The sequence below is a fragment of the Helianthus annuus genome, chromosome 1, assembly GCF_002127325.2.
Source record: "Helianthus annuus cultivar XRQ/B chromosome 1, HanXRQr2.0-SUNRISE, whole genome shotgun sequence".
Lineage (NCBI taxonomy): Eukaryota > Viridiplantae > Streptophyta > Magnoliopsida > Asterales > Asteraceae > Helianthus > Helianthus annuus.
In genome coordinates, this window is record NC_035433.2 from 66,995,224 (window position 1) to 67,130,827 (window position 135,604).

Genomic DNA, 135,604 nt, shown 5'->3' on the forward strand with positions numbered 1-135,604 from the left:
CCATCGGGAGCTATATGATTTTCAGAACTTATTGTCAAAAACACTGGTATATTGATCGATTGCAGCAAATATAACAACACAAACACAGTAGATACAAAAGATAGCGACAAAATATGACGTAAAACTTTATTATTTAACCCAAACCAAAAACACCCCCCAAACCCTAGATCTTACTTATGTAAGATCTAAAACAACAAATACGAAATACAGGATCAACAGATAAAATATCTGTTGATCATAGAAAGAAATGTGAAATAACAAGATCCAACACAGGATCAACAATAACCAGACCATACTCGGCTGGTTAACAAAAGGATACAGAAAAAACTAAGAATATGAAGATTCACAAGATCTTCAACAATACTGAATAAATAAATCAATCAGATCTTCAACAATACTGAACCATAATCGAACTAACTGCTGAACAAGATCCACAACTTGAACAGAGTTATAATCTTGAACAGACCAAGAGAGCCTTTTGCGTTGAAGGTGAACGACTGATGTTGAATTATGGAATACATCTTCTACAGTTGTCTAATACTTGAGGAAAAAGTGATAAAGTGAGATTTGGGGATTAAATCTTTATCTGTGTGCAAAGTGTAACCTTTATATGTCCAGCCATTTATAAACAACATTCAGCACCCTAAAGATATCAACAATTGCACCGCCATAATAAAGAGTTACACTTTGAACCCTCAAATGTTTCATTCAGGCCCCCCTAAGTATGATACCTGCTCAATCAACAACTCAAACTAATAAAACTAAAGATTAACACATATGAATGACAAATTATAACTCTAACTTTTTAACACGCCCCCTTCATTCATATGTGAAAAAACCAGTTTACCAAACCCAATCTTTTACAAACCATTTCATGTTGCGTAATACTTAAACCTTTTATAAAAGCACCTGTCGGTTGACTGTCAGAGTCAACCTTAACTGTTCCAATAACACCAGCAGCTATTTTTTCTCAAAAAACTGAAACCAACAAAGTTAACCATACCCAATTTATTGCACATAACATCATTCACCTCACTACTCAATCTTTAGCAATTTTACAAACAAAAATGATCTCATAGGACCAATAATACCACAGACAGTTTCCCAAAAAAAAACCAGTTCTATTTCAAACAAACTTTTAACTTCTCATAAACGACAAGAATCAAAGAACCAATATGGCATTTTTACAAGATTTAACAGGCTCATTGTAGCTAACACCAAATGTTACCAAACTATACAATGCAAAGTATAACACGAATCACAAGCAACTAAGCCATATAGCCATATACACAACATAGAGAAACAAATCAAAAATAAGATTTTCTATAACCAACATCCTATCACAGACATACTAAGAATTCAGACAAAACACAAGACGAGACAAGAGATTCTTTGAAGAAAACACACATACCAACAACAAACCAAAGAACTCTTTTTAACAGAGATAAATGTATGACTAAGATCACCAGACAACCATGATACCCAACACAAACTCAGGCAAAACACCCAGTCACATACATTTATAACAACAAATCTCTTACACAAGAAAAAATACAAGGAGGCTAACATTTACAAACATTCAAGAAACAATCTTGAAAACAAACCCCATAAGACCTATTTAAACCAGAAGATATGACAAATCATACAACATGACATATGGATCACACGTACCAATGTTTTAATAGTGAAGAAGGCAAACAAAATTATCACATATATCATAATAATTTCGTCAAGATAAGAATTACCAGATTTGACAATCACTTATCATATTCAAAACCTGATCAAATAAAGATTCGGATAATACAAGAAGCAATTCTGACAAACAAAAAAACATAAACAAAAAACAGAATCATATTGAATAACCTTCACAATTCCAAACCAGGTCCAATATTGCTAGAGTAGCAAGAATCTTTAACAGTAAAAAATCGATATAACAAAGATTCACATATGACAATATTTATATCGACATATAAATTCTAATTGAACAATAGACTTTGAATCTATATTCAAAGAAATCAACTACTTGAACAATACATAAAGTCACATGTCTAAAAAATTAAAGATCCACATCTGAACAAAAAATCTGGACAAGAAACTATAAAGACCCATTTGTTTTTTTTTTTTTTTTTTTTAATACCAAAACCATTTACAACTACACGGGACATGAACCACAAAACTGAATCACGAGTTTCAACACGAATTTGATAAAGAAGGAACAATACAACTAAAAAAACAGACAACAAATAACAGCCAAATAACCTCCTCACAAAGAACAAAAACAAAAAACTTCTCACATAATATTCTATGATTTGCAACAAGAACAAAAAAACTTCTCACAAAGAAGCAAGCAAGACAACAATACCTTTTACTTACAGTGATACAACTTCTGATCAACTCAACCATAATACCACATACATGAAATTATTGACAATCAAAAAAGAGCTACAATAAGATTTTCAAATAATCAATCTCATATGAAAAATATAGCTCTCAGAATACAATGAAAGACCAGCCATTTTGATAAGCTAGAGATTCACCAAAGACTACAAAACTCAGAACAACGTCTGAAAAAACAACGAATCACACGATTCATACATATACAAGACAAGTAAGATAACAAACAATTAGAAAACATATTCTAATTTGAACAATGAACCACACAGTCCATCAACAACATCACAGTTATATCATTTAAACAAAAATCACATGATTTTTAAGAATTTGATACCAAGACCGAAAGACAAATACTTGTGAAGAAAACCAACACTGAAAGATCACAAGATACATACCAACACTGATACACAAGAAGTACACACTTCTATACTTGGCAAGAAAACCATCCTATACAAAACACATGATATAACATCTCACACACAAGCCTAAGAATAATGAGACATACACAAGACAATAAGACACAGCCAACCTAATTCTGATAAGACACAAATATCACAATTTGCAACCAAAAAAAAAATATCTCATCAGAGATAACATACAAGGCTGTCACAAATACAAACAATCTTGACAATACCACTGGTTAAACATGAACCTTACATCTCAACTAACCATACATTCAAGATCAAAGACAGGCAGACACAAAGACTGCAAACAAACAGCATTTTAGCAACATACAAGACAACAACAAATCAATATGCAAACAAGGTTGTACAACATATTCAAGAACACTCTTGACAACACAACAGGTTAGAAACATTCGAACCACATAGTTCGACTAACCATAACAGACAACAAGACATACAGACGACGTGTGAAAAACACAAAGACAGATCAAGACACAATCAAATCACATGATCCATGATAAAGATACAGAACACACGAACCAATAACCAGAAACAACATTTCAATCTAAACCACCTTATGACAGCAAATACAAGATCACATTACCACAAACATAACACATTACATAGCAACCAAACATCCAATCATGAATGAAACAACAAGATCATGCAATGAAAACCACAGTAAGTCATGAATAAAAAAAACATGACCATTCAATTATCATACAAGATTCAAGAGACATAACAAAACCAAGATATACCCAAACTGTCACGATTTACAAAACCTAACCCTTTAAAGCAAACAAAGATGAGAGCCAAACAGATAACAATAACATAAACAACAAGGATCTCATATAAACCTGAATCAACAAAAAAATGGATCTAAGAACATGCCACAATATATGCACAACTTACAAAAAAATGAAGACCAAACATCTTATATAAACCTTCTATCAGATTTAAGAAAACTATTCAACAATTTTAATAGTCACCAAGTGACAGATTTTAAACAATCTTGTTATCTCAATCTACATAGACACACAGTATCAAACAATGAATCAGCCAAAACCAAAGAAAAAAAATAAGACACAAAAGAACAAACAACAACAAGACAATAGACCACAAAAGTAAACAACAGATAACACAATATATGAGCCAATTAGAAGATAAAAAACCTAGGGCAAAGCTGAGTCAGGGACCAGATTCCAGGTTCATCACTCTATGGTGCCTGGACAAGCCTTTACTCAGGAGCCACTTCTAAACTAACCACATAAAACAAACAAGAACAAATAATAAACAGTAACAAACACAGAACCAAAACGAATCAACACAACCAAGAACCAAACAATGCAACAGATAACAAGTAGACTCGATCAAGAGCCGGCCCGACTAGTCCGGTAAACAGAATGCCTAGACACAACAATAGTTAGATGCAGAAACAAAGAAATAAAAATAAAAATAAAGGAGAGGAACGATCTTACAGCGGTTGCAAGCAACACCAAATAATATCAGATCTGTGATTTTTAAGAACAACAAGATCTGATGCAGACAGAAAAGAATCACCATAACTTTTCTGGTTAGTTTGCCCTGAACCTCCGAGGGTTGCAGAGACTAACACAAATGATAAATCGGAGAAAAGACCAGAAGTTAGAAACCCTAACTTAGGGTTCCATTCAGTACCAAACTGTATATCACCAAGAAATCATAGATCTAAGCAGATCTGTCACTAACCAAAAATTTCCGAGCACACTTAGACAACACTTGAAGCCCTGAGTTAGGGTTTCAATTCTCTTTAACCGGAAGTACACAGATCTGCTGTCAACAACCAATTCCAAGAACAGAAACCCTGGAAACAACAGCAAAGCCAAACAATCAGACAACCGACACTCAACAATACAGCGGAAGACATACAATCGATCATCAACAGGAGCATGAAGGCTCTGATACCATGTCAAAAACACTGGTATATTGATCGATTGCAGCAAATATAACAACACAAACACAGTAGATACAAAAGATAGCGACAAAATATGACGTAAAACTTTATTATTTAACCCAAACCAAAAACACCCCCCAAACCCTAGATCTTACTTATGTAAGATCTAAAACAACAAATACGAAATACAGGATCAACAGATAAAATATCTGTTGATCATAGAAAGAAATGTGAAATAACAAGATCCAACACAGGATCAACAATAACCAGACCATACTCGGCTGGTTAACAAAAGGATACAGAAAAAACTAAGAATATGAAGATTCACAAGATCTTCAACAATACTGAATAAATAAATCAATCAGATCTTCAACAATACTGAACCATAATCGAACTAACTGCTGAACAAGATCCACAACTTGAACAGAGTTATAATCTTGAACAGACCAAGAGAGCCTTTTGCGTTGAAGGTGAACGACTGATGTTGAATTATGGAATACATCTTCTACAGTTGTCTAATACTTGAGGAAAAAGTGATAAAGTGAGATTTGGGGATTAAATCTTTATCTGTGTGCAAAGTGTAACCTTTATATGTCCAGCCATTTATAAACAACATTCAGCACCCTAAAGATATCAACAATTGCACCGCCATAATAAAGAGTTACACTTTGAACCCTCAAATGTTTCATTCAGGCCCCCCTAAGTATGATACCTGCTCAATCAACAACTCAAACTAATAAAACTAAAGATTAACACATATGAATGACAAATTATAACTCTAACTTTTTAACACTTATGCGCGTCCCTTTTTGTTCTATTTCTTTTACACTAGGCAGCGATAGGTAGTCATGGGTCTTCGAGTCTTCTGGCAGGTTCACTGTTAATAACCTTAAGCAAAAGTTTAAGGAGGGTAACGGCCTAGGAACTCAGTCTACTATTTCATGGAACAACTGGGTGCCCTTGAAGGCAGGGTTTGTCGCGGGGCGGGTTGCCCTTGATCGATTGCCGACGGTCTCAGCTATTAGGCACACAAACATTTCGGTGCATAACCCGACATGTCATCTTTGCGGTGATTTTGAGGAGAATCTAGACCACATGTTTATATCTTGTAAATTCACCCAAACGATATGGTATGTAATCTCACAATGGTGTCATATTACATCTATCTTTGCGGTTCATATCAATTATTTGATGGACTTTCATAAGGGGTTCTGCTGGCCGAATAGGAAGAGAAAAGTCATGCATGTTGTGATATTAACAACTTCTTAGAGCATTTGGAGATCAAGAAACAATGCAATTTTTAACAACAGGTAGCCTCAGATTACGGGTGTTATTGAGGAAGTGAAGACTCTTAGCTTCTTGTGGCTGAAAAACCGTCGAATGTGAGCGGTTTAACATGAGAAGCATGGAAGATGTTCGATCTTTTAGTTTTTGTTTTGACTGGTTTCTTTTGCTTGTTGTTTTTGTTTGGGAGAATTCTTAGGGTTTGTTGTATGTGTCTGCTCCTAGCTGGTTGGCGTTATTGTTCTCATGAATAAAATGGTTTTCTTGGTCATTCAAAAATAAATAATTTTTTTGTGATTTTCAACAATTGTATTTCATTACTTCGTTTTTCCGTCTATTAAATAGTACAACATAATTATTTATTCTATTCACATATGGGTAAAAAAAAGACTACAATGAAAAGGTAATGATCTATTCTATCCTATTATGGCATTATCCATTCCATTTCTTGGTCGTTCAAAAATAAATATTTTTTTTGTGATTTTAAATAAATTGTATTTCATTACTTCGTTTTTCCGTCTATTAAATAGTACAACATAATTATTTATTCTATTCACATATGGGTAAAAAAAAGGACTACGATGAAAAGGTAATGATCTATTCTATTCTATTATGGCATTACCATATACCAAACATCCTCTTGCTCATTTCTAACAATGTTATCGGTTTAAATGACGCTTTCTAACAATTTTCATGGTTTGAAGATAGAATTGAATGCAAATTAGTGATGAAACAATGATGTTGTATAAAGATGATGAGGAGCTCGCAATTTTTTAATTTCGTTTTTACGTGGAAAACTATAGGACTTGATATTTATTACAAGATGATATGATGTCATTTCCTATTTTTATAACATTTTCCTCAAACTTTATAATTATTATATGATTATATGATTTCCATTCTCATCCCTCACTTTATAACCCACATCACCCAAACTCTCCATTCTCTCACTCACACACATCCACATTTTCCATAAACAAAAATGAAAATAAAAACCTCAGACCTCTTCTGCGCATCTCCGGCGTCCACCGCCATCTGCACCACCATGAACCACCACGCCATGGTCCGCCGCAGCGGCGGATCCACCCCAAGATCATCAAGCCACCGCCACAACAACTACTACTACAACAACCATTACCAATTCGATTTCGGAGACAAACCTAAATTCAAAACACCTTCAATCCCTTGTACTTCTCAACAACATATTGATCCCAAACCCTACATCCGAAAAAGCACCTCATCAGCCGCACCCACAACCGGAAAACATGTTGATCAGTTTCCTGTGAGAAGAAAAAGCAGTGCTGAATTGAATGACAGGAGTAGCAAGGGTGGTTCTTCTTCTAGGTGTCTTTTGAATAACATTTTTCTGGAGGATTTGAAGGATTCTAGTGATGTTTGTAACGCGGGCGCGTTGGTGGTTAGTGAACAAGCATGGCCAGCTGATCATGATGATTTACCCGTTGTTAAGAAGTCTTTTTCGTCTAGAGGGTCGTGGCGTGATGGTTATGATTCGCCTGTGTTGGTTAAGTCTAGATCGTCGTCGATGCGGTTGCATGCTACGGCTGAATCTCCCGGCTCTAAATCTTTGAGGTCTCCTTCTCATAATCAGGTTTGTTAATGGTTTGGTTGCTCAATTTTTAAAAATAAAAATCGCTAGCAGCAGTGGCGGACCCAAGTGAAAGCTTGGGTGGGTGGGCGGGCGCCTCTTAAATTTTTTTTTTTTTTTTTTTAATGTATTTTATAGAGAAAAATCTTAATTGCACTTCTTAAAGATTTGGGTAAACTTCTCGTTGCCGCTCTCAGAAAGTAATTCCTGAGTTGACCATTAGCTAGCAAATATGATACTTGAAAGGGAATGTTTTTAAACTAGTTAATTGTTTTATAATATAATCAGAAATTTATGATTTATATAAAAATAGGGTTTCCAAAAACCTTTAAATCTTTTAAACCAGAATAAGTCGGCTGATTTGAGATTAAACAGTTTAGTTTTCGTGGTTTGGCAGTTTAATGGTTCTTTTTAGCTATGAAATCTAAAATCGGTCGTGTAAATTGAACCAAAGGTTTATTATTTAAATATTTCGTTTTAGTTTTTTAGTTTAGTAATATGTATGCTAATCACAAACCATTTTATTTTTAAAAATTGTGTATGCTAATCACAAACCATTTTATCGTTTTAAATTTTTTAAAATAAATTGATTGTTTTGAACTTGTCAAAAATGAACCGTCAAACTATCAAACCGGTCGATTTGGTTCATGACCGTTTTCCGAACCATGTTTAGTGGTTCGAAATTATAATTAGTGGTTCTGTGCAAAATTTATGTGGAAATTAGTTGAACCGGATCATTGATAGCATGCCAAAAAGCCCAAAACTTGGCTTTCTATAGAACGTCACAGATTCACAGTATTAGAAAGATTCAGATGATTTTAAAATTGGAAATTGCAAGTAATAGCCCCTTTTATTATTACTTTTACTTATTCTAATAAAATAATTAATAAAGTTAATTTGCAATTTATTGAACTTTGCAAGATAAAAAAATGTAATGGTAGATTAATATTGTCCGTACTTTCTCAAACTCAAAGATTCGATAGTTCGAATCTTATCTTTAAATATTACATATTAACTTCTATTTATATTAAACAAATTATTTTATATTCTTAAACTTTTATTAAATAATATTATAAGAAAAAAAATAATTTGAAATGGTTTGTGTAGGTTGTGGAACTGAGGGTGTCGATTCATTGCAAGGGATGTGAAGGGAAAGTAAGAAAACATATTTCAAGAATGGAAGGTATAATTCGAGTTTCATATTATATATATATCTTATATCTGCACACAAAATTATTAGTTTGAATATAAAAAATTCTTCAAACATATTCATAAATGTTTTTATCAAACAAAACATGATGAAAATTCAAAGATCTCATGTTGGTGAACAAATGCAGGAGTGAAATCATTTCACATAGACTTGGAATTAAAGAAGGTGACAGTGGTTGGAGATATAACTCCATTGAGTGTTCTTTCAAGCATTTCAAAAGTAAAAAGCGCTCAGCTCTGGCCTTCTCCGTCTCCTTCTTCCTCATCCTCATCCTCCTCCTCCCCGTCGCCTTTCATTGCCATCGGATACTAAGTTTGCACATTAACTTTTTTGTTAATTTGTGATGAAATTTATCTTTTGTAATTTTCAGTAGTTCACAGTGTGTTTCTTTCCGTGCGTTTGTTGTAAAAATCCAAGATTTTCTTAGATGATCGATGTGTATGTAAATTGTAAAACATACTCGTAAAACACTAGCTTCATCGAGCATTTAAGAATCTTTTGAAAATAGTAGTGTGTGTAAAACTCTTCTTGAATGAATATGAAGAAGTTTAAACGCTATTTATATAAGGTTTGACTTGTCTCTTATTGATAATAATATCTATTATAGTTGTAAGTTGGTTGTAAAATTATTTGACTTGTGTTGTGAATTTAGAAGTTACATGGTGTATAATAAGTTTTTGTGCCTCCTGAGACTGTGACGGACCCAAGAATTCTCAAGAATTATTTACTGAGAGTGCAAACGAGGGGTTCAATCATATTTTTAAAGGGTATAATCGGGATTTTTGTCAAAAAAATACACTACATTTTTTTAAGGAATGCCCCCACTCACCCACCATAGACCTGGGTTCGCCCGTGTACCTCTCTAAGAGGTTATTTATGTGCAACCTAAAATATTCAAATTTAAATCAGTTTGTATAATACTGACATTTTACAATAAGTTGCCCCTCACCTTTGTCAGCTTATTATCTTTTAGGCTAAAGGGTATGGAGAGGCTCATCCCCATGAGCATGGGACGTCACGTAAACGCCACATTACCATCTCATGGAAGATGGGCATCCAGGATGCCCACATATTTTTTTATTGTTTAATTCATTTTATTTGTTTAACTTTTATAAAAACTATTCAACATTTAAATAAAAATAAGACATAAAGGAAGATAATAAAATCCATCACATAGCATAAATAAAAATTACATAACCTAAAAAAATATTACGCTACCTAAAATTTGTAAAAAAAGACTAGATTTACAACTGCTGAACATCATATGCGTTTGGTTTACGCAAATATTTTTTGCTATACAGTTTCACCACATTATGGCAAAACCGATACAAACATTCCCGCGTAGTTCTTGCCGACATTTGTAAGTACTCGTCCAAAGCGTCGGCCACTGTCCCGTACGCCAGTTGGCGAATGCCCGCAGTACACTTTTGTAACGTGGTGAACCCTTCATAATTTCGAGCATCAGGTCGTTGCCTGAAAAACGGGTCTAGCCCCGCCAAATCATTAGCAATCCGTGTGAATAACCGGCGACTCATTCGGAACCTGCGTCTGAAAATCTCGTCATTGTAAAGTGGTTCATCCGAAAAATAATCGTTCACCAATTTCTCGTGCGCTCTTGTCGTAAAAAATATATAAATACGAGGAAATAAGTAATAAGGATAATAAATTTTTTTAATGATAAACCTTCGCGGTCTCTGTTAATCCGTATTCGTCTGGTAATAACGCTTTCAGACGAGACGTCTTCCTCTTCCTCTTCCTCTTCAATAAGAATCTGCCCCGTCCGTAGCACAGTGTTTGCGAAAAGCATCTCCTCTTCCTCATCCGAAGACGAGGACCATCAAGAATTAGATGGCATTGTGGATGAAAAGATAATTTTTTTTATAAAAGTGGGGAGAAAATGGTATAAAAGTGAGAGGGTTTTGGGTTGAAAGTGGGAAAAATATGGTGAAAATGGGTGTGTTTTATAGAAAAATGGAATTTTTTTTAAATAAAATATAGCCGTTCAACGGCTCTTTTTTGAAAATGTAGGCCCGTCCTCCCCGGCTGTGGGGAGTCGTTTGTGCCGAGCCGAGCCCAGGGGGCGGTGTGAGGGACCGGCGCCGGGCCTCAGCCGGGCCCCATACCTTTCATTCGGGCCCCATACCCTTCATTCTTACTAATAATCTTTGTTGTCCTGTCTAAAGTCATTATATATAATTTACGACAATCATGATGTTATCATAGCGTTAATATCTACCGCTACCAATGTTAAGTTGTAGCTAATAACCTCTTGATCAAAATATAAATTTTCTTAATTCAGTACGTTTTAAAAATACGATTTTCATAAAAATAAATAAATATGAGTTGAATTCACATCTTATAAGCTATTGAATAGATACTAAAGAGTTGAACATAATGTTACACTCATGCTAAACGTTTCAAATTCAATAAAAATTGTTACAAGCTTTCTGACAAAAAATGTGTTTATTTATCTTTGATGTGATGAATATTTTGAATACTCACACGTGACGGATCCATATAAACTTTTTATCATTGGAGGCCTAGAGACCTGATAGTAAATCGTATTATGTATGAACTTGTTTACGAGTTCCAATGAAATTTTTTAGGAGTTACAAATATATTTATATTATATATTATATAATATTAATTAGCAACATTGTAAGGCTGAAAGGTGTTATACGTTATACGTTATGCTATGAATAATATTCCTTGCTGCTTTGTGTTGTACTTTTTCGTGTGAGGGTTGTTAGGGGCGGACCTACTGTCACACCCCAACCGATGGCGGAAACATCGGGGTGAGACACTGAGCGAAATAGATTGTCCAAGAGAATCCATAACAATTAAATTACCAGATATTTAACGGGACGTCTCATACCATAACATATCAAAATAAAGCAGTTATTACAGACAAGTTGTTCTCAAAGACAAAACATAGTTTCGACAACTCATAAATTGTTTATTTGTTTCTAGACTCCCCTAGCTCAATTCCACGGTAAGCAAGCATAGCACAACATCCTAAATACCTGTCACATACGTTAAAATAGGTCAATACACATAGTGTAAAGGTGAGCATACAAGTTTACTAGTATAATAGTAGCAGAAAACGATTTATGCATAACCAACATGTAACATGTTGAAAAGTGAAGCTAGCAGGTTATCGACAATGAAATATGCACAGACATGACTGCGAGTTGTAGAATGCGCAACACATATCACCATCGTGACACATGAAGTAAAACCCTTAACAACCCCCGTCCACGACAGGTGCTGAGTCCAAACTATAGTACTATCGCTGCTAAGGTGTCAGGCAACAATCACTGTGTAAACATAACATACAAGCATTCATCGAGTAACACGTATAACATGCAGAACGGTTAGCGTATAAAAGTTTTTGCGTTGTGTGATAGTTGTGATTTGATATAAGTAACGTATGTAACACCCAAAAGTGCGTTTAAGCAAAAAGGGTTCGAGTATACTCACAGATAATGGTAGCTATTTAACACGATCTGTATTGGATTAAAGGGAGCGCTTAAAGTGAGCCTGATTACAGAACGATAGCATAAGCGATGAACAGTGCGTTAAACGATGTCGGGTGAACTGAGTGACGAAGGGTCATCCGATCGGATGATAATCCGGACGGATGGTCATTCGTTTGGATGGATGTGTTTGTGTATGATGTGACTTTGAAGTTTTCGTTGTAACATTTTAAAAATTGAGAAGTATCTCTACCATTCAGTCGTCCGGTCGAACGGTCATCCGGACGGATGCTCGTTCGCTCGGATGGCAATCTGTTCCAATTGAGATGCTTTAAAGAATCAAGTCTCCTGATAGAATAGTTATTCGATCGGATGGTCATCCGATCGGATGACTATTCGTTGGAAACTGATGTTTTTGAAGTTTTTGTAAAATTAGTTTAAGTGTTAAAGATCATATGTCATTCATTCAGATTGTCGTTCGATTGGATGGCAATCCGTTCAGCGATTTATTCGTTTTGAAATCTAGTAAATTTGGCTAAGTTTAGAAAGTTTTGCGTTTGGATCGAGACGGTATGACTACGTGTCAAACAACGGAAACCCCATCAAGTCTAAGTCATCCGATCGGATGGGAATCACCCCGTCCGATCAGTAACTGTTCTTGACGGTCTTCATGTTCAACCCGTTAATTCGGTTATCTCATCGATAGAAAACAGTTCTCAAACCGGCACTTCACTAGAGAATGAGTTGAAGGCCTAAACAAGCTCAGATTCTATCGGTTTTATGTGAAAAGTTGAGAATGTTGAAGAAAGTTTGGAACACTAGAAGTATGATTAGATTTAGGTGAAATCAGTGTTTAAACATTGTAGAAATCCTTTGGATCTGAGTTGTTCTTGTTGGAATGAGGTCACACTTTGGTGTTCTTGAGAACCCATGATGACATCACCCTAAAACAGCCCAAATCCACCGATTTCATGGTAAAAAGTTAAGATTTGATGGTGAAAATGATGAGAAAGTGTATGTAGATCAAGGAAGTACAAGATTTGAGATGAAAACTTACAAGGATCGCGAAGTATAAAGAGAAAATAGGCCAAGAGTGTGTTGGTCGGAGGAGAGCCATCACATCACATGAACAGTGATGTGACAGGTGAGTATTTATAGGTGAAGAGGAGAGAAGAGGCGGCGTGGTGATTCGATCGGAGGGCCTTCCGATCGGATGGCCATCCGATCGGATGGTCATCTGGACGAATGACCATTTGATCGAATGGTCCTTCGATCGGATGGCTCGAGTGAGTTAGTTTCCGACTTTTGTTTCGTGCGTTAAGCGTTGCGATGCGTTTAAGTGAATGTCGATTAAGCGATGCGATGGTTTTAAATAGTAGTTACACAAATAACATAACTAACATACAACAACATAAATAACCTTTCGTTTCCAGTTCGCGATAAGATTGTGTTGCGACTGCGTTTGCGATTAACACCTCTAACATAATTAAACATGCACAAGTAACACATAATAGTACACACACACGTAAAACAATATCCAGAACTTGTGATTAAAGTTGCGATGCGATAGTGATGAGATTAGCATTTAACTGCGATTTATTGCATTTACTCCACATAATACAACTAAAGTAACATAAATTTAAGTATCGATTACCAAGTCAGAGGGTACAAGCAATAATTAACCAAGGAATGACAGATCGAATTAGCAATATTTTCTTCCTTTGAGTTTGACTTTGACTTTGACTTCAAGGAGGCGGGTTGTTATACCTACCCTTTGGCCAAGGTGGGCGGTCGCACCCTGTGAAAAAAAAAAATTTAGTGTATATTTTAGTCAAAAACCCGACCGCACCCCTTGAAAATATGGTTGAACACCTCATCTGCACCCCTAACAAATAATTTATGGGTCCGCCACTGAGGGTTGTAAGGTTTTTTGCTATTGTCCTCTTATTGGCTTATTAGGGCGGTGGTGGTGGTGAGTCATCTGTCAAAATAGTTTTGCAAAGGTCGTATTATTGAGACCCACTTCCCTTTATTTTGACACTCTTGAAACGACTTGTATACAACTATACAAGTTATATAGCTTTTTCAATTACCTTACAAAAACTAATGTGTCAGATCTTGTTTACATAAACAAATGAAATATTTTAAGGAAAGAAAAGTATGTTTTCTTCCCTGCTTAACTTAAAGTAAACAGGATATTTCCTTCTCCTTTTGAATAAGCATCCTATAATAAGATGATTTAATACATAACTACGAATAAACAGGAGATTTCCTCTAGGGGACTTCGAAATTCGATTCGGATTCGAAAAAATTTGAAATTCGACTTAATTTGATTCGATTATTAAGAATTCAAATTCGAATTTGATTTAATTCAAGTCCTCTAAATCGAATACGAACCGAATTCGAATTTATAATTTTAAATTCGATTCGAAATTCGAATTTAAGTTATATATATTTATTTATTATATTTATATATAATGCTACATATAACTTTAGTTTGGCCTATAGTATAAATTAATCCATGAATTTATTCTAAGTCTTAAAATGGTCCATTACCAAGCCCAAATAGCCATATTTTAAACTTGTTTTCAATATATCAATTTTGACCTAACTTATTTACATCAGTCACCACCATAACCTAACCTACCGCCATCGTCGGTTAGGCATCCACCATTCCCCATCCACCATCAACGCACCAGCCATCACTCTGCATCCCCCATAAGTGCACCGGCCATCATCCCCGTCCTCAACGCCACACCAACCACTATCACGTATAACCGCACAAGTTTTGAACATTCTGATGTGATATTGTGGCTACTTTAAAATCTATATTTGGTGTTATATTTATGATTTTGGTAGTTTTTTTTCATATTTTAAATGCATTTGAATCAAAACGAATTTATTCTAATTTATCTGAATTCGATTCAAATCCGATTTTTTTATCGAATTCGAAACGGAATTATTTGAATACGAATTCGAATCAAATTGGCCAGTTATTAATCGAATACGAATTAAAAAATAATAATTTTTTTTTGAGAAAATCCATTCAAATAATTAAAAAATTCGTTATTCGATTCAATAAACACACCTAATTTCCTCTTTTGAATTTGCATCCTGATGAATTTAGCACATACTTTTATTCCAGAAATATGTCACACCCCAACCGATGGCGAAATCATCGTGGCGCGGCACTGGGCGAATCAGATTGCTCAAGAGAATCCATAACAACTATATTGCGATAATATTTATTACATTCATTATCCCATACTAACAAATAATACAATCACATAAGTCATCACAGATTTCTTGCCCTCTCGAACAATTCAAATCCGACAACCTAGATTTTAGGTGAGTTTCTAGACTTCCTAGCTTGATTTTATGTAGGCTTCAACTAGTCCTGCAACATACGTTAAAATAATGTCAATATAAAAGTATTGGCGAGTATACAGGTTTGATATGAAATAGAATAATAGATTAAAAAGTGCTGCGAATTTCCATATGCAAAAACGTAATACACGACATATATCACAAAACTGATACTACCAGCTAAGTCCTCGATGCTCGACTCTTCGATGGCATAACTAGACCCCGTTGGGCGCAATAGTACTATACTAGTCGTGGTGGGACGTCACGAGTATAAGTCCTAGCATACATGCAACTAGCATCACGTATATCTATGCAAACAGTTATTCGTAAGTGATAAATTGACAATTTGAATCATTAGTTTGATAAGTTCGATTTATAAGGAACGTATGTTACACCCAAAATTCGATAAAAGGGGTCAAGTATACTCACATTGCGTATTTGGTTGGATTGACGGGATGATGCCTGAGAATGCCCTGATTTCAGACTGATTATGTGAGTATTGGATTACACGTTAAATGGTATCGGAATACACGAAATTGGGCGAAGTTAGGTCGGAATTTGGCCCATTCGAATGGGCCGTTCGATCGGATGGTCAGCTCGATCGAGTGGGCTGCTCGATCGGCCAGCCCGTCCGATTGGCTAGCCTGGCCGATCGGCTGGACCGCTCGGTCGGCTGGGCCGCTCGATCGGCTGGGCCGTTCGATCGGCCAGCCTGTCCAGCTGTTTTTCGACGATCTTCGCGTGTTTTCGATGGTTTGGTTGGGGCGTTGTTGTGACGTGTTGAACAACTGAAATCCCATCAGTTTCCGACCTGTTCTAACGGCCGGGAATCACCCCGTTCCATCAGGACTTGCCATTCTTGACGGTTTTCCTTTGTTTAACCCGTACTTGGTGGTAACATTGCTAGAAATCAGATCTTTGACCAACACATCACTAGGAATGAGTAGAAGGTCGGTCTAAGCTCTGGTTCTACCGTTTTTATGTATAGATCTGACGTGATAACCTTGATTATCCTCATGGAGTTTCTTAGATCTGAGTTGTTCTTGGTGGAATGAGGCCAATACTTGAAGTTCATAGGAACTTCATGATGACATCACTCTAGAACATCTCAAATCCGTAACTCCTTGGTTAGAAAACATGGATTTAGACGAGATTTATGTAGAATCGTATGGAAACCATTCGGATCTGAGTTGTTCTTCATGGGATGACATCACTCTTGAAGAACTCCATGGTGACATCACCCTAGAACACTCCAAATCCGTTGATTTCCTGGTTAAAAGTCAGAAATCGGAAGGTAGAAAGATGAAGAAATGCATAAAGATCAAGGAAGTACAAGATTTGAGTTGAAAACTTACAAGAATCGCGAGAAATCGAGAGATTAAGGGGCTGGAACGTCTTGGTCGAGTAGCAGCAGCAACAACAAGTGTTTGGGGGTGAAGAGGGGTATTTATAGGCAAGGAAGGAGGGAAAAGGAGGAAAGGTGGGCTGGATCGGTTGGCTCGCTCAATCGGCTGGCCTATCCGATCGGGCGGCCCAGCCGATCGGCTGGTCCGTTCGATTGGGTGGCCCAGCCGGTTGGCTGTCCTGTCCGATCGGTCGGCCCAGCCGATCGGCTGGCCCGTTCGATTGGGCGGCCCAGCCGTTCGGCTGGTCCGTTCGATCGATTGGCCCAGCCGTTTGGCTGGCCCGTCCGTACGGAAGCCTTTCGATCCTCGTTTTTGGTGCGTTTACGACTGTTTGGGCCATATTTTCATATATTTATATTATTTATTTATTTATTTATTTATTATAATTAATCACGAAAGGGTCGCATATACGCATCTATATATCCAATATTCGGTGTGATGATCGAGTTACGCGTGCCTTCGAGTGCGTTCTTCGATGTGATGTGCCACAATGATTATCGGGGTACTACTTTGCCCGTATTGCCATCGTCGTCACGATGGCTGGAGACATGGTACTCTCCCGATAGTCTTTGTTAGCGTTGCTTGTTTACGTTTTGACACCTCACGGTTATCGAGGAGGGTAGAATAGGTCCTCACTCAACATCATCGTGAGTGTTATAATTTATGAAAATAGGTTTGTAATAGCGATAGAATATGCGTAATCATTCGATTATACATCGATTTAGCGATATATCTGATATAGTTACATTATGATCCGAATCTCTAGTGCTAGGCGTAACGAGTGTGTCGAGTAGTAACAACGCACGAAAGTGCGGGTTGTTACAGTCTCCCCTGCTTTAGGAAATTTCGTCCCGAAATTAATCCATTAGTAGGGCCGTAAGAGTTGATAAGCGAGCGATCGATAAAGATTCGACGAGCGAGAGCGGCGAGAAGATACGATTCGAATAACCAAAGCGATGACACACACAAAAGCGATTCCATAACGTTTTAAACTTACCGATAGTTGATTAATCTTCGAAGATATTTAGGAAAATCCCCTCATGGCGCGGCGCTAACTGCATCGATGTCCATACCAGTGCTATGGGGAGGGGTTTTTTTTTGTTATTTTGATAACAGATTTTGGGTTATACATTTTAAAAGAATTTGGTGGCAAAATAAGTTTTAAGAAAATTTTCCTACAACGTGAGTTCGAGCTGAAATTCGATTGTCGAACCATCGTTTTCGAGAAGATCTCTTTTTGTCATTGCAAAAGTTTTAAGGAAAAACTGGACTTATGAAACTTCCATTGGGCGCGGAGCTAAACTGATTCGATGTTTTCTCCATATTGTAAGGAAATTTCACTTGTCCAATGGTTTTAACAAAATTTTATAAAAATTGGTTTTCTTTAACAGTACGGAAAATAATTTACATCGAGCCCCACGTGGCACTTTCCCACGAAAGTTTGTTAATATGATTAAAACACTTATTTATAGGAAGTACCAGCGGCGTATCCACCATGTTTTGCCCATATTACCTCTGTTTCGTGAGGCGGTGTCACGTGTGTCGATAAGTGATGTGCGTGAAGTGTGTTATATTTTTGATGAGTATTTAAGCCCTTTTTACACTTTTAGCCAAGTTTTAAATTTATAAAACACGATATTCACTAACACTAAACACACATATGGGCAAGTGCACCCATCGTGGACGTAGTATAGTGTTGGTAAGATACCGAGGTCGTCCAAGGACACAAGAGCTTTTAATACCGGTTTATCCTCAACGTCTAATCAAATCAAAAAGGTTAGAAAAATGTTTTAAACTAAGAAAATAAAAACTAACTAAATGCTGAAAAATAAAAATAAAATAAAAACAGATAGACAAGATGAATCACTTGGATCCGACACGTGTATTAGTATAACCTTTGATTATTTTCGCACTTTTGCACTTGTTTAAGAGATTATCTTAGTTATTGTAGTAGGCCCCTCTTTTGAAGGCGACGTTACCCTCAACCAGTAGTTTGAGTCAGCAAGGATACAATCCTAAAGGGTCGGATTATTGAAAGATAATGAATTAAGTTATTAATGCAAATTGTGGTAGGCCCCGCTTCTGGCGGTGACGTTACCCTCGGCTAAGTAGTCTGAGTCAGCAGGGATACAGTCCTAAATAGCCGGGTTATAGTATTAATAGTAGTTAACTTATGAGGGGGTCAAAGAGTTTGGATCCCCGCCATCCAATACCTATGGGCATTGAAGGAGATCCTACTAAATTTGACCCAGGTCCCAAGCAGGACCTCTAAACGCTGAACAAGGGCAAGACCCTTACCAAACCGTTCCCTTAACCCCCGACCAGGTAGCCAACATACCTCCATATAGACCGTGGAGATATGAATGGTGAAAATCTTTTATTTTATATAGACAGTAAAATAATGCCAAGACACCACGGACAAACGATAAGGAAAGATCACCTTCAACATAAGTAACTAGTTATTAAAGTCATTAATACAAAACCAAATAAAAAGTGCAAAAGATTAAAAATAAAAAGTATTATACTAAACACTTGTCTTCACCAAGTGATGTAAGAGACTTAGGCAAACATGGCCTTGATTGTCAAGAACTCTTACGATCAATCTTGGATCCCGAGACGACTCACACACTCTACGATGGACAATGGATGATGGTGGTGGATGATGGTGTTATGGTGGTGGTGGGTGGTGGATGAGGTGTGAGAGAGGTGGTGTGCCAAGGGATGAGAGAGAATGAAGCCAAGCTCCTCTATTTATAGGCTGAACAGAAGGCTGGACACGGCCCCGTGTCCGCTGGACACGGCCCCGTGCCCGCCTGACACTCTCTCTCCTCATTAATTGTAATTGCGAATTACAATTAATGCGCCTGCTGTACTTTCACCACGCCCCCGTGCTCGCTGGACACGGCCCCGTGGTGGGCAATGGAAGCTTCTACTGGTTTGTCTTTTCTGCTGCTTCCTGGGCACGCCCCCGTGTTCGCTGGACACGGGGCGTGTTCAGACTCTGTTTCTTCTCTTTTTCCTTGGGAGATGCCGTTGAGGGTCCGGGCAATCCACTTTTGTTCCTTTTCTTGTATTTATGGTAGAATTAGTAGTCTTTTTGCTTCTTTTGTGATTTTGAGCTCATTTCATCCTGAAAATACAAAAGGAAGACAAAAACACTATTTTTCCAACATTAGTACTTAAAAAGGGTTAGTTTTATGCCTTAATTGATGTGTTTTATATGTTGCATTTTACACACATCAAATACCCCCACACTTGAACTTTTGCTTGTCCTCAAGCAAAACTCTTTAAATGTGGCTTACACTCCCAAATGGAATAGGTAGAAGAGAAGTTTTTTAGCTTGTCCTAGAGTGTCGGGAGTCCAAGGTTTTTATAGGTTTTATTTTTATTTATTTACAATCCTATTCGTTATGATTTATTTTGAACTTTTCATAAGATGAATTACTTATTTGGGCATAGCATGCCTTATTAAAATTCCATTTATATACAAGTTCACATACCTCACGGGAGATCACTCAACACTCGGCCGAAGGTGTATATTTTAGTGAATCACTCGAGAGCGGTACGGAACTTACGTCTTCCATAGGCTTGCCAAGCAATCAATCCTCCTCCTTTTTAACTTTTTACCTTTGTAAATATCAAGAGGACTTTTTTTTTTTGGGTGAAGGCTTGGGTTTAAAGGTGGGTGGTTGGTTAGTGGTTAGTAAAAAGGGCGAAAATCGTAACAAGCGTCGGTTTTCGTGAAGTACCTTGTTTTTAGTGACTTTTTATTTTGAAGTATTTCTCCAAACAAGCTTTTATAGCCTTTGTTTGTTTTTGACTTCATCATATATTTTTTTTTTCAATCGTCACATAAAAAGGTGAGTTTACGAAAAAGCGAACTTGTTACTAAAAAAAAAAAATAAAAAGGTTTTTGGTGGGTAAAAAGGGTTTTTGGGGTAATGAAATGAAAGATTTAGGCTCAAAGGGGCTATCTAGGGGGATTTTGGGTAGGTAAAAAAAATGAAAAATAATGGTTTTGAAAGAAAAATGGTTAGTCCTAATGCCTCCATCATTTACTTACTTGGGTTTAAGTTGGTAAGGACCGGGAATGTATCGTCGTGGCAAGTTCTAGATTTGTAAGGACCGGGCGGCTATTCACACAAGAAACGAAAAATGAGCATTTAATCTAAATATGTGTATTTTTATGCTCAATAAAGGCTCAAAACTCACTTTTGTGGGAATGGGTTTTTAATGTGACCAAGCATATATAATCGAATTTTAAACTAGACTTGTTATGCCGTTTCATAATTTTCTTATGTTGGTTCCTTTTTTATCACGACGCTATCGGTTGTAAACTTGTAAAAATATAACCTTTTTAGAACTTGTTATTCCCAACTTAAACTAAGACAAGTAAATAAAAAAAAATGAAAAAGTTTTTGAAAAAATTTGGGGTGTTTAGCGGTTCCAATAGAGTTTTGTGTAAGGCTTGTGTTTAGGATTTTGCAAAATTTCAAGGTTTTAGCATCCCCCCCACACTTAAATTACACATTGTCCTCAATGTGTCCAAAAATAATGTTTTTAGTTGATTAGAATGTATAAAAGTGGGTTAAAAAGCAAAGATTTATGTTACTGGCATCCTGGACACGGCCCCGTGTTCACCGGGCACGGCCCCGTGGTCAAGTGCCAGTAACAAAAATTACAGAATTGAAACAGAAGCCTGGACACGGGGGCGTGTCCGCTGAACACGGCCCGTGTCCAGTTACCTGAACTGGGTGATTTTCTGCAGGGGCTCAGCACGGGGCCGTGTTGGTTGGGCACGGCCCGTGTTGAGCCTTCTGTGATGGAGATTTTTGTCGGGTTGCTCTGTTCTTCGTGCGTGGTTCCATTTCTCTCGTTCCCTTTTTCATCCATTACCACCGTGAGTGTGTTTTATTCTGCAAAAACTAAAAGATTAAACTAAACTAAACTAAGGATAGATCCGCGGAATGCCTCCGTGGTGCGCCACGTTTATAAGGGTCCTTGGCTAGACCCGATTCCCGGTTATATATCTTCTGAGTGGAGTGCCTTGCTTCCCAAGTTACACCGTCGGAGAGCGGCATCCAAGCTTGAATCAATAACCTTCATGTAATTGACTGGGTCGTCGTCCTCTATTTTCTTCCCAACTCCGAACTTCACCTCATCGTCCCCATACCTCAAAGTTAGTGTCCCTTCATTCATGTCTACCACTGTTTGTGCTGTGGCAAGGAAGGGTCTTCCTAGGATAAGGGGGACCTCGGTGTCTTCCTCCATGTCGAGTATGACAAAGTCAACAGGATAAACGAATTTGCTTACCCTTACCAAGACATTCTCGATGACACCTTGTGGGAACTTGACTGATCGATCAGCGAGTTGTATGCTTATTTTTGTAGGGCTCGTGGTTCCCAAGCTAAGCCTTTTGAACATCGATGAAGGCATGAGGTTAATGCTAGCCCCTAAGTCGGCCAAGGCATTGCGAACGGGTGATTCCCCTATTGAGCATGGAATCGTGAAACTCCCGGGATCGATTTTCTTTTGGGGTAGTGATGTGTGTAAAATGCAACATATAAATCACATCAATTAAGGCATAAAACTAACCTTTTTTTTAGTACTAATGTTGGAAAAAGAGTGTTTTTGTCTTCCTTTTGTATTTTCAGGATGAAATGAGCTCAAAATCACAAAAGAAGCAAAAAAGACAGCTAATTCTACCATAAATACAAGAAAAGGGACAAAAGTAGACTGCCCGGACCCTCAACGGCACCTCCCAAAGCAAAAAGGAAGAAACAGAGTCTGAACACGCCCCGTGTCCAGCGAACACGGGGGCGTGCCCAGGAAGCAGCAGAAAAGACAAACCAGTAGAAGCTTCCATTGCCCACCACGGGGCCGTGTCCAGCGAGCACGGGGGCGTGGTGAAAGTACAGCAGGCGCATTAATTGTAATTCGCAATTACAATTAATGAGGAGAGAGAGTGTCAGGCGGGCACGGGGCCGTGTCCAGCGGACACGGGCCGTGTCCAGCCTTCTGTTCAGCCTATAAATAGAGGAGCTTGGCTTCATTCTCTCTCATCCCTTGGCACACCACCTCTCTCACACTTCATCCACCACCCACCACCACCATAACACCATCATCCACCACCATCATCCATTGTCCATCGTAGAGTGTGTGAGTCGTCTCGGGATCCAAGATTGATCGTAAGAGTTCTTGACAATCAAGGCCATGTTTGCCTAAGTCTCTTACATCACTTGGTGAAGACAAGTGTTTAGTATAATACTTTTTATTTTTAATCTTTTGCACTTTTTATTTGGTTTTGTATTAATGACTTTAATAACTAGTTACTTATGTTGAAGGTGATCTTTCCTTATCGTTTGTCCGTGGTGTCTTGGCGTTATTTTACTGTCTATATAAAATAAAAGATTTTCACCATTCATATCTCCACGGTCTATATGGAGGTATGTTGGCTACCTGGTCGGGGGTTAAGGGAACGGTTTGGTAAGGGTCTTGCCCTTGTTCAGCGTTTAGAGGTCCTGCTTGGGACCTGGGTCAAATTTAGTAGGATCTCCTTCAATGCCCATAGGTATTGGATGGCGGGGATCCAAACTCTTTGACCCCCTCATAAGTTAACTACTATTAATACTATAACCCGGCTATTTAGGACTGTATCCCTGCTGACTCAGACTACTTAGCCGAGGGTAACGTCACCGCCAGAAGCGGGGCCTACCACAATTTGCAATAATAACTTAATTCATTATCTTTCAATAATCCGACCCTTTAGGATTGTATCCTTGCTGACTCAAACTACTGGGTTGAGGGTAACGTCGCCTTCAAAAGAGGGGCCTACTACAATAACTAAGATAATCTCTTAAACAAGTGCAAAAGTGCAAAAATAATCAAAGGTTATACTAATACACGTGTCGGATCCAAGTGATTCATCTTGTCTATCTGTTTTTATTTTATTTTATTTTTCAGCATTTAGTTAGTTTTTATTTTTTTAGTTTAAAACATTTTTCTAACCTTTTTGATTTGATTAGACGTTGAGGATAAACCGGTATTAAAAGCTCTTGTGTCCTTGGACGACCTCGGTATCTTACCAACACTATACTACGTCCACGATGGGTGCACTTGCCCATATGTGTGTTTAGTGTTAGTGAATATCGTGTTTTATAAATTTAAAACTTGGCTAAAAGTGTAAAAAGGGCTTAAATATACATCAAAAATATAACACACTTCACGCACATCAAGTTTTTGGCGCCGTTGCCGGGGACACAAGGATTTTAAGAAAGCTTAAAATCGACGGCCTAATCAGTTTTTCAAAACCTTTTTAAAACGCGCGCATTTTTCTGCATTTTAGTTTAGTTTTGCATTTACAGTAGCCTGAACACGGGGTCGTGCTCGCTGAACACGCCCCCGTGCTGCATATTTTTAGAGTAGATACCCAGATACAGAGTCTGAACACGGGGCCGTGCTCGCTGAACACGCCCCGGTGCTCAACGTGACCAGTAACTTTAATTAAAACGCCCAGATACAGACCCTGAACACGGGGCCGTGTTCACTCAACACGGGGCCGTGTCCAGCTTCTGTTTCCGTCTTATTTTTGTTTTCTGGTCCCGAGACTCAGTTGTGATCTGTTGAGTGATTCTTATGGATCAATACTCAAGAGGTTACAACTACACCTATGATGAGGATGATTATAGGGGTAATTATTGTACTAATTGTCGTAACACACGCTCGGTTCAATATAATACTTCATATCAACCATCCAATTCATACAACCATTATGAGGAGCCCAGGTACGAGCCATCAACTTCATACACATCCTATGAAGACCAAAGGTATGAACCTCCTCCCTCATACTCATATTTTGATGAACCAAGGTATGAGCCTTCATACTCATACTTTGAAGATTCAACATATGAGCCACCACCTTCATACTCTTATTATGAGGAACCATGGCGTGAACAACCTACCTCATATGAGTACTATGAAGAACAAAGTTTCGACCCTTATCCATCATATACTTACAATGAAGAACAATGGTGTGAACCATCTACTTCATGTGAGTACTATGAGGAGCCAAGGATCGAACAACCGGATTCAAGCTTTGAGGATCCAAATTCTTTCAATCTCACCGAAGTGACCAATAGGATATTAGAACACATTAAAACTATCGAACGTTGCATAAAAGAATCTCGCGCAAGAGAAGAGCTAAAAAATGATAATAACGTAGAGATAGTTGAAAGTGTAAAAATGGAAGAACAAGAAAGTGAAAAACCGACACATGAGTTAAACAACGAAAATGGTGAGTCCGATAATGTTAAAATTCAAGAAGAGTCTAATTTTGAAGAAATTAACCTCTTGTCACCTACTTTCGAAAACCATTGTTTAATAACCCCTCATGCTAAGTTTTTAAAAGAGTTAAACACTAGTGCTAAAATCAAAGACTTAGTAAGTGTTAAGTTAACTAATGATCAAACCTCGCTAATAAAAGAAGACCCTTTTGAAATTAACATTACACCGGTTCCATGTTTCTTTCAAAATTCATTTATTAGTAATATCACCATTGATAAAGATCTTTGTGTTAACATAATGCCTAACTACATTTTTGAAAAATTAAGTGTTAGTGATTTTTCTCCACTTCAAATACCCATTTTTCTATCCAATCGGAAAGTAATAAAATCAATCGGTGTAGTTGAAGACGTTTTGGTTCAAACAAATCAAATGGTAATCCCAACCGACTTCGTCATCCTAGATGACGCCCCCTTAGTCTTGGGAAAACCTTTTGTACAAACTCATAGAGCTTTGAAAAACCGGAAATTCAACAATCTACCTCTTCAATTAGGGGCATTCAAAAGGAGCATAGATCTTGAGCGCTCAATGAAATATCCTTTTGGTAACAATGACCCCCTAATTGAAGATGAAGCTGAACCACCCGATACAACCAACGAAGAGGACCATTTTGTCGAGGAAGATATAGCCATAGAACAAACTTTTAAGGTTCTTGATCTAGATGAGCCACAAAATAAGGAGTCTTCTAAAGACCCACCCATTGAGCTCAAAGAACTTCCTAAGGGTTTGGAATATGCTTTTCTAGGCAAAGAAGGTAGTTTACCCGTAATTATTTCATCTAAATTAAGTAATATAGAAAAAGAGAAATTAGTTAACTTACTTAAAAAACACAAAAACGCGATCGCTTGGAAGCTTGTAGATATTAAAGGAATAAGCCCTTCCATGTGCACGCACAAAATTTTAATGAATGATGACTACAAGACGGTAATTCAACCACAACGAAGAGTGAACCCCAATGTTCAAGAAGTGGTTAAGAATGAAGTCATCAAACTACTCGACGCCGGACTAATCTACCCTATCTCCGATAGCCCGTGGGTAAGTCCCGTTCAAGTAGTCCCAAAGAAAGGAGGTATGACGGTAATAACTAACGAGAAAAATGAATTAATACCAACGAGAACCGTCACAGGATGGAGAGTCTGTATAGATTATAGGCGATTAAATGAAGCAACTAGGAAAGACCACTTTCCTTTGCCCTTCATTGATCAAATGTTAGAAAGATTATCCGGTCATAAATTTTATTGTTTCTTAGATGGTTTTTCAGGTTACTTTCAAATACCGATAGCACCAGAAGACCAAGAGAAAACAACTTTCACATGTCCCTACGGAACTTTTGCATATCGACGCATGCCATTCGGTCTATGTAATGCGCCTGCAACATTCCAACGTTGTATGGTCGCCATTTTCCATGATATGATCGAAAAGACAATGGAAGTCTTCATGGATGACTTTTCCATCTTTGGAGACTCATATGACCAATGCCTCGATAATCTTGAACGAATGCTATCCCGATGTGAGGAAACTAACCTCACCCTTAACTGGGAAAAATGCCATTTCATGGTAACAGAGGGAATAGTACTCGGTCACAAAATCTCAAGCGATGGAATGGAAGTTGATCGAGCAAAAATAGAGACTATTTCTCGATTACCTCCTCCATCCTCCGTGCGAGCAATCAGAAGTTTCCTAGGACATGCCGGATTTTATAGAAGGTTTATCAAAGACTTTTCAAAAATTTCAAGGCCTCTAACAAAATTACTTGAAAAAGATGCACCCTTCATCTTTGACAAGGAATGCAATCAAGCATTTCTAACCCTCAAGGAAATGCTAGTCAATGCACCTATCATGATAGCGCCAGATTGGAAATTTCCTTTCGAAATCATGTGCGATGCAAGTGACTTCGCTGTTGGAGCAGTCTTGGGACAAAGAAAAGAAAAACATTTCCACCCAATCTATTATGCTAGTAAAACTCTTAATGATGCGCAAGAAAATTATACAACTACAGAAAAAGAATTACTAGCGGTGGTATTTGCTTTTGATAAATTTCGTTCTTATCTTGTTCTTTCTAAAACAATAGTCTATATAGACCATGCAGCCATCAGGTACCTCTTCAAGAAGCAAGACGCAAAACCCCGTTTGATAAGATGGATTCTACTCCTCCAAGAATTCGACATTGAAATCAAGGACAAAAGAGGAGCAGAAAACACTGCTGCAGATCATCTCTCACGCTTAGAAGACCCAGCTTTGGAGACAACCAGGGACGAGCAAATCAACGAGAAATTTCCCACGGAATCCTTGGAAATGATGGAGAGTAGACAAGAACCATGGTATGCCGACTACGCTAATTTCTTAGCTAGCGGTGTAGTCACCAAAGGATGGCCACATCATCAAAGAAAAAAATTCTTTGCTGATGTAAAGCATTACTTTTGGGAAGACCCCTATCTTTTCAAAATGTGTGCTGATCAGCTCATCCGAAGGTGTGTCTATGGTAATGAAGCACGAAGAATTCTCCATCATTGTCATGAAGGTCCATACGGAGGCCATCATGGTGCCTCAAGTACCGCACGAAAGGTATTTGATTCAGGATTTTACTGGCCGACCATTTACAAGGATGCACAAAACCTTGTAAAGACATGTGATGCATGCCAAAGATCAGGTAATATTTCTTCCAAAAACGAAATGCCACAAAGTGGCATTCTCGTCTGTGAAATCTTTGATGTGTGGGGACTCGATTTCATGGGACCTTTCCCACCTTCAAAGGGAAACAAATATATACTTGTGGCAGTCGATTACTTGTCTAAATGGGCAGAGGCCGAGGCTCTTCCAACAAATGATGGAAGAGTGGTGGTAAAATTTCTGAAAAAGCTGTTCTCTCGTTTCGGGACACCAAAGGCTTTGATAAGTGATAGAGGTACCCATTTTTGCAATCATCAACTCGAAAAAATATTAACAAGGTATGGGGTCTATCACCGGGTCTCAACGACATATCATCCTCAAACAAATGGGCAAGCCGAAGTGACTAATCGAGGTTTAAAACGAATACTTGAAAAAACCGTAGGAATAAATAAAAAAGAGTGGGCCGATAAATTAGACGACGCTTTATGGGCTTTTCGAACTGCTTATAAAACCACTATAGGCACAACCCCATATAAACTCGTCTATGGAAAAAGTTGTCACTTGCCAGTAGAAATAGCTCACAAAGCCTACTGGGCAATAAAAAACGTAAACTTAGATTTGGAAAATGCCGGTAAAAATCGATTTTGTCAAATAAACGAATTAGACGAACTTAGGAATTATGCATATTCTAACTCCGAAATTTATAAGGAAAGAATGAAAAATTTGCATGATAAATATATTAAATCTAATGAATTTCGGGTTGGAGACCAAGTTCTATTGTTTAATTCACGACTTCGATTATTTCCTGGTAAGTTAAAATCTAGGTGGTCAGGACCTTTTTCCGTCACCCGTGTTTTTCCACACGGTGCAGTAGAAATTAAAACTCGAAATGGGACACCATTTAAAGTCAATGGCCAACGGCTGAAACTCTACCGAGGATCCATTGAGGATGAGGAAGAGGAGATCTCACTTCAGACGGTTAACGAATAAACTCGTACCCGACATGTTACAGGTAAGTGTACGTTTAAAAAAAAACCGGTAAATCTTCTAACCATTTTTCGGAAATAAGGGGCATGCACACGAGCACAAAAAAAAAAAAAATTCAAAAACTTTGCCCGGCACGGGGCCGTGTCCGCTGGACACGGGGCCGTGTCGAGGCGACTGTCGGGATAAAACCCTCTTTTCCTATCAGTTACACCATTCCACACGCCCCGTTTAGCCGAAAACTCTCTGGTTCGAGGCGATTTTCTGCAGTTTTTCTACGTCACCACCAAATCTAACAACGTCAAGGTATGATTCTATCTTCATTAGTAGTTAGATTAGTTACTTGCATGTAGTTAAAACATCAAAAATTGGGGAAAAATCTAGGGTTCTTCATGTTCATCCGGATCAAACTCAAAATTTTTGATGAAATTTGTTAGTAGTAGTTTAGATTATTGTAGTAGAAAGTAACTAGGCAAGTATTGTTGATAGATTTGTCCGATTTCCAAATAAAACCCCAAACCCTTGTTCTTGAACCGAAAAACACGAAATTGAAAGGGTAAACGGTTTGTTTTGGGAAAAATGACACTTAGGGTTTCATTTTCGGGGGAAACCACTGCTATTGGGCTAAAAATTTTCAGGTTTTCGAAACCGGGACGAAAAATGGAATTTTTGGGTTACAGACGCCTGGACACGGGGCCGTGTCCGCTGAACACGGGGCCGTGTCCAGCCCACTGTTTGCAGTTTCACTTTAATTTTCCTTGTTTCATACTAACTTTTTATGTATTCTTTTCAGATGTCGAAATTCACAAGGTTTGGCGCAAATGAACTGGACGCTAGGGCACGGTACGAGGTTCTACAAACAGGACCGGAAGAGTACCCAAGGCGGGCGTGTACTGATTTGCTAACCATGGTGAACCAACTTGACCGCTTCAACAACATTGTGAGGGGTCCACTGCATGCCGCATTGACCACCCGACTACGGTCGGTACATCAATGCACGATGGAGTTCTATAGCACCTTCATTTTCAACTCGAGGCGCGAACCGTTTGATCATGACGCGGTTGAATTTCGATGTGGAGGGACCACGTTTAGAACCTCCATGGCACAGTTTGGAGCCATCATTGGGCTATATAGTGAAGAAGAAGCGGGGAATGAAGAGAATACAGGGGGGTTACGAGACTTGGATGCAACCGAACGCCAAACCGCATGGGCTCAAATAGGTGAAGGAATCTACAACCCAAGCAGCACCAAAAGCACCAAACTGAGGGACCCGTTATACCGCTACATCCACAGGCTCCTCACGTACTCGCTGAACCAACGCCATGACAGTAGTGGCGTTGTTGGGTTGAAAGATTTGGTTGTCCTTCACTGCATCCACAACCAGAAGCCTCTAGATGTTCCTTACCTCCTACTGTGAAACATGCACTTGAACCGCCTTGCTCATGCTCCTACACCGATCTTCTTCGGAGGATGGGTGTACCGTCTTTTCAAGCACTTCACGAATATCCCAAGGTCCTTCGAAAGGAGTCCATGGTCGGGCCGGGTCGATTATCACATTTGCCGAGCCATGAACTTGCTTTATGAAGCGGAGGACGGGACGGTGAGCTTTCAAAGGACGCAAGGCTATGCATGGAACCCGCAGGAGGCTCTAGTTCTTCATGCACCACATCCCCATTTTCAGTATCCACCCCAAGGCGATGCGGGCCAATCCTCCTCTCAAGGAGGTGGTTTTCCTAACTTTCAAAGTTTACATGATCTTTTGCAGGAAAACCTCATGTGCTCAAGGAACACCTACAACCTCGCCAACAACACAAACCACCGGGTTGGAGCTATCGAACGCAACATTAACGATATACAAGATGATATCGGTAGCATCCGGGAGTACATGGCGAGGCAAGGGGGTGGAGGTGATGGTAGTGATGAAGACATGGAGTAGGAGGCTTGGAGGAACAACGGGCTGGTTGGTGATGAGCCCACAGGTTTAAGTGCCCTTCTTATCTATCAAACAATTCATGGCCTGCGTGCCATTTGTCGAACAATTTACTTTCCCTAACTATTTTTATCTTTATTTTGTTTTTACTTTATGTTTGGATAATGTTTAACAATGGTAATTTAGGATGGTTTGTGCTTGGTTGGTTGGTATTAAGTGATTAAACAGGTGCAATGCAAGGGTTAGAGTGCTAAACATTAGCACTTGCAGCCCCAGGATGGAGAAACCGGGAGAAAAACCTATTTTTCGGGCTAACAGACTGTCCACACGGGGACGTGTCCAGCCGACACGCCCCCGTGTCCATCTCCCAGATCTGCTGTTTGGCTACTGACCTGCAATTTTTTGCCCGACACGTGGCCGTGTTCACCCGACACGCCCCCGTGTCCACCTTCTGTAAGTTTTCGTTACTGGCAGTTCACCACGGGGCCGTGTCCGCTGAACACGGGGCCGTGTCCAGACTGCCAGTAACATAAATCTTTGCTTTTTAAACACACTTTTATACATTCTAATCAACCAAAAACTTTATTTTTGGACACATTGAGGACAATGTGTAATTTAAGTGTGGGGGGGATGCTAAAACCTTGAAATTTTGCAAAATCCTAAACACAAGCCTTACACAAAACTCTATTGGAACCGCTAAACACCCCAAATTTTTTCAAAAACTTTTTCATTTTTTTTATTTACTTGTCTTAGTTTAAGTTGGGAATAACAAGTTCTAAAAAGGTTATATTTTTACAAGTTTACAACCGATAGCGTCGTGATAAAAAAAGGAACCAACATAAGAAAATTATGAAACGGCATAACAAGTCTAGTTTAAAATTCGATTATATATGCTTGGTCACATTAAAAACCCATTCCCACAAAAGTGAGTTTTGAGCCTTTATTGAGCATAAAAATACACATATTTAGATTAAATGCTCATTTTTCGTTTCTTGTGTGAATAGCCGCTCGGTCCATACAAATCTAGAACTTGCCACGACGATACATTCCCGGTCCTTACCAACTTAAACCCAAGTAAGTAAATGATGGAGGCATTAGGACTAACCATTTTTCTTTCAAAACCATTATTTTTCATTTTTTTTACCTACCCAAAATCCCCCTAGATAGCCCCTTTGAGCCTAAACCTTTCATTTCATTACCCCAAAACCCTTTTTACCCACCAAAAACCTTTTTATTTATTTTTTTTAGTAACAAGTTCGCTTTTTCGTAAACTCACCTTTTTATGTGACGATTAAAAAAAAATATATATATGATGAAGTCAAAAACAAACAAAAGCTATAAAAGCTTGTTTGGAGAAATACTTCAAAATAAAAAGTCACTAAAAAAAAAAAGGTACTTCACGAAAACCGACGCTTGTTACGATTTTCGCCCTTTTTACTAACCACTAACCAACCACCCACCTTTAAACCCAAGCCTTCACCCAAAAAGTCCTCTTGATATTTACAAAGGTAAAAAGTTAAAAAGGAGGAGGATTGATTGCTTGGCAAGCCTATGGAAGACATAAGTTCCGTGCCGCTCTCGAGTGATTCACTAAAATATACACCTTCGGCCGAGTGTTGATGATCTCCCGTGAGGTATGTGAACTTGTATATAAATGGAATTTTAATAAGGCATGCTATGCCCAAATAAGTAATTCATCTTATGAAAAGTTGAAAATAAATCATAACGAATAGGATTGTAAATAAATAAAAATAAAACCTATAAAAACCTTGGATTCCCGACACTCTAGGACAAGCTAAAAAAAATAAAAAAAAAAAAAAAAAAAAAACTTCTCTTCTACCTATTCCATCTGGGAGTGTAAGCCACATTTAAAGAGTTTTGCTTGAGGACAAGCAAAAGTTCAAGTGTGGGGGTATTTGATGTGTGTAAAATGCAACATATAAATCACATCAATTAAGGCATAAAACTAACCTTTTTTTTAGTACTAATGTTGGAAAAAGAGTGTTTTTGTCTTCCTTTTGTATTTTCAGGATGAAATGAGCTCAAAATCACAAAAGAAGCAAAAAAGACAGCTAATTCTACCATAAATACAACAAAAGGGACAAAAGTAGACTGCCCGGACCCTCAACGGCACCTCCCAAAGCAAAAAGGAAGAAACAGAGTCTGAACACGCCCCGTGTCCAGCGAACACGGGGGCGTGCCCAGGAAGCAGCAGAAAAGACAAACCAGTAGAAGCTTCCATTGCCCACCACGGGGCCGTGTCCAGCGAGCACGGGGGCGTGGTGAAAGTACAGCAGGCGCATTAATTGTAATTCGCAATTACAATTAATGAGGAGAGAGAGTGTCAGGCGGGCACGGGGCCGTGTCCAGCGGACACGGGGCCGTGTCCAGCCTTCTGTTCAGCCTATAAATAGAGGAGCTTGGCTTCATTCTCTCTCATCCCTTGGCACACCACCTCTCTCACACTTCATCCACCACCCACCACCACCATAACACCATCATCCACCACCATCATCCATTGTCCATCGTAGAGTGTGTGAGTCGTCTCGGGATCCAAGATTGATCGTAAGAGTTCTTGACAATCAAGGCCATGTTTGCCTAAGTCTCTTACATCACTTGGTGAAGACAAGTGTTTAGTATAATACTTTTTATTTTTAATCTTTTGCACTTTTTATTTGGTTTTGTATTAATGACTTTAATAACTAGTTACTTATGTTGAAGGTGATCTTTCCTTATCGTTTGTCCGTGGTGTCTTGGCGTTATTTTACTGTCTATATAAAATAAAAGATTTTCACCATTCATATCTCCACGGTCTATATGGAGGTATGTTGGCTACCTGGTCGGGGGTTAAGGGAACGGTTTGGTAAGGGTCTTGCCCTTGTTCAGCGTTTAGAGGTCCTGCTTGGGACCTGGGTCAAATTTAGTAGGATCTCCTTCAATGCCCATAGGTATTGGATGGCGGGGATCCAAACTCTTTGACCCCCTCATAAGTTAATTAGTATTAATACTATAACCCGGCTATTTAGGACTGTATCCCTGCTGACTCAGACTACTTAGCCGAGGGTAACGTCACCGCCAGAAGCGGGGCCTACCACAATTTGCATTAATAACTTAATTCATTATCTTTCAATAATCCGACCCTTTAGGATTGTATCCTTGCTGACTCAAACTACTGGGTTGAGGGTAACGTCGCCTTCAAAAGAGGGGCCTACTACAATAACTAAGATAATCTCTTAAACAAGTGCAAAAGTGCGAAAATAATCAAAGGTTATACTAATACACGTGTCGGATCCAAGTGATTCATCTTGTCTATCTGTTTTTATTTTATTTTATTTTTCAGCATTTAGTTAGTTTTTATTTTTTTAGTTTAAAACATTTTTCTAACCTTTTTGATTTGATTAGACGTTGAGGATAAACCGGTATTAAAAGCTCTTGTGTCCTTGGACGACCTCGGTATCTTACCAACACTATACTACGTCCACGATGGGTGCACTTGCCCATATGTGTGTTTAGTGTTAGTGAATATCGTGTTTATAAATTTAAAACTTGGCTAAAAGTGTAAAAAGGGCTTAAATATACATCAAAAATATAACACACTTCACGCACATCAGGTAGTTTATTGAGTACGAGGGCAGAGCATTCTTCGCCTAAATTAACTAATTGCAAATTTTCAATTTTCTTTTTATGTGTAAGGAAGTCCCTCATAAATTTAGAGTATTTGGGCATTTGGGTTAGGACTTCGATAAAAGGAATATTGACATGCAATTGTTTTAACAAGCTTTCGAATTTTGCGAATTGCTCATTGGTCTTTTGACGAATTAACCTACCGGGGTACGGAACTCGAGGAGCCTTGGTAGGCTCGGGTGATGGGGGAGAGTTCTTTTCCTGCAGATGTGTTGGCATTGTTTCTTCCGTTGGTGGAGGTACTTCTGCAGGCCCCACGGTGCGGTTTCGTAGTGTGATGAGGTGAACTTGCGCCTTTGGGTTTGTTTCGGTATTGCTAGGTAATGCGCCTTGCGGTCTCTCGGAAAAATTTTGTGCTAGTTGATTTATTTGTTTTTCTATGTTTTGAATGCTAGCTTGTTGATTCCTAAAATTAGATTCTAATTGTAGAAATCTTTCCGAGTTTTTCTTATCAGTGTCGGAGACGAGGCGAGATATAGTATCTTCGAGCCTTTCTCGTCCACCTTGTTGTTGAGTGAAATTTTGTGACTCATTTCTTGATTGCTGAAAGTTTGTTCGTTGGGTTTGTTGGTTACTACTATTGCCGGTCTCCCTCCAACCAAGGTTTGGGTGGTTTCGCCATCCTTGGTTGTAAGTTCCCGTTGGAGGACCCGACGGCCTAGGTCTATTATCAATGTAGTTTACCATTTCTTGTTGATCGTCCGTTTCTTTCATGCAACTCCAATTTTCATGTGACCCACCACACCCTTCACAAGCCATAACCGAGACTGTTTTTGTCATTTCTAATTTTTTTTATTTTTGAAGAAAGGGCCTCGATTTGGGCTTGTAAAGAGGTGCTTTCGTCGACCTTATGGGCGCCCGGGGCGATAGATTTATTTCCCCGGGGAGTGTGCCATTGAAAATTGGTTTGAGCAATTTCCTCAATCTGATTATATATTTCGTGTGGGCGTCGATTACCTAAAAGTCCCGGAGCTAGAATCAAGTGTCTGCCTAGTGTGTGGCAACAATCCATTGTAGAAAGTGGATACTTGTTGCCATATTGCGAGGCCGTGATGGGGACACTTGCGTAATAGCTCCTTGAACCTTTCCCATGTTTCATATAAGGATTCCCCGTCCTCTTGCGAGTATGTATTAATTTCAGCCATTAATTTAGCAGTTTTAGAAGGAGGGAAATACTTATATAGAAACTTTTGGGCTAGTTCATCCCAGGTGTTTACCGATCCAGCTGGGAGGGTGTTGAGCCAAGCTTTCGCTCGGTCTTTTAGTGAGAATGGAAACATACGGAGGCGGATGGCGTCGTTTGATGCTCCATTGATCCGAATGGTATCACATATTTCTAAGAAATTAGTTATATGTAGATGAGGATCCTCGTCCGCAAGCCCGTGGAAGGTTGCGGAGTTTTGGAGCATTTGTATCAAATGCGGTCGAAGTTCGAAGTTATTGGCTTCGACATTCGGAGCATTGATAGCGGCGCCTAGATTACCTACGGTGGGCCGTAGATAATCCATAAGGGTACGTTGGTCCGCCATTGGGGGTGGATCACCCGAAACCTTCTCTTGGTTTTTGGCTTTTAACCTTTTTCTGAGAAAGCGTTCGGGTTCTTCTAGCGGTTCCTTTATGTCTTTATTGGAACTGGAGCTCATACACTACGTGAGGACGGCGTCGGGTTCCAAGTCCTGCAATAAAAACAGAAAAGAACGTTGGTCAGAAGGTTCACCACGGCCCCGTGTTGAGCGAACACGGCCCCGTGGTCGGAATTACAGTGATTGTTTTTCAGATCCCAGTTACTGGAAGTTGGACACGGCCCCGTGTTGCACCGGCACGGCCCCGTGGTCAGCCTTCTGTAACTTGAAAAACAAAAAACTGCCAGTAACGTTGCTGAGCACGGCCCGTGTCCGACCAGGCACGGCCCCGTGCTGAGCTCTGCAGAAGCTAAAAATCTAAGAAAATCCTAAAAAAATTAAAAAAAATATGATTAGGCCGTTGATTCCTAACTTTCTTAAAATCCTTGTGTCCCCGGCAGCGGCGCCAAAAACTTGATGTGCGTGAAGTGTGTTATATTTTTGATGAGTATTTAAGCCCTTTTTACACTTTTAGCCAAGTTTTAAATTTATAAAACACGATATTCACTAACACTAAACACACATATGGGCAAGTGCACCCATCGTGGACGTAGTATAGTGTTGGTAAGATACCGAGGTCGTCCAAGGACACAAGAGCTTTTAATACCGGTTTATCCTCAACGTCTAATCAAATCAAAAAGGTTAGAAAAATGTTTTAAACTAAGAAAATAAAAACTAACTAAATGCTGAAAAATAAAAATAAAATAAAAACAGATAGACAAGATGAATCACTTGGATCCGACACGTGTATTAGTATAACCTTTGATTATTTTCGCACTTTTGCACTTGTTTAAGAGCTTATCTTAGTTATTGTAGTAGGCCCCTCTTTTGAAGGCGACGTTACCCTCAACCCAGTAGTTTGAGTCAGCAAGGATACAATCCTAAAGGGTCGGATTATTGAAAGATAATGAATTAAGTTATTAATGCAAATTGTGGTAGGCCCCGCTTCTGGCGGTGACGTTACCCTCGGCTAAGTAGTCTGAGTCAGCAGGGATACAGTCCTAAATAGCCGGGTTATAGTATTAATAGTAGTTAACTTATGAGGGGGTCAAAGAGTTTGGATCCCCGCCATCCAATACCTATGAGCATTGAAGGAGATCCTACTAAATTTGACCCAGGTCCCAAGCAGGACCTCTAAACGCTGAACAAGGGCAAGACCCTTACCAAACCGTTCCCTTAACCCCCGACCAGGTAGCCAACATACCTCCATATAGACCGTGGAGATATGAATGGTGAAAATCTTTTATTTTATATAGACAGTAAAATAACGCCAAGACACCACGGACAAACGATAAGGAAAGATCACCTTCAACATAAGTAACTAGTTATTAAAGTCATTAATACAAAACCAAATAAAAAGTGCAAAAGATTAAAAATAAAAAGTATTATACTAAACACTTGTCTTCACCAAGTGATGTAAGAGACTTAGGCAAACATGGCCTTGATTGTCAAGAACTCTTACGATCAATCTTGGATCCCGAGACGACTCACACACTCTACGATGGACAATGGATGATGGTGGTGGATGATGGTGTTATGGTGGTGGTGGGTGGTGGATGAGGTGTGAGAGAGGTGGTGTGCCAAGGGATGAGAGAGAATGAAGCCAAGCTCCTCTATTTATAGGCTGAACAGAAGGCTGGACACGGCCCCGTGTCCGCTGGACACGGCCCCGTGCCCGCCTGACACTCTCTCTCCTCATTAATTGTAATTGCGAATTACAATTAATGCGCCTGCTGTACTTTCACCACGCCCCCGTGCTCGCTGGACACGGCCCCGTGGTGGGCAATGGAAGCTTCTACTGGTTTGTCTTTTCTGCTGCTTCCTGGGCACGCCCCCGTGTTCGCTGGACACGGGGCGTGTTCAGACTCTGTTTCTTCTCTTTTGCCTTGGGAGATGCCGTTGAGGGTCCGGGCAATCCACTTTTGTTCCTTTTCTTGTATTTATGGTAGAATTTGTAGTCTTTTTGCTTCTTTTGTGATTTTGAGCTCATTTCATCCTGAAAATACAAAAGGAAGACAAAAACACTATTTTTCCAACATTAGTACTTAAAAAGGGTTAGTTTTATGCCTTAATTGATGTGTTTTATATGTTGCATTTTACACACATCAATAAGACACAGATAGAGTTTCGTTCCGTCGGTTCGAGCGATAGGATGCTAGACCCAGTCTTGAATTGAAGTGATTCGGGTGTAGACAAATCGTTGATAGCGAGTGCGAGTAGTTCGATCATACGAAACATGGATATGGCACACAGGGTTAGATGACGATGGATAAGCGATAGCGAATGACGCGATTTTCGATTCGACTACATGCGATTTCGATTTGTTCCCACGCAAAACCCACATGGCATCTTTCCACGAGAATTGCTAACATGGAAAACACCACTTTTCCCGTATTAGTTTTGTCCCGTGAAGCGATGTCATGTACCCTAATTCTACACAACTGCGATGACTTCCAAGCGATAACCGGATATCGGTAGGCAATAGACCTTGATAGTTGATAAGTGACGATTGTTGCGTTGCGAACGATATGAGATTCGATTGAGTTGATTATACCACAAACAGTAACTAATGCTAGCCCACACTGCCTTTTTCCACGAAAGTCTGCTAATATGGTCAAAACACTACCATGTTTCGACCCTATTAGTTTTGCCTCGTGAAGCGAGGTCGTGCGTGCTAATATAACACAGATAACACGAGTATCGATGAGTGATAGCGACACGCGATGAGAGTATCGAGTTGATGAAATAGGCGCGAAATGCGTTAAAGCGAAAAGCGGCGAGTGATTTTCCATTCTCGTCTAGCGATCCACAATAAGCGATCCACACCAGGCGGTAGAAGTTCACACAATAGTTCAATAGCCAGCGTTAGAGACTGCGAGATAAACACATGATGCGATTGAGATTTCAAGCCACATATCGAGTGATTTGGATTGCGAGGTAGATCTAGCAAAACTGCGATTGAGTTGCGTTCTAGACTTACGACCAGTCTTGCGTTGCTCCAATTGCTCTTCGGGGTGAACTTACCTAAGTCCATCGATGTGGCAATTGTGTTGCGTACGCAGACTTACGAGAAGTCTCGCAGTGATGCGATTTAGTTTTGTTACGCCATGCGATCGATTTGTATTGTGTCGAAAATAACCATTATAATATAATAGGTCTAATAACGTTCAACTCCACATGGCACTTTCTTCACGAAGCTTCGGTAGTATGGTAAAGCACACCTTGCGTTACCCCTACTACTTATACCCCTACCACTTTTTAAACGTTATGGCACCGTTAGAACTTCACTACGATCTCCGTGCACTGACCAAAATAATCCTGTGTGCACCCGCGATTAGTTGTTCCTTGCACGTATATCGTACCTCATTCTAAGAGTGTTGTAAAGGTAAAATACGTTATATAGTACATAGTGCTAGCGTTTAGATGGTGCGCGAGTATAAGAGAAATAGATTCCACATGCGACGATAGATGAAATAAGTTCCACACATAAAAGAAAACAACGGCGATAAGTCGTATTATTACAACAACATTAGAAGCAAAATAACGTTGTTGTGGAGGCCTTCTGGGGGGACTACGGTCGTTGCTGAAATTCCTCAAGGCTGCGGTCCTGTGCGGCAATGCTGTGTTTGATGACCATACCATTTGCAATTTGTGCAATAGCGACAATTTGCTTCTGGCGGGTGATGATACGTGCACGTGAAACACAGGGGATGAGGCCCATTGTAAGCACGTTTCGGTTGAACTGGGACTGATCGGAGAGGTTCGGGTTGCAGCAGTCCAGTTGTTGAAGAGTCTGGGCTCACGGTCTTTCGTTTGCGGCTAGGTTGAGCTTCCTGAGATGATGCAGTGTCGTTATCGAATTCGCCTGATGATTTGACGGAGACGTCGTCGGAGCAATCCTTAGAAGAACTTTCAGAGGAGTGGTCGGATGATCCCTCGACCGATTCGCCAGAGGAATCGTCAGATGAGTTAATGATGATTGCTTGATGAGCTTGTTTGACAGGTTTCTTGGTGAAGAACCTGTCCAAGAATCGTTTACTGTTGATCTCTGCGGCTAAATGGTAGGCTTCTTCGATGGTAGCAGGTCTTGCAGCTTCGACAAAATCACCCACACTCTCAGGTAAGCCGCGGAGGTACTTCGCGATGGCTTTCCTTGGAGTGTCAACTTGACTTGGGCAGATTGCACTAAGCTGCTTGAACCTTGCTGTATAGCCAGCATTGTCACCTTCGGTTTGCTTGATTTCCCAAAATTCGTTTTCTAGCTTCTGGACTTCGTGAGGAGGACAATATTCTTCCTTCATGAGTTCCTTCAGCTCGTCCCAAGAGAGGGCGTAAGCTGTGGAGATCCCACGTTTGTTGCGTTCGGCGGTCCACCAGTCGAGTGCTCGTGATTGAAATACTCCGGTAGCACAAGTAGTACGGAAACTATCGGGACACCCACTTTGTCGAAGGGTGACTTCGATAGAATCGAACCACTGGAGCAGTTGGGTCACACCTCCTTCACCTGTGAATTCCATCGGGTCACAGGCTTTGAAGTGTTTGTAGAGGAAAGTAGATTGCGGCAATTCCGTCTTAGAGTCCTTCGTGGCTCGAGAGTTACTGAGAGAGTGCACTTGAGCGACAATTTGAGGAATGAGCTTCACCACTTCCTTGGTCACAAGCGAGGCAATCCTCTTATTGGCGCTTCGTTTAGCTCTTCTCCTAGCTATTCGTCTCGAGATAGAGTTGTCGGAAGCCATCTAGACAGAGAGAGAGAGATTTGGAATGAGATTCGATCATAATGATTTTGAGTTTATGACGCGATTGAGCGCGATCGAGACTTGTCACGTGCAATATAAATAGACTTCACATAGGAGCCACATAGGAGACACGAAACTTCCTAGATTTTCACACAATGTCTTGATTGTACTTAGGTATAGATAGTTGTAGTTCATACTTACACACATATATTATGGTTCAGATTGCGCGAGGACGCGTTGAGAAGGGATTGTGAGAGAAATCGGACAATTCGGACATTAGTTTTGTTGCGATCATTCGGTCTTTGTTTTGGATTGCGAGGGCGGTGCGATTTGTGCGCTTGGTAAAACAGGGAGCGAAATTGATAATCGTAATTAAACACATAAAACGTAACTGAGTTCATCAAATCGTAAAATCCGGCGAGTTGTAGGCTTAGTAAGATACTCGGAGTGCCTCGGGTGTTTAGGCGTCGACTACCCAAGGTAACTCAATCACACCCAACAAGTTCGTGCACACGCGTTGACTCTGGAGGTTTATGCTTCCACTGGGATGCAGCTCATGGCATTCATCCTCCACGTCGTCTCGTGGCTCGAATCATTGTGATGGTCGAGTCCCTGGTGAGAGCTTTTTGAAAATATTTTAGGGAGTGGAACGGTTCATTAAGGTACGGGTTTCACCCCTGACTTAACAGTTTCGTTCCCAATTGTGGTTGTGCTCATCGAATGAATCCGAGAGCTCCACTAGAAATTCGAAATGGAGGCTTTCGTCGAGGTATGGATGTCACTCCTAACTCAACGAAAGATTCTCGTGCCAGAATAATGCGCTGAGTGAGCAATCCTATCGAGAGTTACTGGTTTTCACACCTGGTCTCGACCGGATCACTCGGTTGTGAGATGCGAGTATTTTCGAAAACATGTGTATTGTGTCAGCCTTAGGAAAGGCTAAGTAGTATTTCAGCCTTAGGAAAGGCTTCTTCGTGCGAAGCTGTAGTATGCGGGGTTCACACAAAGTTGTAGACTTAGCAATTTCGATCGAAAGCATCAGGTAGGCGCAATACAAACCCTACCGGGTTCGTACGAGTCAGCCTGTGGGTGCTTAGACTATAGACTTGGTCAATTTCTAAGACATCGACCCGGACTAGGTCGAGTCTTGCCTAATTCCCTATAGTTATGGCTCTGATACCAATCTGTCACACCCCAACCGATGGCGGAATCATCGGGGCGCGGCACTGGGCGAATCAGATTGCTCAAGAGAATCCATAACAACTATATTGCGATAATATTTATTACATTCGTTATCCCATACTAACAAATAATACAATCACATAAGTCATCACAGATTGCTTGCCCTCTCGAACAATTCAAATCCGACAACCTAGATTTTAGGTGAGTTTCTAGACTTCCTAGCTTGATTTGATGTAGGCTTCAACTAGTCCTGCAACATACGTTAAAATAATGTCAATACAAAAGTATTGGCGAGTATACAGGTTTGATATGAAATAGAATAATAGATTAAAAAGTGCTGCGAATTTCCATATGCATAAACGTAAGACACGACATATATACTCACAAAACTGATACTACCAGCTAAGTCCTCGATGCTCGACTCTTCGATGGCATAACTAGACCTCGTCGGGCGCAATAGTACTATACTAGTCGTGGTGGGACGTCACGAGTATAAGTCCTAGCATACGTGCAACTAGCATCACGTATATCTATGCAAACAGTTATTCGCAAGTGATAAATTGACAATTTGAATCATTCGTCTGATAAGTTCGATTTATAAGGAATGTATGTTACACCCAAAATTCGATAAAAGGGGTCAAGTATACTCACAGTGCGTATTTGATTGGATTGACGGGATGATGCCTGAGAATGCCCTGATTTCAGACTGATTACGTGAGTATTGGATTACACGTTAAATGGTATCGGAATACACGAAATTGGGCGAAGTTAGGTCGGAAGTTGGCCCATTCGGATGGGCCGTTCGATCGGATAGGCCGTTCGATCGGATGGTCAGCTCGATCGAGTGGGCGGCTCGATCGGCCAGCCCGTCCGATCGGCTAGCCCGGCCGATCGGCTGGACCGCTCGGTCGGCTGGGCCGCTCGATCGACTGGGCCGTTCGATCGGCCAGCCTATCCAGCTGTTTTTCGACGATCTTCGCGTGTTTTCGATGGTTTGGTCGGGACGTTGTTGTGACGTGTTGAACAACTGAAATCCCATCAGTTTCCGACCTGTTCTAACGGCCGGGAATCACCCCGTTCCATCAGGACTTGCCGTTCTTGACGGTTTTCCTTTGTTTAACCCGTACTTGGTGGTAACATTGCTAGAAATCAGATCTTTGACCAACACATCACTAGGAATGAGTAGAAGGTCGGTCTAAGCTCTGGTTCTACCGTTTTTTATGTATAGATCTGATGTGAAAACCTTGATTATCCTCATGGAGTTTCTTAGATCTGAGTTGTTCTTGGTGGAATGAGGCCAATACTTGAAGTTCATAGGAACTTCATGATGACATCACTCTAGAACATCTCAAATCCGTAACTCCTTGGTTAGAAAACATGGATTTAGACGAGATTTATGTAGAATCGTATGGAAACCATTCGGATCTGAGTTGTTCTTCATGGGATGACATCACTCTTGAAGAACTCCATGGTGACATCACCCTAGAACACTCCAAATCCGTTGATTTCATGGTTAAAAGTCAGAAATCGGAAGGTAGAAAGATGAAGAAATGCATAAAGATCAAGGAAGTACAAGATTTGAGTTGAAAACTTACAAGAATCGTGAGAAATCGAGAGATTAAGGGGCTGGAACGTCTTGGTCGAGTAGCAGCAGCAACAACAAGTGTTTGGGGGTGAAGAGGGGTATTTATAGGCAAGGAAGGAGGGAAAAGGAGGAAAGGTGGGTTGGATCGGTTGGCCCGCTCAATCGGTCGGCCCAGCCGATCGGCTGGCCTATCCGATCGGGCGGCCCAGCCGATCGGCTGGTCCGTTCGATTGGGTGGCCCAGCCGGTTGGCTGTCCTGTCCGATCGGCCGACCCAGCCGATCGGCTGGCCGGTTTGATCGGGCGGCCCAGCCGGTTGGCTGTCCTGTCCGATCGGCCGGCCCAGCCGATCGGCTGGCCGGTTTGATCGGGCAGCCCAGCCGTTCGGCTGGTCCGTTCGATCGACTGGCCCAGCCGTTTGGCTGGCCCGTCCGTACGGAAGCATTTCGATCCTTGTTTTTGGTGCGTTTACGACTGTTTGGGCCATATTTTCATATATTTATATTATTTATTTATTTATTATAATTAATCACGAAAGGGTCGCATATACGCATCTATATATCCAATATTCGGTGTGATGATCGAGTTACGCGTGCCTTCGAGTGCGTTCTTCGATGTGATGTGCCACAATGATTATCGGGGTACTACTTTGCCCGTATTGCCATCGTCGTCACGATGGCTGGAGACATGGTACTCTCCCGATAGTCTTTGTTAGCGTTGCTTGTTTACGTTTTGACACCTCACGGTTATTGAGGAGGGTAGAATAGGTCCTCACTCAACATCATCGTGAGTGTTATAATTTATGAAAATAGGTTTGTAATAGAGATAGAATATGCGTAATCGTTCGATTATACTTCGATTTAGTGATATATCTGATATAGTTACATTATGATCCGAATCTCTAGTGCAAGGCGTAACGAGTGTGTCGAGTAGTAACAACGCACGAAAGTGCGGGTTGTTACAAAATACATTTGCCAGAACTCATAAAAATCATATAACTTATAGTCAAATAAATTCAGGTATTTGTTTTTCAATCATACATTACTGTTTGATTTATATTTTATATAGAAGTTTGATTAAAGTCAAGTATTTATAGTATATACTATATTATAATATACGAGTGAAATAGCATTTTAAGATATCCAAAAGTTAAAAAACCTTTTTTTAGTTTAATGCATAAGGTTATAGGGTGTGGAGGGGTTTGGGTTGGGGGCATTGCTTAACACGTAGCGAGGGTGAGATCCACAAGCTAATACTCAAAAACTGGGGGTGTGGTGGGGCGTCGCTTAGCTGGGCGTGGCCAGCCATGTGTGAAACTACCCATTTTGGTAAATAAATTTTCAAAATACACCATTTTGGAAAAAAACTCCACTTTTAACCAAATTACGAATAATTAATTAGTAGTTATATTTTATCCCCATACAAAAACTAACTACCCTCAAGTTTTTTAAATGACCATAACTTTTACGCACGCTAATATTTTTTTAAATACACAATAAATGCGAGCATTTTGTTCTTATTAATGTAAGTATGTAACTATAGTATTGCTATAATTGTTTCAATTAAAAAATTGATATATTATGTGATTAAGGGGACTAGGGGTGGTTCACTAGTGATGGATTTCATCACTCCCACCCTCCAATCAAATCATGACATGTCATCAACCAAATTTCTATCACTAGTGATAGAAATGTAGGAGGGGTGGAATCACTAGTGATGGAATTCTATCACTCCCAATTTTTTTAATTTTCATTTTAAAATTAGAAATTAAAAATAAAACACTAAATTATAAATTTCATTAAACTTTAAAAATAAATTACATAACCAAATAAAAAAAACAACTAAACCGGTGGCATCTCCCAACCCCACTTTGCGCAAATCGCGCGCTTTTGTTCAATGACAACTGACTTGAACGGTTCGTCGAGATGGGCGTGGTTTTCACACAAGATTTTTAAATCATTTTGTCTTTCAATCGTTTTCAAGTGTTCCTTGTACGCCTGCTCCCGTTCAACTTTTAGGGACATCATTGTTTCTTTTCTTTGTTCGGCCTTCTTGAATTGGGTCATTTTCTCCTCTTCGATTCTAAAGATCGACTCCGCCACCGCCTCCTTCCCTTTGCTTGACGATTTAAAACATTTTTTTTTGGGTGAAGGCTTGGGTTTAAAGGTGGGTGGTTGGTTAGTGGTTAGTAAAAAGGGCGAAAATCGTAACAAGCGTCGGTTTTCGTGAAGTACCTTGTTTTTAGTGACTTTTTATTTTGAAGTATTTCTCCAAACAAGCTTTTATAGCCTTTGTTTGTTTTTGACTTCATCATATTTTTTTTTCAATCGTCACATAAAAAGGTGAGTTTACGAAAAAGCGAACTTGTTACTAAAAAAAACAAATAAATAAAAAGGTTTTTGGTGGGTAAAAAGGGTTTTTAGGGTAATGAAATGAAAGGTTTAGGCTCAAAGGGGCTATCTAGGGGGATTTTGGGTAGGTAAAAAAAAATGAAAAATAATGGTTTTGAAAGAAAAATGGTTAGTCCTAATGCCTCCATCATTTACTTACTTGGGTTTAAGTTGGTAAGGACCGGGAATGTATCGTCGTGGCAAGTTCTAGATTTGTAAGGACCGAGCGGCTATTCACACAAGAAACGAAAAATGAGCATTTAATCTAAATATGTGTATTTTTATGCTCAATAAAGGCTCAAAACTCACTTTTGTGGGAATGGGGTTTTAATGTGACCAAGCATATATAATCGAATTTTAAACTAGACTTGTTATGCCGTTTCATAATTTTCTTATGTTGGTTCCTTTTTTATCACGACGCTATCGGTTGTAAACTTGTAAAAATATAACCTTTTTAGAACTTGTTATTCCCAACTTAAACTAAGACAAGTAAATAAAAAAAATGAAAAAGTTTTTGAAAAAATTTGGGGTGTTTAGCGGTTCCAATAGAGTTTTGTGTAAGGCTTGTGTTTAGGATTTTGCAAAATTTCAAGGTTTTAGCATCCCCCCCACACTTAAATTACACATTGTCCTCAATGTGTCCAAAAATAATGTTTTTGGTTGATTAGAATGTATAAAAGTGGGTTAAAAAGCAAAGATTTATGTTACTGGCATCCTGGACACGGCCCCGTGTTCACCGGGCACGGCCCCGTGGTCAAGTGCCAGTAACAAAAATTACAGAATTGAAACAGAAGCCTGGACACGGGGGCGTGTCCGCTGAACACGGCCCGTGTCCAGTTACCTGAACTGGGTGATTTTCTGCAGGGGCTCAGCACGGGGCCGTGTTGGTTGGGCACGGCCCGTGTTGAGCCTTCTGTGATGGAGATTTTTGTCGGGTTGCTCTGTTCTTCGTGCGTGGTTCCATTTCTCTCGTTCCCTTTTTCATCCATTACCACCGTGAGTGTGTTTTATTCTGCAAAAACTAAAAGATTAAACTAAACTAAACTAAACTAAGGATAGATCCGCGGAATGCCTCCGTGGTGCGCCACGTTTATAAGGGTCCTTGGCTAGACCCGATTCCCGGTTATATATCTTCTGAGTGGAGTGCCTTGCTTCCCAAGTTACACCGTCGGAGAGCGGCATCCAAGCTTGAATCAATAACCTTCATGTAATTGACTGGGTCGTCGTCCTCTATTTTCTTCCCAACTCCGAACTTCACCTCATCGTCCCCATACCTCAAAGTTAGTGTCCCTTCATTCATGTCTACCACTGCTTGTGCTGTGGCAAGGAAGGGTCTCCCTAGGATAAGGGGGACCTCGGTGTCTTCCTCCATGTCGAGTATGACAAAGTCAACAGGATAAACGAATTTGCTTACCCTTACCAAGACATTCTCGATGACACCTTGTGGGAACTTGACTGATCGATCAGCGAGTTGTATGCTTATTTTTGTAGGGCTCGTGGTTCCCAAGCTAAGCCTTTTGAACATCGATGAAGGCATGAGGTTAATGCTAGCCCCTAAGTCGGCCAAGGCATTGCGAACGGGTGATTCCCCTATTGAGCATGGAATCGTGAAACTCCCGGGATCGATTTTCTTTTGGGGTAGTGATGTGTGTAAAATGCAACATATAAATCACATCAATTAAGGCATAAAACTAACCTTTTTTAGTACTAATGTTGGAAAAAGAGTGTTTTTGTCTTCCTTTTGTATTTTCAGGATGAAATGAGCTCAAAATCACAAAAGAAGCAAAAAGACAGCTAATTCTACCATAAATACAAGAAAAGGGACAAAAGTAGACTGCCCGGACCCTCAACGGCACCTCCCAAAGCAAAAAGGAAGAAACAGAGTCTGAACACGCCCCTTGTCCAGCGAACACGGGGGCGTGCCCAGGAAGCAGCAGAAAAGACAAACCAGTAGAAGCTTCCATTGCCCACCACGGGGCCGTGTCCAGCGAGCACGGGGGCGTGGTGAAAGTACAGCAGGCGCATTAATTGTAATTCGCAATTACAATTAATGAGGAGAGAGAGTGTCAGGCGGCACGGGGCCGTGTCCAGCGGACACGGGGCCGTGTCCAGCCTTCTGTTCAGCCTATAAATAGAGGAGCTTGGCTTCATTCTCTCTCATCCCTTGGCACACCACCTCTCTCACACTTCATCCACCACCCACCACCACCATAACACCATCATCCACCACCATCATCCATTGTCCATCGTAGAGTGTGTGAGTCGTCTCGGGATCCAAGATTGATCGTAAGAGTTCTTGACAATCAAGGCCATGTTTGCCTAAGTCTCTTACATCACTTGGTGAAGACAAGTGTTTAGTATAATACTTTTTATTTTTAATCTTTTGCACTTTTTATTTGGTTTTGTATTAATGACTTTAATAACTAGTTACTTATGTTGAAGGTGATCTTTCCTTATCGTTTGTCCGTGGTGTCTTGGCGTTATTTTACTGTCTATATAAAATAAAAGATTTTCACCATTCATATCTCCACGGTCTATATGGAGGTATGTTGGCTACCTGGTCGGGGGTTAAGGGAACGGTTTGGTAAGGGTCTTGCCCTTGTTCAGCGTTTAGAGGTCCTGCTTGGGACCTGGGTCAAATTTAGTAGGATCTCCTTCAATGCCCATAGGTATTGGATGGCGGGGATCCAAACTCTTTGACCCCCTCATAAGTTAACTACTATTAATACTATAACCCGGCTATTTAGGACTGTATCCCTGCTGACTCAGACTACTTAGCCGAGGGTAACGTCACTGCCAGAAGCGGGGCCTACCACAATTTGCATTAATAACTTAATTCATTATCTTTCAATAATCCGACCCTTTAGGATTGTATCCTTGCTGACTCAAACTACTGGGTTGAGGGTAACGTCGCCTTCAAAAGAGGGGCCTACTACAATAACTAAGATAATCTCTTAAACAAGTGCAAAAGTGCGAAAATAATCAAAGGTTATACTAATACACGTGTCGGATCCAAGTGATTCATCTTGTCTATCTGTTTTTATTTTATTTTATTTTTCAGCATTTAGTTAGTTTTTATTTTTTTAGTTTAAAACATTTTTCTAACCTTTTTGATTTGATTAGACGTTGAGGATAAACCGGTATTAAAAGCTCTTGTGTCCTTGGACGACCTCGGTATCTTACCAACACTATACTACGTCCACGATGGGTGCACTTGCCCATATGTGTGTTTAGTGTTAGTGAATATCGTGTTTTATAAATTTAAAACTTGGCTAAAAGTGTAAAAAGGGCTTAAATATACATCAAAAATATAACACACTTCACGCACATCAGGTAGTTTATTGAGTACGAGGGCAGAGCATTCTTCGCCTAAATTAACTAATTGCAAATTTTCAATTTTCTTTTTATGTGTAAGGAAGTCCCTCATAAATTTAGAGTATTTGGGCATTTGGGTTAGGACTTCGATAAAAGGAATATTGACATGCAATTGTTTTAACAAGCTTTCGAATTTTGCGAATTGCTCATTGGTCTTTTGACGAATTAACCTACCGGGGTACGGAACTCGAGGAGCCTTGGTAGGCTCGGGTGATGGGGGAGAGTTCTTTTCCTGCAGATGTGTTGGCATTGTTTCTTCCGTTGGTGGAGGTACTTCTGCAGGCCCCACGGTGCGGTTTCGTAGTGTGATGAGGTGAACTTGCGCCTTTGGGTTTGTTTCGGTATTGCTAGGTAATGCGCCTTGCGGTCTCTCGGAAAAATTTTGTGCTAGTTGATTTATTTGTTTTTCTATGTTTTGAATGCTAGCTTGTTGATTCCTAAAATTAGATTCTAATTGTAGAAATCTTTCCGAGTTTTTCTTATCAGTGTCGGAGACGAGGCGAGATATAGTATCTTCGAGCCTTTCTCGTCCACCTTGTTGTTGAGTGAAATTTTGTGACTCATTTCTTGATTGCTGAAAGTTTGTTCGTTGGGTTTGTTGGTTACTACTATTGCCGGTCTCCCTCCAACCAAGGTTTGGGTGGTTTCGCCATCCTTGGTTGTAAGTTCCCGTTGGAGGACCCGACGGCCTAGGTCTATTATCAATGTAGTTTACCATTTCTTGTTGATCGTCCGTTTCTTTCATGCAACTCCAATTTTCATGTGACCCACCACACCCTTCACAAGCCATAACCGAGACTGTTTTTGTCATTTCTAATTTTTTTTATTTTTGAAGAAAGGGCCTCGATTTGGGCTTGTAAAGAGGTGCTTTCGTCGACCTTATGGGCGCCCGGGGCGATAGATTTATTTCTCCGGGGAGTGTGCCATTGAAAATTGGTTTGAGCAATTTCCTCAATCTGATTATATATTTCGTGTGGGCGTCGATTACCTAAAAGTCCCCGGAGTTAGAATCAAGTGTCTGCCTAGTGTGTGGCAACAATCCATTGTAGAAAGTGGATACTTGTTGCCATATTGCGAGGCCGTGATGGGGACACTTGCGTAATAGCTCCTTGAACCTTTCCCATGTTTCATATAAGGATTCCCCGTCCTCTTGCGAGTATGTATTAATTTCAGCCATTAATTTAGCAGTTTTAGAAGGAGGGAAATACTTATATAGAAACTTTTGGGCTAGTTCATCCCAGGTGTTTACCGATCCAGCTGGGAGGGTGTTGAGCCAAGCTTTCGCTCGGTCTTTTAGTGAGAATGGAAACATACGGAGGCGGATGGCGTCGTTTGATGCTCCATTGATCCGAATGGTATCACATATTTCTAAGAAATTAGTTATATGTAGATGAGGATCCTCGTCCGCAAGCCCGTGGAAGGTTGCGGAGTTTTGGAGCATTTGTATCAAATGCGGTCGAAGTTCGAAGTTATTGGCTTCGACATTCGGAGCATTGATAGCGGCGCCTAGATTACCTACGGTGGGCCGTAGATAATCCATAAGGGTACGTTGGTCCGCCATTGGGGGTGGATCACCCGAAACCTTCTCTTGGTTTTTGGCTTTTAACCTTTTTCTGAGAAAGCGTTCGGGTTCTTCTAGCGGTTCCTTTATGTCTTTATTGGAACTGGAGCTCATACACTACGTGAGGACGGCGTCGGGTTCCAAGTCCTGCAATAAAAACAGAAAAGAACGTTGGTCAGAAGGTTCACCACGGCCCCGTGTTGAGCGAACACGGCCCCGTGGTCGGAATTACAGTGATTGTTTTTCAGATCCCAGTTACTGGAAGTTGGACACGGCCCCGTGTTGCACCGGCACGGCCCCGTGGTCAGCCTTCTGTAACTTGAAAAACAAAAAACTGCCAGTAACGTTGCTGAGCACGGCCCGTGTCCGACCAGGCACGGCCCCGTGCTGAGCTCTGCAGAAGCTAAAAATCTAAGAAAATCCTAAAAAAATTAAAAAAAATATGATTAGGCCGTTGATTCCTAACTTTCTTAAAATCCTTGTGTCCCCGGCAGCGGCGCCAAAAATTTGATGTGCGTGAAGTGTGTTATATTTTTGATGAGTATTTAAGCCCTTTTTACACTTTTAGCCAAGTTTTAAATTTATAAAACACGATATTCACTAACACTAAACACACATATGGGCAAGTGCACCCATCGTGGACGTAGTATAGTGTTGGTAAGATACCGAGGTCGTCCAAGGACACAAGAGCTTTTAATACCGGTTTATCCTCAACGTCTAATCAAATCAAAAAGGTTAGAAAAATGTTTTAAACTAAGAAAATAAAAACTAACTAAATGCTGAAAAATAAAAATAAAAATAAAATAAAAACAGATAGACAAGATGAATCACTTGGATCCGACACGTGTATTAGTATAACCTTTGATTATTTTCGCACTTTTGCACTTGTTTAAGAGATTATCTTAGTTATTGTAGTAGGCCCCTCTTTTGAAGGCGACGTTACCCTCAACCCAGTAGTTTGAGTCAGCAAGGATACAATCCTAAAGGGTCGGATTATTGAAAGATAATGAATTAAGTTATTAATGCAAATTGTGGTAGGCCCCGCTTCTGGCGGTGACGTTACCCTCGGCTAAGTAGTCTGAGTCAGCAGGGATACAGTCCTAAATAGCCGGGTTATAGTATTAATAGTAGTTAACTTATGAGGGGGTCAAAGAGTTTGGATCCCCACCATCCAATACCTATGGGCATTGAAGGAGATCCTACTAAATTTGACCCAGGTCCCAAGCAGGACCTCTAAACGCTGAACAAGGGCAAGACCCTTACCAAAACGTTCCCTTAACCCCCGACCAGGTAGCCAACATACCTCCATATAGACCGTGGAGATATGAATGGTGAAAATCTTTTATTTTATATAGACAGTAAAATAATGCCAAGACACCACGGACAAACGATAAGGAAAGATCACCTTCAACATAAGTAACTAGTTATTAAAGTCATTAATACAAAACCAAATAAAAAGTGCAAAAGATTAAAAATAAAAAGTATTATACTAAACACTTGTCTTCACCAAGTGATCTAAGAGACTTAGGCAAACATGGCCTTGATTGTCAAGAACTCTTACGATCAATCTTGGATCCCGAGACGACTCACACACTCTACGATGGACAATGGATGATGGTGGTGGATGATGGTGTTATGGTGGTGGTGGGTGGTGGATGAGGTGTGAGAGAGGTGGTGTGCCAAGGGATGAGAGAGAATGAAGCCAAGCTCCTCTATTTATAGGCTGAACAGAAGGCTGGACACGGCCCCGTGTCCGCTGGACACGGCCCCGTGCCCGCCTGACACTCTCTCTCCTCATTAATTGTAATTGCGAATTACAATTAATGCGCCTGCTGTACTTTCACCACGCCCCCGTGCTCGCTGGACACGGCCCCGTGGTGGGCAATGGAAGCTTCTACTGGTTTGTCTTTTCTGCTGCTTCCTGGGCACGCCCCCGTGTTCGCTGGACACGGGGCGTGTTCAGACTCTGTTTCTTCTCTTTTGCCTTGGGAGATGCCGTTGAGGGTCCGGGAAATCCACTTTTGTTCCTTTTCTTGTATTTATGGTAGAATTAGTAGTCTTTTTGCTTCTTTTGTGATTTTGAGCTCATTTCATCCTGAAAATACAAAAGGAAGACAAAAACACTATTTTTCCAACATTAGTACTTAAAAAGGGTTAGTTTTATGCCTTAATTGATGTGTTTTATATGTTGCATTTTACACACATCAATAAGACACAGATAGAGTTTCGTTCCGTCGGTTCGAGCGATAGGATGCTAGACCCAGTCTTGAATTGAAGTGATTCGGGTGTAGACAAATCGTTGATAGCGAGTGCGAGTAGTTCGATCATACGAAACATGGATATGGCACACAGGGTTAGATGACGATGGATAAGCGATAGCGAATGACTCGATTTTCGATTCGACTAGATGCGATTTCGATTTGTTCCCACGCAAAACCCACATGGCATCTTTCCACGAGAATTGCTAACATGGAAAACACCACTTTTCCCGTATTAGTTTTGTCCCGTGAAGCGATGTCATGTACCCTAATTCTACACAACTACGATGACTTCCAAGCGATAACCGGATATCGGTAGGCAATAGACCTTGATAGTTGATAAGTGACGATTGTTGCGTTGCGAACGATATGAGATTCGATTGAGTTGATTATACCACAAACAGTAACTAATGCTAGCCCACACTGCCTTTTTCCACGAAAGTCTGCTAATATGGTCAAAACACTACCATGTTTCGACCCTATTAGTTTTGCCTCGTGAAGCGAGGTCGTGCGTGCTAACATAACACAGATAACACGAGTATGGATGAGTGATAGCGACACGCGATGAGAGTATCGAGTTGATGAAATAGGCGCGAAATGCGTTAAAGCGAAAAGCGGCGAGTGATTTTCCATTCTCGTCTAGCGATCCACAATAAGCGATCCACACCAGGCGGTAGAAGTTCACACAATAGTTCAATAGCCAGCGTTAGAGACTGCGAGATAAACACATGATGCGATTGCGATTTCGAGCCACATATCGAGTGATTTGGATTGCGAGGTAGATCTAGCAAAACTGCGATTGAGTTGCGTTCTAGACTTACGACCAGTCTTGCGTTGCTCCAATTGCTCTTCGGGGTGAACTTACCTAAGTCCATCGATGTGGCAATTGTGTTGCGTACGCAGACTTACGAGAAGTCTCGCAGTGATGCGATTTAGTTTTGTTACGCCATGCGATCGATTTGTATTGTGTCGAAAATAACCATTATAATATAATAGGTCTAATAACGTTCAACTCCACATGGCACTTTCTTCACGAAGCTTCGGTAGTATGGTAAAGCACACCTTGCGTTACCCCTACTACTTATGCCCCGTGCTTTGGTGTCACACTTTGTTGACATGGCCAAGACCCTTGACCATGCTTTTTAAACGTTATGGCACCGTTAGAACTTCACTACGATCTCCGTGCACTGACCAAAATAATCCTGTGTGCACCCGCGATTAGTTGTTCCTTGCACGTATATCGTACCTCATTCTAAGAGTGTTGTAAAGGTAAAATACGTTATATAGTACATAGTGCTAGCGTTTAGATGGTGCGCGAGTATAAGAGAAATAGATTCCACATGCGACGATAGATGAAATAAGTTCCACACATAAAAGAAAACAACGGCGATAAGTCGTATTATTACAACAACATTAGAAGCAAAATAACGTTGTTGTGGAGGCCTTCTGGGGGGACTGCGGTCGTTGCTGAAATTCCTCAAGGCTGCGGTCCTGTGCGGCAATGCTGTGTTTGATGACCATACCAGTTGCAATTTGTGCAATAGCGACAATTTGCTTCTGGCGGGTGATGATACGTGCACGTGAAACACAGGGGATGAGGCCCATTGTAAGCACGTTTCGGTTGAACTGGGACTGATCGGAGAGGTTCGGGTTGCAGCAGTCCAGTTGTTGAAGAGTCTGGGCTCACGGTCTTTCGTTTGCGGCTAGGTTGAGCTTCCTGAGATGATGCAGTGTCGTTATCGAATTCGCCTGGTGATTTGACGGAGACGTCGTCGGAGCAATCCTTAGAAGAACTTTCAGAGGAGTGGTCGGATGATCCCTCGACCGATTCGCCAGAGGAATCGTCAGATGAGTTAATGATGATTGCTTGATGAGCTTGTTTGACAGGTTTCTTGGTGAAGAACCTGTCCAAGACTCGTTTACTGTTGATCTCTGCGGCTAAATGGTAGGCTTCTTCGATGGTAGCAGGTCTTGCAGCTTCGACAAAATCACCCACACTCTCAGGTAAGCCGCGGAGGTACTTCGCGATGGCTTTCCTTGGAGTGTCAACTTGACTTGGGCAGATTGCACTAAGCTGCTTGAACCTTGCTGTATAGCCAGCATTGTCACCTTCGGTTTGCTTGATTTCCCAAAATTCGTTTTCTAGCTTCTGGACTTCGTGAGGAGGACAATATTCTTCCTTCATGAGTTCCTTCAGCTCGTCCCAAGAGAGGGCGTAAGCTGTGGAGATCCCACGTTTGTTGCGTTCGGTGGTCCACCAGTCGAGTGCTCGTGATTGAAATACTCCGGTAGCACAAGTAGTACGGAAACTATCGGGACACCCACTTTGTCGAAGGGTGACTTCGATAGAATCGAACCACTGGAGCAATTGGGTCACACCTCCTTCACCTGTGAATTCCATCGGGTCACAGGCTTTGAAGTGTTTGTAGAGGAAAGTAGATTGCGGCGATTCCGTCTTAGAGTCCTTCGTGGCTCGAGAGTTACTGAGAGAGTGCACTTGAGCGACAATTTGAGGAATGAGCTTCACCACTTCCTTGGTCACAAGCGAGGCAATCCTCTTATTGGCGCTTCGTTTAGCTCTTCTCCTAGCTATTCGTCTCGAGATAGAGTTGTCGGAAGCCATCTAGACAGAGAGAGAGAGATTTGGAATGAGATTCGATCATAATGATTTTGAGTTTATGACGCGATTGAGCGCGATCGAGACTTGTCACGTGCAATATAAATAGACTTCACATAGGAGCCACATAGGAGACACGAAACTTCCTAGATTTTCACACAATGTCTTGATTGTACTTAGGTATAGATAGTTGTAGTTCATACTTACACACATATATTATGGTTCAGATTGCGCGAGGACGCGTTGAGAAGGGATTGTGAGAGAAATCGGACAATTCGGACATTAGTTTTGTTGCGATCATTCGGTCTTTGTTTTGGATTGCGAGGGCGGTGCGATTTGTGCGCTTGGTAAAACAGGGAGCGAAATTGATAATCGTAATTAAACACATAAAACGTAACTGAGTTCATCAAATCGTAAAATCCGGCGAGTTGTAGGCTTAGTAAGATACTCGGAGTGCCTCGGGTGTTTAGGCGTCGACTACCCAAGGTAACTCAATCACACCCAACAAGTTCGTGCACACGCGTTGACTCTGGAGGTTTATGCTTCCACTGGGATGCAGCTCATGGCATTCATCCTCCACGTCGTCTCGTGGCTCGAATCATTGTGATGGTCGAGTCCCTGGTGAGAGCTTTTTGAAAATATTTTAGGGAGTGGAACGGTTCATTAAGGTACGGGTTTCACCCCTGACTTAACAGTTTCGTTCCTAATTGTGGTTGTGCTCATCGAATGAATCCGAGAGCTCCACTAGAAATTCGAAATGGAGGCTTTCGTCGAGGTATGGATGTCACTCCTAACTCAACGAAAGATTCTCGTGCCAGAATAATGCGCTGAGTGAGCAATCCTATCGAGAGTTACTGGTTTTCACACCTGGTCTCGACCGGATCACTCGGTTGTGAGATGCGAGTATTTTCGAAAACATGTGTATTGTGTCAGCCTTAGGAAAGGCTAAGTAGTATTTCAGCCTTAGGAAAGGCTTCTTCGTGCGAAGCTGTAGTATGCGGGGTTCACACAAAGTTGTAGACTTAGCAATTTTGATCGAAAGCATCAGGTAGGCGCAATACAAACCCTACCGGGTTCGTACGAGTCAGCCTGTGGGTGCTTAGACTATAGACTTGGTCAATTTCTAAGACATCGACCCGGACTAGGTCGAGTCTTGCCTAATTCCCTATAGTTATGGCTCTGATACCAATCTGTCACACCCCAACCGATGGCGGAATCATCGGGGCGCGGCACTGGGCGAATCAGATTGCTCAAGAGAATCCATAACAACTATATTGCGATAATATTTATTACATTCGTTATCCCATACTAACAAATAATACAATCACATAAGTCATCACAGATTGCTTGCCCTCTCGAACAATTCAAATCCGACAACCTAGATTTTAGGTGAGTTTCTAGACTTCCTAGCTTGATTTGATGTAGGCTTCAACTAGTCCTGCAACATACGTTAAAATAATGTCAATACAAAAGTATTGGCGAGTATACAGGTTTGATATGAAATAGAATAATAGATTAAAAAGTGCTGCGAATTTCCATATGCATAAACGTAATACACGACATATATACTCACAAAACTGATACTACCAGCTAAGTCCTCGATGCTCGACTCTTCGATGGCATAACTAGACCTCGTCGGGCGCAATAGTACTATACTAGTCGTGGTGGGACGTCACGAGTATAAGTCCTAGCATACGTGCAACTAGCATCACGTATATCTATGCAAACAGTTATTCGCAAGTGATAAATTGACAATTTGAATCATTCGTTTGATAAGTTCGATTTATAAGGAACGTATGTTACACCCAAAATTCGATAAAAGGGGTCAAGTATACTCACAGTGCGTATTTGATTGGATTGACGGGATGATGCCTGAGAATGCCCTGATTTCAGACTGATTACGTGAGTATTGGATTACACGTTAAATGGTATCGGAATACACGAAATTGGGCGAAGTTAGGTCGGAAGTTGGCCCATTCGGATGGGCCGTTCGATCGGATAGGCCGTTCGATCGGATGGTCAGCTCGATCGAGTGGGCGGCTCGATCGGCCAGCCCGTCCGATCGGCTAGCCCGGCCGATCGGCCAGCCTATCCAGCTGTTTTTCGACGATCTTCGCGTGTTTTCGATGGTTTGGTCGGGACGTTGTTGTGACGTGTTGAACAACTGAAATCCCATCAGTTTCCGACCTGTTCTAACGGCCGGGAATCACCCCGTTCCATCAGGACTTGCCGTTCTTGATGGTTTTCCTTTGTTTAACCCGTACTTGGTGGTAACATTGCTAGAAATCAGATCTTTGACCAACACATCACTAGGAATGAGTAGAAGGTCGGTCTAAGCTCTGGTTCTACCATTTTTTATGTATAGATCTGATGTGAAAACCTTGATTATCCTCATGGAGTTTCTTAGATCTGAGTTGTTCTTGGTGGAATGAGGCCAATACTTGAAGTTCATAGGAACTTCATGATGACATCACTCTAGAACATCTCAAATCCGTAACTCCTTGGTTAGAAAACATGGATTTAGACGAGATTTATGTAGAATCGTATGGAAACCATTCGGATCTGAGTTGTTCTTCATGGGATGACATCACTCTTGAAGAACTCCATGGTGACATCACCCTAGAACACTCCAAATCCGTTGATTTCATGGTTAAAAGTCAGAAATCGGAAGGTAGAAAGATGAAGAAATGTATAAAGATCAAGGAAGTACAAGATTTGAGTTGAAAACTTACAAGAATCGTGAGAAATCGAGAGATTAAGGGGCTGGAACGTCTTGGTCGAGTAGCAGCAGCAACAACAAGTGTTTGGGGGTGAAGAGGGGTATTTATAGGCAAGGAAGGAGGGAAAAGGAGGAAAGGTGGGTTGGATCGGTTGGCCCGCTCAATCGGTCGGCCCAGCCGATCGGCTGGCCTATCCGATCGGGCGGCCCAGCCGATCGGCTGGTCCGTTCGATTGGGTGGCCCAGCCGGTTGGCTGTCCTGTCCGATCGGCCGGCCCAGCCGATCGGCTGGCCGGTTTGATCGGGCGGCCCAGCCGGTTGGCTGTCCTGTCCGATCGGCCGGCCCAGCCGATCGGCTGGCCGGTTTGATCGGGCAGCCCAGCCGTTCGGCTGGTCCGTTCGATCGACTGGCCCAGCCGTTTGGCTGGCCCGTTCGTACGGAAGCATTTCGATCCTTGTTTTTGGTGCGTTTACGACTGTTTGGGCCATATTTTCATATATTTATATTATTTATTTATTTATTATAATTAATCACGAAAGGGTCGCATATACGCATCTATATATCCAATATTCGGTGTGATGATCGAGTTACGCGTGCCTTCGAGTGCGTTCTTCGATGTGATGTGCCACAATGATTATCGGGGTACTACTTTGCCCGTATTGCCATCGTCGTCACGATGGCTGGAGACATGGTACTCTCCCGATAGTCTTTGTTAGCGTTGCTTGTTTACGTTTTGACACCTCACGGTTATTGAGGAGGGTAGAATAGGTTCTCACTCAACATCATCGTGAGTGTTATAATTTATGAAAATAGGTTTGTAATAGAGATAGAATATGCGTAATCATTCGATTATACTTCGATTTAGTGATATATCTGATATAGTTACATTATGATCCGAATCTCTAGTGCAAGGCGTAACGAGTGTGTCGAGTAGTAACAACGCACGAAAGTGCGGGTTGTTACAAAATACATTTGCCAGAACTCATAAAAATCATATAACTTATAGTCAAATAAATTCAGGTATTTGTTTTTCAATCATACATTACTGTTTGATTTATATTTTATATAGAAGTTTGATTAAAGTCAAGTATTTATAGTATATACTATATTATAATATACGAGTGAAATAGCATTTTAAGATATCCAAAAGTTAAAAACCTTTTTTTAGTTTAATGCATAAGGTTATAGGGTGTGGAGGGGTTTGGGTTGGGGGCATTGCTTAACACGTAGCGAGGGTGAGATCCACAAGCTAATACTAAAAAACTGGGGGTGTGGTGGGGCGTCGCTTAGCTGGGCGTGGCCAGCCATGTGGAAATTTTTAAAAAACTACAAAGAAAATTAAAAAACCCTACATTGAACCAGCCAACCACAGCCCGCCATGTCACTCCCTCCCACGCCAGGTAGAATCTCTACGCCAAGCGGGCAATGCTGACAAAAACGCCGACCCGGAGGTGGAGCACCCGACGTTAAAGGGCCAAAACGCCCAAAACCCACGCCCACACCCATTAGTCTAAGGTAAAAAAAAATAATATTTCAAACATTAATTACACTTTAATTCCTTGATCTTAATTACACTTTAGTCCCCCATTTTTAACGAGTTTTTTTTTCAAAGTGGTGTAATTTGAAAACTTATTTACCAAAATGGGTAGTTTCAAAAGTATTTACTAAAATAGGTAATTACTAATTTTATAGTTTCTCACTCCTATTTAAAAAAATTAAATACGCAGGTGCGTTTATTTTTTTTCGCAACATTCTGATATAAGTTTACCATCAGTATTCTTTTTCAATAGTTCGTTTATATGGTTTTTGATGGACGTAAACACGTATCGATATTGGTTAATATACAACTTTAAGAGAAATATATGTGTGTGTAAACATCTAGCATTACAATTTGTTTAAATATTCGGTTCTGTAGTAGTTCATACAAATACATCAAATAAAATATGTATGTTAATTACCTTAGCAAAACTAAACTGAAAATAGTATAATTCAATTAATCATAAAACTTTTTTGTTTAGACAACTGTTTATATACGATATTTTTTTTTATATTTTTACTTTTAAGCTTTATTATTTTAATTTTGTTTTTGTTTTTTGGTAGTAAATTAGAAACGTAAAAAAGGAATAATCATTCTTCAAACATATCGTTTTCTTGAGATTTGTTTCTTCTAAAATAAAACCTAAATAAAAATAATAGAAACAAAAAATTTAAGTATACTAAAAAAGTTATTACTTATTTTCAAAGGAAAATAACAGGTAACAGAAGGTATTTTGAGCCAAAAAAATGTGATTAAAACAGTGAAGAAGAAAAAAAAAAGTATTTATTTAGGTATTATGGATTTTTTTCAAATAAATTCATTTTTTAAGTAAAGAATATAAAACATAAAACTAACAACATTCATGCTAAAAATGATTAATTGAATAATTAGTTGATGAATTGATATTATTATCCAATGAGATTAGGAGTTAGAAACTATAAAGTTAGAAACTACCTATTTTGGTAAATATTTTTGAAACTACCCATTTTGGTAAATAAATTTTCAAAATACACCATTTTGGAAAAAAAAACTCCACTTTTAACCAAATTACGAATAATTAATTAGTAGTTATATTTTATCCCCCATACAAAAACTAACTACCCTCAAGTTTTTTAAATGACCATAACTTTTACGCACGCTAATATTTTTTTAAATACACAATAAATGCGAGCATTTTGTTCTTATTAATGTAAGTATGTAACTATAGTATTGCTATAATTGTTTCAATTAAAAAATTGATATATTATGTGATTAAGGGGACTAGGGGTGGTTCACTAGTGGTGGATTCCATTACTCCCACCCTCCAATCAAATCATGACATGTCATCAACCAAATTTTTATCACTAGTGATAGAAATGTAGGAGGGGTGGAATCACTAGTGATGGAATTCTATCACTCCCAATTTTTTTAATTTTCATTTTAAAATTAGAAATTAAAAATAAAACACTAAATTATAAATTTCATTAAACTTTAAAAATAAATTACATAACCAAATAAAAAAAACAACTAAACCGGTGGCATCTCCCAACCCCACTTTGCGCAAATCGCGCGCTTTTGTTCAATGACAACTGACTTGAACGGTTCGTCGAGATGGGCGTGGTTTTCACACAATATTTTTAAATCATTTTGTCTTTCAATCGTTTTCAAGTGTTCCTTGTACGCCTGCTCCCGTTCAACTTTTAGGGACATCATTGTTTCTTTTCTTTGTTCGGCCTTCTTGAATTGGGTCATTTTCTCCTCTTCGATTCTAAAGATCGACTCCGCCACCGCCTCCTTCCCTTTGCTTGACGATTCACCACCTCGTCTGCGTCGTGGCCTTGTGGGTGTAACTTCCTCAACGGGCTCGTTAAGGGGTTGATCGGGTTCGTCAAGAGGGTCGTCGTTTAAGTTCATTTGGGGCAAGTTATCCGACGCGGAAGTCGTGTAGTTCCCCGACTCGGATGTCTTTGATCTTTTCGAACCGCCTCGTTTTTTTGGAGCCGTAGGACCACGCGTGTCAACCAACTCAACGGGGACCCACTTCGGGTGATGTCTCGCAACTTCCCATGCCGCCACGTGTGAAAAAGTTCTCTTATGGTACGTTGTGCAATACTCTGCGATGGCTTGTTGCATGATCGTCGCCTCGCTCGCTCCACTTTGTGGGTTTCGGCTCTACAAAAAAAATAAAATGTTATAAAACTGTTTTTTTTTATAAATTTTTTTTATATAAAACTGTTTTTTATATAAAACTGTTTTTTTAATAAACTGTTTTTTATATAAACTGTTTTTTTAAACTGTTTTTTATATAAACTGTTTTATTTTTAAAAACTGTTTTTTTATATAAACTGTTTTATTTTTAAACTGTTTTTTTTAAACTGTTTTTTTTTAAACAGTTTTTTTATATAAACAGTTATTTTTTATAAACTGTTTTTTAATAAACAGTTTTTTTTATAACTGTTTTATTTTTAAACTGTTTTTTAACTGTTTTTTTTAAACAGTTTTTTTATATAAACAGTTTTTTTTATAAACTGTTTTTTTTAATAAAAAACATACCTTTTGAATGAAACAAGCGTTGAACTTGCTAATTTTCCCGTTCAAATCCGTCCACTTCGACGTCATTTGGTCCATGTTTCGTATCCTTGCACCGGGAAGTTTCATAAAATGATTAATAACCCGTCTCCAAAACGCATCCTTTCGTTGCTCGTTCCCGTGTTTCTTACTCTCCGAGATATGCAAATACGCCTTCGTCAACGAGACCTCCTCCTCGCTCGTCCAAGGTTGTCGGCCGATTGGAGCGATTTCTTGAACCTCAACATTTTGTTCTTCTTCCTCTTCCTCTTCCTCCGCTTCTTCTTCCTCTTCCTCTTCCTCGTCCTCGTCAAGACTTTGTTGTGGTTCACGTGGTTCATGCCACGCTTTTGCAAAATGATGAATGAGGGTGTTGTCTTCTAGTAGTGGGTCGAGTGTGTGGGGTTGGGTTTGATACGTTTGCGATTGAAATTGGTGAGGTTGAAACGGTGGAACGAACGGTTGGTTATGGTACGTTTGCGAATGAAAGGGTGGATATTGTTGGGTTTGAAAGGGTGGATATTGTTGGGTCTGAAAGGGTGGGACTTGGTCGGGTTCGTCTTGCAACCTAAAGCGTGCGGGCTCACCAAGATTCGCTCGAACCTTGGGCCTTATTTTCTTCGTACCCGAACCGCCACCTCTTTTTTTCGATCCACCACCTCTCTTGCTTGAACCTTCCATATTTCTTGTAAAAATGAGTGTGAAAATAGTTGAGAGTTTTTTGAATTTTTTGTATTGAGTGTGAGAATTGTTGAGAGTTTTATGAGTTTATGTATTGAAATATGTGGGATTTTATATAAAAAAAACAATAAACAACGTTCAAAAAATAACAAACGGTCAAAAAGCAACGGTCAAAAACATACAAGCGGTCAAAAATTTAGAAAGTTCAACGCGTGGTGGAGTTAACGCGTTACAAATGTAACGCGTGGTCATAAGACCGGTGGCGGTGTGCAACTCGTTTACAACGCGTTAAACTCCTTCATCACGTACCCGCCCCGAGTGGCCTAACAATGTATAGGGGTGAGCAATAACTGAATCATAGCCAAATCTGAAATGAAAACAGAAAAACCGAACCAAAATCAACCAATTAAACGTACGCTGAATTAACGGAAAACAAATTAAGCAAAAACCGAATTAGCCAAAAACTAGGTATTGGTTTTTATACCCCGTTTAACCAAAATTAACTGAACCGAACAAAACACTTCATATTTCTATACATTTCTAGCTTTTATACCTCCAGTTCATGTATTTCATATTTTATACCTCTATTTCATATATTTATACTTCGATTTATATTTATATTTATATTTCCATTTCATTTATTCATAGATCCTTTTCATATATTTATACCTCAATTTCTTTTATTTATATCTCAATTTCATTTATTTCTAAACAAAAGTTTTAGCTTAAGTTTGGTTTTGGCTATTAACCAAAATTAAACGAATCGAACCAAAAACGGTCAATCTAACAAAATAAACCAAACTGACTAACTAAAAACGAATTGGTTAATAAAATAGAATAACCGATACTTCGGTTTCGGGTTCGGTTGAGAAATCGAACCATGCACCCTTGAAGTGACTGTGTTTCCCGCCGCATTGCACGGACATCCTTTTAGTTATTGATTATATATTAATATAATTATGAATAAAAAAACTAAAAATAAATTATGTATACTAAGGGCAGACGGGGTGGAAGAAAGTTTCACCGTGATGGAAATATATCACGCGTGGAAGATAAGAACACACGGCCGCCACCTCCATTTTCACGCGTAAACTTTTCAACGCGTGGTATTTTTCACGGCGTGATGATTTTGATTGTTTGAGTGAAATTGTTGGGTTGTGGGGGAAAATTGTTGGGTGTGGTGAGTAACGACCATTTCCATTAAAAAAATGTTGTGAGTGATAGAATAAAGGTTGATGACATGACAGAACTTGATTGGATGTTGTGAGTGATGAGTGATGACGACCCATCCACTGTGTATATATAAAGTGAATAGAGAACATAGAATACCTTGATGAAAATAGTATCTCAATGTGGTGAGTGGTTGAAGTGGGTAGGCCTTGAAGGTACGTTTTACCTTTCACAAGATTGTGACTTGGAATGTGTACGCTACACAATATAAAGCACTACCAACTTGTTCGAATAGTGATTAATATATAAGTTAAATATTTTGTAAAATTTGCACGGTGTCTGCATTTAGGAGAAAGTATTGTAGATTTGTAGTATAATGTTTTCTTTTACTGCATGCTTATTATATAGAGACAGCAGAAAATAAATATGATCCATTCAATAACGACATCAGTTTTAAAGAATTTAATAGATTATGAATAAAGCTTCTTTCATGTTTGGTGGTTGTATTTTATTATTACAGAATTCATGGTACTTTATTTGGTTTTTTACTAATTAAACACACTATAAAGAAGCAAGTTATATGTGCATATATGTGTTGTAAGTTTGGCTTTGGGAGTTTTTCAAAAAAAAAAAATAGAAAATTTTCTTTTTAACCCTAAAGTTTTAATGTTTGACAATTTAAGTTTAAACTTCTAATTTTTGTTTTCTTTTAACCCTAAAGTTTTAATCTTTGACAATTTACCCTAAAGTTTTAATATTTGACAATTTAAGTTTAAAATTTTTAATCTTTGTTTCCTTTTTAACACTAAAGTTTTAATCTTTGACAATTTAACTTTAAAGTTTTAATTTTTGGTAAGTTAACCCCTTTGATTAATTTGATTTTTTACTTCTAATTCAAAAGTTTCCATCTTTTGCGATTTAACCACTTTGATTTTTTTTACTTATGTGTTGTAATCTTGACTTTGGAGGTTTTTCAAAGAAAAAATGATTATACATATGGTTGTTGTAACCTTGGCTTTGGAGGTTTTTAAAAAAAAATTGATTTTTTTTACTTTTCACCCAAAAGTATTTCATAAATTACTTTTAACCTAAAACTATTTGTTTTTTTTTTACTTTTAACACAAAACTTTTTATTTTTTGCAATCTATCCTCACAACTTTTTTTACTTTCAACTTTGGTCCTTTATAGTTTTCATTTTCCGCAAATTTTTCGCTATATGCTTCGTTCTAAATTTTGTGACTTAACACATCGCAACGTGCGTCTTTGGTTTAGCGTTTTTACGTTTCGTTCTAAATTTTGCGAGTTAACAAGACGCAATGTGTGTGTGTGGGTGAACATTTTTACATCATCTACGTTTTCCCGTTTGACGGGTTCAACATAACGTGCTTATCCTAAATCGATTTAGTTATAACTAAAGAATCCCCGCCGCATTGCGGCGGGTCGTAATTCTAGTATAATATAATATATTATAAAATAAATATGGCATATTAAATGTATTTGATAAACAGTGTATTGATACATAACATTTTAAGTTGATTGGAACTTATGATAAAAAGAAATATTTGATGAAAAAAAATAGAGAGGAATATATATGGGTTGGTTAACGAACAATATTTCTTAACGTACGATGTGTACGAGATAAAATTACGCACGTTATAAAACTCAAAAACCCTAATCACGCATGGTGAAAACCATAATCACACATGTTGAAACCCATAATCACGCATGAACATAATCACGCATGTTATATTTTCACAAAGTACGTTAAGCAAAATTATACAATACACTTTCACTATATATACAGATATAGAGGGTCAGGATTTAGAGAAAACGGTAGAAAGTGTGAGAACGGTGAGAACGCTTATGGATCGTCCGATTAAAACAATCTATAGACTAGATTGACGCGGTGACGTTTTCGTAAATAACATCAATTTTATTACGTGGACGCGCCTCATTAAGGGTAAAAGCGTCTTTACACCTCTATACCAAAACGCCATACTGATGAATAAAACGCCATTACGGACCAAAACACATCGCTATATAAACAAAAACATCCCAGACATAAAAACACACCCCCAGAACCTGAAACGCCATATTTTCTACTATATACCATTCATCTTACAAACGCCAAAATCCCCAAAACATCAAACACAACTACTCAAAAACACCATATTTTCTACTATATGCAATTAATCTTAGAAAACGCCAAAACACTCAATCATCAAAGATTCCAAAAAATCGACGGTTCTTTCATATACACTATTTCCTTAGTAAAACGCCAAAAATGTCAAATATCGTTTCTTGTATATTCAAATATTGTTCTACGCCAAAGTTTCAGATAATGCATTCTTACCTGAGGTGTTGTGACTCAAATAACATTTTGCTGCATGAGATGGACAAATCATAAACAAAAACATGCTGGAGTCAGACTTATGTCATTTTCTGTGTTTTGTTCTTGATGAATATTATAATAGCATGAAAAGACGAATGACACTGATGAGTTGTTTAAAGATACATATTCAAACAAAAAACATGTCATTTTGTCTTTCCAAATGGACACAAAAACACAAGCATGACTAAGCCAAACCACCAACGAACATGATTCAAAAAAGAAAGAGACTGATGACAGTGAAGATTTGGAAGATGAATTGTTTTTATTTTTATTTTTTTAATTTTCTTTTTCTGTTGTTTGTTATGTATTTTTCAACTTAGAATAAAAAAATACATTATGTTAATAAAACGCCAAACAGTCATAATGCATATGAAACGCCATAAATGGAGTAAAACGCCAAAAACTCCCAAACTATAATGAAAGTAGTTTGCAGAAGTATTTTAATTAATAAAAACTAAAAATGGAAAAAAAACGCCAAAAACTTCTTAAACCCATTCAAAAACGTCAAACTTGGGAGATGGAAAGTCTATGACCATAAAAACTCATAAAAAGTTGAACAAAAAAAGTAAAAATACATAGTAATTGAAAAGACGGCTTCTTTATTTAATATCATTTATTATAAATAAAATCATGCCTAAACTACGCGCCAAAAACATCCTATAAGAGAGACGTCTCTGCACAATCAACTGATCACAAAACCAGAAACAAACGTCATATTTCCTAGAAACCATTCACTTTCAAAAAGGCCAAAAATAATAGTTAAAAAAGCCACAGATGCAGAACCTCGATTCTGCTATATTGAGTATTGATCTGAATGAAACTTCACTAAATGGATTCTTCTCTGAGTTAGGTATCTCTATAATCTTTTGCTGAATGAGATGGATAAATATTCAAGATAAAGAGACTGATGACACTGATATGACATCATGTCACTTTGTTCTTAATGGATATATTGATGGCATGAAGGGATCAATACATTAGAGCAGGCGTTGGTCTTCAACATGTCATCAAACAAGTATATATCCACCCACCATAAAGGATGCCACAAAAAATAAGCATCTTCTAAAGACGGTCGTTATGTAGGAAAATAAGGATCTACATAAGGTATTAAAAAATAGGTTCAAAACGCCAAAAAGGTTAAAGTAGAAGAGGCTGATGACAGTGAAGATTTGGATGAGAAATTAGATTATAATTTTTAAATTTTTTTTCATTTTCTATTGTTTGTTATCTTATTCTCTGTAGTTTATCATCTAATTCTTTACTATTTTAAAAAATTGAGTATAAAACGCCAAAAACTACAAACACCAAAACGCCTGATAGTGTGAAAAACTGTGAGAACGAATGCTAGCAAAGCCCGATGTTGCTACATGAAATGCCAAAAACGCAAACAAAGTATTACTGGAAAAATCAACACTAATTGACAGATGAAAATTGAAAGAAACAGTAAAATAAAGAGACGGTATCATTATTGCCAAACATTATAGCTATATTAATGCCACGACATGGAAAATTGAAATTTATTTATCTTTTCAAAACGCCATAATTGCCTGTCACATTATAGGCCTGTATCCTACATGGCAAAACACTTGATATAATAAAATCAAGAAAATTACTGATGTTTTTTACATTAAACGCCTGCATCCTGATCTAAAAAACAATAAAAACGCCAAAACAATACTTAAAACGCCAAAATATTTACTATGATTCTGATCTAAAAACAATAAAAACGCCGCGTATTTATTAAACGCCAAAAAATGGAAAGATGAAGTGACATGCGTTAAAAAAATAAATATAAAAGGACAAAAAATCCCCTCCGCCCTTCTCTAAGCGGCGTGACACGTGTTGGGCCAGGAAGCGTTCTCACCGTTCTCACACTTTTGAGCGTTTTCTCCTGATCCTGTTTCTCTCTCTCTCTCTCTCTATATATATATATATATATATAGCATTTTGCAGTTCCAATTTATCTTTTTATGTCACTATTTAAGTACGGAAAACAAACTTTTACAATTACGATTGTTCATATATTTTTGTGTAAATATATTTTTTTTAAAGTCAATTATGAGTAGTTGGATTTATTTCTTTCGTTATTAGCATCCTTAAGAGAATGAGCCATCAACACGAACGAATTGCCATACATGTTCCACCAAATTAACACCAAGGTTAGTGTGTTTATCTCAGTTATGTGACGCCCATGTATTAGACTCTCAGTGTGTAATCAATTTCTTCAACGCCCTCATCGATGAGGTTTTTATTGTAGCGACAAATCGTAAGAGCTTTAACTTAAAGAATCATGTTATGCAATATGATACTAGCATAGATTACATGCCTCAATTTTTAGTAACCATGCACGTGCAGGGTTTTGCACTATGTGTCAACGTTGCTTAGGACACCAATTGTCCATTCCACATCCTTTCTTGACGATTCATGGCATTCCTTAAATTTCTTATGTTTGTCATCTTCCATAAATGTGAACGATTTAATAAATATTGTGTATTCAGTGTATATTCAGTCAACAAGATAATACTCATGTATTCCACTCCTGAAATCATAAACGAAGAATCATGTGCTACTTTGTTATGTGGACGTTGAAAATCATCAACTGTTGGAGAACATTAATGTCACTAATAGAATCAGAAACAATAAAGAAAGCATGCCAAATCCATAAATCATGTGACGCCACAACTTCCGACATTTGTTTCGGATATTAGTGATCACCTTGCGTGCATTAGGACAATTACGCTACGACCGATACGTACAATCGAGGCTACCAAGTATTTCAGGATGACACAATTACAAAATTTATATTTACTTTTCCATGATGTTTTTTCAGATATTTTCAGATACTAATCCCAAGAATCGCTAGATGTGTCGTATGTCGTTTAACGAATTATCGATGTGTAGCTCTGTACATGAGTAAAACCCCTTCTACGTCTCACATTCCATGATAATCTGAAAAACGGTGTTATCCTCCTTAAATCGTCAACTATTTCCTGGACTAGGCGACGCCTCATTCAAAACTGACGCTTAAATTGTCCGTTGGTGTACACGAGGTGACATGTGTGGACTATCTATACTTGTAACCCGATTTGTTTTCATATTAAGTGTAATCCAATCTATTAATCATGCAATAATACGTTTGAATTCTACGTTATTTTATTTTTCTTTTTGATACATGCTATTACATATACTAATTCATAGTCTTAATATGCTAATACACGAGTTATATACTTGAAACATTCGTTAAATTGGTTAAACGATGCATTTTAGTGGATAAACAAACTTGAGGGACTAAACCTGCCTCAAAATCAAACTTTTTGGATCCTTAGTGCACCCGCGCCACGCGGGACACCTTGCTAGCACTCGCGGAACACGCGGGAGGTCGATGTTGACCCAGTCAACTGGGCGCCTCCGCACCACGCTGCGGCCAAGGAACCCCCCCCCCCCCCCGTGTCACGTGAAGGAGTGTTTGGTTCGAATAGCAGGTTGCTCATGCACCAACTTTACACCTCCATAAACTCGATTTTAAGTTTCAAATCAGTTTCAATCAATGAATCTAGACATGATTCCTAATCATCTTCAACTACCAATTTAAAGTGTAACTCTGTAATTCAAAATCTCATTCAAGATCCATTAACATTCTTTATGAATATAATCAACTAAGGCTTTTAACACGAATTTGAGTTATAACCCTTGTTCCCTTGATCATTTCAAAATCCTTAGACCACAAACACACTATCAATTTCACCAATCTTTCAACAAATTCAAGAATCAAGAAAACTAGGTCATTTACGACCAATTTGTATGATTCCAAAGCCTAATCTTGTTATTTTTCAATTACAAAGCTCTTTATCATTTTCAGTAGTAGATAGAGGGCAATTGATTTTCAATTCGAGGATCACATTCTAGGCTTCGTGATGTGCTAAAAGTAGTTTAATAAAAACGACCTAAATCAACTTAATTTAGACACTAAGTGATACTCTAGACTCTCTAAACTCGACTAAACTACTAACCAGCAACCGAACCGATCGACTCTAGTAAAGCTAAGTAAGTCCGGAAATCAAACCCACATGACTCAGTTTCACTACGTTAACTAGACTCTATAGACTTAGACTGACACTGACATGACACTAACTGTTTTTATATTTGATGAGGTTGACTAGGCTAATGAGGCTAACTTCGCATATATTATTTATATATATAACTACATCGCAAAAAGCTTTATATGTGTGTATAATTATATTACTATGATTAAAAAACAAATAAAATGTATTTAATGTTTATTATACACAGAAAATTATTCAATAAAAGCATAAAAATAATTATACAGCTAATAAATAATATATGAGTCGAGCGTGTATAATTGTTTATGAGCCGTGTTAAAGTTTTAGATGTTAAACTCGAAACGCCTCTAGTTTTCAAACTTGAGCTCAAGCTTAGTGAAATTTTACTTCGCTCATGTGTATTCAACTATCTATCTAATATGATTTGGGTTTTTTTTTTCTTCAATCATGATGGCATGCAAATTTTGTTGATAAATTATGTGGATACCTTCTCCACGCACACTCTGAAACAAAACCTAATGATGAAAGCAAGGAAACATTTTTGTGACAACACGTTCATTTATTAAATGGTGGGTTCTACCCCTTGTCTCCCAATTTCTTCTGGTTTTCTCGAACTTTCTCTCAACCTTGAACACACTAACATAGATTATATTGCATGCTTCTATCATCGCATATAGATTTATAAAGATGAAAGGTTTATTTTGTTTATAAAACAAAGTATCTTATATGGGCTTTAATAATGCGTGTTACATCATCAATTTAAAATACAGAACTGTAAAATAAAATAAAACACTTGTATATAATGCTTTAAAGATATATGGAAATGAGAAAGAGAGGCGATTACCCACGCCTTACTACAAAAAAAGTGAGCAGTAGGGACTAAATTATCAGAGACTGATGTTTCAGTCTCACATATATCGTATCTGGGACTGATTTTCAGTTGCTGATAACATTGGGGACTAATGTTTACACAACACATTTTAGCGACTAATATTCAGTCGCTGATATATAGGTGCCTTATTTGAGACTAAATTTCAGTCGCAAATATATTTCCTATATAATGAAATATGGTACAAATGTATTTGAAACTATTCTTCAGTCTCTAATATAAAAGAAATGTATTTGGGACTGAAAATATTCAGTCGTTGAATGCCTTTTGGTATAGGAAATGTTCAACGACTAATTTTCACTCTCTAGTTATGTTAATATAAATTCTACCATTTTATGAGAATTATGAAGGACTAAAAATCAGCCTTAAAGATCTTTGTTTTGCAATATTATTTGGGACTCATATTTACTCTCTGGTATATTATAGACTCAAGATTAGTCCTCACAATACTTGAAACAAACCATATCAGGTATTGAGGTTAGAGACTTATATTCAGTCTCTTGTATGTTGTGGTTAATTCAGACATTCTTAAAGAACAATAAAAGGCAGAAAATCAATATCTAAGATTAAAAGAGGTTAAACTATCACAAGACTATTTATGAAACCTATCAACCGTTAGTAATTGTCGAAACAAGGAAATTCAATAATAAATTGTTCAAAAGGTATATGCATTATAAGTTTAACATAATACATAATATGTCCAAGTCAAGTCTAACAAAATTGCACAAAAGAAGTTCAAATTTCATAAAATACAAAAAAAAAAAAAAAAAAAAAAAAAAACGTTTGCTAGCATCCAAATCAACTTGCACCGGCATCGTATCAACAACTTGTTTATGCCCAAGTAACACAAGCATCTAAAATAAGTTCCTTCGAAATCCATCCTTATCGCATGTCTGAAAGATGTTAGCGTCAAATTAGTTAACCCGTTAAGACATATTTGCTTATAAATTACAAGAATTTGTAAATTTCGAGTATTAAACTATTAATATTCAACAAAAACTTAAAATAGTTTTTTTTTGAGTTTAATAGGCCGTGTTCATGTAAAACCGCAAAGGACCACTAATTATGAAACCCAAAAAAGCCTACCCAAAAACAAGCGTTAACAAAAAAAAAAAAAAAAACAACCAAAAATGAGACATCATACATTTTAAGCCAATTGCTTGACTCAACTTATACATACTTAAATAAGCTAAAATTCACCTAGATTACAGTAAATTTCCTTAAAAAAAATACCTGAAATAAGACATATGCCTTTATCAATGAATCCAAACTGAACCAGAACGGAATTACCTGCAAGCATAATATCAATGGATAATGTTAGTTAATTATTTACCTGAACTAATACTGCATTTTGGTAGAATTGCTTGTCTAACCGACTGGTAGTTTCACTGTGGCGATTATTTACCAACGACGAAAGTATTGGAGAAAAGTTAGTTAATTAAATGCAAGTTAAAAAAACTGATTTAATCCACATGACATATACGAAACACTTAATCGAGCATTTTGTTCTAAATGAATCATTTGTGTATCTATATGCATCTATAAATACATGATTGCATACACATATACATAATAAAACTAACTATAACTGAATCCTAAGAAATTGAATCCAGAAAGAAAACAAGAATGCTGGATCAAAAACAAAACTTCCAACAGATAACAGGCTCAGATTGATGAATCAGATGTGGGTATCTAGTTATCTAGTTATCGATTCAGTTTCGGGTATTTTTCAGTCCAGGTTTCAAACAGGTTAATGTTTATTCGTTAAGTCGGGTCTGGGTTTCAGGTTAATCGAGTTTCAAAAATATTACATTAAATCGAATACCAACCTTAATGTTTATTCGTTAAGTCGGGTCTGGGTTATGCTTCAAACAGGCCTGGTTAATTTTGTATTTAGGCTGCATTTATACTCTCTATATAAAACCTATTTTGTTTTGTTAAATTCATGCTCTTTGCTTCATTACTGAATCCAATTGTGTACATAACTATTATTGGCATTAAGCTAGTTGATTGTTTTGTGGATGAATTGCTAAATTGTTCTTCATAACAGTAGATTATGTATTAATTAAGTATTGTTTTCAACTCAAGTGTCATGATACTACTGTTGATAGCGTTAGAATTGTAATTTTGTCATACATGAACTAGTTATTATTTAAATCGTATTTTACATGCAGAACAACCAGCTGATACAGAACAACAATCTGTTGATCCACCAAAGAGGCGCGGTCCGAATTTAAATCTTAGCGTCAATAGGACTCTAAAGGATTTACCTGAGGGTTCTAAAATCCCTTTGAGAATGGATGAGCATACAATATCCTTTATTGGGACCTCAGCAACAGACTTTGCGACCGAGTGTGGAATCATTATGCGCAATATTTGTCCGATGAACTATCACACATGGGAATCAGTACCGGAAGATGCGAAAACCTTGATGTATGAGAAACTAGAAGTAAGTTGTATTATTTTTACTTTTAAATATTTAGAAGCTATTATGATGTTACATTTTCGTTTCTATCATTAACAATGTATTCGATCGATTCGATGTAGGGAAAATTCGAGTTATTGCGAACAAATACTATTTTTATGGAGTATGTGAATGCTCGCCTACATGCCCAGTGGAAACGCACCCGAGGTAAATGGAGTGAACATTGGAAGAAGAACGGAGGGAAAACCAATCCGCAGCTAGCAAGATCTAAAAGGAAATCTGATTGCCCGATTCAAGAATGGAATCATTTGTGCGACTATTGGGAGTTAGAAAAAACTAAGGTATGCTATTTTTTTTTACAAATCCAATACATATACATGAATTACTTTCTTACTTTTCGGGTCTAACATGTATGACTTTTTTATTATTTATAGAAATATAGTGATAAGATGGAAGCTAATAGAGCAAAACAAGTTAATATAAGCAGAGGGGGCTCTCGGTCGATAGCCAATCATACATATCAAATGGTAAGATTTAGACTTTCGACTCATAGTGCAATATATTATTGATGTTAATGTAGTAGTAGAATTTGATGAGTTTTTCTTAGGCTTATATCTATTATAAAAAGATTGATTTTACTCTTTTCAGAATAAATCTAATCATCATTATTATAATTTTTATAATGTTAGATAAATCCCGAGACTCAGATGCCGCCTAGCCCGTTAGAACTTTATCACAAGCTGCATTTCAATGCCACGAAACAAGGATGGCTAAATGAAAATTCACGTATTGAATATGTAAGCATCTTCTAGTTAAAAACGTTTGATTATGATTTTTTTGTCAAATATATATTCCGCGTTGCTACTAGTTTTAAATACTATTCTCTTACCTTCTATTATGATAGGAAAACATCATTGCACATAAACAGGCAGCCTTGGATGAATTAAATTCTAAAGGAATAACAATTACCACTACTATGGAGCATCAACTTGAGAAAGAAGCCATAAAAAGTGTTTGTGGTAGGAAGAAAACAATACAATCAGCATGGGAGGTTGGTGTTGGGCCCGTGTTGAGGAAAAAAGATAGTTGGATGAAATCGGTAGCTGAATCATCTCAACGAGACTCAAGTGAGAACGAAAGTCTGAGAAATAAGGTTATTGCACTCGAGGCGAAACAGAAACGAGATAAGGAGAAATATGAAAGATGTTTGAGTTCATTGGCACAAAGTTTCCAGACTTTGAAAGCACAATACCCATAGATGCAAGTGATGAAGTTGTTAGTGATAATACAATTTAGGTAGTTAGTTATGATGTTTATTATTATTTTTTTTTATCTAGTACTCTTTTAAACTTTAGAACCGGTTATTTGGTGTTATTTTGCTTGGTTATTGTTATAATATTAGTGCTTGAATGTATTAGAATTTTGGGAAGCAAAAGGCAAATTTACGAATTATATTACTGTAATTTAGTAACTGTATTTTAATATATAAACTAAAAAAATAGTCATTGCAAAACATATTAGAGACTGATTTAGAAGACTGATTTTCAGACCCCCAAATAAATATATTAGAGACTAAACATGAATGTTATCTTAGACTGATTATTAGACTCCACAAGTACATATTGGAGACTAAAATAACATAGTATCGGATACTAATTTTTAGTCACTAAACTTGCCATATTAGCGACTGAAATCGAGTCGTACCTGGGACTAATTCTCAGTCTTTAAAACCGTTTATTGCAGACTGATCTGATCCGGAATCATGATGTAATGAAACCAATAGGGACTATATATACTTGTTTAGATAACTAATTAGCAGTCCCTATAGTTACACAGAGGGACTGAAATATCATAGTATCTGAGACTGATTTGCAGTCATTGAAGATATGTTTTAGGGACTAAAATGATGTGGTACCAGGGCCAAATTAAGGACTGAACTTTTATGCATCGGAGACTGAGTGTTAGTATCTGATGGTGTCATACAATGGGGACTGATTTTCAGTTACTAAAACCACTATTTAGGACTAGGTATCTGGTACTGACTGGGGACTGGCATATCAGTCCCTGAAAACCATTAGGAACTGATTAGGAGGCATCAAAGACTGATTTTTTAGTCCCGAATGCCAGTCTTTTTTGTAGTTAACTAAACTAAATAATATATAATAACATTTTTCTCTCAAAATGAACTTATTATATACATAAGTTGTATATAAATATAATAACATTTTTCTCTCAAAATGAACTTATTATATACATAAGTTGTATATAAATTTATTGACCCTAATAATGTGATATAAAACGACACCTTTTTTCTTTGTTGTATTGTCATTTTTGGAGGGTTCCTTTTGTATGTAACAAAGTTTTTGCATAATAGTTTGGTTGAATTTGTGTGTATATAACAACTTTCGTTTGGTAATATAAAACGACACTATGTGAAAAGGGTGTAGAGGGTCCTACATATTCTTCAATGAAACCTAATAATGGATATGGAAAAGAACAAATCTGAAGAATATTAGCACACCACCAATAATTTGTATGTAGCGCCAAAGTGTGGGTGTGAGATAACGAAAGAAAAATTGGTAAAAGTATTTGGGGTTTTATGAGGAAAAAAAAAAGATTGAACATTTGTTATGCCTATTAATTCTGAAAATTACAGGAATATAAAACTTATGATTTCGCGGACTTTGAAATGAAAATTTTGGTGAAACTTGAATAAACAAAGATAATCAATATTAACGGGAAAAAATAGTTTATAAATAGTTATAAAAGTTTTTTATTTAACGTTATCTGTTTTATAATTTACGATAATTAAGTTTTAATATTTGTTAATTTGACCAAAATAAAAATTTCAGTAATGTTCTCCTCTTTCTCAACGAAGGCTCACATTAGTATGTTTGTTACTTTGATCAGAGATATGATATAATTTTTTTTTATTTGGATTTTATCTTGTATGAGTGTTGCTAAATTGTTGTTTGGTCTTCGAACGTGTCAACCTTCTTTGGTCAGGGGAGCTGTCTCTGTTTTTGATGAAGGCCTCCGGGGAGCATTAGAGGATATTGTTGTTTGTGGGGGTGCCTTTTTTGGTGATCTCCAGTGGAGGTTGGCTTCTCTCCCGACCCGGTTCGGAGGCTTAGGGATTTGTATGGCCGAGGATGCCTCTTCATATGCTTTCGTGGCTTCAAGGGCCCAATCTTGGGGTTTACAAGACCACATACTCCGAGAATGTGGTGGGGATGTTTTAGACTCCGATTACAAGAGTGCGTTGGACCTTTTGCATAGTTCTCTTCCCGACCTTGATATTGGCGGTTTCTACATTAAAGACACCGCCCCTCCTAAATCCCAGAAAATTCTGGCGAATGCCTTATATGGAGAAATTGTCAAGAGGTTTGAAGAGAAGTTTGTTTTATCCCCTCGGCAAAGAGCTGTGTTTGAATGTCTACGTGCCCCACATGCTCAGGATTTTCTGTCTGTCACACCAATTGAAGGCTTGGGGCAACACATGTCGGCTGTGGAATACCGTGCTATCCTTAGATACCGACTGATGATTCCTTTGTTCCCAGTTGACGAGCCATGTCCGGTATGCCGCAAAGCGTGTTTGGATTCTTTTGGCGAGCACGTGATCCACTGTAAAGAGCTACCAGGGTTTAAATATCGGCATGATTGGGTGAGAGATGTGTTATGTGATGTTCTTAAGCGGGCCGGGATCTCTGCCAAAAAGGAGGCTCCAGTAAATTTCCTTACTGACCCCTTAGAGGGGAGGTCCACTTTACGCCCGGCAGACATCCTTGTGTTTGGATGGGAAGGGGGAAACACGCTTGTGTAGATCTAACTGGAGTCTCCCCCCTTGTCGGACTCAAGGACAAGGGCTTTGTCGTAGGGCAAGCGGTGCTCAAGGCAGAGACGAGCAAAGTGGCAAAACATGACAAAGCTTGCCGGGAGAATCAACATGTGTTTGTCCCGTTTGCGTTTGATACCTTTGGTGGTCTCGCTCCTGACGCTGTACGACTCTTGAATCGGGTTCAAAAAATCGTTAATAGTAATTCTTCGTCGCTAAAGGTTTCAAACTTTGTATTTAGTAGAATTGGTTTTTCTATTCAAAAGGGGGTGGCGGCGCAACTTGTTGTCCGACTACCTGCCATTGCTTTGTAATTGACCTTTTTCATGTGGAATGATATAAAAGAAAAAAAAAATAATAATAATAATAATAATAATAATAATAATAATGAATATCTAAAAATATATATATATGTTAATTTATGCAATAAACTAAAATCCAAGAATGATCACCATCAAACGATAACTTTATGGTGGTTTTATTTTGTCATGCGTTTTGTTTTTAAATTGTATTGAAATTTGAATGACTTTATGGTGTTGGACACTTTGACTAAATATCTTGGACGGCTGAAGACTAAAAACAGTGGGGGGGGGGGGGGGGGGGGGGGAAGGTTAAATTCGGTGGGGTCAATGTTTAACTAAAATACTAAGTGGCTTTTCCTAAATAAATACTAAGTGGCTTTTCCTCTAGGTGATTATAACCTACAACCAAAAACTTCACTGGAACTATTCATTATAGGAAGCCTGATGAATCAGTTTCACCAAAGTTTAGTGGGCCTAGGCCCAAACAATTTCAGCATTGTGACACGTAAATAGGGGGTACCAAAAGATACAAAACAATAAATACAGAAAAGCCTAACCAAAAACTTTTATAAGAAAATTATGTAACCCACAAAACTAGAGTAACCATTCATTTTTTTAACTTTAAGAAATTTAAAAACAAGAAAAGCGCTAAAATCGTAATGCGCACATCACACATATGCGAATAAATTAGTTTGATTGTTTGTTTGTTAATGTATAATACCTACATGTGTAGGTTATATTATGTACACGGGTGGTGTAGGTAAATGATAAAATTTAAAATATATGAAAGAGTTAGTTAAAATATTTTTATGTATATAATTTGAAAATATGTATGTAAGAAACATAAATCTTTAAAAAAATATATGAACTATTGATAAACAAAAAATTAAACAATCATCACCCCATATATATTAATTTTAACTAGTTATAAATTCATAAAATAATTAAAAGTAACAAAAAATGGATATTGGATTTAAATAACCCCAATTTTCACCAATTGACCGATAATACTCCTAACTTTCAACTTATTGTCCAATAACACTCCCTAACTAACTGAACCCTAACCCAATTAGTTTTTGCTGATGTGGCATCTGATGTGGCCTTTTTTGCTGGCGAGACATTTTTGATGACATGGCAACTACGGCTGATGTGGCATTGACGTGGCAGCTAACATGGCATTTCTATGATGTGACAGCTTACATCAGCTAACTGGGTTAGGGTTCAGTTAATTAAGGAGTGTTATCAGCCAATAAGTTGAAAGTTAAGAGTACTGGTGTACAAATCAAAAGTTATGAGTGTTATGAGCCAATTGATGAAAAGTTATATTATTTAAATCCAATATCAAAAAAGAAAAAAAAACTGGCAGAAACTAGAATATAAATGTGGTGTATGTGACATGTGTAATTATGAATTGGTTGAAAATGTAGTGTATGTGACATCCAATTATAAATGTAGTGTTTCATGATCACAAGAAAACTATATCCTTACATGTGGAATGTCATATGATTTGTAACCTTAAGAAACAAATGAATGTCTTGTATTATTAAAACCACAAAGACAACAAAAGTTTCATACAAACAAACTTTTTACTACAAGAGATTGGAAATAGGTTGGTAACAGTTCAAAAGTAACTTCGGGTTAAAATAGTCGGATCTGGTGGGCTGACCCATCAATCCTTTTTATTCATTTTTCTGAATTTTATGAACAGTTAACGTATTGTATAAGATTACAAAAAAAATACATTGCTCACCACCACATCAATGTTGTGCCTCTCTGCTAACTCTTTCAGCAACTATTAGGGATGAGCATGATACCAGTACCAAAAAACGGAGAAAATAGATACCGATACTAGTAATGTTCATCCCTAGCAACTGTCTAACAGAAACATCAACAACACGATGTCCTAAAAGTTACGGTTTTACAGCCATCATTAAAAAAAAACAAATAAGACCGTGGGGTATGGTGGGGCGGGAGTTTGGGGCATGGGTTGACACGTGGAGTTCGAACCCCCCGGCTGGTGAGTGACGTGTCCGTGGAGTATGGCGGGGCGTGGCTAACCCGCGTTGCTTAGCCAGCTTTATTAAAATAAAAAAAAACCTAAAATTAAAAAATACACACAACATTTAGAAAAAAGCCTAAAATTTTATTAAAATTTCCTAAAAATTACAAAATTCTACAAAAAAAGATTACAAAATAAAAAAACCTAAAGCGTTAGGTATATTTCGAAAAGGGCGAGCTTGTCAAACGGCTTCCGCTCCTTGCCCAGGAACTCGATGTTGGCCACCGCCACCCGGTCTTTGTGATTTATCTCACCGCCCGTGACGTTGTCGTAATAGGCTTTAAAACGATCGAGCTTCGGTCGTAGCTCGCGCCATTTGTGTTGGCACGCGTTTAAATTGTGTCGGTCGTTTCCCACGTTATGCCGGTAGCTAGGGCTGTAAACGAACCGAACATTCAGCGAACAGTTCGCGAACCGTTCGGCGGGAAGTTCGTTTGTGTTCGTTCATTTAATAAACGAACGAACATGAACAAGAAATTTCGTTCGGTTAGTTAATTGAACGAACATGAACAGAGGCCTCGTTCGTTCAATTGTGTTCGTGAACGTTCGGTAAGGTGTTCGTGAACATTCGTTCATTTATGTTCATTTGTTTGTGTTTTAATTAAAGATTTTTGTACTTTCATATATTTTATCTATACATTTTATAATATTAAATTTGTATTTATTTTATTATCCTAACAATTAAACTAGGGAACCCTATTTCACCTTGTTTATGCACCATTCCCCTTTCTTTTATTACCCTAACAATTAAACTAGGGAACCTTATTTCACCTTGTGTTCGTTGGTGTTCGTGAACCGTTTGTGAACACGCTCTTTTCCTTAATGAACGAACACGAACATGAAATCTCGTTTGGTAAGTGTTCATGAACCGTTCGTGAACACATCTATTTCCTTAACGAACGAACACGAACAAGGCCTTGTTAGTGTTCGTTCGCTTCATTTACAGCCCTACCGGTAGCTAGCAAAACCTTCCGGCCAGTAACGGGTCTCACCGGGTTGGCGACCCTTCATCGCGTCCACGACGCTCGTGACAAGGGCTAGCTCTTCCTCATGCGTCCAAGAGGCCATCGATCAAGTGTTTGTGGGTAGCGGTTCAGGTAGGTGACTTGGGTTGGGGTAGCGATGTGGACAGCCGGTGGGGTTAGGGGTTATATAGTGATGTGGACAGGTGGGTGGGTGAACCATTTGGCTTGGCCAAACGGTTATATTCTAAAATTTAAACATGGCCCGCTATGACCTAGCCAACAAGCAAATAGGAGCCGACCACGTAGGACCGCTAGGCATGCCCAACGCCCGGGCTTAAACTCCCGCCCAAGGGGCCACGCCCAAACCCAAGCCCACCCGGAGTGATGTCTTGGGCGTTTTCAGCCAACCCACGCCCCAACCCCCGCTCCATACCCCATAGTCTAAAGTGGGGATTTACGTGGGGAAGAGTTGTTATTTAAGTAGTTTGAAAAGGATGTTTGAAAAAGGTATAGAGGCCCTATGTTTGTTGTCATGATCAATCTACGCTTCGACCATATACCTAGTGCTCGTATAACGGGTCAACACGATCTGTTAAGACACGAACACGATAAGACACGAACCGAAACACGTAAACACGAACACGACACGAAATCTTATCGTGTAAGATTTTCGAAACATGAACCTGTTAATAAACAGGTTACACGAAACGACCTGTTTAAGACACGAAAAAATTAACAACGTATCATACGACATGTTTAAGACATGAGCACGACTTGTTTAAGACACAAACACGACCTATTAAGACACGAACACGACCTGTTTAAGACACGAACACGGCTGAAATGTGGAAGCTATGAACCGAATTAGGAATGGTGGTGTTTGTGAGAGAGACTTAAAAATTAGGTTTGGATGGTGGAAAAAGAACCGTGTGTGTTTGTGTATAATTCATCCTAGGTCCCACGACTGATGACCTCATTTCCACACCCATATATGTAAGACCCTTGGTTGATTATTTCAAATTTTATATACTTTTCGATTATACTTGTATAAATCTGCATATACATGACTTACAAAATACCTATTTCTTAAAAACTTTTAAGAAATAAATCAATTTATATTTTATAAATACATTCGCCGATTAAAACATGACGACAAAACAATTCGCGGAAGCTTAATTCTTGATCGTGTTTGGCTCTCTCACTCACTTGATCGTCATCCGTATTGTCTTGTAAGTTACCTATAGTCAAAACACCCAAACTTTGTTAGTTATTAATGTTAAAACTAGTTTATATGAGTTCCCATGATCCAAAAACAAACAACAAACAAAATTTCAGAATAAGGATGTCACACCCCCAAATTACCACCTAGGGCATGTCCCTAATGGAGGTGCAACGATCCAACAAAGAGCCACCAATCATATCAAACACAAGTAATAATGTATTGAAATACTCAATTGAAAGAAATGTATTGTTTGTAGATTAAACCAAAACCAAAGTATTGAGCGGAAGCATAAATGTGTAAGTGTGTAACTGTATCAAAACCAAATCAATGTAATTGTTTATCATGACCACAACCACTCCAGCAGCATCAGACGGCAAGTTCCCAAGTTTCTTCAATGATTACCTACAAGCATGTAAACAAGTATGTCAGACTACGCTGGTGAGTTCAAGGTTTGTGTTCGTTTACCAAGTTGTGTTACCAATCATGTGAGTAAAACAGTTTACAAGACGATATGTTGTTTGTTGTTATGATAGTTGATGTTTCGATGTTGCTCATGTTAGATACCCTAGGGAGTGTGCCCATAAGTATCCGGGGAGTGGGTACCCCTTAACGACCGTTTGCTATGTTGCCTTCGTTAGATACCCTGGGGAGAGTGCCCATATGTATCCGAGGAGTGTGCCTCTAACAACCATAGCCATACCCAGATAATTAGTTCACGCCCGTCCTTACGGCCCGGTGTGAGGTTTCCCACCTAATAGCGCTATCAACTAATCACCCCCATTGCCCTCCAGGCAATAACCAAAACCGATTAAGTTATTTACCCAATGTTTCCCTTCCAAATGTTTGCCAGTTGTCCCAAACCACCGGGACGCATGCTTGAGAAAAGTGCAGTGAACTCACCTTGGTTTTGCTCGGTAGATAAAGCATTTGTCCTAAGTTGGTCAACCACATCCTATTATGGTTACCACTTGTTAGGACGGTAAAGAAAAGTAATCACGTATAAGCTACACGTATCTAACACAGAATCATCAAGTAGTGTACACGTATCAATTATTGCATATTACCTTAATCACATATGTGTACATAGACATTTTGCATCATAATGGTTAATTTATAAAATAAGGTAGATGGTGCATAAGTGTGCGGCTTAAAAGTTAATTGGTATTTATATGATCATATCAATTTCCATCACTACATATGTGCAATAACCTAAACTAAATATAAGCATCAGTCACTAAAACATCAAACATTATCCTTAGTATCCAACAAAACTCAACATTCAATCACCCATTTCGAGCGTACGTCAATTCATACATGAACACATGAATTCATTCATCAACAAGTTATATTCTTCACTTTATTAAAATAGAGAACCCAGCAAACATATATGGGAAACTCCACTAACAATTAACAACTACGAATATCCCAAAAATTTATCAATGCAAAACATTCTTTTATTCAAGTCATCATCACCGTGTATATATATGAAATGGCAGTTTATCACCAATCATGAGCATACTTTTATATGTGCCAAATCAGTTTACAATAACAATATGCAAGTAATCAAAACAGGTAACAAGTACATATACACACCCAAAACAGCAGACGTTGAATAACGACATCATCCTGTTCAAAGTAATTTATGTTCGGCATTCTATCATATACTAGATATGAAACAATAGAGGACACATAAAAACGTCAAAAATTTACACCAAACAGTTGACCACTACATAATTCAAGGAACCTCAAAAAGAAAAATCAAAAATACACACCTGCTGCTGCTTCCTTTTGTGAACCGAGACCCGAAACAAACCAAACAGAAACCCGAAACATCCGCGATTCGAACCCAAGTCTGAACCAGGTCTAACGCAGCTCGAACCCACTCAAAATCTGCTGCTGAACTCGAACCAAGACCCGAACGGACCCGAAGCTCACTTCAAACACCCGAATCTTCCTGCTGAACCTCCATTGTCGTCTTCAACATCACCAATTGAGAAAATCACGGCTGTCGTGACCGTCGCCGGCCGTTGTCGGAATCCCGCTGGCACCGTCTCCCTCTCACTGCTCTTTCTTAAAAACGAGGTGGGTGTGGGTATCGTCGGAGCGTCAGACGCCGGAATGGAGAGGGATTACGGGAGTAAGTGTGTGTGTGTACGAAGGATTTAGGTATCGGGGGTGCTTTTCGGAGAACCAAGGGGAGCTGGGGGGTTGTGCGACGCCGGAAATCATGGCCGGCACCGGCTCTCTTGTCGCCAGATTCGAGAGAGGGAAGAGATGAAAGTATGGCGGCTGCATGAATGGTATTAAGGTTTTATTATTAAAACGTGGGTGGGGGTTTAAGTCTGTATATATATTGTAGGGTTTAGGGGTTTAGGTAGGTTGGATTGGGTGTGGCCTAAATGCATGAACTCGTTAAATATATTTGTGTTTTGCTTAAACGGACTGGCCCGATAATATTAGTACTAAAATATAACGCTAAATAAATTCGTATGTATATGTATGTGTTATGTTATTTTTATATTTTGGTTTGGGTTATCGGTTAAACGGTACGGTTTCTCTTGATGCAGGGTATTTGTTTATCAAATGATAATAATAATAATAATAACAATAACGGATATTACTAAAATACCCCTTTTTTTTACAGCGAGAGTACGGGTTGTCACATTCTCCCCATGTTACGGGAATTTTGTCCTCAAAATTTAAGCTAAGATATACGTTTCGTTGCACGCAAATACACGTAGTTTCACACAAGTTCACGAAACGAATCATGCAAAGCACATAGCAGATGAAGTCACGTATCAAAGAAGGTCACATAGCGTTCACATAGCGTGTAAAGTGATGTTGCATGTAAATTCATGTAATTCTCATAACATAAAAATTTCACGTAGTTTATACTCATTTCACACAGTAGGGAATTTCTCAACGGTTATATCTATTTGATCAAAAATATTGTGTCGTGAGTGTATGTGAACTTTTCAAGACACTTGGTTCATCTGAACTCAAACGAAATGCCTAAGTGAATATATATAAGTTAACGAAGTTAACAGGGTTTGTGTTCACCCCGTGAAGGTCGAGTGCTACATCATCCCCTACTTGAAAGAATTTTCGTCCCGAAAATTGTTCTAAAACGATGGCTTGAAGTGAGTTCCGACGAACTCGATCTATAGGAAACTTACAACGCGTGGGGGGGGGTTGTTCTCACCTGGTTCCTCAATGAAGTGATAAAGTTGAGTTTATCAACTAACTATCGAAATTAAACCAATATGTTTAAAAGTATTCCTCCAGAAACATTAGTTTGAAAAGTATTCCTTCCCAATCCAGGGATAGTGGTTTCCAATACCCAGGAATATGTACTTTTCTAAGGACGCTTTCGTAGCCTCAAGCTAGGGGTACCGTATGTATTTCCAAAACCGGGGAAATAGTGCGTTGTCCCTATAGATAGTCCTTGCAGCCCTCTTGGTGCAAGACGGTATGTAGCACGAGTAATCAGGGTTGCACCTGCCGTGAAATCAACCTAAGATTCTGCCTAACAATGGTGGAAGTAAATCGGAAAGCTCCTCCAGTAGCACACTGAGTAACGTTTGCTAACGTAGCGGGGTGATCCCTCCGTAGACACTTCTGGGCCTTCATAGTTGATATGGCGTTAACCTTTGCACCACTCTGTTGCTTTAGAACAAATAACTATTCTCCACACAAAATTTTCTCCTCTCAAGGTATGTCTGCGCGATTTCTGAATAACCAATCCACACTAACTACTGCATTGTAACCATCAGGGGTAGTAGAAGGAAGGTCGATGTCGAGCACCAGTTCCCCCAAGGTCAAGTTTGCATCCCAGCGAACACATAAAGCTTCAATTGACTTGCATCAGCCGACACCACAACAGGTTCAGTTTCAAGGAGCATCAGGGTTACATAGAACAGAGATGAAGCGAATAGCTACCCATCCAAGCTATCGTGTTGCTATTACGCCTGGTATGGCCTATACCAATGCTAAATGTCCTTCCATGAGCTTCATTTCCAGTGTTGTTTTCATCACGAGAATTTCCAGTACTGCCGTCGCTCCCTTGGTTGTCGTTACCTTGACTTAACACAGTCAATTCTTGTCGAGGTCACCTTTGTTTCCATACTGTAAGCTACGATCACGAGTACCTTGATGTTGCCACGACTGTTGCCTTTAATATTGGTGCCTATAACGGTGTCCTGCGTCCTTTCACCAACAAGGTCCATCTTTTCCCATCCCGTGCCACGTCCTAAGGCACTACTCATTGTGCTGACAGCGGTGCATTCCACACCGTATTCGATTGTCATTACTTACGTTCCGAGTGATTCGTAAAAGCTGACTCCCATGAGTCACTGGCAGAGGTTAAAGAGTCGATTGTATTCTATTCGTTGATGTTCGTTGCCGGTCATCAGAGTCGTCCAATGTTTGAGGTTGGTGAAGCACTACATTTAACCTCTCATCCAACGATGTTGCAAGTTGTCTATGTATTACACAGTCTGTTGCGAGGGCGTTACAGAAATGGTCGTGATTCGAGATTCGAGGCGTCAATATGTCAAGTTCCAACAAACGAAGAAAAATGGAAAGGTATAGATCGTTCATCGTTGTGCATCACCCCACTCGGGGATGTTCGTATAAGCACCTAGCACTCTACACAGTCCACTAAGCGTTCAGTTAGGTGTTCAGGTAATACTCGATAGCATCGGAATTCGAAAGGTTTCAAAGGAAAAAATGGAAAGATCACATTCGTGTAGGAGACAATTTCGACTATTTCTCCTATAGGTTATCAGGTTTCGCATCGATCAAATGATAGTTCAGAATGAGAAAAAAAAATCAAGTATCACCTTAAAGTCTACAACTTTCAAGTTCACATACAGTAGGGGAGATTCCCTCTTGCACTCGTTAAGCCTCATTGAGAATTGCATGCACCACGCATTATTATTATGTGTGCACCCATGATAATAAGGCGGTTTGCATGCTCCTCTCGACGCTTCTTAACTTATGTTCGAAGTTTCTCCCACTCCAATCAACATAGGTATGTACTAACAGCAAAACTAGGATTTACAAGATGCAAGTGTTGTGTTATGCTATCGACGTGTCATGATATCTATCTTGTTGTATCGTGCATGCTATGTGTATAGATATGTCTACTAAACATGTGATGTATACTGTAACGAGGAACGAACCTTGCAATCTGAAGCTGAGTGTCATGGTCATCGTCTGGATCAATTCGGTTATAGTCTGGTTTTATGAAAACGTTTTAAAACCAAGTTCTCTATAACCAGTGGCTCTGATACCAAACTGTCACACCCCCAAATTACCACCTAGGGCATGTCCCTAATGGAGGTGCAACGATCCAACAAAGAGCCACCAATCATATCAAACACAAGTAATAATGTATTGAAATACTCAATTGAAAGAAATGTATTGTTTGTAGATTAAACCAAAACCAAAGTATTGAGCGGAAGCATAAATGTGTAAGTGTGTAACTGTATCAAAACCAAATCAATGTAATTGTTTATCATGACCACAACCACTACAGCAGCATCAGACGGCAAGTTCCCAAGTTTCTTCAATGATTACCTACAAGCATGTAAACAAGTATGTCAGACTACGCTGGTGAGTTCAAGGTTTGTGTTCGTTTACCAAGTTGTGTTACCAATCATGTGAGTAAAACAGTTTACAAGACGATATGTTGTTTGTTGTTATGATAGTTGATGTTTCGATGTTGCTCATGTTAGATACCCTAGGGAGTGTGCCCATAAGTATCCGGGGAGTGGGTACCCCTTAACGACCGTTTGCTATGTTGCCTTCGTTAGATACCCTAGGGAGAGTGCCCATATGTATCCGAGGAGTGTGCCTCTAACAACCATAGCCATACCCAGATAATTAGTTCACGCCCGTCCTTACGGCCCGGTGTGAGGTTTCCCACCTAATAGCGCTATCAACTAATCACCCCCATTGCCCTCCAGGCAATAACCAAAACCGATTAAGTTATTTACCCAATGTTTCCCTTCCAAATGTTTGCCAGTTGTCCCAAACCACCGGGACGCATGCTTGAGAAAAGTGCAGTGAACTCACCTTGGTTTTGCTCGGTAGATAAAGCATTTGTCCTAAGTTGGTCAACCACATCCTATTATGGTTACCACTTGTTAGGACGGTAAAGAAAAGTAATCACGTATAAGCTACACGTATCTAACACAGAATCATCAAGTAGTGTACACGTATCAATTATTGCATATTACCTTAATCACATATGTGTACATAGACATTTTGCATCATAATGGTTAATTTATAAAAATAAGGTAGATGGTGCATAAGTGTGCGGCTTAAAAGTTAATTGGTATTTATATGATCATATCAATTTCCATCACTACATATGTGCAATAACCTAAACTAAATATAAGCATCAGTCACTAAAACATCAAACATTATCCTTAGTATCCAACAAAACTCAACATTCAATCACCCATTTCGAGCGTACGTCAATTCATACATGAACACATGAATTCATTCATCAACAAGTTATATTCTTCACTTTATTAAAATAGAGAACCCAGCAAACATATATGGGAAACTCCACTAACAATTAACAACTACGAATATCCCAAAAATTTATCAATGCAAAACATTCTTTTATTCAAGTCATCATCACCGTGTATATATATGAAATGGCAGTTTATCACCAATCATGAGCATACTTTTATATGTGCCAAATCAGTTTACAATAACAATATGCAAGTAATCAAAACAGGTAACAAGTACATATACACACCCAAAACAGCAGACGTTGAATAACGACATCATCCTGTTCAAAGTAATTTATGTTCGGCATTCTATCATATACTAGATATGAAACAATAGAGGACACATAAAAACGTCAAAAATTTACACCAAACAGTTGACCACTACATAATTCAAGGAACCTCAAAAAGAAAAATCAAAAATACACACCTGCTGCTGCTTCCTTTTGTGAACCGAGACCCGAAACAAACCAAACAGAAACCCGAAACATCCGCGATTCGAACCCAAGTCTGAACCAGGTCTAACGCAGCTCGAACCCACTCAAAATCTGCTGCTGAACTCGAACCAAGACCCGAACGGACCCGAAGCTCACTTCAAACACCCGAATCTTCCTGCTGAACCTCCATTGTCGTCTTCAACATCACCAATTGAGAAAATCACGGCTGTCGTGACCGTCGCCGGCCGTTGTCGGAATCCCGCTGGCACCGTCTCCCTCTCACTGCTCTTTCTTAAAAACGAGGTGGGTGTGGGTATCGTCGGAGCGTCAGACGCCGGAATGGAGAGGGATTACGGGAGTAAGTGTGTGTGTGTACGAAGGATTTAGGTATCGGGGGTGCTTTTCGGAGAACCAAGGGGAGCTGGGGGGTTGTGCGACGCCGGAAATCATGGCCGGCACCGGCTCTCTTGTCGCCAGATTCGAGAGAGGGAAGAGATGAAAGTATGGCGGCTGCATGAATGGTATTAAGGTTTTATTATTAAAACGTGGGTGGGGGTTTAAGTCTGTATATATATTGTAGGGTTTAGGGGTTTAGGTAGGTTGGATTGGGTGTGGCCTAAATGCATGAACTCGTTAAATATATTTGTGTTTTGCTTAAACGGACTGGCCCGATAATATTAGTACTAAAATATAACGCTAAATAAATTCGTATGTATATGTATGTGTTATGTTATTTTTATATTTTGGTTTGGGTTATCGGTTAAACGGTACGGTTTCTCTTGATGCAGGGTATTTGTTTATCAAATGATAATAATAATAATAATAACAATAACGGATATTACTAAAATACCCCTTTTTTTTACAGCGAGAGTACGGGTTGTCACAAAGGAACCGTCGCGTGGCGCGACGACATGCGCCATCTTTGTCGCGTGCCGCGACAGGCGTCGCGTGCCGCAACTTCAACTGGGATTCCCCGTCGCGTGGCGCGAGGGTCCCATTTCGACAGCATGTTTTGTTCCAGATCTGTACAGTTCCAGCCAAACTATATTTTGCCGAAACGAGCATAACTTGCTCATTTTTTATCCGATTTACGTCATGTTTCTTCCTACGTGATCGTAAATTTATTCTCCATCACATGGAGTTAACATTCGACATCCGGACTAACAAGATTTTAGATTTTTAAGCCTTCGACTTTAAAATGTAATTACCAAGTTTTGACCCGTTCGTGTATTTATCAAACAAACATGTTTGATCCCAATTTCTCATGAACCTCACAAATTCTATATTGTCTATCATATTAGGTTCAAATCACAGGTTTATGTACCTTTTTAAACCCGTTTTTACTTAAATGCTTATTTTGACCCGTTAAGGGTAATTAAGCATTTTCCGCATAATTCATGCTCATTTACTTCTAGCATTTTATTTCCACATTATTTATCAATTGACCTTCCACCACAACTATATTCGTGGCGGATTTAATGTGGTGATTTATATATTCCGAGTTTTACCCTTTGGATCATTATTTTACGGCAAAGACTCTTATAGAGTCATTTGACCAATATTTTACATCTTTCGCTTTTTATACTTATTCAAAGTATTTATTTCATCATATGACTCATTTCCAAGCAACCTTTAAGGGTCGTTTGCTCGATTTAGCTTACAAGGGCGTTTTAGTCAATTTTAGTCATTCTTTTACGACGAAGGACTTTTAAATACTTATTTAACCCAAAATCCGACCTTTTAACTATAATCTTGTTTAGAAACCATTATGTTTCTAAAACCCCATGATTATAACTTAAATTATTCGGCTTACCTATAAGATAACCGAATATCCATTTTCGACTTCACTGAACTCTCTTTGAACCTTACGTTCTAAATGAGTAGTTAACCTATCATACATACGTGGCTCGGATCAACATATTGACCTAATGCTTTGCTTAATAACCGCTAAGTAACAACGATGCAAATATCCATTCGATATATATTCCTATAATCATACACTCGACAAAGTCATTAGTCGATATCGTCAAAGGGTGATATTTTCACCTTTTGACCCGTTTAGTCTAAATGATCGTTTATCTTTGCAAGATGGTTTTTATTACCATCTCCTCTACATGACTCGCTCCGGTTTACACCGTACGGTCATTTTACTTATAAAACATTTCTTAATTCTTTTGACCCCTTTATAGTTTACGCCGTAAAGTGTCTTTTAAAAACTAACGGTTATCGTCAACGAGTGACGAATTACCGTTTTACCCTTATTATTTGTATTGGTTTACCTTATATGGTAATCATTTACAACTCGCTATCTATTAGTCATTGCATGACTAAATAATCATATTAGTTCTTTTTAACCATTAAACATGGTTTATCATTATTGTCTTTTGTTCCGAACCGCACATGTCGTGTCGGAACATCATAATTCAAACAAGACTTTGTATTATTCATAACATATAAAACCAGTAGGTATTAAATAAAAAGGTGTAAGCTTTACTTACCTAGCATCCAGATTATGTTTTTCCTTCATTTCTGATTCGTTTGACCCGCTTCCTTCCCAAGCTTTCACCTAGCTCGTCAAGCGTCAAACTATCATTGTAATTTGTAAGATGGTTAGACTAGTCATAATAAATCTCGACTACTCCATCTTACGTGTTTTATGTCGAAATTATCATTCGATCATATTTTTTGTCATTTTGACTTTTAAAAGTCAAACTGCCTATTGACGAAAGTAATTACACGATGTAGATCAACTACTCGTTTTATTACTTTGTCAATATTCGGTAAGCATCAATCTTATGCTACCGGTTTAATCACTTATTTAATCAAGTTCATGTAATCGGATTTTCACCGAATTAACACAACTTTAATCATTTTTAACACATGATGATATCAAACATAATTCTAACATTAAGCTATCATTATTTTCGTTTTTATCATACTAAGCCAATTCCTAGCAAGTATAATTATGTACTCAAACACAAAATTTGTTTAAGTATTTCCTGATTACTATCAGATATGATGATTATAATCATAATTTGATCATCAAATTCATCATAAGATTAAAACCCACTTATCCTAGTGTGTTGAATCATCAAATCATTCAATTTATAGCATCATATGTCTAATTTTCACTTAGGGTTTGGTTCCTAACATGTATACATCACTAATTCAATCATAGCTTCAATAATTCATTCCTAATTCGCGATTATGATGATTATCCAAATTTCATAACTTCACAAATCATCAAAATTTGACATACCTTATGATCCCCTAGCTTGGGTGATCATTAATTCACGTTCAATTGTGAATTTAGACTTCATTTGGCCTTTTAATTGAACGATTTTGTTGGAGCTAGGGTTTAAGCTCCTGGGGCTTCTCCTGTCACTAAATGTGTGTTTTAGCTTTTAAGTTTTCTTTTATAATTAAACTTTCAAGTTTATCCACTTTGGCCCCTCTTGTTTGGTTAGTTTACTAAGTAGGCCACAACCCACTTAATTTCTAACAATATTCTCACTTATTAACTAGGTTAAACATTCCTGGTTAATTTAGTGAGTTCAAGGACATTTATGACTAAGTTTATTTTAAGTCCCGTTAACTCGGCTTCTATAAACTTTATTTATTATTATTATTATTATTATTATTATTATTATTATTTTCAAAAGCTTTCTTTCAGCTTTTATTAAATATTAGGCTTATTTATTTAAAAATCCTAATATTCACCGGGTTACTTTTACCACTACTGGTAACTTACCGGTCTTTTAGTATTAACATGGTTTGATTACCAAACCCGTTTTCGGGGTGTTACAATATATAATATTTTTTTATTTTTAATTATTAACATGTACTTAACGGGTCTTAACAGGTTAACGGTTTTTAAACTGTTTAGACATGAAACCTATTAAGATCAAACACGAAACATAATAACTTCGTGTACGTTCGTGTCGTGTTATCGTATTTGTGTCAAAATTGTTAGACCAACACCTTTAAGAATTGTCATTTTAAATAGCACTAAAGGTTAACAACTTATTTTTTTTAATCAAACATTTTGTGCATGGTGTTAAAATGAAAATTGGGTCAAAACTCAAAACCCAAATGATACTATCAAAATGTGTTACTTCATTTCAGGAATTTAATATCCTATACTAATAAATGAAAATTTTTTTGTACACATGTCACTCTGTGGTGCCTACTCACTTTTAATAATAATATTACATATTAACTTTTATACATAAAATATAATATAATATTAACTAATATTGTCACACCCCAACCAATGGCGGAAACATCGGGATGAGACGAAGTGTGAAGATTGCTCGAGACATCATAACGCTATTTGTGACAATAATTTAATAATCCAAATTTCATTTCCAAAATAAATTGTCAAAACATTACAAGAAAAGCAAATAACAACATTGTTCAACATAACATAAACAAAATTGATACAACACTTTAAACCTAAACGTCTAAGTGAGTATCTAGGCATCTTTGCTATCCGTTTTCATTTCATCATCATCAACCTGTAACATGTTTAAAAATACAATTCAATGCAAAAGCAAAGGCGAGTATACAAGTTTGGTACGTACATAGCATAAGATAAAAGTGTGAACAATTCCTCATGGCAAGCATATGATTCAAGATAACATTAAATATGGCATGTGTCTAACATATCAAACCAAGAAAACGCAATATGCTCAAGACATAACCTCAAGTTTACGGGCGGGTCGTTAATCCTATAGCGCTACATATGTCAAGGTTTGGCTCGTACGAAGTTAATGATAAGTTCAACACATAAGAATAACCCAAGTTTAAAGTATCAAGCCATCACGTATACAAGCATGTTATAGGAACGTTCATGTGTTTAACAAAGTGTTCATGTGTAAGTTTTCAATAGGTAAACATGTTACACCCCAAAAGTGGTAAAAGTAAAAAGGGGAAATACGAGTATACTCACAAAGTTTGCATACGTTTTCCGATTATCCAATTGTTGACGAGTAGAGATTTAGAGTCCGAATGTATAAGGGTTAAAGTTCAAGTATGTTTAGAGTCGAGATTCGGTGTTTAAAACAACATAAAAATAAGATATGAGAATAACATGGAAAATAATCATTTAGTACATATGATGCTTGTTCTTGACACTAGGAAACTCGAAGGAGTTTAGATGTTTTCATGGAACAAGGTTCCATTAGAATCGTGACAAGTTATCATAGTCTAGGATGATGTAATCTAGTACCCCGACATATGAACACTAGTTCATCATCAAAGATTCGATTATTCGAATAATATATTTAGGTTATATAATATATGTCCAATAGTTCAAGCATGAGGTAGAAGATTAAAATCTTCATTTTGGTACCTCTAAATGTCATAGAAGTCATGTAGGAGGTAGGAAGATCAAGTCTTCCATTTAGGCACCTCTATGTGTTCACCACTACACTTGATGTAAAAAAAACAACCAAGGAGGGTCATGAACATACAATAAAGAATAAGAAATATACATACTAACTAAGAGAAATCATCAAATCATGTGAGGATTGTATGTTTGGACAACCCAAGTTGTTCCATAATCACTCATGTATCAAAGACAAAGTTTGACATGACTTGTGGGTTAAAAACCCTAAACAAAACACCAAGTTTATGAGGTTTAATCCTCTGATTTTAAATGTCTCAACCTTGTTTTTAAGCTTAACCAACCATGGGATAAGTTGTAAGCATTAGGACATAGGTATGAGATGTGTTGGACACAAGTTGCATAGGTTTAAACAGGTTTTTGATGAACATAAAAACAAACAGAAAGTTTATGGACTATTTCGGGGCATTTCCAGGTCTGATTTCTCCAAGGAGAAGTCTAGGAATCGAACCCCATGATTATACAAGCAAGTAGGAAAAAGAATCGAGTGAATCGGATAAGAATTGAGTGAGTTATGCTCATTTTCGTGAAGGGGTGTCAATCTACTCGAACCCTTGCTTTCAGCTACGGTTTGGTGGATGTTTTGTGAGTTTTTAGGGTTGCAAAAGTGGTAGGGAGGCTGGTTATAAGTGGTATTTATAGGGGGAAGGATTAGGGTTTCAATGGGTTGGGCTTTGGAAGTGTTTAGAAGGGGTTACACCTTGAAACTAGCCCACAAAACCCAACTATATGGGCTGAATTTTGCTGAATTGGGGCTGCCATATTTCTTTATTTTTTTATTTTTTTAAAACATTATAATGAGTAATTTTGTTAGTTAAGTTGTGTAATAATGTGCAACAATGTTTCCCCTAACTTGTAACAAGGTGAAATATGAAATAAAACATGATTTAACTAGGTAAAAAGTGTAATGTACAAGTTTTATTTACGAAGCAAGTTCCGTATTTTACAACGATTACAATGAAAGAATGGTTATAAGAACACAAGATTTCCAAATTTAGAATTTCACGTAAGGTTTCTAAATGTAGGAAGTTTGAAAACGCAGGGCGTTACAGTCTCCCCTCCTTTAGGAAATTTCGTCCCGAAATTTATTTAAGAGGAAGGCTTGAAAGAGTTTTTGGCATAAAGGTGATCATTAAGAATTGAAACTTGGGAAGTTTGAAAGTTTTGAAAAGTACCAAATTTTGGAGAACATCAAGGTAGATTTGCAAGGGGAAATTTTTAAGGATAGTATAAAAATCATACTTTCGTAAAACCTGTTTATTGAGAGGAACGAAAAGGTTTGTTACTTTAAATAAAGCAATAGAGAGATACTAAGTATAGTTACACAAGAATCAAGAATAGGGAGGCTATTTTATAGGTAATGAGGTAAGTTAGGACTCAAATGTTTAAACAAGCTGGATTGCGAACGAGTTTTGTATAAAATAATACGAGTATAGAATGAACGAATGGCTCTTAAAGAGTACAAGTATGTGAATAGCATAAGTGTTGGATAGATGAACGTAGTGTGTTAAGGATGAAGTCTCGTCATGAATAATCGGATATAATGCGTTTGTGAGTTGCGTGAAGTTGTATTAGGTCCAAAAGGTCTGCAACACACTGAATTTCTCATGGCACGTTTTACGAAAGTTTGGTAACATGGTGAAAACACTTATATATAGGAAGTACCAGCGGCGTATCCACCATGTTTTAACCACATTACGTCCGTTTCGTTACTCGGGGTCATGTTACGTTCCGTGTCTTACCATACACAGTAGTACACTCTATGGTTCTCATACGCCTATCACTATAATCCCGTGTGCACCCGCGATTATACTGATCGTCGCATGATCCACATAGCTTGTACTAGTTATGTATGAATCAAGGTATACATGAATTTGAAAATAAGAATGTGTACGTAGAAGAATGTCGTATGTAAGCATGTTTATGTTTAAGCATGTATTGAACCCACGTAAGCGAATCCCTCGGATTACGCTCGCGTATAGGTACGAATGTACGAATCATGAGTAAGGATGAAAGTATGAGCATAAGTTTAAGTATGAATACGCATGTATGTATGAGCATAAACATAAAACGTGTAAGTAGTATGTGTACAAGTAGAAGCGTAAAACGTATAAGTAGTATGTGTATGAGTACAAGCATAAAGCGTATGAACATAGGTGTAGGTATGAAAAATAAATATTGCGTATATGGTGTACGTTGAGACGTTGCGGAGAAAAAAAAAGTTAAGTATGTAGATACGAACGATATAAATGATGTTATCGCGAGATATCGTCTAAAATGTGTATGATGATGTGCATGTATAGTTGTTCCAACAAAACGTTGAGTTTATCGAATCAAAATTAGATTGAGCCTGGTTTGAAAGGTAGAATATAGTTTGTATATGTAAAGGAACATAAAGTACTCGTTGGTTATGCAAAACGTATTTTGTAACAAATAGAAATGCTAATTTTGTTTAAAAGGGTTTACGTAATCCGAAAAAAAATGGTCGGTCCCTATGAAGTCTTCTTGCGCACGTGTTTTGTAAATTGGTGTAGGAAAAAGGTTTTCGTTAAAAAGTAAGTTCGTTTCATCAAAGAAGAAATTATGAATTTAGGAGGTTCTTGTGAAAACTAGGATCCTTAGAAGAGAAATTTAGCAAAAGGACTTAGTGATTAAAAAAATTAACAAATGATTTGTTGATGTTGAAAAGGGTATTTGGTAAAACAATCATATAACTTCTATAAGATCTTATAAGTATTTGAGAAAGGTTGGTTGGATTTTGATTAAAAGTAGAAGGTGAGCATGTTTTAGTGATTAAGTCGAATATGAAGTTCATGGGCAAGAGTTTCATTGAGCCGATTAAATTGATAGGTAGCATTTCGTAAGGTTTTGAAGTTCGAGCAATAAAACGTTTTAAGACATGATTATGAATTTCGCGTATATGAGTTGAGTGAAAATAGATTGTAGAATAAGAAGTACGTTTGATAAAACAATGCATTTTGAAATCGGTATGAGTGGGTATTTTGAATAATCATAAACAATTTGGGTATAAAATATGATCGAGTTTGCATAATAAGATATTTTTGAAGAGATGTTTTGGTAACGATCACCTAGGTAAGGGAATCACCCCTAACTCGTTGGTGAGGTCGTTTTAAGGGAAGAGGGGTGGAGTCAATCGTCAAGGTAAGGAAGTCACTCCAATCTCGATGATACCTCTCCACTAGTTGTTACAAGGAATATGAATTTAAATTATATGAAAATCATGCATATATAAATGTATCGAAAAGGTTCGATATGTTGTGCGTGTGAAAAGAGAAATCAAAGGTAAACTCGAGGTTGAAAGATTGCATCGTATAAAATGAACAATAGAAACACATGTTTGACCAAAGTTTGGAGTGTTCCAAATGGAACTTTGACTAACCAAAGTGGTCGAAAAGTCTTTTGAATTTGAGAAGCATGCTTTGGCCTAATAGGTAAAATACTCTCGCCGACAAGTCGGTTAACGGTATTTACCCTTCCGGTTACTACATGTCCCAAATCAATCGAAGTTTCGAGACTTGGCGGGATTTATAAAAAAAAATACCAAGGAGTGGAACTAGTCGACAAGGTGCGGGTTTCACCCCTAACTTGACGATTTCGTATCCTAAGTGTGGTTGGTACTCGTCGGGTCAAAATTTAATTTCGACATATTGACGAGGGTCCACTAGAATTTGAAATTTGAGTTTTACCATTAAGATGTGGATTTCACTCCTAGCTTAATGGCGATATCTCGTGTAAAAAAAAGAATATGTAGATTGAGAGTCGTTCACCAAATTGTGGGTTTCACGCCTATTTTGGTGAATTCGTCTCGAGTGTTTACGGATTTAGAATAGTCGAGTAAAATGCATGAGGGAAAGAGTATATTAAAGGAATAAACAACAAATATAAACTCACAATGAAGCATATTAAGAATAGCACATAATGAGTGGAACAATAAAACATGTATTAGCACATAATAAAGCAAGTATAGCATGTCAAGTGTTAACACATAAGCGACATATATGCTTAAAAGATCAAAAGAGAATAAATAAGAGCAAATAAGGTAGCATGCAAGTAGTTTCAAGTAAAACATAAGAATAAGGCTCTAAAACTATAGACTAGGCTAAAGCATTCCTACTTTTCCTAATTCCCTATAGTTATGGCTCTGATACCAATCTGTCACACCCCAACCAATGGCGGAAACATCGGGATGAGACGAAGTGTGAAGATTGCTCGAGACATCATAACGCTATTTGTGACAATAATTTAATAATCCAAATTTCATTTCCAAAATAAATTGTCAAAACATTACAAGAAAAGCAAATAACAACATTGTTCAACATAACATAAACAAAATTGATACAACACTTTAAACCTAAACGTCTAAGTGAGTATCTAGGCATCTTTGCTATCCGTTTTCATTTCATCATCATCAACCTGTAACATGTTTAAAAATACAATTCAATGCAAAAGCAAAGGCGAGTATACAAGTTTGGTACGTACATAGCATAAGATAAAAGTGTGAACAATTCCTCATGGCAAGCATATGATTCAAGATAACATTAAATATGGCATGTGTCTAACATATCAAACCAAGAAAACGCAATATGCTCAAGACATAACCTCAAGTTTACGGGCGGGTCGTTAATCCTATAGCGCTACATATGTCAAGGTTTGGCTCGTACGAAGTTAATGATAAGTTCAACACATAAGAATAACCCAAGTTTAAAGTATCAAGCCATCACGTATACAAGCATGTTATAGGAACGTTCATGTGTTTAACAAAGTGTTCATGTGTAAGTTTTCAATAGGTAAACATGTTACACCCCAAAAGTGGTAAAAGTAAAAAGGGGAAATACGAGTATACTCACAAAGTTTGCATACGTTTTCCGATTATCCAATTGTTGACGAGTAGAGATTTAGAGTCCGAATGTATAAGGGTTAAAGTTCAAGTATGTTTAGAGTCGAGATTCGGTGTTTAAAACAACATAAAAATAAGATATGAGAATAACATGGAAAATAATCATTTAGTACATATGATGCTTGTTCTTGACACTAGGAAACTCGAAGGAGTTTAGATGTTTTCATGGAACAAGGTTCCATTAGAATCGTGACAAGTTATCATAGTCTAGGATGATGTAATCTAGTACCCCGACATATGAACACTAGTTCATCATCAAAGATTCGATTATTCGAATAATATATTTAGGTTATATAATATATGTCCAATAGTTCAAGCATGAGGTAGAAGATTAAAATCTTCATTTTGGTACCTCTAAATGTCATAGAAGTCATGTAGGAGGTAGGAAGATCAAGTCTTCCATTTAGGCACCTCTATGTGTTCACCACTACACTTGATGTAAAAAAAACAACCAAGGAGGGTCATGAACATACAATAAAGAATAAGAAATATACATACTAACTAAGAGAAATCATCAAATCATGTGAGGATTGTATGTTTGGACAACCCAAGTTGTTCCATAATCACTCATGTATCAAAGACAAAGTTTGACATGACTTGTGGGTTAAAAACCCTAAACAAAACACCAAGTTTATGAGGTTTAATCCTCTGATTTTAAATGTCTCAACCTTGTTTTTAAGCTTAACCAACCATGGGATAAGTTGTAAGCATTAGGACATAGGTATGAGATGTGTTGGACACAAGTTGCATAGGTTTAAACAGGTTTTTGATGAACATAAAAACAAACAGAAAGTTTATGGACTATTTCGGGGCATTTCCAGGTCTGATTTCTCCAAGGAGAAGTCTAGGAATCGAACCCCATGATTATACAAGCAAGTAGGAAAAAGAATCGAGTGAATCGGATAAGAATTGAGTGAGTTATGCTCATTTTCGTGAAGGGGTGTCAATCTACTCGAACCCTTGCTTTCAGCTACGGTTTGGTGGATGTTTTGTGAGTTTTTAGGGTTGCAAAAGTGGTAGGGAGGCTGGTTATAAGTGGTATTTATAGGGGGAAGGATTAGGGTTTCAATGGGTTGGGCTTTGGAAGTGTTTAGAAGGGGTTACACCTTGAAACTAGCCCACAAAACCCAACTATATGGGCTGAATTTTGCTGAATTGGGGCTGCCATATTTCTTTATTTTTTTATTTTTTTAAAACATTATAATGAGTAATTTTGTTAGTTAAGTTGTGTAATAATGTGCAACAATGTTTCCCCTAACTTGTAACAAGGTGAAATATGAAATAAAACATGATTTAACTAGGTAAAAAGTGTAATGTACAAGTTTTATTTACGAAGCAAGTTCCGTATTTTACAACGATTACAATGAAAGAATGGTTATAAGAACACAAGATTTCCAAATTTAGAATTTCACGTAAGGTTTCTAAATGTAGGAAGTTTGAAAACGCAGGGCGTTACAAATATAGTTAGAGATAAATGTATAAATTCAAATTTAATTAATAATATAATATAATATAATATAATACAATACAATACAATACAATACAATACAATACAATACAATACAATACAATACAATACAATACAATACAATACAATACAATACAATACAATACAATACAATACAATACAATACAATACAATACAATACAATACAATACAATACAATACAATACAATACAATACAATACAATACAATACAATACAATACAATACAATACAATACAATACAATACAATATAATATAATACAGTTAAAGATCAAACATATAATTTCAAATTTAATTAATAATTATCTATAACTAGTATCTATACTATATAATAAAAGAAACCACTTTAGAGACACTTGTCATCATATTAGGCCATCTCTTATAGATAATTATTATTTTAGTTTAATCTCTTCTAATTAATTATAGATAATCCTTCTACTAAATATTATTAGTTTAATATCTTATTTTATATGTTAATAAAGGAAAACAATGGAAAAGATGAGTTTTGGGAGCATGCTCCATATAGCGAAACTTCGATTATTATTTTAGTTTAATCTTTTCTAATTAATTATAGATAATTCTTCTATTAATTAAATATTATTAGTTTAATATTTTATTTTATATGTTAATAAAGGAAAACAATGGAAAATATGAGTTTTGGGAGCAATGGAAAATATAGCGAAACTTTGTTTTCTTGGCCCAATTGGCCCAAAAGGTAACGCTACGAGATTTTCATCGTATATCTATATCGCTTCAATTAAATCTATACAATATTATAAAAGATTTTATTTAATTGATAGTTTTAATTATTTTTATATTTTGATGATAAGAACAAGAATAAATGATAATCATATATTAAAATAAAAATATTTATTTTAGTCAACTGTTGCATTAGAAGGATTTATTCAATACATTTAGAATATATATATATATATATATATATATATATATATATATATATATATATATATAGTGGAGGGTTCAAATGAGAAGAATTTTTTTGTAAGAATAAAAAAGAACAAACTTCAACCAATAATAATGTTTCATTTTACTTCATTTAATTTTTGTATTTAATATGAGTGTAAGGGTATATTGGTAAAATTTGATAGATCATTAATTGTTAGTCTTCCTTTTTAATAGCTCACTAAATTAAAATTTGTAACTTATTTAAAAAATATATATATATATATTCAAAGAACAAAAAAATAATTTAAAGTGTAGGATAAATTATGAGGTGTGTAGGATGAATTACGAGTTGTGTAGGATAAATTTCAGTTTGTGTAGGATAAATTTCAAAAACATGTAGGATAAATTTTGATGTGTCTAGGCAAAAATTTTAGTGTGTAGGATGATACTCTTTATGACTAATTAATTAGTCAAAAATAATAATAAATGAGATGAGAGAAAAACTATTTAATGTTTTACAATTGTACCCTTTATTCTTTTTCTTCTCAATTTAATTTTCTTCTCGAATGAACCTCCCCCTATATATATATATATATTCATACATGTGGTATATTTAGAATCCTACTTTTAATAAATGATCTCATTATCCCGTTTTACACTCTAATGAAATAATAATATTAAATCATAACTAGAATTGAGACCCGCCGCAATGCGGCGGGGATTCTTTAGTTATGACTAAGTCGATCTAGGACACGCACGTTATGTTAAACCTGTCAAACGGGGAAAAATAGACGATGTAAAAACATTCACCCACACACGCATGTTGCGTCATGTTAACTCGCAAAATTTAGAACGAAACGTAAAAAAGTTAAACCAAAGACGCACGTTGCGATGTGTTAAGTCACAAAATTTAGAACCAAGCATAAAGCGAAAAATTTGCGGAAAATGAAAACTGTAAAGGACCAAAGTTGAAAGTTAAAAAAGTTGTGAGGATTATTGCAAAAGATAAAAAGTTTTGGGTTAAAAGTAAAAAAAACAAATAGTTTTGGGTTAAAAGTAATTTATGGAATACTTTTGGGTGAAAAGTAAAAAAAATCAATTTTTTTTGGAAACCCCCAAAGCCAAGGTTACGATAACTATATGCATAACGATTTTTTCTTTGGAAAACCCCCAAAGCACACGCCGCGTTGCGACGGGGCGTAAAACGATGTCAAATAGTACTAATATCACACAACCGTTATCGACCACCAACACTGACTCGACCTAGGGGTTAAAAGTAATTTATGAAATAATTTTGGGTGAAAAGTAAAAAAAAAATCATTTTTTTTTGAAACCCCCAAAGCCAAGGTTACGATAATCATATGCATAACGATTTTTTCTTTGGAAAACCCCCAAAGCACACGCCGCGTCGCGGCGGGACGTAAAACGGTGTCAAATAGTAATAATGTCACACAACCGTTATCGACCACCAACACTGACTCGACCTAGGGTCTGCGTGTTGCGACAAACCTGTCAAACATGAAAAAATAGAGGTAAAAACATTGAACCACACATGTACGTGGCGTCGTATCAACTTGCAAAATTTGAAACAAAACACAAAAAAGTTGAACCACACTTGTACGTTGCGTCGTATTAACTCGAAAAATTAAGAACTATACGTAAACCGAAAATTTGCCAAAGATGAAAAGTATAAGTGACAAAAATTGTGAAGTTAAATTACAAATAATGAAAAGTTTTGGGTTAAAGTTAAAAAAAACAAATTATGTAGGGTTAAAATTGCAAAAGGTAAAAACTTTAGGTTAAAAGTATGAAAAGTTTGGGTTAAAGTTAAAAAAACAAATTATGTAGGGTTAAAATTGTAAAAGGTAAAAACCTTTGGGTTAAAATTAAAAAATCAAGTTTTTTTTTGAAAAACTCTCAAAGCACATGTTACAAGTGGTTATGCACAAAAAGTTTGCTTATTTATATATGGAATAATATCCAGCTTATCTCTTGTATATTAATATTTTTTTACTAAAGTATTTCTTTTTTTCTGCTGATTATCCAACATCGGGTAATACGTAAGTTTTTAACCTAATAATAAATAAAAAAACAAAGTAAAATGTTATAAACCATGTAATACACAACTCTCTAACCTAATAAAAATAAAGTGAGATGTTACAATAAGTAAATAATATCTCAAAGTTCATTTTTTTAGAAAACATATCTTGATGACTAAATGTGTTAACGGATTATATTATTCGTGTAAGACATGTGTTTATTCAAATCGTGCAATACATGAGTTTTTAAAAGATGTAACTATTTTATTACTTAGTATATAAAATTATATTTATTCAACCCGTGTAATACACGGGGTTCTAACCTAGTATATACTATATAGGAAGTTCTTATATAAGATTCTTCCAACCATATTGGTTTAAGGATTCAATTTATAAATATGTTAATAATCTTCATAAACTTGTTACAATTAATAAACAATCAACCTATTATAAACATGTTTTTTAAGTTTTATAAAAGATGCAATAATCTTATAAATGTGTTTATAAACTACAAATGTGTTTATTCTTTAAAACACTAGGGATTCCAGGAATATGTTCTTGATGAACAATAAGAACACATTCATGTTCCGAAGAACACACTTTAGCACAATACGTCAAGTCCTTGTCAGATGACTAGTTATTATCTGTTATTAAAGATAATAATAATCATTAAAGCTTTCAACTAAAACTACAGATAAATAATCGGGTAACCAGTTTGAAATTTTCAAACAAATTCCAAAGCACCCACATAATATAACTGAAAGCAAAAGGATAAAACCAAAAGAAAAAGACACTAAGATAGTACCATAAAACTTGGATCAGCAAAAGCAAACAACCAAAAATCTTTGAAGAAAAAACAAACATCCATAATCCACAAGCATTATTAACTAACAATAAAACTAAAGCATTCACCCATCACTCTCATCATTTACTTGGAGCAAAGAAGATTTCACTGTTCATCCTCTTCGAGCGGAACGTCTTCTCCACCTCAGGCGTCACATTGAACGATGCCTGCAGAACCTCAGGAGACAACGCCTTCCACACTGATGTTCTTCCCGCCATGTGAGTGAATATCGGACTGCCATACATTAAACATTTTTACATTATTAGTAAATCTTATTCAGCCCATACAAAAATGACAGTTACCCAACCAGCCCGCCAGACCAGCCCATCGGGTTGAAAAACAGAAGACTTACTTGGGAGTAGTGATAATAGAGAACCATTCCAACCCATCGTTGTCCGAAATCTTGGAAACAACAAAGAACCTAGGAACAATGAACAAATTCCCGGCTTTCACGGTCGTTTCAAGAACGCGTTTGCCATCAACACCAACAATCTGAGCGCGTCCACTGCCCCTAACAATGTACGTCACTTGAAGCGCAGAATCACACGAAAATCCCGGGGAACACATAGCATTACCATCCAACCGCACAAGATCAGCACCTAAACCGACTTCACCAACCAATGGCAAATTCTTCGTGTTCAAAACCACCACTCGACCGCCACCCTTTATGTCAACATCCAACGGTGCGTCTAAACAGTTCAACGCCATCCCATTTCTATGGTCTTTGTTGGGCTCGGGCATTTTGGCATTAGCGTCAACTTTGATGATTCCGTTGTCTTTTTGGTTTCCGACTAGTGCTTTGGCGGTGGATTCGTCTACGTCCCATGCACGACACACGAATTCCATTGAGAAACCAGTGAAGATGCCATTGGAACCGGTTAAGAAGAAGTCAGTGAACGAGCCTGGTTTGTGGGCGGTTTTGGTGTCGCCTAAGAAAAGGATTTGGAGCTCGGTGTCTTCTTTGTTGTACCACCATGTGACTACACCGAATGGGAGGGCGATTGCGTCACCGGTTTTGATTGCGAGCACCTTTTCTTCTTTCTCGGGTAGAACAATACCGGCTACTCCATTGCCTAAGTTAAATTGTATGATTCAAAACAAATTACAAAGTATAAGTATGAAAATATAGTTAATATGAGTTGTGAAACGTCTATACTTAAAGAGAAAACACATATCATAAGTTCATAACAAGACATTAAAACAAATATTCAACTGTAAAAAAGCTAAAAGGAATGAATAAATAACCAAACAAACGGTATCACATTGGTAGGCAATGAGAAGGGGATTGATAACTAATAGTTGAGTTGCCCAAAAAATAACTTCCCCAAATTCAATTATTGAATATTGAACCATGTGTTTCATGTTATCCACATTATTTGACTCTGCTTGCACTTGATAATAGATTATTAGAAACTCAATAGAAAAGTAATTGTTTACAAAAGGTGGGTGGATAGAACATCATCTGCCAGCAACGAATCGATTCGGATCAAGGTAGTGAGGAATAAACTAATGGTTTTCCAGATCACTTTTGGATTCAGTTAATTTAATATAAAACATATGATTGATCTAAAGGATATCACTAGTCAAACAATTATAAAAACATGAAGGATTAACAAATGTGTGTGCATCCTGTGAATCAGTCTAAACTAAAGGATAACACAAAATCAATTGACAGTACTTCAGAATCAAGTTATTAATCATAACCACATAAACAGCTAAGATTTCAAAACCTAATCATGATCCGAATCAGGATAATCGAACAATCCATAACATAATCCAAATAACACAATTCAAAACCGGACCTTGAAGAACACAAGCAACGTTTAATTGATCTAAATAACTCCACTAATTAAAGGATATATGGACATGAAGGATTAACAAGGATCAGCATACAAAACTATCAGTCACATAACAATTATGTGCGCGTTATGTGTCGTTTATAAGTTTAACAAACACAAAATCGATTATCAGTACATGAAATCAATCTACCGATGAAAACACAAATTAAACAGCTACGATTATAATTTACAAAACCTAATCATGATCAGTACCTTGAAGAACATAAAGCAGCTTATAATTAATCCGATGACTCCACTAATTAAACGATATAAGAACATGAACAATTAACAACGATCTAAACTATCAATCACGTAACAATTATGTGTCAGTTTTTGGTCTAATAAACACAAAACCGATCAACAGTACTAGCGAATTAAATCTACTTATCAAAACACAAATTAAACAGCTACAATTCCAAAACCTGATCGATATAAGAACATGAACGATTAACAGGTTCGAAACAGCATCGGTTGTGAATTTAACAAACACAAAATCAATTAACAGTAGTAGCGAATAAAATCTACTGATCAAAACACGAATTAAACAGCTACAATTCCAAAACCTGATCGATATAAGAACATGATCACGATTAACAGGTTCGAAACAGTGTCGGTTGTGAATTTAACAAACACAAAATCAATTAACAGTAGTTGCGAATCAATCAAATCAACTAATCAAAACACAAATTAAACAGCTACAATTACAACTTACAAAACCTAATCACAATCAGAACCACAACAATGGACACAAACAATCGAAATAAGGCAATTAAGATCGGTACCTTGAAGAACATAAGCAACTTTGGCGGAATCTGAATACCGCGGGAGAGCGAGACCGTTCTTCTCAAGGAAAAGTTTACCGGCACCGATGTTACCTTGCTTGAGCATGGGGAGATCGTTAGGGCACCATGCATGGTACGATCCACCGGCTCCTCCGTAGACCTTCTGAGCGAGTTTGGGTGACAAATCAATATCCATTGCAAAATGATTAGAGAAGAAAATTGGGAGGGAGTGAGTGAGTATATGATGATGAGCAGAGGTTAGGGGTATATATAGTGGAAGATGGGTGTAACAGAATTGTGTGAATGAGAATACGGAAATTGTGGGGACTCGATCCGGTAAATAAAATTAAAATTGAATTGAATTTTTCATAAAACCAGGCAAATGTTTTTTTATAGATAGGGATATATATTATCATCAAAATCATAAGAGTGTATAATAAATTGTGATAAAAGTATGTTATATTTTTATAGATAGGGATATATATTATCAAAATCATAAGAATGTATAATAAATTGTGATAAAAGTATGTTATATGTGTCCGGTTCTTATAGTGTTTTATTAAAAAAAAAAAAAAATTAAACCGGTTCACTCTTTGACTAGAATTGAATTCAAGACCTAAGTGGCTATTGCGTCTCTACCTTGTTACCTGTATAATATTAGCTTTATATTGCTTTATACTGTATCGCGTTACATTATATTAATTTCATATTATATTATATCATATTACATTATACCATATTATGAGATTATATGTATAATACTAACTCTATATTGTATTATATATTGTATTATATTGTATGACGTTATACGATATTATGAGATAACAAAATAAATCAAATTGAACTTTAATTTCTGTTTTGTAGTGGATCTGAACCGATTTAACTATGTGAATTTTATATGGATTAGTCTTTTAAAATTCGTACCGTTAAAGATAAATAAATACAATATATACCCAACAAATATTTTTTTTATTATTTTTTTCAAGTTATAAACAAAGACTGAAAAGATATGTAGAACTAACTACCGGATAGAATATTGTTTTTTTTTTTTTTTTTTTTGAAAGGCGGATATAATATTGTTAATTTCGTTTGATCCAAACTGTATAGAGTTTTGTAAAAATAATAAATTTGAATGGGTGATTATCTGTTTGTTTGAACTATAAATTTCAAAATATTGACAATAGATAAAGAAGTGGGGGTGTTTGGGATTGTAGCCAACTTATAACTTATACTTTTTGAAAAGTTAAATGATGTTTGGGATTGAGAGTGTATGTGAGGAGAAAAGTTAATAAGGGGCTGTTTGGCTAAGCTTTTCAAAATGACTTATTTGCTTATTTGCTTTTCTGAAAAGCAAATAAGTCAATAAGCTGTTTTGAAAAGCTTTAAAATGGAGCTTTTCAAAATGACTTATTTACTTATTTGCTTTTCAGAAGGCAAATAAGCAAATAAGTCATTTTGAAAAGCTTAGCCAAACAGGCCCTAAGTCACTCCATTGTGACTTAGACCATGTGTAGTGGGGCGTTTTTTTTAAAAAAAAATTGAAAAAAAACGCCCCTAGCCCCACTACGCCCGGCGTTAGCCGGCGTTATTTTCAAATAAAATGGATGTTGGCGTTATTTTTAAAACCTGAACATGCAAGAGGGGAATGTTGACTTGCAGTGCATTTGACCAATGAGAATGCCAATGTCTGATGAGTTAATTAATGCCCCACACTTTTGCAAAGGGAGTAACAGCTTTTTCTTTGTCACAGCCAATGAGAAAGTAGTATGTGTTTTCTTTTTTTTTTTTTAATGATTGAAAGGGGTAGTATTTGGGCATTATTAGAATAATGCCCCACTACACCACTTTTGCTATAATGCCCCATTGCTGACTAGGACGTCACGTGTCGGATAATGCCCCATGGTGGGGGCATTATACCACATTACCACTACACATGGTCTTATTAACTTTTCCAAAAAGTCATAAGGAATTTAGAAAAGCTAAGCCAAACACCCCCTAAGGCTATGAGGTGTGGATGGAGCCCCAAGGGGCTTTATCATGCCATGTAGGATCTATGTCCCCGCCATGTCAGCAAAGGGGCTTTATCATTCCCCCTTTAATTTGGAGGGTGTAGATGGAGCCCTGTGTAATGATTAAGTAATTATTTATTTAAATATTAATTTTTTTAAATTTAATGGCAATTTTAATAACTACAAAATTAAAAATAAAAACATAATTTCATTAAAAAAAAACTATAAAGTCAAAAAAAAACACATTACATTCTAGGAAAAAAAAAACATACCATACTAGAAAAAAAAGGCAACATACTTAAAAAAAACTACATATATTTGGCCCGAATTTGTGCCTTACAAGCCTCTAAAATGACTCGGTCCTCCTCCGAGACATGTGACAGATCACTTGCGAGAAAGTCCATGTCTCTCGCAATTTGTTTCTCCATTTTCATTTCTTGTTCTTTTTCCCTAATGGAGATTATTTGCTTCAGATCTGCCTGGAACTCGGTAATCTTTGGCGGGCCATCTGATTTAGTAGACTTTACTTTTATCCCTACCAGTTGGACGAGACAGCTCTTGGGGTTCTTCAAACTCGTCAGCATCCTCGTTTAGATTAATTACTGTACGAGCATCTGACCCAGAAGGTTCGGTGGTGGATGTCGATTTGGACCGTTTGGATCTAGGGCGGGTTGGGTCGAACGGTGGCACAAGGTGCCACTTTGGAGATTTGCGAAGAAGCTCCCATGTGGTTACCAGGTTAAACATATGCCCTTGGTGCATTCTATACTCGGTGTGGGCTTCGGTCATGATATCGACATCGCTCGCACCACTTCTCCTTCGAGTGTTATTGACGAGGTTATTGTATATGTTGTTGAAGTTGCTAACCTTCGTCCTCAAAGCCCCCCACTTTCCCGAAAAAGAGTCGGGGGTTCGATACACGCCACGACCCATTGCGGCGAAAAACTTATCGCGTATACGACCCCAAAATGCCTTTATGTCTTGGTCGTCTCCTAAAAAATATTATTTAGACAAGCATAAAAAATATTATTTAGACAAGCATAAAAAATAGTATTTAGACAAGCATAAAAAAATTATTTACCAACAATCTCGTCCTCCGACACGTCGAGCCAAGCTTTTGCCAACTCGAACTCTTCCTTAGGCGACCAAAATTCTACCTTCTTTGTCGCACGTTTTTCGGTCTCATCCTTCTTTTTATGGCTTCTTTTTTTGATAGAAGATGATTCGACTTGGGTCTCGGGAACAAATTCCGGTTCGCTTGTGTCTTGGGCGGGTATGTTTGGTGGTGGCATGTTTGGCGGAAAAAAAGGGGTTGAGAATAATACCCGAAATATGGAGGCATCGGTTGAGTGGTGGGATGAGGAGAAGTTGGTGGCATTGGATAATATCCAACCTCCCCCGTACGCGGGTCTCGGCGATAGCGGTCCTCTTGCTCGTTGTTTTGCAAAGTTTGCCAATACGGATTGGTCGGATCCCATGGGTTGTTTGGGTTGTTAGCAAACATTGTTGGAAGTTTTTAAAAAAATGAAGAGAGTTGTATAAAAATGGAGGTAGAGAGTGAAAGGAATGATTTAAAAAGAGGTAGAAGTTGATATTTATAGTGTGATTTTATAAATAAAATAAAAAGTAAATTTTTTTTTTAAATTTTGACCGTTTCAACAGTCCAAAACATTCAATTTATCTTGGTCCCTGTGCGTTGCCACTCGCCATAGCGGTGGCGGAGCATCAATGACGCCCCGGCTATGGCGCCGGGGGTGTGGTTGAATTTGGAGGGGGGCGCTATAGGCGGCCAGGTGGTGAAGGGTGACGCCCCACATCCTAAGCCTAAGTACATTTATAAGGCCAAGGCCTTCTACACCTGTTATTTTTTTCAAATATCTGGAATTTAAGCATCCCTTCACCGTCAATAGGTGGACAAGAATTGGAATTTTATTAACACTAAAATAACAAGCCATTTCGACATTCCGGCATTGGCCAACTGTTAGAGACTTTTATCTTTTGGTGAGAACATTAGAGTTCAATTCTTGATATGGGATAGATTATGATTAATTTGGTGTAATTTAGAAGTATGAGTAAAGTAACATTCTATTAGAAAAACTTGACATATAACAAAAAAAAATAATAATAAAATTTAAAGAATTCGATTTCAAAAAGTCTACAAGATTATCTCCTGTCGATTAAGATGCATATAATATTTGTAGTTGAATAGGTGCTTTCAAAATTGATACCTCTACTGTTAGATATTGTAAGTATATCACAGGTTAAAAGAATGTGGAGTGCACACTTATTTAAGTTTAGATTTTAACATTTAAGAACTTTATTGGTCTAAGGAAGCAACAACGCCCCTTTAGCAGGGCCCGGGAATAGCGCCTCCAGGAGCGAGGTCCAAGAGGCACCAGCACCTTGCTAGAGTTCCAGATATTTTATTTAAATTGTTTCATTAAAAAATCATTAGAAGTTTTATATTCTATGAATTTGTTAAAATATCCTATAAAATATTCTATTTTATTACATAATTCTCAGTTTAAATGTTTGCCTTTTTTATTTTCTAACCGTTACCTTTTTTTTTTCTTTTGTGATTGAGGTTTTTGGCTTTGGGCTCCTTTCCTCGTTATGGGCTGTTCTTCTTGCTTTGGGCTTGAGGGCTTCGTGTGATCCGGCTATATATGAGTCTCCTTGGGATCCTGGATGAAGTCGTCTCACACTACTCCTTCTCGAACATTACTGCATCTGCTCTCACTTGGTTCCTCACACGTACATTCGTGAGGGTTTTGATCTCTTTCGTGTTAACCTTTTGATTACATTTGTACACCAGTCAATCTGTGATGACTTGGTGATTTCTTTGTACTGGTTTAGTGAAGAAGTTCTAATAAAGTGTTTCTTTTCATTGTTGATTCATCCCTAATTCTCTGACATGGTATCAGAGCTCCAAGGTTAAGTTGGTGCTCTGGTAGTCTTCCGCTGCAATCGCCGGTGCTTGCTTATCCGTATATCAGTCCAAGGACTCTGATCTAGGGTTACGACGGAGGTGCTTGAAATCTTGGTAGTTCAGTGGGCCACTGGTTGATTATCTGGTCACTGATTGCTTGTGGTTGTTGTGCCGCCGCTGGAAGAACGAAACCCTAAATTTTAGGGTTTTACTCGTACCTGTTGTTTGAAGGATTTCTCGTTGGTCCCTTTTTGGGCAAACCAACAGATCTATTCTCTGTCTTCTGATCAAGGTTGTGTAACCCTAAGTGAAGGTTACAAACCTTGATTCCTTTGGATTTTGCTTGCACCCACTGTGAGATCGTTCTTTCTCTTTTTTATTTCTGTCTTGCATCATCATTTGTTGTGTCTAGGCATCTTTGATACCGGGTGTTTAGGTGAGACCGGTTTGATTTGGGGATACAGAGAGGGTTCACTCTGTTGCATATTACTTTGTGTCTAGAGCTCCCTGAATACTGTCTGCGGAGGCACCTTTGAGTGATGAACCTCTGATCGGACCTCTGTTTAGGCTTCGCTTTTTGACCTTGTCCGTGCTTGCTACTTCCTGTTTTCGCTGTGTTTCTTATTTTTTGCTTACTTCTGTGTTACTTGACTACTTGCCTGGTTTTATTATCTCTGTGTTTACCTGTCTTATTGTTCTATTTATGCAAGTATGCCTGATACAGATGATCAAATTGTGACCTCTGTTACTCTGATTAGTAAATTAGATGCTAGCGACCCGTTATACTTGCATGCTAGTGACTCAAGTAGTCTTTCTATTGTCAATGTTAAACTAAAAGGAACCGAAAACTATGTTGTCTGGTCCAATGCTATGAAACTTGCTTTAACTGCCAAGAACAAGTTAGGCTTTATTAATGGTACTTGTACTAAATCAACTAAAGATGATGTTCTGGCTAGTCAGTGGGATAGATGCAATTCTGTTGTGCTAACTTGGATTCTCAATTCTGTCTCTGAAGAACTGTATGTTGGTCAAGTTTACTCTAGCCTTGCTAGTGAAGTCTGGAGTGACTTAAAGGACACTTATGATAGGGTAGATGGCTCAGTTGTGTTCGGATTATACCAAAAAATTAATTCTGTTAGCCAAAAAACTCAACACTATGTGGAAACAATTTGATGCCATGGTTCAATTACCTTCATGTACTTGTGATGCCTCTTCTAAATACAATGAATTCAGTCAACTGATTAAGCTTATGCAGTTCCTGATGGGATTAGATGACATTTATCAGCCTGTAAGAACAAATCTTTTAACCAGGGACCCTTTACCCACTGTTAAAACTGTTTTTTCCATTATTTCTAGAGAAGAATCACACAGAGATTCTAATAAATCGTCAAAGGTTCCTAATGTTGGGTTCGCTGCCAAAACAACTCAATACAATGACAATAAAAAACGTTTTAACAAAGGGCCTAATCCCAACCTAAAGTGTACTCACTGCAATAAGCTTGGTCATGTGATTGAAAAATGTTTTGAGCTCCACGGTTATCCCCCAAACTACAGAAATAAACCTGGTCAAAACAGTTCCCAATGGTCAAAAACAAGTGTGTCTGCTAATAATTCTGTTGCAAATTCTATGAATGACCAATCTGCTAGTACTTCCTTGAACTCTTTATCTGCTGATCAATTCTCCAAGCTGCTAGGTCTGCTAAATGAAAATAAGATGGAAGACTCTCACAAATCTAATATGAGTGGTAAGTGTTATAGTTCCTGCTCGTCGCTAGGAGTCTATAAAAATACTTATTGCTTCAACACCAGTTTTTTCCATCGAAATAGACTTAAATGGATTATTGATTCAGGAGCTAACCAACATATGGTTATGAACAATGATAATATGTTTAATCTAGTAGATGTGTCTGATTATGATATTACTGTAAAACACCCTAATGGAACTGATGCTAAGGTGAAACAAATAGGATGTTTTAAACTTTCTGAAGACGTGATCTTAAAAGATGTTTTTGTCGTCCCTGAATACTGTGTTAATCTCATATCTGTTCACAAACTATCAAAAGATAATAAACTGAAAGTTGTTTTTGATGAACATAATTGTTATATCCAGGATGTGTTCTTAAGGAAAAACCTGGTGATTGGTAGACAAACTGATGGCCTCTATTTTTGTGGTAATTCGAGTAATCCTATCATTGCTTGTTTTAACAAAACCGAAACAATAAAGCTCTGGCATTCCAGACTTGGTCATCCCTCGGACCAAGTCCTACATGTTCTAAAACTTAAAACCGATTCAAGTCAAGTTGAGCCTTGTGACACATGTCACAAAGCTAAACAGCACAGAATCCCTTTTCCCTTAAGTGATAATAAATCTAAACATGTCGGTGATTTAGTGCATCTTGATGTTTGGGGTCCATACAAACGGCCCAGCCTCGATGGTTACAAGTTTTTTCTCACCATAGTTGATGACTACTCGAGGGCTGTATGGGTCTATCTTATGAAATCTAAAACTGGGGTGTTTGACAACATAAAAAACTTTTATGAATTGATTAAAACTCAATTCGAGACAAAGATCAAAATCTTTAGAAGTGATAATGGGTCTGAGTTTATAAATTCTCAAATGGAAAATTTTGTTAAAACTAATGGAATTCTTCATTAAACTTCTTGTACCTACACACCCCAACAAAATGGGATTGCAGAAAGAAAACACCGACACCTTCTGAACATTACTAGAGCTTTATTATTTCAATCTGGTGTTCCTTTAAGATTCTGGTCTGAATGTGTGCTTACTGCTGCTTATCTGATTAACAGGACCCCCTCTTCTGTGTTAGGTGGTAGAACTCCCTATGAGTTGCTGTATGGTTTTGAACCTTCTCTTAATCACTTGAAAGTTTTTGGATGTCTATGTTATTTTACTATCTTAACCAACTCTGATAAACTCGAAGAAAGAGCTGAACGGTGCGTTTTCATGGGATACTCTAATTTAAAAAAGGGATACAAACTTTGGAGTTTGGATCAAAGGACATTCTCCTTCTCAAGAGATGTCAGTTTTTATGAAACCGTTTTTCCCTTTAAAACTAAGTTGTTTTCTGAAACTGATTTAGATAAAACCAATTCTTTAAATCACTCAAACTTTTTTGATATCTATGAAACTTCAAGTGATATAAATCCCAATGATGAAGAGAAGGAGCCTACTGATTCTGTACCTGAGACACAGCAACACAATAACTCAAATGGGCCAATTGATGTTGCTGATGCTCAGCAGTCTCTTCCTTTAGATGACATGGCTAATGATCAGCATCATAGTGAGCCTCAAACTGAGTCTGTGAGGGCTGAGTCTAGTGGTACAAATGACGAATCTGTCCTTCCTGAGGGTAACCAACCTTTCCTTAGAAAATCAACTAGACATGTATCTGCTCCTAAAAGATTCAATGACTTTGTTGTTGGAAATGCTAAATACGGCTATGATAAAGTTGTTAGCTATGCTAATCTGTCTAGTGACAATATGTGCTTTGCTGCTAATTTAAATAAAATGACTGAACCTGTTAGCTATAGAGAAGCATGTAAGGATAAAAGATGGATAGATGCCATGAATGATGAGCTCTCTGCTTTATACAGTAATGATACTTGGGACTTAGTCGACCCTCCAAGGGGAAAGAAACCCATTGGTTGCAAATGGGTTTACAAAATTAAATACAAATCAAGTGGTGAAATTGATAGGTTTAAAGCCAGGCTTGTTGCCAAGGGCTTTAGTCAAGTTGAGGGCATAGACTTTGAAGAGACCTTTTCTCCTGTAGTCAAGATGGTCACAGTTAGATGTATTATCAGCCTATCTGTTCAAAATAACTGGCCCATTTATCAACTTGATGTGAATAATGCTTTTCTTTATGGTAGTTTAAAGGAGGAGGTGTACATGACTCCTCCTGATGGTCTAAACATTGATAAAAATAACAAAGTATGTAGACTAAAAAGATCCCTTTATGGTCTAAAACAGGCCCCTCGAATGTGGAATGAAAAACTTGTTCAAGTTCTTGTCAAACTTGGTTTTAATCAGTCCAAATGTGATCATTCTATGTTCATAAAATCCAATAACTCTGTGTTTATTGTGTTATTAGTCTATGTGGACGACATTGTGCTTACAGGTAATAATCCTGATGAAATTAATAATATCAAAATCCTTTTAAAAAAGTAATTTCAAATAAAAGACCTGGGACTGTTGAAATACTTTCTTGGCATTGAAGTTATCAAAAACAATGATGATATTTGTCTTACACAAAGAAAGTATTGTATGGATCTCCTAAATGAATATGGTATGAGTGGTTGCAAACCTTTTAGTTGTCCTATTGAACAGAACTATATTTTAACCAAGTTAAGTAAAAATGAAGTTCAAAAAGATGCTAATGTCACTGAGTACCAAAAGCTGGTTGGGAAACTTATTTATTTATCTCACACCCGTCCAGATATTGCATATGCCGTTCATTATCTTTCTCAATATATGCATAAACCAACCGAGGCACACTCTCAGATAGCTTTTCGGTTACTGAGATATTTAAAAGGTGCACCCGGTCTTGGCATCATGTTTAAACAAAGTGATACTTTTCAGTTGACAGCTTATGCAGATTCCGATTGGGCCAAATGTGTTGACAACAGGAGGTCTGTTACAGGGTATTGTATTTTCCTTGGAAACTCCTTGGTTTCTTGGAAAAGCAAGAAGCAAAGTGTAGTTTCTCGTTCCTCTGCTGAAGCCGAGTACAGATCCATGTGTAGTGCTGCTTGTGAAATTCTGTGGTTAACAAACATTCTAAGGGAGTTGGGGATTCAAGTTAATCTTCCAGTTACTCTCAGATGTGACAATACTGCTGCCATCTCTATAGCTGCAAACCCAGTATTTCATGATAAAACAAAACACTTTGAGGTTGACCTTTTCTTCCTAAGGGAAAAGATTGTTGCAGGTATCATCAAAACAGCAGGCATTCAATCTGAATTTCAACTTGCTGATCTTTTCACAAAAGGCCTCATGCCAAGAAGCCACGACGAAATGTGTAAGTCTTTGGGTTTGGAAAATCTGTTTAAACATTTAAACTGAGGGGGGGGTGTTAAAATATCCTATAAAATATTCTATTTTATTACATAATTCTCAGTTTAAATGTTTGCCTTTTTTATTCTACCTTCTTTGTCGCACGTTTTTCGGTCTCATCCTTCTTTTTATGGCTTCTTTTTTTGATAGAAGATTATTCGACTTGGGTCTCGGGAACAAATTCCGGTTCGCTTGTGTCTTGGGCGGGTATGTTTGGTGGTGGCATGTTTGGCGGAAAAAAAAGGGGTTGAGAATAATACCCGAAATATGGAGGCATCGGTTGAGTGGTGGGATGAGGAGAAGTTGGTGGCATTGGATAATATCCAACCTCCCCCGTACGCGGGTCTCGGCGATAGCGGTCCTCTTGTTCGTTGTTTTGCAAAGTTTGCCAATACGGATTGGTCGGATCCCATGGGTTGTTTGGGTTGTTAGCAAACATTGTTGGAAGTTTTTAAAAAAATGAAGAGAGTTGTATAAAAATGGAGGTAGAGAGTGAAAGGAATGATTTAAAAAGAGGTAGAAGTTGATATTTATAGTGTGATTTTATAAATAAAATAAAAAGTAAATTTTTTTTTTTAAATTTTGACCGTTTCAACGGTCCAAAACATTCAATTTATCTTGGTCCCTGTGCGTTGCCACTCGCCATAGCGGTGGCGGAGCATCAATGACGCCCCGGCTATGGCGCCGGGGGTGTGGTTGAATTTGGAGGGGGGCGCTATAGGCGGCCAGGTGGTGAAGGGTGACGCCCCACATCCTAAGCCTAAGTACATTTATAAGGCCAAGGCCTTCTACACCTGTTATTTTTTTCAAATATCTGGAATTTAAGCATCCCTTCACCGTCAATAGGTGGACAAGAATTGGAATTTTATTAACACTAAAATAACAAGCCATTTCGACATTCCGGCATTGGCCAACTGTTAGAGACTTTTATCTTTTAGTGAGAACATTAGAGTTCAATTCTTGATATGGGATAGATTATGATTAATTTGGTGTAATTTAGAAGTATGAGTAAAGTAACATTCTATTAGAAAAACTTGACATATAACAAAAAAAAAAAAATAATAAAATTTAAAGAATTCGATTTCAAAAAGTCTACAAGATTATCTCCTGTCGATTAAGATGCATATAATATTTGTAGTTGAATAGGTGCTTTCAAAATTGATACCTCTACTGTTAGATATTGTAAGTATATCACAGGTTAAAAGAATGTGGAGTGCACACTTATTTAAGTTTAGATTTTAACATTTAAGAACTTTATTGGTCTAAGGAAGCAACAACGCCCCTTTAGCAGGGCCCGGGAATAGCGCCTCCAGGAGCGAGGTCCAAGAGGCACCAGCACCTTGCTAGAGTTCCAGATATTTTAATTAAATTGTTTCATTAAAAAATCATTAGAAGTTTTATATTCTATGAATTTGTTAAAATATCCTATAAAATATTCTATTTTATTACATAATTCTCAGTTTAAATGTTTGCCTTTTTTATTTTCTAACCGTTACCTTTTTTTTTCTTTTGTGATTGAGGTTTTTGGCTTTGGGCTCCTTTCCTCGTTATGGGCTGTTCTTCTTGCTTTGGGCTTGAGGGCTTCGTGTGATCCGGCTATATATGAGTCTCCTTGGGATCCTGGATGAAGTCGTCTCACACTACTCCTTCTCGAACATTACTGCATCTGCTCTCACTTGGTTCCTCACACGTACATTCGTGAGGGTTTTGATCTCTTTCGTGTTAACCTTTTGATTACATTTGTACACCAGTCAATCTGTGATGACTTAGTGATTTCTTTGTACTGGTTTAGTGAAGAAGTTCTAATAAAGTGTTTCTTTTCATTGTTGATTCATCCCTAATTCTCTGACAGAATTGCATTAGAATTTTGGCTCCAAGATATAAGCAATTCCAAATTAAGATAAAAAAAGGGAAAATTACGAAAATGTGGGTTGACAAAACTATTTTCAAATTTATCACCCTCATGCGTCTTTGGAGGGACTCATCCGGCTTGGATGCGTTCATATGCAGACCCTTTAAACACTTAATAAAAATTGGACACGTGGCGTTTTACAGGTGGGCCCAGACGCATCCCACTTCTAATACGTCTCTTTCTCTCTCCCCTCTCTCTCTTCTCTTTCTCTCTCCTCTCCCTCCTCTCCCTGTCTTCTCTTTCTCACTCTTACCTAGACTCTCTCTAACCTCCAACCACCCCCCACCCAGTTACCGCCTGAGCTTCAAATTCATCTTCATCAGGATAAATTTCTTGCAACAACTCACACACACATATAAACACACACTACAGTAGGATAAATTTCTTGCAACAACTCACACACACATATAAACACACACTACAGTAGGATAGATACATCTTCTTGTTTCCATGAACAAACCTCCATGGATGCTATGATTATAAAGCTCCAAATTCTCCATATCCTCTTCCTCTTCACAACCGTATCATCATCTCCCCCATCAAACTTCACCCTCTACGGCACCACCCACATCAACCAAACCGCCATCACCCTCACTCAACCCCTCACCAACTGCTCCTCACACCCACCATTCCCAAACACCGGCCGAATCTTCTAGAAACACCCGATTCGCATTCTTGACTCCAACTTCAACTCCACCCTCTCTTTCTCAACCAAATTCTCCCCTTTAAACAACTAATCTTGCCAAACGACTATCAAGCAAAACATATCAGATATATAAATTCTGTGTTCATACAATTAATGCCTACAAGCTTTTATATCTGTATCCAATGCCTAAGATTAGTAATTTGCAATATGGCAACTTTTTTTTTTTACAATCTACATCAAATTCGAAAATAATTCTAATTTCATAGTTCATATCCAAAAATGAAGAGAAACCAAACCAGATTACAAAACGGTTGCCAAATTGTAAGAGAAGAGAGAAAGTGGAGAGAGAAAGAGAAGAGAGAGGAGAGAGAAAGAGACGCATTAGAAGTGGGATGCGTCTGGGCTCATCTGCAAAACACCACGTGTCCAATTTTTATTGAGTGTTTAAATGATCTGCATATGGACGTATTCAAGCCGGATGAGTCATTCCAAAGAGGCATAAGGGTGACAAATTTAAAAATAGTTTTGGTCAACCCACTTCATAATTTTTGGGGCAAGAGGCATATACTTGGCCTCCTAACCTTAAGTTCGAAACTAAATCTCTTTGGTCAAACACTGGTTGAAAGGTTTAATAGAACCATCTAATTGTTTCAATTTGAAAGTGTCCTATACGACTCTTATATGATCCAAGCGTTCGTTTATTTCGAAATTCCACAACATATATCACGACAACTTATTATGTCACATAAACGATGTGAGTTGTAGTGCAAGAATATTATTAATGAGATCACTAGCATCGACATCTTCACAAACCAAATTACCTAAAATATACGATAGTCTTCTTTACAAAATAGGTTAGAAATTATGTAGTGGTATGTGGATTGTTCACAATATTCTTCAAAATTTAACAATCGCTGCTGAATGATAGTTCTCGAATTTCTACCACTTTTTTGTAATAGGATTATTGCGTATTTTAGGTATCATGGTTCTTGAAGATATCGATGCTAGTGATATCATGAATGATCTTCTTTGATTTTTCGATTCGAAGTAGCGGTATTGACAACTGTAACTGTGAATCTAGTTCTCAGTTCTTTGATAAGCCATGCCAAGCACCTTTTCTAGTAAATGTATTTCAACAGCGTACAAACTATAGATTTTAATATGCATGTGATATCTTACTACTATAATAAAAGAAACCTAAATTGTGACACGTGTCGTTCTGTGAGGCTACTTTTCTCGCTCAAAGCCCAAATAACAATATGGGGCAACACTCAGATAACCCGACCCGCGTATTAAACTCATCTTTATCATCTTCTTTTATACGCAACATTCTAACTTCCCAAACCCTAACCCCTCTTTTCTGTGATTATCCTTTTTTCAATCTTCTGTGAAGATAAAGGTGAGTTTGTATTGGCTATCTTGCTTTTTCTTTTCATTAATTTTCTCTATGTCATCTTCATCGTTAAAGTGTTGACCGATTATAATCTTGCCTATTCTCATTGTGGCCTCAAATCGCAATCAAGGTTAGTATACGTTTTGTATTTCAATTTTTGATTATTTGAGCTCTCAATATTCATCTTCACCATTTATGTTTGGAGATTAGGGCTTTTATATTCTATCACAAACCTTGCTTACAAAGCATCTTCAGAAGACACGGTTCTGACCACTGTATTTTTTTAATTCACACTCACACTGGATCTTAAGGATTCGACCATGATTCTTGACCAGGTTTGTTTCCAAAGAAAGTACATGATACTGTTCCCTTTTGATTTGAAAAAAATTCCGTTAGTATTGGGATTATATGATGAAAGTGTAGTACATTATTCATTTAAATGAATAAAATCGTTGTAGAAGTGTATTATTTATATACTTGTATATTAATCAAGAGCTTGATTACTTGTGTTTTGAGGTCTCGGTTGCTGCAAACAGTGCTTCGAAAGAGAAGACTCAGCTTTAATTTCTATGCTTGTTTAGATTCAGTAGTTCTGTGCATAAGATGTACTAATGTATATTTATTTTATATTACAAATTATAAATGCCGCTTAAGTCTATTTGTTGATTTGGGGCGAGCTTTTAATCAAATTATCTCAACTCTCAAATTGATGTAATAAAAAGCAGTTATATTAATGAAGCATTTACATATATTATTACTTGAAGAGTTGCATTTCTATACCAAACAACTGTACGTACTACCTCACTCTCTAAATAAATGGTATTTAGTTTTCTATAGGGTTGTATATGAATTGTTATATTAAAACATCTATATATGATGTAACAACTTAAAATATTATTTGGAATTACATCTGTAATGCAGATTAAATCTCATGACTACATGACAAACTTTTGCGACATAATTTAATAAAATCTCACTTTATTTTGATAAACATCTATATTTGACTTATTGTGACAACCCGAACTTTTGAGGTTAGTATCTTTTAGTCTCGCGGTCCTGTTTTTCCCATCTTTCCTCGGTTACGTTCTTTTAGGATTAAACTTATTTGTTAAACGCTTTGTGTTGTTATAAGTTTGTTAATTATAAACGAAATGGTTGTTTGTGTGTTTGGGCCACCGATATTGGGCCGCGTCTTGACACACACTTAATTTATCACTGGTCCGCGTTTGTTGCAAACCCCTTCGGCCCATACACACAGGATATCCTAGACTGAATTACATGAGTCCAATCTATAACCGAAGCCCACAAACTGAACACCATTATACATTGGATTATGGTTGGGCTTGGTAGAGCCCAAGTGCATGGTTGTTTGGGGGCCGGTTACGAGTTCTAGTATTATACGGATGCTAGTTTGGAGATTACGTATCATAGCAACACTCATGTTAGGCCTTATCTACATAAGCCCAATCAAGATTTAGGTAGTGGGCCGATTAGTTAGAGAGGGGGGGCCGGTTAGCTGGGTAATGGTACACGCACATATAGGAAGTTATGCATGGTCTCTCATATTAACAAACACATAACCCTGATCACCTCTTCCCCCGCCGACGAAACCCTTCCCCCATCTCGTGTGATTTACTCAACTCCATCTTAATTTCCTCCGGTTAGTGTATTCCCTCCTTACTCGATGTGCATTATTTAGTATTCTTGATCCATGTGTGTTATGTTATATATATGAGTTAAGAAATCTGGACCTTGAGTGGTGAAGTTTATGAATGATCATAATGATTTCAATCTTGTTTGGCTAGTAATGATTGTATGAGAGGTGCTATTGGTATGTAGGCATGATCAAAATGTTTGGCATATGATCTGAAAGGTTCACGTGATTGACTGAACAATCACATGAACTTGGCTGACACCATTAATCACATTCAAAGGTCATTGGACCATTAATATTGATTCTAATATTCTAATTGGGCCAAGACAAAAATGATATACACTATTAAATGGGTCTTGATAATTGTTTAGGTTAGTGTGAATTTTGTCGGTAATGATATTATAATATGCTCATGCAGGTAGACGGTCATGTGATGGTAGGATAGATGGATTTTTATGTTGCTGTGCAAGAACCTGATGTGTGAACGTGATTAACTACTTAATTTGTTAACTGTGATTGTTATTGAAATTATCAGTGATATTAGGTGGGTATTAGATGAACTATTATTTTGTCTTGAAAACTTTCGTGTTGATTAATCCGAACCGAGCATTGGTTTACTGATGATAAATTATTCTTGTTTAAGTGATCTAATACTCCTGTCACCATTAAATATGAGATAGCCCTTAGGTGTTATCTTGGGCTGTTTAGCACGATACAAGGGAGGGGCATAATGTGCTAATTATGGTGATTGTTATAGAATATGGAATAATGGATTAGTATAGTTTTGGTGGATTATTGTTGTTAACTGGACTATGCTTAGTGGGCCGCACAAAAGAAGATGGGGTATGGTACGGTTGGGTTGGATATATTCTTGCACATCCACTTGGTGATTGTTGAACTAATAATACATAAATTGGGTTTAGAGGCTAACGAATAAACTGTTAACAATGGGTCACATGAAATGGTCCGCGGAATGGATCATACACTCGAGTGGGCTGTATATTTCATTAGACTTGAATCATATGGGTTGCGCATGTTTAATGATTGGGCTCGACATGTTTGCGAGTAAACTATGCATGTGTGTATGAAGTGAAATTGAGCTATTACGTGTTATGCTGTTGTTCGGGGACACTAGGTGATTTGATTAATGGTCACGTCTTGAATTATATGAGTACGTTACTACTTGGATTGTATGATTAACTGTCACAAACTATATGATGACGTACGTGTGCTACAATGGATTGTTGCGTTATATGATCCCCTGTTATGACCTGCATAATGATATGTGATTTATGTGTATGCCACTTGTGTATTGTGTGAAGAATATGTAAATTATGTGTATACGAAACTGATGGTCTTTGGTAACCATGATAGGGTTTGGTTGACCAACCCGGAATGGGTAACGTGATGTAACAAACCGAGCAATCTAAGGTGAGTTCACTACATTCGAGCATGCGTCCCAGTGGTTGGGGACAGTCAGTGGGTATCCCGTGGAGGGATAAGTCCTTTGGGTAAAAACGGGTATATTGGTTAATATTCTCACCTATCATTTTGTAAGTCCCTTATTATGTTACCTGGAGGGTAACGGGTATTAGTTGGTAGCGCTACTTAGGTTTGGCACCCTCACACCGCTCCTGGATAGGACGGATGTGAACTAATGACCCAGTCGTGGCCCAGTACTAGATAGGAGTACGTGGGAAGGGCAGTCATGTATTTCAGGAGCCGTCTTGTTCGGAATTGAGATATTAACAATATTACTTGCATTTGTCAGTGAACTGTTTTACATACAACTGGTAACAAACGTTTTCTAAAACTATGAACTCGCCAGCTTTGTCTGATACACTTGTTACATGCTCGCAGGTCGTTAGGTATTTGGGAACAGGAACTGGCTGGCTGGAGGGCGTGAGTGGTCATGGTTGCATTAATGGGTTTATCTATCAAAAATTTATTTACTACGGATGTTCGGAAAGTATTTACATTATATTACGTTAACGCTTCCGCTGAACTTGATGGTTTTTGAATTACTTATGTTTGGATTTTATTACTATTAAATGATGAATCGTTATTTTAAGCTTATGGATTCAATGTAATTGGTGGCTCATTACTAGTGGTCACACGCCTAACAGGGACACTCCCTAGGTGGTAATTTGAGGGTGTGACAGTTTGGTATCAGAGCCACTGGTTATAGTGAACTTGGTTTTAAAACGTTTTTATAAAACCAGACTATAACCGAACAGATCCGAAATCGACCATGACACTCAGCTCCAGACTGCAAGGTTTGTTTCTCATTTACTATTGCATAGTATATCTAGTGTTTGCTTATGAATAACATCACACATGAATGCACACTTAGCTCTGCAGTATGAACTTTTATGTTACCAACCCATGTTACGTGTTTTAAGAGTGCGACTCTTCTTGAACTTTCATGATCTATGTTGTGGCGTCATCTGTCTTATTGCTCGAATTCGGGGAACCTTTTTGTGCGAGTTAAGAGGCACTGAGATAAGCATGCAAATTGCCTTATTATTATGGGTGCACACATAATAATAATGTGGGGTGCATGTGAGTCCTAGTGAGGCTTAACGAGTGTGAGAGGGGTTCCGCTCTGTTAATTGACGTTATGTTAGAACTCAGTAGTCTATAGGGGTCATAGCAGTGATTGTCTCCTACTTGAACATGATCTTTTCACCCCTTTCTGAATCCTTACGAATCTCGATGCTATCGAGTATCACCTAATCACACATCTGAACGCCTAGCGAACTATGTAGAGTGTTAGGTGCTAGTACGAACGTCCCTGAGTTGGATGGCTCAGCGTCAAATGATTGGACTATATTTTCCTCACTTATCTTTGCTTGCTGCAACACTCTCGTAACATACCATGTATTACACAATTAACTTGCTAGATCGATGGACAAGAGAATGAGCGTGGTACTTTACCGGTCCCAGTATTTGGACAACTCTGATTACCGGCAACGAACACCAGCAGATTGACTTCAACCGAATCCTTAACCCTAGTCAGCGATTTATGGGAGTCAACTCTTACGAATCAATCGGGACATGAATGATGACAATTGGCTATAGAGTGAAATGTGTAACTTCCCGCACAGTGAGTAGTGCCATAGCACGTGACTTGGAATGTGAAAATATGGACCCTGTTAGGGACAGGTCGCAGGACCCCGTTACAAGCAGCGACATTAGGGGCAATAGACACGATGATCGCACTGGAAATCCTCGCAACGAGTGCAACAACACGAGAAATGATGCTCATGGAGGGACATTTAGGATTGGCATGGGCGACGTCAGGATTATAACAACATGGTGGCCTACATGTTTTTGGTAACTAATCACTTCGTCACTGTTCTGCTTAACCCCGATGCTTCTTGAAACCGAACATGTGGTGGAATCAACTAAGAGCAAGTCAAATGAAACCTTATATGCCCGTTGGGATGTAAACTCGACCTTGTGGGACAAGTGTTCGACGTCGACCTTCCTTCTGCCGTCCTCGATAGTTCGATGCAGTAGTTAGTATAGATTGATTATCTAGATGTCGCGCAGTTATACGTGGTGCGAAGGTTAGCATCATATAAGCAACGAAAGCCAGAAAGCGTCTACGAAGGGACTACCCCACTATGTTGGCAACAGTTACTAATGTTTGGGCTAAGAAGAGAGGATCGAGGATCCACCAATTGTTCGTGATTCCACTCAGCTTGCTACGGGAGGGACTATCAGGTTTACTTCCACAACTATTAGACAGACTCTTAGTTTGATCTCACGCCAGAGGCAGCCCTGATTCTTAGTATTTCTTACCGTCTTGCACCAGGAGGGTTGCAAGAGTTGTCAAATCAACAACAGGGACTGTTGGACAGGAGCTTTGTCGGACCTAGTTTTGCCTAGGGAAGCCCCACTTATATCCAGGAAGATAGGTTGTATCGTTGGATATGTGTACTGATTATTGAGAACCTAACAAGGTAACAGTTAAGAACCGCTTGCTTCGACCACGTACTGAAAATCTGTCGACCAGTTGCGAGGGACAAGCTTCCATTTGAGGATTGACTAACGAACGAACTACCATCAAATAGAAGTCCAACGGGAGAATGCTCTTAGTACGGCATATCAAACGCAATGCGGCCATTTCGACTTTGTACACCAAGATCATTGAGTTGATCAATACACCAGCAGCTTTATGGGCCACAAGAATCGACCGTGTTTGTTAATGATGTCTTGAATCATTGCCAGGAGGAAGGAACAACATGGGCGGCATATGTATCCTATTCTAGAGCTCCTGAGGGAGGAGTCACACCGCGCGGAGTCTTGTTAAAAGGTAATTTCTGGATTCGAGAGGTACATTTTGGTCATAAAAACAACGAAGTGGGAATACACGTGAATCTCGCTAAGATCCATTTTGAAACTGATCGACACCAAAGATCCTTCCAAGGATACAGCAATTTCTTGGCCTCACTAGGCACTATCACAGATTCATCACAGGATTTCGAAGATAGTGCAGCCTAATCCCTTTAGCACAACAGGGTGTTGCGTTCGTGGAAGACAAAACAGGACGTCCTTTCAGCTTTCAAATCCCAACTCTGCAATGCACTGAGCATCGTCTTTACCTAAGAGTACGGGCGATCTAGTAGTATACCATGATGGTTTGAATCAGAGTCCCAGATACACACCGATGCAAACACAAGAGAGTGATGGCGTACGTAATGGAGCTACAACGAGGGACTGCACAACACACAACCTGCGGTGGAAACCGTGGGCCTTGGATTTAAGTTGGAGGCATTACTTGGACGGTACCGAATGCACCACTTAGACCGATCACAAGGGCCTCCCGTGTACCCTTGTTTCAAGGAGAGCTAAACGTGTGATGGCAACGCTGGGTGAAACTTTTGAATGAATACGACCGTGGGACCTGGACGTGCACGAGCTTTGCAGCTCCCTATCGACTTTAACATACCTGATCAGACTCGCCCTATTCAAAATGAAGAACGGGAAGAAGTGAGTTCTCAAGATAGACCCATGCGGGGCATGGGGAAGCGACCTTTGGCAGGTTGGACGATATTTGCTACTTCATGGAACGAATATTGTCACACCCCGAATTTCCACGTGTCACCGGTGGGCCCGGTGTGGGGTACAGTGACGTAGTTGGCATCGTCATAGACAATCAACACAATATAATAATGCACAGCGGAAGCAGAATAGAAACATTTCAACTTTAATTAAAGTGCAATAATAAATATCACAGTCGTTGAAATGGATCCACAGGCGGATCAAATAAAAATAGAAATAAATAGTTCAACAGATAAATGTCGTCCGATTTTGCGAGACTATTGTGGACGCTCTCTAGGAAACAGCCAACCTATTTCCGTATAGTACCTGCACTTAATCTTTTGGGAAAAATACGTCAGTTTACACTGGTAAATACAAATCAACCGACTCATTTTGAAAATGATTTAAAATTTATTTAAATGCACAAGGCATAAATGTTTTATTAACTTGGGATAATTATAAAATATAAACTTGTGAACGAATTACATGCACTTATATCTCTGGTGGCCCGGGATCTACTGTCCGGGCTAGAGATTTAATTGACACACCACATCAAAGAGTTATACACGACGGGTGTACGCCTACACCCCGTGCTCTGGTCGTGGCCATCTCGTAAGATAATGCCAAGGATATCCGGGACATGGTCAACAACCCCCCAAAGCCTTTAAGTAAGACAAAACTGTTTAAACGAAATCACACAAGCTATTCAAGACTGAACACCCATAGGGAGCAGGACTTGTGCGCCCGATCAAGCGGTATTTTAAATACCGTACCCCAAGCCCGTATAGGGAAAATAAGTCAAAATGTATTTACCTGAGCAAGTATAAGTCACAAACGATAAGTGGTGGTAGCTTTTACCGGGCTTCCTAATCTGGAACAAAGGTTTATAATTAACCTATTAGATTCCTAACGGGTCTTTTATTTAAGCCTAAGCTTTGACCGGTTAGTTTTAGGAGTGATACGGTTTACGCACGATTAAGCGAAAGACCGGATGGAATGTGATTTAGACCCGACAAGTTTGAATACTTGTATAATATGAGTATACTAAATACATTCTGGATTTTGAAGTAAAAATGATAACGTTTGCCCCGGTTTGGTCAATTTACGCAAACTAGTTACGTAAACCGCACCGAACGCGAAAAGGGCGATACGGGTAGCCAAAAGATTCAAATGCAAGTTTCCTGAAGTAATATGCTTAGAATATGATATTATATCAGTAAGTTATGTCCTATATTGCCCGGGATAAATTTTAAACTCAATTTATGCCTTAGAAGGGCATTTTGGTCATTTAAAAGGTAATAAATGGATAAAATTAGAAATCTGAGTTTCGGGTCTGGTTCATACAGTAAATATACTTAATATAACATATTATATCAGTAGGGTATGACCCATATACCAAATATATCATTTAAAGCCAAACTATGCACCATAGGGGTAATTTAGTAATTTCACAAGGGCTAAAAATGCCAAAACTGGAAACCTGAGTTTAAAATATCATACTTACTGTTATTATATGAAAATATGTGATTTACATCAGTAGGTATAAGTTTTATAGGTTTAAAACAAGTACAACGCTTACTATGCGCTTAAAACGCTAAAAATACGATTTAAGGGCGTTTTCGGGTTTTCACAGTAAATCTGAGATTTTTATATTTCCAGAAGTCTTATAATAATTTATTCATCATACAAAATCAGTAGAAAAAGGTTTCGGGTCAAACGGATGTGTAAAACTCCTTTTATGGCTAAAACGGTCAAAACCGACATAAGCCGATATGACTAGGTGATCTAGGATCCGTTCAGCCAAAAATTACTTAAAAATCATCAAAATTCCCAGAATATTATATATAATCAGTTGGTAAAAAGTTTTGTGTCAAAATGTGGCCAGAAACGGGTTCTACGCGAAAAGGACCGTTTATGTAAATTTATAATATAGTTTTACGCTAATGGCCATAACTCACAATCTGGACCACCAACTGATCCGAAACTTTCGGTGCAAGTTTATATTAATAAAATAAAGATTTCTATCCTTTCACTTTTCCAAAAATCCCGTTTTAAATCAAAAAGGGCAAAATAGTCAACTTTATGCATAAACCGGAAACAAGCATTCGAATAGGCTAAGCATAGACTCAATCAAAGAAAATTCCAGAAAGTTTAACTAAAATAAAAGTAGTCAAAAATACTTTCCAATACAGATCTCGAACATGCATGTACGAATCCGAATCGATAGTCTACGAAATAATCGTTTTACAAGACTTTCGGTTCCGATTCGTGTTTATACTATAGATCGTCGAGTTGATGATGATTAAAACACATTTATATATATATTACAAGTTATTTTCAATGATCAATCAGGTTGCATGTCATCTATATCATTAATCATGTCATTTTCCACAAAAATCACTTCTGTTGACTTTTTAGAAATAGGTTTGACTCGACATTAAGCATGCATGTAGTGGGAATCAGTTAGTAACCTTTAGAGGGTTTGTTTCCCACATAAATACTAATCTATAACAAGTTTCAATTCGAGAAATTACTGAAAGAAATCCGTTTAATCAGAAAGTCAAAGGTTATGAACACCCAGTTTGACTTTTACTAATAATCATAGCAAAAACGGATTAAAGAACGAATTGAATGCTTACAATAGTTCTATAGGTGTTAAATGATCACTAGGAGTCGGCCTTGAGGATCAGATTATCTCCAGAGAAGCTTTGAGAGCTCTTGCAAGTCTTGGTGTTCTTGTTTACTATGAAAATGCTCAAGAAATGGATGCAAATTCGGATTTAAAGCAGGTAATTGAGGTTTACTGTTGTAGTAGGCTTGCATGTAATGTTATTGGTGCAAGAGGAGGCAAGACCAGCTGTAATACACTTGAATTCGGACCCAAATAACCCATAATTGAATTTCTGGTCGCTGGCAGTCCCACGCGGCCCGCTTGGGCTTTCCCAGGCGGGTCGCCTGACCCTTGTTTCAGCCAAACAACTTTCCAATGTTGACAGCTTTGACCCCTGAACTTGCACGCGATGTTTCGGCTACTTTTCTCGACCCGTAAACCCCCAAACTTGGTTTCTATGGACCTTAGGACTTTTACCAACATGGTAATGCCCTCGGATAACTTTGCGCTCAACCGAAAAGCCCTGAATTCGACGTTGACGCTTTTAGTCCCTTAAGTACGGTTTTGGCCATAACTTTCTCATACGTTGACGAAACTTCATGAAATTTTTACCACATATTCTAGTGAGTATATTTTAGCTATACAAAGCTTCGGGTCTGCCAAAAGTTCACTCAGAGGTATAAATTAAACATGTTGACACTTTTGGCCCCTATAGTTTACAATACTTCACTTTAGTGCAATTTCCGCGTCGTATGATCCATGAACCATCCGTTAAAAGTTATAAACATTATGTGGGGTTATCATAGAGTCTATTTATCCATTGTTGACACTTTGGACCCTTACGTTCCATAGTTTTCACTGTTTGTCACTTTTAGTCCCTCTAAAGTATGTTTTCACATAACGGAACCTTATGACACGTGTCAAGACATTATTGGACAAAATTTTTCGAGGTGTTACATCCTCACCCCCTTAAAAGAAATCTCGACCCCGAGATTTAATCAAACAAATGGGGATATTTTTCTTTCATCGTGGATTCCTCTTCCCACGTGTATTCGGGACCTCTACGTGCATCCCACTTGACCTTAACAATAGGCACTTGCTTCCTTCGAAGCTTCTTTACCTGTCGATCCTCGATCGACAAAGGTTTTTCGACAAACTTTAGACTTTCGTCTATGTGTATATCTGTATGCGGTATAACCAGTGAATCGTCAGCGAAACACTTCTTCAAATTACAGATATGGAACACATTATGAATGGCACTAAGCTCTTCAGGCAAGTTTAACTTGTAAGCGACTGCCCCGACACGTTCGATTATCTCGAAAGGTCCTATGTATCTCGGGCTCAGCTTGCCTTTCTTTCCAAATCTCATCACACCTTTCCAAGGTGATACTTTGAGCAATACTTTTTCACCCACATCGAAGTGAAAATCTTTGCGCTTAGGATCCGCATAACTTTTCTGCCTATCTCTGGCAGCTTTCAAACGATCACGGATCTGAACGATCTTGTCTGTCGTCTCAAAGACGATATCTGGTCCAGACAACTGGACATCTCCAACTTCCGCCCAACAAATGGGCGATCTACACTTCCTACCGTATAGGGCCTCAAAAGGCGCAGCCTTTATGCTGGAATGGTAGCTATTGTTGTAGGAGAATTCAATCAGTGGTAGGTGCTTATCCCAACTACCACCTAAGTCGATCGCACATGCACGAAGCATGTCTTCCAGGGTTTGAATAGTACGCTCACTCTGACCATCGGTCTGAGGATGGTAAGCCGTACTAAAATTCAAACGAGTGCCCAACGATTGTTGGAAACTCTTCCAAAAATGTGACGTATACCTCGTATCTCTATCAGAGATAATAGATATAGGTATACCATGTAGTGCTACTATCTTATCGACGTATAATTGAGCTAACATATCTGAGCTATACGTCTCTTTGATGGGTAGAAAATGAGCTGACTTAGTCAGTCTGTCAACTATGACCCATATGGTATCATTTCCCTTTTTCGTCTTCGGCAACTTGGTGATAAAATCCATTGTCACCATTTCCCACTTCCATTTGAGAATTTCAGGTTGTTGAAGCAAACCTGACGGCTTCTGATGCTCAGCCTTGACTTGCGCACAAGTCAAACATTTGGCCACATACTCGGCCACGGACTTTTTCAAACCAATCCACCAGTAGTTTGACTTCAAATCCTGGTACATCTTATCTGCTCCAGGATGAACTGAGTATTTAGAGCTGTGGGCTTCCTGGAGGATAACATCCCGAAGTCCTCCATAGACTGGAACCCATATTCGTCCGTTTAGTCGTAGCATCCCATCCTTGTCGTGGGATAACTGCTCCTCAGTTACTCCCAACTTTTCTGCAGGATAGTTAGCTTCCAGCACAGCTTCCTTCTGTGCAGCTAACACCCTTTCATTCAAGTTATTTCTTATCTCAATGCGCTTGGCATTGATCCTGATCGGTTTCACCCTTTCTTTTCTGCTTAAGGCGTCGGCAACCACATTTGCCTTGCCTGGATGGTATCTTATCTCACAGTCATAATCATTGAGGGTTTCCATCCATCGCCTTTGACGCATGTTCAATTCTTTCTGATTGAACAGATGCTGAAGACTCTTGTGATCCGAATAAATTATGCACTTGGTTCCATACAAGTAGTGTCTCCATAGCTTCAAAGCAAATACAACCGCACCCAATTCCAAATCGTGGGTGGTGTAGTTCTTCTCATGCACCTTTAGCTGGCGAGAAGCATAGGCAATGACTTTGCCTTTCTGCATGAGTACGCAGCCCATGCCCGTATGCGATGCATCACAATACACCACAAATTCATCTACACCATCGGGCAATGTCAACACTGGCGCATTGCTCAGCTTCTGCTTCAGAATGTCGAAGGATTCCTGCTGCTTAGGGCCCCAATCAAACTTAATCTTCTTACGGGTCAATGAGGTTAGGGGCGCAGCAATCCTTGAGAAGTTCTCGATGAATCTCCTATAATATCCTGCCAATCCGAGGAAACTGCGAATCTCAGTAGGAGTCTTCGGCTCCTGCCAATTCATGACTGCTTCTACTTTAGCGGGATCTACTTGGATACCACGCTCGCTTACTACATGTCCAAGGAACTGGACCTCTCGAAGCCAAAATTCACACTTCGAGAATTTGGCATAAAGCTTCTCTTGATGCAAAAGTTTGAGAATACAACGAAGGTGTTTCTCATGTTCAGCTTGGCTCTTTGAGTAGATAAGAATGTCATCAATAAAGACGATAACGAACTTATCTAAATAGGGTTTGCAGACGCGATTCATGAGATCCATGAACGCGGCTGGTGCGTTAGTGAGCCCAAACGGCATCACTAGGAACTCGTAATGTCCATAACGAGTCCTAAACGCGGTCTTGTGCACGTCTTCATCCTTGACCTTCAACTGATGATATCCTGACCTTAGGTCAATCTTGGAGAAATAACTTGCTCCTTGTAACTGATCGAACAGATCGTCGATCCTGGGTAACGGATACCGATTCTTGATAGTGACCTTATTCAGCTCACGATAATCGATGCACAGACGCATCGAACCATCCTTCTTTTTAACGAACAAGATTGGCGCTCCCCAAGGAGATGAGCTAGGTCTAATAAAACCTTTAGCTAATAGATCATCCAACTGCGTCCTCAACTCCTTCATCTCCGTTGGTGCCAATCTGTATGGTGCTCTTGCTACAGGTGCAGTGCCTGGGATGATATCTATCCGAAACTCTACTTGTCTATCCGGTGGCAATCCGGGTAGTTCTTCAGGAAATACTTCAGGATATTCCGAAATAACAGGAATATCTTCAATCTTCGGCTTCGGCTCATCAATGGTAACTTGTGCCATATAAATGACACATCCCCTCTGCATGCATCTGGATGCTTTGCGCATGGACACTTGCTCCGGCAATCCATGCTGGGTATCTCCTTGAATAGTAAGTGACTCACCAGACGGAGTCTTAACTATTACTTGCTTTCTGTTGCACAGAATCTGGGCTTGGTTACTAGACAACCAATCCATGCCTATCACTATGTCGAATCCAGCTAGCTTAAAGGGAAGCAAGGATAACGGGAAGGAATGATTCCTAATGGATATAGCACATCCATCTAGAACAGTCGAGGCGGTTTCTAAGGTTCCATCGGCTAATTCCACCTCATATTTCACGCTTAAGGTTTTAACAGGAAGGTTCAACAGTTTACAAAACTTATTATCTACAAACGATTTATCAGCTCCTGAATCAAACAAGACTCTAGCAAAAACATCGTTTACAAGGAACGTACCGGTAATGACGTTATCATCAAGGACTGCTTCCTTTGCGTCCATTTTGAAGACTCTCGCATTAGTCTTCTTCCCTTCCTCGGCCTTCTTTGCA

General features: G+C 38.1%; 5 protein-coding genes and 2 non-coding genes across 7 annotated transcripts; 4 read left to right on the top strand and 3 right to left on the bottom strand.

Moving 5' to 3' along the window:
• The first annotated feature begins 6,937 nt into the window (after nucleotides 1-6,937).
• On the top strand, nucleotides 6,938-9,411 carry LOC110867898 (protein SODIUM POTASSIUM ROOT DEFECTIVE 2). The gene is made up of 3 exons (XM_022116953.2): nucleotides 6,938-7,624; nucleotides 8,729-8,804; nucleotides 8,959-9,411. The coding sequence occupies exons 1-3, from the start codon at nucleotides 6,998-7,000 to the stop codon at nucleotides 9,141-9,143; spliced, it is 888 nt and encodes a 295-aa protein (XP_021972645.1). The 5' UTR covers nucleotides 6,938-6,997; the 3' UTR covers nucleotides 9,144-9,411.
• Nucleotides 9,412-35,671: 26,260 nt separating this feature from the next.
• On the top strand, nucleotides 35,672-35,778 carry LOC118483027. The gene has a single exon (XR_004869481.1). It is a non-coding gene; the product is annotated as a small nucleolar RNA R71 (small nucleolar RNA).
• A 14,817-nt stretch (nucleotides 35,779-50,595) lies between these two features.
• Nucleotides 50,596-50,702, top strand: LOC118483028. The gene has a single exon (XR_004869482.1). It is a non-coding gene; the product is annotated as a small nucleolar RNA R71 (small nucleolar RNA).
• An 11,016-nt stretch (nucleotides 50,703-61,718) lies between these two features.
• Nucleotides 61,719-62,819, bottom strand: LOC118490292. Its single transcript, XM_035987820.1, has 2 exons — nucleotides 62,745-62,819; nucleotides 61,719-62,363 (listed from the first exon to the last, which is right to left on the bottom strand). The coding sequence occupies exons 1-2, from the start codon at nucleotides 62,817-62,819 to the stop codon at nucleotides 61,719-61,721; spliced, it is 720 nt and encodes a 239-aa protein (XP_035843713.1).
• A 12,252-nt stretch (nucleotides 62,820-75,071) lies between these two features.
• LOC118490294 lies at nucleotides 75,072-75,635 on the top strand. The gene is made up of 2 exons (XM_035987822.1): nucleotides 75,072-75,174; nucleotides 75,282-75,635. The coding sequence occupies exons 1-2, from the start codon at nucleotides 75,085-75,087 to the stop codon at nucleotides 75,633-75,635; spliced, it is 444 nt and encodes a 147-aa protein (XP_035843715.1). The 5' UTR covers nucleotides 75,072-75,084.
• A 29,612-nt stretch (nucleotides 75,636-105,247) lies between these two features.
• Nucleotides 105,248-108,231, bottom strand: LOC110867904 (12S seed storage globulin 1). The gene is made up of 3 exons (XM_022116961.2): nucleotides 107,940-108,231; nucleotides 105,672-106,392; nucleotides 105,248-105,553 (listed from the first exon to the last, which is right to left on the bottom strand). Exons 1-3 carry the CDS (start codon nucleotides 108,133-108,135, stop codon nucleotides 105,400-105,402), a joined length of 1,071 nt encoding a protein of 356 aa, XP_021972653.1. The 5' UTR covers nucleotides 108,136-108,231; the 3' UTR covers nucleotides 105,248-105,399.
• Nucleotides 108,232-110,461: 2,230 nt separating this feature from the next.
• Nucleotides 110,462-111,240, bottom strand: LOC110899352 (glutathione S-transferase T3-like). Its single transcript, XM_022146257.1, has 2 exons — nucleotides 111,030-111,240; nucleotides 110,462-110,940 (listed from the first exon to the last, which is right to left on the bottom strand). Exons 1-2 carry the CDS (start codon nucleotides 111,238-111,240, stop codon nucleotides 110,462-110,464), a joined length of 690 nt encoding a protein of 229 aa, XP_022001949.1.
• Between the last annotated feature and the right edge of the window lie 24,364 nt (nucleotides 111,241-135,604).

Excerpts from the sequence above, each read along its gene's own strand:
- LOC118490294 (XM_035987822.1), top strand. The coding sequence starts at position 75,085 with ATGCCGCCTAGCCCGTTAGAACTTTATCACAAGCTGCATTTCAATGCC. Across the intron at positions 75,175-75,281 it reads AAAATTCACGTATTGAATAT|GAAAACATCATTGCACATAA; the intron begins GTAAGCATCTTC and ends CTATTATGATAG.
- LOC118490292 (XM_035987820.1), bottom strand. The coding sequence starts at position 62,819 with ATGGACCAAATGACGTCGAAGTGGACGGATTTGAACGGGAAAATTAGC. Across the intron at positions 62,364-62,744 it reads ACGCTTGTTTCATTCAAAAG|AGCCGAAACCCACAAAGTGG; the intron begins GTATGTTTTTTA and ends TTTTTTTTGTAG.
- LOC110867898 (XM_022116953.2), top strand. The coding sequence starts at position 6,998 with ATGAAAATAAAAACCTCAGACCTCTTCTGCGCATCTCCGGCGTCCACC. Across the intron at positions 7,625-8,728 it reads GGTCTCCTTCTCATAATCAG|GTTGTGGAACTGAGGGTGTC; the intron begins GTTTGTTAATGG and ends TGGTTTGTGTAG. Across the intron at positions 8,805-8,958 it reads ACATATTTCAAGAATGGAAG|GAGTGAAATCATTTCACATA; the intron begins GTATAATTCGAG and ends GAACAAATGCAG.
- LOC110899352 (XM_022146257.1), bottom strand. The coding sequence starts at position 111,240 with ATGCCACCACCAAACATACCCGCCCAAGACACAAGCGAACCGGAATTT. Across the intron at positions 110,941-111,029 it reads GTCGGAGGACGAGATTGTTG|GAGACGACCAAGACATAAAG; the intron begins GTAAATAATTTT and ends AATATTTTTTAG.
- LOC110867904 (XM_022116961.2), bottom strand. The coding sequence starts at position 108,135 with ATGGATATTGATTTGTCACCCAAACTCGCTCAGAAGGTCTACGGAGGA. Across the intron at positions 106,393-107,939 it reads AGTTGCTTATGTTCTTCAAG|GCAATGGAGTAGCCGGTATT; the intron begins GTACCGATCTTA and ends AATTTAACTTAG. Across the intron at positions 105,554-105,671 it reads TCTATTATCACTACTCCCAA|TCCGATATTCACTCACATGG; the intron begins GTAAGTCTTCTG and ends AATGTATGGCAG.